We start from the raw sequence: 134,957 nt of genomic DNA on the forward strand, positions 1-134,957 counted from the left end.
TCTATTCTGGCTTTAATTTCCTGGAAACGTTATTAACCTGAGAAAGGCTTTTGGATTATTCCCCTTGCCCCCTTTTAAAACTTAAGGTAAAATTCACATAATATAAAATGAACCATTTTAAAGTTGTTTCATTCTATCATTCTATAGCATTTAGTACATTCACCATGTTTTACAACCACCACTTTGATCAAGTTCAAAAACATTTTCATAACCCCAAAGGGAAATCCTGCACCCTTTAAGTAGGCAGTCCTCACTCCTCTTCCCCCTTGCCTCTGCCAAACACCATTTGCTTTCTGTCTCAATGGATTTATCTGTTTTGGCTATTTCATATAAATGTAATCATACAATATGTGGCTTTGTGTCTGGCTTCTTTCACTTAGCATGTTTTTGAGGTTCATCATATTGTAGCATGCACCAGTACTTCATTCCTTTTTATGAATGAGTAATATTCCATTGTATGTATATACCATTTTGTTTATCCATTCATTCACTTATGGACTTAGATAGTTTCTACCGTTTGACTATTGTGAATAGTGCTACTATGAATGTTCCTGTACAAGTGTTTGTTTGCGTTCCCATTTTACCTCTTTTGGGTATATACTTAGGAATGGAATTGCTGGGTCTTATGGTAATTCTATTTAACTTACTGAGGAACTGCCAGACTGTTTTCAACAGCGGCTGCACCATTCATTTTATATTCCCACCAGCAACACACAGGTTTCCATTTCTCCACATTCCCTGAAACACTTAATTTTCTTTGTTCTCTTTCATTTTAAAATTATAGACATTTAGGGGATGTGAAGTGATTTTTTTATTGTGCTTGCGATTTGCATTTTCCTAATGGCTAATGACATGAACATCTTTCCATGTGCTTTTTGGACATTTGTCTAATTTTGAAGAAATGTATATTCAAGCTCTTTGTCCATTTTAAAAATTGGGTTTGTCGTTTTGTAGTTGAGTTGTGGTTGTTCTTTATGTATTCTGGATACTAGAACCTTTTCAGATATATGATTTGCACTATTTCCTTGCATACTGTAGGTTATCTTTCCACTTTCTTGATAATGTATTTTCGTGCAGAAGTTTGATTTTTGATTTTGATGAAGTCCAGGTTATCTCATTTTTTCTTTGGTTACTCAAGTTTTTTGGTATCTAAGAAACCATTGTCAAATCCAAGGTCATAAGAATTTACCTCTATGTTTAAAGAGTTTTATAGTTTGACTTTTATGTTTTTGTTATTGATTTTAAGTTAATTTTTGTATGTTGTACGAGGTGAGAGTCGAACTTCACAGCATGTTTGTGTTGGGACAACTGGATACTTGTTGCAGAGACTATTCATTCCCCATTTAATTGCCTTGGGATTCTTGTCAAAAATCAATTGGCAGTTGATGAAAGAAGTTGAAGAAAAAAATAAATGGAAAGATATTTTGTGCTTGTGGATTGGAAGAATTAATACTGTTAAATGTTCATAATACCTAAAGTGATACACATACAGATCAATGCAATCCTTATAAAAATTCCAATAGCATTTTCACATAAATAGAAAAAAAAAATTCTAAAATTTACATGGATCCACAAAAGACCTTGAATAACTGAAACAATGTTGGGAAAGAACAGAGTTGGAGGCATCACACTTCCTGATTTCAAATTATATTACAAAGCTACAGTAATCGAAGCAGTATGGTACTGGCATAAAAACACATAGACCCCAGGGGAACAGAATAGAGAGGCTAGAAATACACCCGAGCATATATGTTCAACTAATTTTTGACAAGGGTGTCAAGAATACATTATGGGGAAAAAGATAGTCTCTTTGATAAATAGTGTTGGGAAAACTGGACAGCAACATGAAAAATAATGAAATTGGATCCTTATCACACGCTATTCACAAAAATAACTAAAAATGGATTAAAGACTTACACATAAGACCTGGAACTGTAAAAATTCCTAAAAGAAAAATAGGGAAAAATCTCCTTGACATTGGCCTTGGCTGTGGCACCAAAAACTCAGGCTGCAAAAGTAAAAATAAACAAGTGGGACTGCATCACACTGAAAAGCTTCTGCACAGCAAAAGAAACCATGAACAAAATGAAAAGACAACTTACAGAATGGAAATATTTGCAAACCATATGTCTGATGAGTTTAATATCCAAAATATGTGAGGAACTCATATGAGGTGTGACAATTAAGTTCACGAACTCATCCTAGAAAAAAACGTTGCATACCTCATTGCTGAATATCACTATGGTCACCTTTGAAGTACTCCCCTTGGGAAGCTATGCACCAATGCCAGCGCCTAGTCCACCCTTCAAAGCAATTTTGGAACTCTTTTTCTGGAATGGCCATCAGAGCTGTCATATTACCCTTGCTGTCCTGAATGTCATCAAAATGTCTTTCTTTCAATGTTTCCTTCATCTTCAGATAAAAAGAAAGAAGTCATTGGGGACCAGATCAGATGAGTAGGGAGGGTGTTCCAATACAGTTATTTGTTGACTGGCTAAAAACTCCCTTATAGGCAGTGAGCTGGTGCATTGACATGATGCAAGAGCCATGAATTGCTGGCGAGAAGTTATGGTTGTCTAGCTTTTTCACTCAGCCTTTTCAGCACTTTCAAATAGTAAACTTGGTTAATTGTCCAGCTGATATAAAGTCCTAAGGAATAATCTCTCTGATACCAAAAAAAGCTTAGCAACATCATTGCAACAAGTTCTCAAACTTAATTTTCAGACCTGATACACCTCAATAGCAGAAAAACAATCCAACCAAAACACAAGCAGAGGAACTGAAGAGATTTTTCCAAAGAAGACATACAAATGGCTAACAGGTGATACGAAAAGGTGCTCAGCATCACTAATCATCAAAGAAATTCAAATCAAAACCACAATGAGATATTAACCTTATACCTGTTAGGATGGATATTATCAAAAAGACAAGAGATAAAAAGTGCTGGTGAGAATGTGGAGAAAAGGGAACCTATGTATTACTCTTGGGATTGTTAGTACAGCCGCTATGGAAAACAGTATGGCAGTTCCTCAAAAAATTAAAAATAGAATTACCATATGATTTAACAATTCCTCTTCTGGGTATCTACCCAGAGGAAATGAAATCAGTGCCTTGAAGAGATAGATATCTGCACTCCCATGTTAATTGCAGCATTATTAACAAGCAAGATATGGAAACCTCAGTGTCTATTCATCAGAGAATGGGTTAAAAATGTGTGTGCGTGTATGAATATGAATATTATTTAGCCTTGAAAAAGAAATTATGCCATCGCGACAACATAGTTGAGCCTGGAGGACGTAAGTGAGATAAGTCATACTCAGAAGGAAAAAAAGCATGATCTCAACTTATATGTGGAATTTAAGAAGTTAAATACATAGAAGTTAAAGAGTAGAACAGTGGGTGCTATGAGAGGGGAAGTGGAAAAAATGGGGAGATGTTAGTCAAAGAGCACAAAATTGTAGATCTGTAAGATGAAGAAGTCTAGACATCTAATGTACAACTTGATGACTATGGTTAGTGTACTGAATACTGGAAATTTGCTAAGGGAATAGATCAGGTACTCTGATCACACACACACTCACAAAATGGTATGTTTTTTATGTAAAAAATAAAGTTAAAAATATCGGGCACTTGCCATCCAGGTTTATTCCTGGGCTCAATTCAATTCCACTGGTCTCTATGTCTATCTTACGCCAGCACCACACTGTTTTGATTACTGTTGTAGTTAACTTTTTAAATTGGGAAGTGTGATCCTGCAACTTTCTTAGTTTTCAAGATTGTTTTGGCTCTTTGGGGCCCCTTGTGATTTCATGTGATTTGGAGGATAAAGTTGTTGGGATTTTGATAAGAGATTGCGTTGTATCAGTAAATTGCTTTGGATAAGTATTGCCATCTTTACAATATTAAATCTTCCAATCCATGAGCACAGAGATTTTTCCATTTAATTTCAATAGTGTTTTGTAGTTTTCAGTGCACACATCTTTCACCTCCTTGGTTAAATTTCTTCCTAGATATTATATTCTTTAGGATGTTCAAAATGAGATTGTTTTCTTAATATCCTTTTGGATTGTTCATGGCTAGTATGTAGAAGCACAACTTATTTTTGTGTGTTAATCTCGTACCCTGAGACTTTGTGAATTTTTTTAGCTCTAGATTTCTTGTTGATTTGTTGGGAATTTCTGTATCTAGAATCATGACATCTACAAATAGAGATAGTTTTGCTTCTTTTCCAGTTATGATGTTTTTTTTCTCACCTAATTGCTTTGGCTAGAACTTTCAGCACAATGTTGAACAGCATCGATGAAAGTGGGCTTCCTTGTCTTGTGCCTGATCTTAGAGGGAAAAGCTTTCAGTCTGTTACCATCAAGTACCTTAGCTGTGGGATTTAAAATAAATGCCATTTGCCAGGTTGAGGAAGTCACTTCTATTTCTAGTTTTCTGAGTGTTATCATGAAAGGATGCTGGGTATTGTCAGATACTTTTCTGTATCAAGGTCACATGTTTTTCCCTCCCTTTGTTTTTTTATTAATGTGTTATATTACATTGATTTTGTTATGATGAACCACCCTTGCACACCTGGGATAAATTCCATTTAGTCATGGTGTATAATCCTTTTAATGGTATTGGATTCAGTTTGCTAATATTTTGTTGAAGATTTTTGCATTTATATTTGTAAAGGATATATTATTTTGTTGTTTTCTTGTGGTATTTTTCTGGCTTTGGTATCAGGGTAGTGCTAGCCTCACAGAATGAGTTAGGAAGTGTTCCACCTCAGTTGATTTAAAAATTTTTTTTTTTTATCTTTTGGGTGCAGAGCATTTGCGGTTCCCAGAAATTTCCTGCCTGATCCCACAGCAAAAGGACAGGATGACTGAAACTCCTTTTTATACATGCTCATCTCTCAACGTTTTGAAGCAGCAGCAAGCAGAGAACACAGAATAGGAGAAAGAGCAGGCTTGGAGACATGGGAAAAATTCTGTATGAAAGAGATGGCGCTTTGATTCTTAAGAAAGGGTTAAAAATTATGATAAATGTTTTATTAATAAAGACAGGCAAGGCCTTTGAATAGTTTAAAGTGATAAATCCAGACACTTTGGGGCAGAAGTCCATCTCAGGTTAGTTAGGATGGATGGGTGTGCGTAGGGGAAGTAAGTGTGGTGGTGCTGGTGCAGGAAAAGGACAGGAAGTTGAGTACTTTCTATTCCCAGTAGAAATCTTCCAGGACTTAATCTCAGATCTCCAACTAACTTTCTTCTTAGTTGTCAGCTATTTATATCTAGAGATGTCTATTAAATTGTGTTCTCCATGTACTACAAATCTACCAATGAATTTGTAAGATTGCGTTAACAGCGGGCTAGGCATAAAATGTTAATATTTATCAAATGTTTCTTCTTACGTATATTTCTTAGTTTAACGTAGCCCTAATTTTGTTGCTTGTGTTTTCGTTGTCATAGCCAAAAATTCATTGCCAAGACCCATGTCAAAGAGCTTTCCCTACGTTTTCGTCTAGGAGTTTTATGGTTTCTGGTCTTACATTTAAGTCTTTAATCCATTTAATTTTTGTGAGTGGAGAAGGATGGGAGTCTAGTTTGGTTATTTTACATGTGAATATCCAATTATCCCAGAACCATTTACTGAAGACCGTCTTTTCTTCATGAAGTACTCTTGGCTCCCCTGTCAAATATTAGTTGACCATATATGCATGGGTTTATTTCTGGGCTCCTGATTTTGTTCTATTGGTCTGTGTGTGTTTTTATGCCAGTGCCATACTGTTCTGATTACTATATTTTATTTAAATTGATTTTTTCCCCTATCCCCTCATCACCTCCCCTTTGGCAACCACATATAGTTTTACAATATGGCTTGAAATCAGGAAGTGTAATGCTTTCCACTTTATTTTTTTTTCCTCAGTATTGCTTTGGTATTTGGGGTCTTTTGTGGTTCCATACAAATTTTTAGGATTCTTTTACTTGTGTAAAAAAAAATGTGCTTGGAATCTTGGGGATTGCATTGAGTCTGTAGGTGGCTTTTAGTAATATTGACATTTTAACAATATTAATTCTTCCAGTCCATGAACTTGAGATACCTTTCCATTTGTTTCTTCTTTGATTTCTTTCATCTGTCTCTTGTAGTTTTCAGAGTAGAGATCTTTCACCTCTTTGGTTAAATTTATTCCTGTGCATTTTACTGTTTTTAATAGTATTACAAATGGAATTATTTTAGTTTTCAGATAATTCATTGTTAGCGTATAGAAATGCTACTGCTTTTTTAAGTTTTGTTATTCTGCATTTTCACTGCATTTGTTTACATCTAACATTTTTTTTGGTGGACTCTGTAGGATTTTCTATATAAAGTCATGTTATCTGCAAATAGAGACAATTTTACTTCTTCCTTTCCAATTCTGATGACTTTTCTTTCTTTTTCTTGCCTAACTACTCTAGCTAGGACTTTTAGTGCTATGTTGAATAGGACTGGGGAGAGTGGGCACTCTTGTCTTATTACTGATCTTAGAGGAAAAACTTTCAACCTTTCATGAGTATGATGTTAGCTATGTTTGTAATTCGTGGCCTTTATTATGTTGAGGCACATTCCTTCTATACTTGTTTGTTGAGTTTTTATCATGAACAGATGTTGAATTTTGTCCAATGTTTGTGTGGCTATTGAGATGATCATGATTTTTTCATTCTATTAACGTGATGTATGATGTATCACATTGATTTGTGGGTGTTGAACAATCCTTGTGTCCAAGGGACTAAATCCCACTTCATCACGGAGAATGATCCTCTTACTAGTGTGTTGCTAACTTTGGTTTGCTGGTATTTTGTGCAGAACTTTTGCATATATATTCCTCAGGGATATTGGACTGTAGTTTTCTAGTAGTGCCCTTTTCTAGCTTTGGTGTTAGGGTAATGCTGGCCTTATAAAGTTAAGTTTGGGAATGTTCCCTCCTGTTGGTTTTCTTTTTGAAGAATTTTGGAAGGTTTAACCTTAATTCATCTTTAAATGTTTGGTAAAACCAGTGAAGCCATGTGGTCCAGGGCTTTTCTTTATTGGAAGATTTTTGATTACTGATTTAATATCTGTACTAGTAATTGATTTGTTCAGGTTTTCTTTCTTCCGGATTCAGTCTTGGTTGTATGTTTCTAGTAATTTTTCAATTTCTTCTAGTGCTACATTCGTCAGTGGGCTGGGCTGCCTCAAGCCCCCTGACCTAGCAGGGGTAGAATAGGCTCCAGGGCTGGTAAATCTCTTTGAGGACCGCAATCAGATAGGTCTGCATCCCAAAACGTTCCCTGGTTTGGGGACTGCACCACAAACTTGACTACAGATGAGCAAAGCCACTGCGTGGGGTTACTACTTGGGCATTTCAGGTAGGAACTCTGCCAAGTTCTAAGTGCAAATGGTGGCAAGCCCTTGCCCCCTTCTCCACTAGATTCCAGGGGTCAAGCTCCACAGATTTCCGGGGTGAGACGAGAATGGGAGCTCATGAGAAGTGAGCCCCAGTTCTGGGGGAGCGGATGTCTACCCTGGGCAACCTTTTCCCAACGAGGGAACTGCTGGTTCAGGGGTCTTGGCATGGTGCTGTGATGGCTTGGGGAAGGGGCAATGCAGTCAATATGTAGCCGCTCTGACCCTTCTAATGCAGTCTGTCTTGGTCTCTTATCCATGAAAATAGTTGTTAGTTTTTCTTGTGAGGGAGAGCGAAGTCAGGAATGACCTATGTTGCTATCTTGGTGATGTTACTCTCCGCACTGCTTTGTATGTATAGCATACTTTAATTTTTAAAAAATACTTAGCTGAAACTTTTTAAGGGGTATTTTTTTAAACAGATATACTATTTATTACATATACTCCCATACCACTGGGTCAAAAACAACACACACCCAAATCTGAAGGTGGTGGGGGCATAAACTGTTCCAGAATGAAGCGAAAGCCAGGATAAGGAGGAAAAATTGTATACAAATAATACTAGATCAGGGTACTTTTTATTGTATACAGGATTTCCTGAAGACTGCAACCTCTCGCCTTGATTACCTTATAATAAATATTTGTTATTCTCAGATAAAGTTAAATCATATCCAGTTTTAAAGAAAAAAGAAAACTGTTGAAAACAACCATACTATACATGAATGCATTTGCAGTTGCTTTATATAGGGAATGGGAGTTTTTTATTTCTACTGTGAATATATATATTTTAAAAGTTCTACCCAGCATAATTAAAGAAGTAGCTTGAAGTGAAAATCCTTTGAGCAGTGCTTCTCAAGCGTTGGTGTTCATCAGATCAGTCACCTGGTAGGGCTGTTAAAACAAAATATTGATTCAGTAGGTGTGGGGTGGGGCTCAGGGATGTGCGCTGACAAATTTCTGGGTGATGCTGAAACTCCAGGTAACGACAACAATGTCAATGTAGCCCCAACAACCTGCCTTTTTATTTTGGGTTTTTCCTATCCTGTGAATTCCTCTTGAGTATGATGAAATGAAGCAAAACCACACACACGAAACTCTTGGAGAACAAAGTTTTATTCTAAAAATATATCTCAGTAACAATGAAATATCAAAAGCTGGTCATTGTAATAAAAAGGAAAAAGAGCAGTTTGCTTTAAATGTTTTTCTGAGGAATACAAAATAGTCACTAATATACTGCCAACTCTCATTTATCTGTATTTGAATTATTCATTTTATGGATTAGCCAAGGAAATTTAAAAATCATTGATTAGACTCTGCCTGATATTTAGATATACATCTGGACTGCTTTTCAAGTAAATACATTCTCAAGGAATGCAAATAAAACTGAACATTCGCTTGAGTAAATACAATTAGGAAGATAAATTTATGTTTAGGAAATGGGCTCCAAAGCTAAATATTGGTTGCATCACTGTTTTTTTCAATTTTTGAACATAACCGAAAAAAAGCTGACCTGCATTGAAGTACTGGTATTTGAAAATAACAAATTATACAATTTTTATATACAGTGAAAAGACAACTAAATTATTTCAAACCCAAAGCACAGGAAACTTTAAAGGCATATAATGACATTTAATACTTAAAAAAAAAAGTGGTTGTTTTAACTTCAAAGTGCTAAAGAAACAAGTATTCAAGAAAATTTCAAGCCTATCTACAGTTCTGACTGACTTGAAGTACTGAAATATAAAGAATGCAAGGGACAAAACAAGTTATATTTAAAAGGTGCCCATTACTATAAAATGTATCTTAAGTATATTTTTCAAAGATACAAAAACAGTAGTTGAAAGACCAGTTAGGGCTGTTAGTAACATACAATTTACCTATCAGCTCCATCTTTTTTCAAACTAATATAAACGTGTTTCATAATAATTCTTCCACTCTGTATGTGTCAATATATCCTGTCATATTCATACTTTAGGTAATTTTTTATCATCCATATTCATCCCATCAATTGGCCATAATGCACAGTAAGCAGAAATGCTTCTTTTATATCAAGATTCTTGATACATGATATTCTCTGTAAACCAAAAGCTGATCACAGAAGTTACATTTCATTCCTATTAAATGTTGGTGGATATTCATTAGGACATCTTAGCTCATTTTTAGACTATTAATTGGTGTCATTTACTTGGACCATTCTAAGATAGAAATATTATCTTAGTATTTACATTTAGTTGACTAAATATATCTTCTGTCAAAACTGGACCCTGAGTTTTGAGTGCTGGCATATAAACTGTAAAACTGAAACCCTCCCAAACCTGGTGGCTAATATTGGTGTCCCTGCAGTGCTGTGCTTTTTCTCTCCATTAACGTAGTACATCTGAAAAGTGCCTCGTCTTCAGCAAAGGAGGAAGAGGAGTGGTCTGAAGAATTCCCAAATAAGGCAGCAGTAAGTTTCCTGTCTTAAAATTTTCTGTTTTAAAACTTCATGAATATTTATTCCAAAATACACTGGTGTTCTGGTGTGAAAATGTTGTTTCCCCCAAGTTTTGAGTGAAATAAGCAGTGCAGGAAAGGCAGCCTTTCATCCTGTAGGTTGAGTAGCCTGAGGCGAGCTCCACAACCCTGGCCTGATAAACAGCATTCATCTCTAGTTCTGACTATACAGAGTTCTAAATGGGCTTTTTTTTTTTTTAAGTTAAGTGTGTTTACACTACATTAAACATTTCTAGTTATTGAAAGCAGCTCTACATACATCTCAAAAATAGTCACTAAATATATAATAGCTGAATATAAAATAAAGCAGTTTCCAGTGGTGATGATATCCTCACAGTAGCAAATAATCTTACTTCTTATTTAATACTAAGAACTAACTCTTTAAAACATTATGTTAAACATTGAAATTTGCTGAAATTACAGAGGAAAAAAAAGATAGTTATGTCAACTGCCATTGAAAGCGCAAAAGAAATTATTAATAAAAACACAGGCTCTCCAACAGGGCTAACAAAGCCCAGGTATTGTTTCTGCTGTGTTTTTTTTTTTTTTTTCGGGGTGAGGTGGGGTGGTACATTTTGTTTCTAAACCAAGTACTAAGCTTTAAAACATTAAAATATTGATGCTTTCTGAAGAGGCACTTAAACTAAAATTATGCATAAGATCTGGTTTACTCATAAAACTTCCGTCATGTGGCACTAGTAATTAGGATATACCCAGCCCTGAACAGCATGGAAGTTCTCTGTGTGAACCACTGTGTGTGCTGAGACGGCTTTGTGCCCTTCAGTGGTGTTTTCCAGTTACTGGCCCTGTGAGACCAATGCCACAAAAAGATGGGACAGGACATGTTGGTCTTATATATTTTCCAGAAGTGAACGTAACCATTGCATTAACCGTATGCTCCAAATGTTCATTAAAAACCCAAAGCAAGCCCTTTTTACCTTTAGTGATCATGAGGCATCTTTACATATTTATATATTATACATTACATGCATGTCCTGTTTATACTGTGTTCAAAAAGAGAATATTGTCTTAAACTAATTGATAGGGTTCCATCAATCTTCTCTCCGTTGATCCTTGGATTTCCTTAAATGATGGCATCATGTTCATCGCTGTAAGATAGCAAAAGTTAAAGTTACTTTGTTTTGTATTTGTAAAAACTACTTATATATTTACAATTTTAAGTAAAGTAACAATTTCAAGTTTTAGGATCAAAATTAATCGTGATTGCTTGTGTAAAGTTTCTTAAAGTATCTGGTGTACTGTATTGGCTAAGGATTCAAACTGTGGTTCAGGTTGTCAAACAGACCTGCCCTCAGATCTCTGCTCTCTGCATTTTAGTAGGTGTGTGACTTTTCACCAGTTAGCTATTATAACCCTCTTTAAAAAGAAAACCACCATTATTTCTTGAGCATTTACTATGTGCCAGATTGATACTGTAGACTTACATCCTTAACTCATTTAATCATCACAGTAACCCTGTGTAGAGGACACTTTCATTTATTTGCTTTATTTATTTATTATCCCATTTTGCAGATCAGACAGATGATCAGAAGCTAATCAAGCACGGGAACTCTCGTCTTGCCCACTACCCACTATGCGCCTCATTTAGATAAGCATGGGAAGGCACCCAGCTAGTCAGCAGTCAACCAGACTCAAAACTAAGTCTGTCTGCCCCAGACCCTATCTCTTAACTATTTCACTCCACTGTCTCTCCATGCAACTGCAAGAAACATAGGAGCTAACATTTTAATCAGTTATTATCCAATACATGAAAACTAGAAATGCTCGTTATTACTAGACATAGAAGGTCTCAGTTTCTTTAATAAGACAAACATTAACTCCTTATTTATAGAATGTCATGATTTTTATAACTTCAAAGGAACTACTAGCTTTAAAATCCACTATTTTTTCAGTAGCACTAAGAAAAACACAACCAATTAAACTACAACACAGTGCTTTCTCATCGCATAAACTCTAAGATATATTCTAATTTCAGAGGTGTTAAAATGTGGAAAAAACCAAAATTGAGTACTTAGACTCAACTAAACATGATATTTTCACCATTTACTTTTCCTATATGCAAATAAAAGTCCTATTAGAGTCAAATTCTGCTTCTGCCAGCACAATTCCCTTAACAGTAATGGGGATTCTGGACTCTGACTTATTCCACAGGTATGCAGCATGTGGTCACATATATGTGGGGAAAAAAATTAGCCCATAAAGCTAAAATTCCATACTTTGTAGTTAAGGCAGTTTAAAAGGAAAATCGCACATCTTAATTTAACTGCTTCACTATTTTATAGCCTCAACTATATCAATAAATATGGATGTTATAGAAAAATGTGGCATTTAATTTACTATAATTTTACTATACAAAATATGCCTTCTGTTTATCTGCTTAAATTTACCAAGAAAACAGATGATAAATATTTCTAGAAACATGTAGTGTTTTTTAAAAAATACTGCAAATTTTAACGCTTAATCAGTATTTCTCAAATGTTTCTGACATGAAAAGTCTCTGTGAGATGTATATGTGTACAAAAACTTAAAGAAGAAATTCTGGAAAATTGTCATCTATTCTATGGTATTTACATGTATTAACAATCAAATGAATGAATTGGTGGTATTTGTACATGTAAGATTCAAAAGAAAAAACCAAAAGGATGTTGTTGGAGTAACAAAAGCCGGGAGATAATACCTCTAAAAAATCATTAAGATCTACAGAATTATAAGAAGGCTCAACATGGTTTGGTTATCAGGACTTGATAAAACTCACCTAAAAAAGATAGTTTAACTACAGACAAAATAACGTATATTATACTAATAACTTATTTGATATAGGGAAAATGTGGCTGTCAGAAGAATTCCTTTAGTTGCTTTCTTTGTCATAGAAAGCAAAAACCATGTTTTTGGTGCTACTGACAAACATAAGACATGCTAGTTCAACAGCCACATGATAAGGTATTTCTTAACCATTAGAGCTATAAGCAAGTGAAAAGGGTTGACTTAACCTGGTGTCTGGTGAAAAAAAAAAATTTATGACAACAATAAAATACAAACATTTTGATAGGTATATATGTCTATTTTTGTTTGTAAATAATTATCATCAGAAGCTGTACATAAACAATTTACTTTGATGGGAACATAACTCATAAATCTACAAATTATCCCTGAGATGAACACTGCCACTACTCTGATATTTTGTCATGATATTTAAAGAAATACAGAAATAAAAAAAAAAAAAGTCTTGGCCAATCAAAACTCACATGGTTCTATAGCGAATGCCTCTTCTTGAATAGTACGTTTTACATCCAATGTAAAGAACAGATAAAATTCCCAGTGTTAATGCAATACCACCGACAAAGCTGCCAATATCAAATTTTGATCCTTTATTGTCTTTAGAATTTACGGTTGCTGTGACTAGAAGAAAACAGAACAAAACAGGCTTTAGTGCTCTTTAAAAACATTGTAATAAGCTAAAACTTTCTGAATTCCTTTATCAATGAATGCTGAATTGGGGACGGGGGGAATGTAAGCACAGAAAGTTGCTCTCCAGTATGTCTAGTGACTTGCTTCACTCTAGTTTTCTTGTTTATCCAACACATTCCTTAAAGAAAAACCCCTAGTATCTGCAATCCCAAGATCTTAAGGTGTTTGATGGTGTCGCATTTGGACAGTCTACCAAAACCTCAAAGGCAGCAGGATTTCGGGAATATTTTTCCTTAGGAATCCTCTTAAGAGTTCATGTCTTAACAAAATAGATCTGGGTAACACAGCTGTAATCTTGTAACTGGATCCAATTTGAAGAAATGTTTCTGAGATTTCTCCTTTTGAATAAATTGGGAATTTAAACTTTGGTTTTATCGTGGCAAGAGTCCCTGAGACATGAAAAGTTGATTTCCATATGTAAATTGCACCAATAAAGAAAATAAACTAGATGGAGTAAAATAAATAAACACACACAAAAGAAACCACAGTCTGCTATGTGTTCTGATAAATTGAATCACTAGCTTTCAAACAGAACTTCAACTTTGGATAACTAAAAAGACAATCCTAGGGTTTCGGAACTCATCGTTTCACAAGTATTATATTTTTAAAAATGCAAAAAATAGAATGCTGAGGCTGGCTCTTGATACTATATATGTGATTATATCTCATACCATTTAAAAAATATCTTTATGGCATAAATGAATTAAAACCAAAGTTCACCATGATTTTGGTTTAGAAATCATGTAGATTGAACCTGCCTAATTCCTTCCTATAATGAGGGAGAGAGAGAAAGGTGTAACAAATTCTCAAACCATGTAAAATAAAATCCATTTAGGAAAATTACCTTTTCACAGATGACCCTTATAAAGTCATTATTTGGCATGATTAAGTTGGAATCCTTTTTTTTTTTAAGGGACAAGAACACTAAGTCAATTGACTCTTCCTGATCTCTACAACTAATTTATTTAATAGGAAATCATTGTCTAAATTTCTGTATTTATTTTGCAGAATGGAAAAGGTGCATTTAACAACTATCTTCAGCATGGGAAAAACAGGTCAATTTTAATACATACTTGTTACTGATGAAGAAACAGATGTCACCGAACTATTGTGGGTTGTGGTCATCGTGGATGTTGACATCTGGGTTGTGTTTTGTGAAAGACTTGTTACTTTGGTCGTAGACTTTAAGGTGGTAGAAGTCACATTTGTTGAGATTTGTGTTGTTGTCCTGGATGTTACAGGTTTCAGGGTGGTGACTGTCCCATTTTTTGAGGCTGAGGAAACTGGAGTTGTTGATGGTTTTGTTGTGGGTTTCAAGGTGGTGACTGTCCCATTTTTTGAGACTGAGGAAACTGGAATTGTAGATGGTTTCACAGTGCTTTTGGAAGATTCATCTATATGGCTGGCAGGCACATGTGTGGTATTCCCTGTAAGAATAGCAAGAAACATTAAAACTGGAGCTATAACTTAGGGAATTAAGATCCCACATCACTGTGACTTTCATGGTCACACGTAAAGAAAGAGGTCTAACAAATACAGCAGCATGAAAGATACCTGGTCCATTAATACTTTGCACTGTATAGCAAAAAAAATCTCTCAAAGTAGTAAAATGGTCAACAGGAACCAAGGCTAGATTTACATAAAGTTAGGAATTTTTGTGAAGATATGAAAAAAGTAATTGAGTTCCAGAGGACTGAGTTCCTTCGATACAGTAATAATCTCTTGACCATCTCTATCTGAACATCTTACCATACTTCCTGTCACAGATATTAGTTGAATAGATGAATAAATTAATGGGTGTAAGGGTTTTTAAAGTTTAAAGTTTCTCTACCACATCCTTCCAAGGAGCTTTGAGCATGTTTCAAATTCCTGCTACATTTTCTCAACTCTGAGTCTCTCTGTGGTGTGCTCTATTTGGGTCTCTAATACTCTTCCACTGAGTATTATCTAATATTTTTAAAAGGCCAAAGGAATGACTACTTTTGTACTATATAGACCAATAAGTTATAATTTTCAAGTTGATGATATAAATGCTATGAAGTTGAACTAATCTTTTATTATTCAATTCTGAATGCTCTGCGTAGATATAATACACTTTAGCATGGAAATAATCACCTTTTATTTTAAACTAGTGAATGAATTCTATGGCAGTGCAATTAAATACAGCAAAGCACCAGCGTTTATACCATATCTGTAGAACAGAATGAGCTTTGCAGAGTACAACGATGAACAGTGCTGCTTTGGGATTCAGTACACACACGGCCCACTCCCTTTTCCCTGCCCAAATCAGAATTTCTTCTGATCTATACGAAGTCACACGGGCAAAAGTAGGGAGTTATAAATAACACGTTAGTTCTCCACGAAGGAAGTCCAAATGTGTTAAAGAAACAAAGCCACTGAAAATATCTACAAATGGACAAAACAGGCAAGTTAAGTTTTGTATTAGGCTGTGTTTCATGATGTTTAAGTGTGCAAACTGCAATGCGAGGATGCTCTCCTCAAGGTCAGACAGAACTCACATCTGGTGACCCAACTCCCTGTCTGTAATGTAAGTAAAGGTTATTCATGCTGCTCCACAAATGATACCATCCCACCATGGAAATCCGGATGTCTCCTTTCTCCCTTAACTGTTCAGTTCTGCCTAGTACACTTGCAGGAGTTGGCCGAGTTAGCACCTGCAAAGGGTCGCTCGCGCCCGACCAGACTTTGCCAGTCAGCCATTCCGTCTCCTCCAGCCTCCAAGCAGAAGTTGTAAAGGCATGGGGGTGGGTGAAATGTGTGAAGGTGTCAAAAGGCACAGACTTCCAGTTATAAAATAAATACAAGTCAGTCATGGGAATGTAATACATAGATGGCGACTGTATTTGAAAGTTGCTAAGAAGGTAGATCTTAAAAGTTTTCATCACAAGGAAAAAAAATTTGTAATTACACATGGTGATGGATGTTAACTAAACTTATTTTGGTTGATCATTTCACAAATATGGAATCATCATGTTGTGTACCTGAATCTAATGTCACATGTCAATTATATCTCAATAAAATGAAAAAGTAATAAAAACAAAATAAAAAAAATAAAAAAAATTGTAAAGGCCGGGAGAGGGTAAGTTACTGGAGAGTGTTACTGATGTGTGTCCACTCCCACCTCACCTACGGAGGAAAAGAGGTAAACGCCAACCCTCATTTCAAACTAAGCTGGAAAGGCTCCAAGGGAACCACTTCAAGGGCAGGACCAGGACTGGATTCCAATGTCCTGGATTGGAAGGGCCAGAGACTAGGATTTGACTCTTGACTCAAGCCTGAAAAGTAACAGCTAAAGGTGAGATGGTGTGGCTGAGCTGTCTCTACCTGTCAGGAGAGTTTAAAACGCAGACTATTTCCACTAACAGCAAAGGTGCTTGTTTCACATGAACTAACTCAGGCCCCGTGGCGTTGCCTTAAAAGAAGCCTCCCGATAGTTCTTCAGAGGGTCAGCTGGGCATGGCGGCAGGGGAGGCCCCACGGCAGCATTAGGGGAACTAAAGCGGTGGAGGCCCCAGGTGCAGTCTGTCAGGAATCTACATAAAGAACCAAGTCAGCCATGAGGGCATCTATGCCAGCTGAAAACATCCCAGCCTTCACCCAACTGGCTTTCTTCCCTAAACCTCTTGTCTGATCCTGGAAGGGTCAAAACCAGCAGAAGTGAGGGAAAAAAGGCAGGCAGAGCAAGGAAGGAAGCCACTAATGTCAACTTTCCCACTGCAGGCTTCCAATCCTGAAGCAGGCCAGGTTGGTGGAAAGAACTTCCAACTTTGAATCACTGTAGAGTTTTATTACTTTGGTATTATTCTGGAAAGGAGAGGCTCCCTACTACCCTGTTTCCCCGAAAATAAGACCTAGCCGGACAATCAGCTCTAACGCGTCTTTTGGAGCAAAAATTAATGTAAGACTCAGTATTATGTTAATTATATTATATTATATTATATTATATTATTAAGGACCCGGTCTCATACTAAAATAAGACCGGGTCTTATACTAAAATAAGACCGGGTCTTATATTAATTTTTGCGCCAAAAGACACATTAGAGCTGACTGTCCGGCTAGGTCTTATTTTCGGGGAAACACGGTAAATACAACTCATTCAATAAACTGTACATACTATGGATAGATAATTCCTCAGTGTAGTGGAAGGGTGGAGTTGCCAGGGAAGAAAGAGGTGTATGTGACACACAGTTGTTGATGCTTTGAGTTATGGGTTGAACTGTGTACCCCCAAATTCATGTACCGTGTACCCCCAAATTCGGAGGTTACCTTATTCGGAGATATGACCTTTACAGAGTGATCAAGTTAAAATGATGTCATGAGGATGGGCCGTATAAGGGGAAACGGGGTTTAAGTAACACTTATCCTTATAAAATGGGGATATTTGGAGATAGACACACACACAAGAAGAACGCCACATGACGGTAAGGCAGAGATCAGGGTGATGCTTCCATAAACCAAGAATGAAAAAGATTGCCAGCAAACCACTAGAAACTAGGCAAGAGGCATGGAGCGGATTCTCTCTCATGGCCCTCAGGAGGAAGCAGCCCTGCTGACAATGGGATCTTGGATTCTAGCCTCCAGAACTGTGAGACAATAAATACCCGTTGTTTAAGCCACACAATTTGTGGTCCTTTGTTATGGCAGCCCTGGCAAAGTAACACACTCAGGTGCAGTTTTTTCATTTCTAACAAAATGGGTCTGTTGGCAGCTGTATGACACTAAGTAGTGACTGTGCTGCTGGTTCCTTTTACAGATCTTTGAAACTAATCATTGTGAGATGAACTAAGTCAGTCAATACTTGTCAAGTCACTCTCAAAACTTGTTTTGAAATCATCTATAGATTTCAGAGAATTTCTCCGTCTTAACTCCTAATTACTAACGTAATTACAGAGAAATGAAAGGGCTGTAATAACAGTATCTGTGCCCTTCCTTCCCCACAACTGCAGTGCTCAGGAGGAAAAGAACAAGATAAAGAATGTACGTATGAATATGGGTGATGTTTTGTCACTTTTGTAAAAATACAACAGTCCAATTAGCTCTCCATTTTTGTTTGGTGATAAGAGAACTATTCCTCGTGCATGATTTCTCTGTGATAGAATTAACTCTTTTCTTGATCAAGTGTTGGTGATGTTTTCCAGACACGGTGGGTATGAGCTCAAGCTCTGGATCAGCTCAGCCATTTACTTGGCTGGGTTACCTCAGACAAGCTACTTAACCTCTCTGAGATTCACTCTCTTTCCCCATCTATAAGAAGGGATATCACAAGCATTTGGAAGAAACTGAGATAATTTGCATCGAGCACTTAGTACAGTGCCTCCTACAGAGAACATGCACAATGAATGTTCTTGGTTTTAGCATTAGTTTTATTAAATCTATCTCCCCTACAGAGCTACACTGTGGAGTTCCCTACAGAAGTCTAAAGAGTAGGCCTGGCAAGATAGAGCCCCTATTTCCATGGTTATCATTGCTGCCATCTGAATAACATTATATTGAAGAGGAGATTTTCAGTTCATTGATGTAAATATCCAAAAAAGGAAAAAAGTGATGCCCCAGGCTTTTTGTTCTATTAATACCAATTGGCCACCTTCTTATTACAGCAAGGCCAAGGACAGTAGAAAGCAGCCTGTATTTTCTAGTACTAAGTAAAAGTACTCATCCTCTTCAAAGTCTGCATTTATTCCAACTATCTTTGTATAACTCTGTTGTGCTGAAATTACTTTCCTTTGTCCTATACCCTTGAGTCCAAAAAAAACCTAAGTGCCATATTTTTCCCTTTAAATATTTCAAACTTGAAAATACGTATCCAATTTTTTAAAATTTCAGTTATTTTAAAATGGCATAGTAGTCGCTTTTCCCCCCTATTACAGTTGCTCCAAATACTAAGCTATTTAAGACATGGACCATAAATTTCTGGTATCAGAGTTATTTTGAGGAGTCTGTGACTCTAAGCACAGTCTGCAGCTTGAGCAAATTAAAAAATAATTAGTCTTGTGTGTGGCTCTGGGAATATTTTTAAACTCTGATAACCCTGAGAACCTCTTTCCTAACTAAATATCAGGGTGGTCCTTGAAATATTCATTATTTAGAAAGCAAAGAAGCCAGCACACGATGTCAACAGACTCATTTGAAAACATTCTTCTGAATTCAAATTACCTGCGGACCAAAAATCCACAGAACTGAAAAATCTAGATGAAAGAATCTAATCAGAAAATTGGGCTTAAAAAAAAAAATAGTGTCATCATAAAGAACTGTTCATTTTTTCTGAAAATCAATATATTTTTACAAGTTCCTAAATTTACACTTTTAAATTCCAAAAACGAAAACAACTGTATATACATGAACACAGAACAATAACACCTGGAATGTTTTAAGTAAGTTACAGTATATCTGCAATAAATTTTATTTCCACATTTTAGTTACACTATCTTTCACTCTACCTAAATCTCTTACTAATATAAACAGGATGTTTGTTTACTCTGGCAAGAACTAAAAGAGGTATTTTTAGTCAACTTAATTATCTGCCTAATAATTAAGTGGGACAGTGGGCGCTAACAACTGTGAGATGCAGTTAGAGACTAGGCCGGAGTTGGCTGCGGCTATGTAGACAATGTCCAGGTTTTATTATGTTTTTGCCATGGGTATCAAGTGTTCTATTCTATTACCATAGTCTCAACCAGCAATTAGTAACCCTGCTAATTACAAACAAAAAACAAAAAAACATGAATCACAGTCACAAGGGCATCAGACAAAACTGATAGTATTTTTCCTCTTTTCCTGCTCAAAACCTTGCAAGCCTCTCGTCCTGGCAATCTTCCCTCACCACACAACAGAATTCACTCTGACTGTTCTTCTCTCCCAACACACACCAGGTAAGCTTAGCTTCTCACTACTCAAAAACCAGCCACGCTCATTCCTCCCACACTTATCTAGGACCTACTCCATACCAAGAACTATGCTAGAAGGCTCTGCAGACACAGAAAAGATGCAATGCTTACCCGAAGGAGGTCATGGATGAGTTAAGAAAGACAACAAAACAATAATGTTACAGTTCAGTGTATCAGAGGCCATTTCCATTTTGACCTCCGTCCCATGTGTCTCCCTTTTCATTGAACACCTATTTTTCATTTTTTGAATTCTTAATTGTATTATTATTACTACCATAAAAATTAATGTCTTGTTTTTTCAATAGAATTAGCTGGTTATTAATTGCAAGAACTATATCTTGTATTTTCATTTTGTTCTGCAAAAGTACCATGCAGTTTCGAGAGAATTTGATCATTTCTAGCATGTGTTCCAAACTGTGTAAGGAATAGAGGTAAGACCAAAAAGGTGCTGAATTCTTCACCATGACAGACAAGGCCCACGTTTCCTCCACTGCCTAATCTTCTGCCATTTCTTTTGCCCCAGCAGATCTAACTACTCAACTTTACCGTGGCATGGAGTTCATTTCTATGTTTCTGTTGCTTTGTCATATTTTAATACCTCTGTCTGGAATGTTTCCCACATATTTTCAGCATGGTGAAATTCTATTAATGTTCAAGGCCAACTCTAGAAATCACACTAAAGTTACATTAAATGGACTAAATAGGCCCCTTAAAAGATAATCAGATTGGATAAAAGAAAAACAAAACAGTTTACAAATGACATATCTTAAACATAAAATACAAAAAAGATGAAGTGTTGAGTAATTCTTGTTCAAGATGATGGCAGGAAGATTCTAAACTCACCTCTTCCCATAAATACACCAAATCTACAGCCACATCTGGTAAAATTTCCTCTGGGGAGGGGAACCCTCAAAAATTAGCTAAGTTAACATTCACATTATACAGTTCCCAGAAAGAGAAAAGGGGGCAGAAAACTTACTGGAGAAATAATGGCTAAAAACTTCCCTAGTCTGGGGGAGGACAGGCATCCAGATCCAGAAAGCCCAGAAAGTTCCAAATAAGATGAACCCACAGAGACTCATACACATTATAATTAATGTGTCAAAACTTAAAGACAAGGAAAGAATCTTAAAAGCAGCAAAACAGCTTGTTATGTACAAGCCCCTCCCCCACCCTTCAATAAGACTATCAGCAGATATTCATCAGCTGCAAGGTCGCTGTCCTTTCAATCTAGTTGTGGAGAGTGCAGCTCACTGGTCCATGTGGGAATCGAACCAGCAACCCTGTTTTTCAGAGCTCACGCTCTAACCAACTGAGCCATCCGGATGCCCCTATCAGCAGAATTCAGCAGAAACTTTGCAGGCCAGAAAGGAGTGGCGTGATATATTCAAAGTGCTGAAAGAAAAACTTCCAACCAAGAATATTCTAATTGGCAAAGTTGTTTTTCAGAATTGATGTACCGTTTTCCAGAAAAGCAAAAGTTAAAAGAATTCATCACCACTAAACCAGCCTTACAAGAAATTTCTTTACACTGACATGAAAGAGATTTCTTTACACTGACATGAAAGGGCGTGAACTAGTAACAGAAAAACACATGAAAGAATAAATTCACTGGTAAAGGTAAAATTCAGAATGACCTAACGTTCTAAAGGTGGTGGTCTGAAGCTAATATGAAGGCTAAAAAACAAAACTAGTAAAAGCACAACTACAGTAATTAGTTTAGGATTACAAAACATAAAAGATACATGTAACACCAAAAACAAAATCTGGGGGGAGAGTAAAAATGCAGAGTGTTAGAATGCATTCAAACTTAACTTGTTATCAACCTGAAATAACTATTATAAACATAGATTGTTATATGTAAACCTCATGGTAACCACAAAGCAAAAACCTACTGTAGATAGATAAAAGATAAAGGAATCTAAGCATACCATTAAACAAAATCATCAAACCACGAAAGAGAGCATGAAAAGAAAAAAGAACAGAACTACAAAAAAGCCATAAAAAAATTAACAAAATGGCAATAAGTCCATACCTATCAGTAATTACATTAAATGTAGTTGGACTCAATTTTCCAATCAAAGACAGAGTGGCTGAATGGAAAAAAAATCAAGACCCATCTACATCCTGCCTACGAGACATTCACTTCACATGTAAGGACACACACAGACTGAAAATAAAGGGATGGAAACAGATATTGCATGCAAATGAAAACCAAAAGACAGCTGGAGTAGCTATGCTTACATCAGACAAAATAAACTTTAAAACTGTAGTTTTAAAGGCTGTAATAAGAGACAATAAGGACAATAAGAGACAATAAGGACATTTACGTAATGACAAAGGGGTCAATCCAAGAGGATATAACATTTGTATATATTTACGCACCCAACATAGGAACACCTAAATATATAAAGCAAATAGTAACAGACTAAAAGAGAGAAATAGACAGCAATACAATTTCAGCAAGGAACTTGAATACTCCACTTGCATCCACGGATAGATTATTCACAGAGCAAATCAGTAAGGAAATATCAGCCTTAAGCCACGTGAGACCAGATGGACTTAAGATATATACAGAACATTTCATATAAAAGTAACAAAATACACATTCTTCTCAAGTATACATGGAACATTCTCTAAGACAGATCATATGTTAGGGTGCAAAATAAGTCTTAACAAATGTAAGAATAATGAAATTATACCAGGTATCTCTTCTGTACAGTGGTATGAAACTACAAATTAATTATAAGAAGAAAACTGGAAAATTCACTAATATGTGTAGATTAAACAACCTGCTACTGAATAACCAATGGGTCAATGAAGAAATCAAAAAATACCTTGAAACAAATAAAAACTGAAATACAACATACCAAAAATTATGGGATGCAGCAAAGCAGTTCTAAGAAGAAAGTTTGTAGGGATGAATGCTTACCTCAAGAAACAGGAAAATCCCAAGTAAGTAAAATTGTACCTCAAGAAACTAGCAAAAGAAGAAAAAACTAAGCCCAAAGTTAGCAGAGGAAGGAAATAACGATCAGAACAGAAATAAATGGAATAGAAACTAAAAAGAAAATCGAAAAGATCAGTGAAACCAAAAGCTGGTTCTTTGAAAAGATAAACAAAATTGACAAACCTTTAGCTAAATTCACACACAAACACACACACACACACACACACACACACACACGGACTCAAAATTTCTGTAGTACGTTGTGTAATATCTCCTCCTTCATCATGAAGGAGGAGATATTACACAACGTACTACAGAAATACAAAAGATAAGAGACTACTATGAACAATTATGTGCCAACAAATTGGTAACTCAGAAGGAAGGGTAAGTTCCTAGAAACATACAACCTTCCAAGATTGAATCATGAAAAACTATAAAATCTCACCGGACTAATTACTAATAAGGAGATTGAATGAGTAACCGTAGACCTACCAACAACCTAAAGTGAAGGACTAGATGGTTTCACTGGTGAATTCTACCAAATTAATACCAGTCCTTCTCAAACTCTTCCAAAAGTTGAAGAGGATGGAACACTTCCAAACTTATGAGTTATTACCCGGATACCAAAACCAGAGACCACAAAAGAAGAAAATTTATATGCCAATATCACTGATGAAGATAATCCTCAACAGAATACTAGCAAGCCAAATTCAGTAGCACATTTAAAGAATCCATTCACCATGATCAAGTGGGGCTTATTCTAGGGATATAAGGATGGTTCAACATCCATAAGTCAATCCATATTATACACCACATTAACAAAATGAAGGATAAAAATCATATGATCATCTTAATAAATGAAGAAAAAGCATTTGACAAAATTCAACATTTGTATATGATAAAAACTCTCAACAAAATGGGTGTAGATAAAACATACCTCAACATAATAAAGGCTATACAGACAAACCCACAGCAAATATATACTCAATGGTGAAAAGCTGAAAGCTTTTTCCTCTAAGATCAACAAGACAAGGGTGTCATTATTACCACTTCTATTCAACACAATATTGAAAGTTTTAGCCAGAGCAATCAGACAAGAAATAAAATATATCCGAATTGGAAAGGAAAAAGTAAAACTCTAAAGATTTGCAGATGACATAATACTATTACATATAGAAAACCTAAAGATGCCACCAAAAAACTATTAGAATAAATGAATTCAGTAAAGTTGCAGGATACAAAATCAATATACAGAAATCTGTTGCCTTTCTATACATCAATAATGGAGGAAAAATTAAGAAAACAAGCACAATTACAATTGCATCAAAAAAGGAATACATTTATAGCTAGGAATAAATTTAACTAAAGAGGTGAAAGACCTGTATTCTGAAAACTATAAGATACTGAAATCAAAGTAAATCAAAGTAAATGCAAATAAATGGAACAATATACCATGCTCATGGATTAGAAGGATTAATACTGTTAAAATGTTCTTACTACCTAATGCAGTATACAGATTCAATGCAATCCCTGTCAAAATACCAACTGCACTCTTCTCAGAACTACAACAACTAATCCTAAAATGTATGTGAAACTACTAAAGACCCCAAGTGGCCAAAGAAACCTTGAGAAAAAACAAAGTGGGCGGTATTATGCACCCTGGTTTCAGACTATACTACAAATCTACAATAATCAAAACAGTATGGTACTGGCATAAAAACAGATTATATATATATATATATATATATATATATATATATATATATATATATATATATATCTCAATGGAATAGAATAAAGAGCCCAGAAATAAATCCTTGCTTATATGGGCAACTAATCTGTGACAAAGGAGGCAAGGACATACAATGGGGTAAAGATAGTCTCTTCAATAAGCGGTGCTGAAAAAACTGGATAGATACATGCAATGCAATAAAATAGGATAAATTTATTACACCATATACAAAAATATACTCAAAATGTACTAAGGACTTAATATAAGACTTGAAACCATAAAACTCCTAGAAGAAAACACAGGCAGTACACTCTTTAACATCGATTGGTGTTAGCAATATGCTTTCCGATAGTTCTCCTTGGGCTAAGGCAACAAAATAACAAAATAATCAAATGAGGCGATATCGAACTTAAAAAGTTTTTACACAGAGAAGGAAACAATAAAATGAAAAGATGACCCACTGAATGGGAGAAGATATTTGCAAATAATACATCCAATAAGGGGTTAATATCCAAAATATATAAGGAACTTATACAACTTAATATAAAAAAATCCAATTAAGAAATGGACAGAGAATCTGAATAGATGTTTTTCCAAAGAAAACGTACAGATGGCCAACAGGTAAATGAAAAGATGCTCAGAATCACTAATCATCAGGGAAATGCAAATCAAAACCACAATCAGATATTATTACCTCATGCCTGTTTGAATGGCTATCATCAAGATGAGATGACAAGTACTGCCGAAGATGTAGAGAAACGGGAACTCTTCTGCAATTTGGTGGGAATGTAATTTGGTGCAGCCACAATGGAAATCAGTGTGGAAGTTCCTCAAAAAATTAAACATAGCTATCATATGATCCAACAATTCCATCTCTGGGTATTTATCCAAAGGAAGTGAAAACACTAATTGGAAAAAATACCCACACCTCCACGTTCACTGCACCATCATTTACAATAGCCCAGACACGGAAACAACCTAACTGTCCAACGAAGGATGAAGGATTAAAGAAAATGTAGTATAGACTCATAATAAAATACTATTCAGTCATAAAATGAAGGAAATATAGCCATTTGTGACAACACCGATGGACCTTGAGGGCTTTACACTAAGTGAAATATACAGAGAAAGAAAAATACTCTGTGATCTCACTTATACGTGGAATCTTAAAAAAAAAAAAAAAAAAAAAAGTTCATGGGTACAGAGAACAGACTGATGGTTGCCAGAAGTGTGTGGTAGGGAGTGAATGAAATGGGGTCAAAAGGTATAAACTTACAATTATAATAAATAAGTCCTAGGGATATGTACAACAGCATGGTGACTACTCAGTAATACTACATTGTATATTTGAAAGTTTCTAAGAGGGTAGATCTTATAAGTTATCACAAAAAAATTTTTTTAACTGAGTGGTGACAGATGTCACTAGCCCTATTGTGATCATTGTGTAATATATACAAAAATCGAATCATTATGCTGTCCACTTGAAATAATGTTATATATGTCAATTATCTCTCAATAAAAGAATTACCTTTGCATACTTTTAAATTAAGTTTTATATAGTATGTTTATGCAACAAAGTAAAACAGATTCCATACTCCCCCTACCAAATTTGCCACTTAAAAACATGCTCAAGATTGTAAGATAATTCTAAAGCTTTATTTATTTATTTATTTATTTAGAGGTTTCTAGCAAGTTCAAAGCAAGAAAAGCTACAAATGCAGGCAGAAAATATCTGTGATAAATTAAAGGAATAATTAATAAGTACCTGCCATGAATAAAAAAGGAAAAGAAACAGATGAGACAATGACAATATTAGCCAGATTATGACTGTCAACAAATTTTACCTGGAACACGGTAATGCATGCATTTACATATTGCTTATGGTTGCTGTCATGCAATGACAGAATTGAGGAGAGCTACAACGGAGATGCTATGGGCCCCAAAGTCAAAAATAGTCTTCCTGCCACTTCACAGAAGAAGTCTGCTGACTCCTGATAAAGATTGTCGGTCTGTTTAATAATTGTTAATCGTCTGTAAAGGTTCCCGTGAGGATCAAACATATAAAAATTACACACTACTAACAGACTCTTCCCTAACAAGAACTTGTGGTTTCACACCCTAAACCATTATTGCAATAATTTTAGACTAGAAAAGACGCATGTTGGCCATAAATTTTTTTCTTGGGGAAGTACCCACAGCACAAATAGCTTAGATAACATCTGGTATTCCATCCAAGATAAACTCGTTGCAAAAAGTACTTCTAGGTCTCTAGATGGGGAACCATACTATATGGCAGTGGTTCTCAGCTCCAGCTGCACATTAGAGTCACCTGGGCAGGTACCACCCAACACTCTTATTTAACAACTCCAGGGTGGAGCTAGTGTTGAGAACATTGTTGTACAGGATTATCAGTTACAGTAAACCAATTTATAAATTGGGAAGCATCTACCAGAAGTGATTACTTTGGTTTTGAAACCATTTATATTTGCAACTGTTCAGTCTGACAGATCCAGTTATATACTATGACAAAATGATGCCATCTTCCTAAAAGAGAGTGCTTATGTATTTATTCTAATGGGAAGCACGTATCTAATTCCTCCCCAAAAGTATTAAATTATAAAAACAATACAATTTAAACAGAAAGGGGCAAAGGTGAAGACAGGACAAGAGATACACATTTATTTTACTCAATTGCAAATTATTGTGTCAACCATCCAAAGATCTCATCTAGCTCTAGCTCTTGCATTAATACTAAGACACAGGGTTTTCTTTGTAAGCATCTCAGGCAATACAGCCCATAATGTCATTCCTAACCAGAGACAAAGGCTAAAAAATTCCAAACAATCTGTAAATGTTCTGCATTGTCCCTGAGTTTTTCTACAAGGTGGTACAGGCGACAACAGTGGTCAAGAGAGTAACAGTGGTGCTCAATGTCTACTCTTGGAGTAAAATATTCATTTGAAAGGTCTAGTCCTGTAAGAAATGGGCATATGTCTTAGACAGAATCTATACTGTACAGGAAAACTAAAGGATCTATAATTTAGGGAGGGTAAAAGGGTTGTGCTTTTAAAAAATGGAATACACAGTGATCCAAAACCACCCTGCCTGCAGAAATGATAAAGGTAAAGAAACTAAAAAGGAAGAGTGCCTCCACTGGAGTGGCTGTGGAATTGGGACATCTTCCTTGGGCGATCGAGGGAGAGTTTTTAGATCCAGAGTCTTGCCTACGACCAACTTGGGTTCCAGACCATCTTAGTTTCCTTTTGCTGTGTAACAAATTACCACAAACCTGGTGGCTTAAAACACCACCATTTATTAGCTCCCAGTTGTAGAGGTCAGAAGTACGAACACAGGGGCTCAGCTGGGTCTCTGCTCACGTCTTACAAAGGTTAAAATCAAGGTATGGCTGAGCTGGGCTCTTACCTGAAGTCTCTCGGAAACAATCTGCTTCCAAGATCATTCAGGCTGGTGGTAGTAGCCTGATGGTCCTTGAGCCTGTGGGGCTGGCTGGGGTCCCGATCTTCTTGCTGGATGTCAGCTGGGTCACTCTATGCACCCAACCCCACCTGCATTCAAGTTGCCCCCTCCATCTTCAAAGCCAGCCACAGCATATCCTTCTCAGCCTTCAAATCTCTCCGATTTCCCCTTCTGCCACCAGCCAGAGAAAACTGCTTTTCAAGGGCTCACATGATTATGTTAGGCTCATCCAATAATCTATCTTAAGGTAAGCTGACTAATAACCTTAATTATATTTGCAAAATCTCTTTTGCTAAATAAGACAACATAATCACAGGAATGATGTCTCATCATTGTCACGTAGGGTGTCATATGGGGTCTCAGCTCCTGCTCCCCACATAAGAATGCAGGACATGGTGAGGCCAAAAAGGAACATCCACGGAGCCATAAATTGGGGAGTCATACCACTATATTCGCGCTGGCAGCTGGGTTGGAGAGACAGGAAGCAGTAGCCACATTATCTGCAACCTGCCATCCACTTCTCTCTGCCAACCCACCTCATTTGCTAACTGCAATCCGCTCTTGCTAGCTCAGCCACCATCTTCTTGCTAGCCCCCATTTGCTGCCAGCATAGCCATGGCAGTTATATTAGTGGCCAATGGCTCACTGGTTACAGCTGACGGCCAACTAGCCACAGCTGATAGCAATCCAATCACAGCTGATGGCCATTTACTACCCGCACCTTTCCACGTGAGGGCGAGAGTCTGGAAACTGCACTCCTGGCTCTGTCCCCACCATCATGTTCTCACAAAGGAGGGAATTATGCAGAGAGTCACCAGAGGGTCATCTTAGAATTCAGCCTACCACACAGAGTTCTGGGTCAAGTTGATCTTTCTTTGTAAATGTGGTAAAATGAAATTCCTAGCTGTCAAATTTGAAAGAGCATCAGTAATCTCTCACTAAATTCAAAGGTTTGAAAATCAGGAAAACAGAACTAGCCATCAACCCTAGGCAGGCTAAAGTTCTCCTACGTGAATTTATTGAACATACTTTTTTTTTGTTTCGGAGGCTACAAAAACTTCCCAATAGACTTTCAATTTAATAAAAGCCATGTTTTCTCATGTTCTGAATTAGCTACCAAGAGCTACTTGTCCAACCAGGGTTAATAATGTCCCTTGTGTACCTGGACACAAAAAATCCAATGGTGTAAGGCAAGAGCTCATCATTCTCAAGGCTCCAGGGGAGGGATTTTAAATGGTCTTCCAGCAACAAATCACAAAGAGAATAGACAGCCCCTCATCCACCACCTCTTTGCCATCTCAACTCCCCGGGGCAGCTGTGTGCCTGGACTATTAGACAATGGTCTCTTTTTAAGCATTCTTTCACCTACTTTTCTTATTCAGTATACACTGTATTACATACCAGCATTACATTCCCTTGAAGAATATTCGAGTGGGCTCAGTGGGGCTCTACTAGAACAATGAGAAGACTGATTTAGGAAAACATTTATGAGTCTAAACAGAGAATTCAATTTAGTTATAAACAGAAATTATTGGTGCAGATTAGAAAAACTTGGTATAAAGATTGGGGAAAAAATTAAAAAAAAAAAAAAAGATTGGGGGAGGGCAATTCTGCCTTCATTTCTCCCCCCCTTCCCCCTCCCCAACTCTGGTTCAAGCCATTGTTTTTCAGTCTAGTTGTGTAGGACACAGCTCCCTGGCCCATGCTGGTATTATGAGTCTTGCACTCCCCCAGCCCCTGGTTGAAGCAGTAGGTCGCCGGTGAGAATAGCTCAGGGCAGCAGCTCTTGCCGGCTGCCGGCCACTCAGGTTGGCCACCAACCGTTCATGGCGGTACATGGTAGCCCACGGCAGCACGTAGCAGCTCGCATCTCCCTTCACTTCTAAGTGGGAGGTAGCATTATGAATCCTATCCATAAGCTTTTTTTAACACTTCCTACCATGCTTGGAATGGCTTGTCTGGATTAGGTAGAAAAGGAACTGTTTCGCCCTTGTTTTAAGCCTTGGAATGGTAATGCTGGAAATATGTTTTAAGTGACTGTGAGAATTTTTTTTTTCATAGTAGTTACATGCTGAGACCAAATTTCTTTCTGTAGACACCTAGAAAATATATTGGAAGGTAATGAAAAAGAATGGTTTTTATGTAGCAATATATACACATAGACATATTACATGTACACTATATATAAATACGCACTAAGACACTCTATCTTGGAAACTGATGGATACTTTATGTTTGTCCCTCCAGATCCCTTCCCTCCCTTGCCCTGCTTTTTAATTGGAGAGGGGACCCTTATGAATTGCACTGATAGGCTCCCTAGCCCTCTAGGCTTCTGGTTTGGTTTGGCCCAAGGAAAAGCGTTATTAGTTAATGCTTTAGATTCTTCCTTAGTCTTATTAGCTTGCATAACTAATCTGATTGAAAGTGAAGTGTCTTTTACTGTTTGGGGATAGATCCCCAGGAACAAGCTCACAGAGCTGAGCCAAGTCCTGTGTGCACTGTAGCTGTCTGTCCACACGTATTTATTTAATGAATACTTCAATAATATTCATTTGGAGCCAGACACTGCTCTAAATATCTTATAAATATTACAATTTTCGTCATTACCTTAGGAGGTAAATGTTATGGTCATCCCCATTTGACAGACGAAACTAAGGCATGGAGAGGTTGGTAACTTGAGCACAAGCTAGTAAGGGGAGGAGACAGGATTTGAACTTTAGATCAAGAGTCTCCGCTCTTAATCGCTATGTTAGGTTGCCAGTCCAAAAAGCAGTGTGTTGTGCAGGGTGGCCTGCGGGGTCTCAGCTCCCGCTCCCCACATAAGAATGCAGGATGTTGCTAGGCCAAAAAAAAACACCCACGGAGCCATAGATAGGGGAGTCACACCACTATAGTCTCACTGGCGGCTGGAGCCACATGACCTGCAACCTGCTGTCCGCTTTTCTGCCTGCCAAACGAACAACTCTCCAACCAGCGCAGCCCTGGCAGTTATATCAGGGGCTAATTGGCTAACTGGTTACAGCTGACTGCCAACTAGCCACAGCTGACGGCCATCTACTACCCGAGCCAGCACCTTTCCACGTGAGGCCAAGAGCCTGGACACTGCTCTCTCGGACTCTGTCCCCACATTCCACCCCTAGAGGGTCTTGCCTCACAATCTACGCAACTTCTGCAAGGGTCCCTGTGTGAGGAGCCTGTAAGTAAATGCAATATCCTGGACACAGCCAGGGTTTCTCAGGGCACCACCAGTCCTTCTGGGCACAGCCAGATTTCCTGGGCTTCTTAGCATGGTTCTTCTTAGAAGTCTGGCTAAGAAGTCTAGCCAGACTTCTACCACCAGTCTCCTCCTGCCCTCCTGGCAGGCAGTACTGTCGCACTGTAATCACGCATAGGGGCTGCGGCAACACTTGAGGAGGGTGGTGAGCTTGCCCGCGTGTCACCGCTTTCACCACCCGGATCCAGAGGCGGAACTCTCCTACCAATGTCTGTAAGCTGAGGCCATGTAGCATGTCCACCCCTAGAATATACTCCGGAACGGGGGAGACATAAATCTTGTAGGTGCGAGGGGGAAGCCTTCCTATACCCAGTGGTAAGGAAACAGCTTTTCCAGTCACAGTCTTTCCCCCCGTAGCCATCCATGCAGATTGCTGGTCTGGGAAACACAGTGCCACCAAGTCAAAAAGGTTTGGATGGGATGGGTGAGTGACTGTTTCACTGCCCCACTGTTGACCTTCAACATATTGCTGGATAAGGACAAGCCAGTAAATGGATTTTAGGCCGAAAAAATAACAAACATTCTCAGCATTACTCTAAGTATTTAACAAGCCTTAGATTATTTAATTCGGTACATAGCTGGGTATGTACCGAATAGTCTTGATGTTCATGTTCTACAAACTTACATGCAGGAAATACTGCCAGTCTGTCTGCATTGTAAAATACACATAAAACAGTAACAACAACTTCTCATCCCCTGAAATATCATTTCATTGGTATTTAGTAGGGGTAAAATGTGTGACAAAACAAGTCTGAAATATTTTGAAATAACATTATTAGAAATGTATTTGCAACCTCAAAAGGCTGTGCAGGTGGTGCTGTCACTCAGGTGCAGAAGATTTACAGCCAAAACATGAGAATAAGCATGTACAATGTGCAGCTGCCACATAAGAATTTGGTCATTAACAAGCTCAAAGCACCACAACAAAGAGATATTCAGTCAGCAGAAAAAACCTGTCTGCTCAAATGTCAGCAAAAAGAAATCCCTAGACATGACAACTCTACAGTTTAGTAGCCATTGCATAGTAAATAATTTAAATTCATCATGTAAAAGCATTAGAAAATTTAATATTTAATACTGAACATTTTTTCCTGTACAACCAAAGAAAAATGCAAACTTTGCAATTCCTAAAAATACACGCTTAAAATGTTAGAAATGTCCCAGCGTCAAGATGGCAATAATCTGTGGGAATAGGAAGAAAATACTGAACATCTGCTGTGTGCTAGTCACTGTACTAGGTGCTTTTCATATTTTAGTTTTTAAAAAATGTCATGTGATCTGTATAACAGCACTGAGAAATAGGTTTGCTCCCTACAACCTACAGAGAAGAAAACTGACTCAGAAGGTTAAGTAAACATTCTACTAAATTGCTCGCTGTAAGAAGGTGGTCAGCAGACCTGAACACAGGTTGTTGGATTCCTCCAGGTTAGGGATTTTTCCACGTATTTGCTGTTTACTGAAAATCCACCTGAATTCCAGAGCTTCTTGTATTTACTTTGGGTACAATTTTACCATTGACTAGCTTTATTGCACTAAAATCACCATTAAAAAACAAATGTATATACTTAATACCAAAAGTTGAAGCTAAAATAAGAGCTTCTAAGATTTTTTAAAATTTAAATTTAAAAATTAAGAGCCTCATGTAATTTTTATTAAGCAATATTGAAGACTTACAGAAAGGTACAAAGAATACGAACATCTGAGTTCTCATTATTGTGATTAAGAAATAAAACTTTGCCAATTAAGAAATCCCTGGGGGTGTCTGGTTAGCGCAGTTGGTTAGAGCGCAGTGCTGATAACACCAAGGTTTCCAGTTCAATCCCCGCATGGGCCACTGTGAGCTGCACCCTCTTTAAAAAATAAATAAATAAATGAATGAGAGGAAGAGAATTAAAAAAAAAAAAAAAAAGAGAAATCCCCCAAAGGTGTGCCCCTCCTCAATCGCAGTACTGTCAGAGTAACCACTATCCTGAATTTATCAGATTTTATTTTTACTTCACACTATTTCTAAGCAAAATACTGATTTTCACATGTTCAGATTTTTATACAACTAGCATCATGCAAGAAGTATTTTCCTTTTGCTTTTTGTATTCAACGTTATGTTAATGAGCATCATTCATGTTGACATCTATACTGCTGGTTCATTTCTCATAGTATTTAAGTTTTTTTTATTCTGAGAATTATGTTTTGAGATGTTTTCTGTTTCTATGAAACTGATTACATGCAATGACTAACTCCAAATACCTTTCTAAACAATCTATCCAGGATACAGCTGAATGGAAAAACATGTTTGTATAAGTTCAGGCTCTCTAGCTATAAGAGATCTATCCCCTTGGGCCCTCACTCAGACCCCAACAACTACTGACATAATAATTCCTCTTCTAGGAATCTAGCTAAAGTTCGTAAAGGTATATACGTGTCCACTGCAGCACTGTTTAGAAGAGTAACAATATCAATTAATTGGGGCACAGTCAAGAAAATTATGGTACATCCACATTACAGAATATAATACAAACATGGAAATGATTTAGAGGGAGCTATGCATACCATGGTGGTTTTAAAAAATATCCACAAATTCTTCGATATATCTCTCTTCAAAAGGTGAAGCCTAATTCCACTTCCCTTGTATGTGGACCTGAGAGACTTGCTTGGAATCCCTAGGATTGCTCACTCTTGGGGAAGCCTTCCACCACGATGTGAAGATATCAAGCAGCGCTTGGTATTTCCCCCAAAATTAGACCGGGTCTTATATTAATTTTTGCTCCAAAAGATGCATTAGGGCTTAGGTTCAGGGGATGTCATCCTGAAAAATCATGCTAGGGCTTATTTTCCAGTTAGGTCTTATTTTTGGGGAAACACGGTATCCTATGAGAGGAACGGAGGCTCGCCAATTGCCAGCCTGTGAGTTATTTCACTTCCAAAGTGAGTCCTTCAGCCTCACTCAAGCCTTCACGACTGCAACTTGACAGCAGACCCCAGCTAAGTACCCAGCGAAGCCAGTACTGAACTCCTCACCCACAGGAACCGTGAGATAATAAATACAATTTTAAACCACTAAGTTCTGGGGCTCTGTTATATAGCAATAATCTATAACGTACTAACACAAAAAGATCAATATTTCACAGTTCAGTCAAAAAAAAAAAACCAAGTTAAAGAACATTATGTATACGCCCATTTTGTATATTCTTACCAGCAAACAGTATTATATCTAGGGATTTATTGCGAAGGGACAGGGAAAGCAGACCAGGTTCTTTTTTCATTTTATATGCTCTTGCATTGCTCGAAAGATTAAGTATATTCATTATTAATGTCTACAATTTTTTTAAGCCTATAAACACTTAAAAACATAAAAACATTTTAAACCAATAGCGATAAAAAAATCCCTTAACCCTTGTTAAAGAATAAAATTACCTTAATTTTAGACACATTGCTGAGAAGTTCTATTATGTGGTTTCCTAGTTGATTGTTGATTAAAAGCAGCATATTGAATGAAGAGTGGGATATTAGAGGGAGACATAATGTTAATACAAAGGCATGACAGTTGAGTCTGTTAGTAAAAAGGGGACAAAAGCTAAAATAAGCCATCTGACGCCACTCAAGTGTAGGAACAAAGACCCTTATGTATCTAGAAGCCTCTGAGGGTATAACTGTCTCACAATAATATAATTCTAAAAACAATATTTATAAAGCAGTGAATAATTTATAAATTATTCCACACACAGAATTTTATTTTATCCCACAATAAATCTTGAGGCATACAGAAGTATTTTTACTGCCATTTCACAGGTTTGGAAAGAAACCCCTGGAGTGAGTGGAGCTAGGACACAAAACACCCTGAAATCCACTCTAAGATCAAACTTGAAAACAGATATGATATCATTTATCTGATACTGAAAAGGAAGAGGGTTAAGCTTATAGATGTGGGTCTCCAAGTCACTACAGCCACAGTTAGTATTCCTTCCAGAGCAACCAATTCTGTACTGACTGCGCGCTCAAGTAACCTTTTCAGAAACAGTCTAAACACATGTACTTCGTATCAGGGGTTTCTGGGAAATGCTGGCAGAGGCAGAAAATCTTTGTTGAAAATGTAGAAGTAGGAAGGAAGAAAATTCTAACTTGTATCAATTTCTTTTTTCCAGATGGTAGCATATATGTCTAATTATCTGCCAATCAATCACTTGATATTCTGAAGAGGGAGCCGGGTACAGAACAGGGGCAACCACTCCTGTGCTTAAAGGGTACACAGTCACTTTCTACCTGTACAACTTTTTCTCATTTTTAAAATAGGGAAAATAATACTTACTTCATATGGTTATTTTGTGGAATTTAATAACAAGGGCTAAATACCTGTATAATGCTTGGCAGCAGCAGCATGTTCAACCAGTGGTTACTATCGTTACTCCACCACCTCCACCACCACCACCGCCATTTTACAACAGGGTAGATGTGCAAATAAAGACGGCCTGGGCCTTCTTTCTAGCAAAGACAGACCATTTCTTTCTCCCACACCTTTCTTCATGCTGCGTCCTCCAATGATATGTATGGTTTTCCTCATTCCATCTCTGAATTTCACATCCAATCAAACCTAGTGCATGCTACTTCCTCCAAGATTTTTCTAACGGAAAGTAATCTCTCCCTCTTGAGTGCTCACTGATGTGTTCTGTACTTTTGTTACTACACTTAGCATATTGGTCTTTTATCATAGCTATTTTTGTACTTATTACCTTTTCAATTAAATTGTAAGCATCCTAAGAGCAGTATCTATGTCCAGTTACGTCTCTAGCTCGCACAGTACCTGGCACAATGCCCAACACATAGTAAGTTCAAAATGAACATTTGTTGAGTGGATATAACAAAGGAATATTAGAGGCTTATGTAGCAGAATTATCATTAAACTTCGATAGGAAGGTCAGCTGGATTTTTGTAGCTTTGAATCTAAGTAACAATAGTAACCTATTAGAACTCTGACTTCTCCACCCTTGACCACTGTATTTGGATCATTAACAATAATAATAGTTAATGCGTACATAGCACTTAATATGTTCTAAGGGCTTTACATATATTAACTCATTTCATCCTCACAACAAATAAAGTAAGTTTCCTATAAAGTAAGGAAACTAAGGCACAGAGATTTTTAAGATCGTATCATAATTCCTTTCTAACTGTATAAGAAAAAAGGCTAAAGAAAACTTGAATCAGTCAAAATAGGAGCCAACAATTCTTAAAAGCTATAATGGCGAAAAAGAATTTATTGAGCTTTCTCAGATTCTATACAGTTTACCTCAATCTTCACGAAAGTCTTGTGGGTTGGAAATCAGTTATATGTTTTATCTTCCATTTTTCCCCTATTCATATTTTAATGGATATTAATGCTTATGCTTTTTTCTCCAAGGTAAAAGAAGTTTCTACTATCGTCTATAATCAATTTCCACAGATCTACCAAAACATTTTCAGTTACCTGTAACTAAACAGCGTAAAAGTCGAGCAAAATGATCTCCCTATCAGTAGGCCCTGGACTACCACAGGAACTTACGTACTTTGCCTGAGGTCAACTGCTTTGCAACTAACCAGTAGATTGACCAAGTACGTATCATCAGATATTTTAAAAACAAAAAAAAAGTTTATCTAAATAAAACCCTTGAGTGGAAAATTACCTAGGACCAATCTTTGTTTTTTTACAATAATTTATCTCTACTTAATGAGGTTGCTATATAAGTTTTAGCCTTCTAAAGGAAAATATAAAAATTGTCTTTAACTTCTAATAATAGAAAAACCCAGAAAATTTACAGTCAAATAATGTATGCAAGGATTTTGGTATGCCTTTTATTGCTGTTAACAGTGAAAGCAAATATACTTATCAGAATAAAGACTGAATGAGCATGTGGCTTAAGGTTTAAAAAGGCTGTTTTATTTCCTACTTACTGATCAAAATCCATGACAGGCTAATACATTCACAATTAGAAAACTTCTATTTGGGGTGGTGATCCTGACTATTATAGAATAGCAAAATAACTAACTGATGTATATACCCAAACACAAAACTTTTTTATTAACTGCATAGCCAGTTGTGGATAAAGTTTTTTATCTGGGCATATATATCAGTGATTTGATATTCTATTGTAGTAGGGACATCACTTTAAATCAAAAGCTAGATACAATTAAGCTTAGTGAGAAAGGCACTAAGCCAAGAAAGGCCAAAAATTTGGCCTCTTGTAAACAAACAAAAGCAAAGTTGTGAATGCAATAGAAAATTTCTTGAAAAAAATTCAAAGTGCTGCTCCAGTGAACATGCAAATGATGAGACAGCAAAACTGCCTACTGCTGATACAGAGAAAGTTTGAGTGGTTTGAATGTTGCGGAAAAACGGCGGAGACCGAGAAACTCAAGCGGCACGCAGAGATCAGGGAGAACACAGCTTTATTTCGCTGGCAGGCTCAGAGGTATGGTTCCCAAAAAGACTGAGCCCGCCAGGGAAATAAAGCTGTGTTCTCCCTGATCTCTGCGTGCCGCTTGAGTTTCTCAGTCTCCACCATTTTTCCGCAACATGAACAGAAAACCAAACCAGTTACAACATTCCCTTAAGCCAAAGCTTAATCCAGAGCAAGGCCCTAACTCTCTTCAGATCTATGAAAACGGAGAGGGGTGAGGGAGCTGCAGAGGAAAAGTTTGAAGCTAGTAGAAGTTAGTTCATGAGGATTATGGAAAGAAACTGTCTGTTGCCACGCAGCAGCCTACCAGTCTGTCTCCTCGTACCTGCCCCTAAAGAAAGGAGAGTCTGTGAGACAGATCCTTTCAGGGACTTTGCTTCACCTTTGTGCTTGCACCTTATGTCTCCCTGTTTGGCCCCAAAATATGGCTGGTCAGCCAATGACGGGTAAGACTCCCCATGGAGAGAGCAACCCAAGCCAGGTGGAGCCGCATGGGGACCAACAGGAGAACCCATGGGGTCGATAGAGGTGGGCACAGCCCCCCACGTTCCCCCGGCTAAGGAGAGCCTCTGCCTCTGTGGCTGCATTCCTTCCCACAACCTACAGGGGAAGACATTCAACAATGTGCTCTCCATCTATTCATATGCATAAAGGTGTTGTCCCTTGGGGAAGTACATACATCCTGAGACTTACTGTTCAGCTGCCTGCAGGCAAGGGTGATTGGCTTGAATCAGTTTCCTATTATGACGTATAGGATTCACATATCTTGAGATTGACGAGCTCGATCTCCTTTCCTTCCTCACCTAACTAATAAAACTATGCATAGGTGATTCAGGCCTCAGTCCTTGAGGCTGGAGTCCCTTGGCCACGCTTGCACTCTATTCTTGGCTACTGTCTTTCTTAACCCTGTGCCGCCCTCCTCGCTCCCCACAACCCACATCGCGCAGGACGCCAGGACAACTGTGGCGTAGGTACTGCACAGCAGGTACTGACGTAGAAGCGGCAGCAAGTGATCAAGAAGATCTAACTAATTAGTGAAAGTGGCTACACTAAACAATATCCAGGTATTCAATGTAGACGAAACAGCCTATACTGGAAGAAAATGCCACCTGGGACTTTCATAGCTAGAGAGGAAGAGTCAAAGAGAGAAGCTTTAAATCTTCAAAGCACAGGCTGACTCTGTTTAGGGGCCAATGTAACTTTAAGTTGAAGCTAATGCTCATTTGGCCTTCCATAAATCCTAGGGCCCTTAAGAATTATGCCAAATCTACTCTGTCTGTGCTGTATAAATGGAACAAAGCCAGGATAACCACACATCTGTTTACAGCATGGCTTACTGAATATTTTAATCCCACTGTTGAGACCTACTGCTGAGGAAAAAAAGATTCCTTTCAAAATACTACTGCTCATTGACAAAGCACACGGTCACCCAAGGTCTGATGGAGATGTACAGTGAGATGAATTTGTTTCCATGTCTGCTATCACAACATCACAACACCCATTCTGTTGCCCATGGATCAAGGAGTAATTTTGACTTTCATGTTTTATTATTTAAAAATACACTTCATAAGGCTATAACTGCCACAGACAGTGATTTCTCTGATGGATCTACGCAACATAAATTGAAAACCTTCTTGAAAGGACTCACCATTCCAGATGCCATTAAGAACTGCGAATGGAAATTGTCACGACAGTGTCACCTACGTCAAGGGAACTAAAATAGAGCCAGGAGGTCATGAAGAAGTTGCCTTACACTTATCCCACCTGTGAGACCACATCCTTAACCTCACCATGGCAACGAGACCATCTGTACCCTTCATCCTGAAAGGAGTTCACCAGTCAGTTATCTTTCGTTTGCACAGGGGACCTAAATGAGGCTTGAACTCTTGGAATTTTCATGCTTGTCATAGAGGCACATTCTAGAACCTTCTTACCTCAGAACCTCACCACCTGGACCTAACCAATCCTTTTTAACTACTCATCACACCATGTTAGACAGCCAACAGGAAAAGTTTCCTGTGTTACAAACCTTGTGGTTTAATGCCTTTACAAACCCTACCTTTCTTTGTTCCCTCAGGAGTGGTTTGAGTTGCTACCTGAATCTGCATCTCTCAGATTCCATTCCTACAAGACCCCAAATAAACTTTTGGTCAACAGAACATCTGTTACTTATGGGTGAGGTCAAAATATCAACATTAACAGGAGTCTGAAAGAAGTTGATTCCAACACTCATGGGTGACTTGGAGGGGTTCAGACTTCAGTGGAGGGAGTAACTGCAGATGTGGTAGAAATAGCAAGAGAATCAGAATTAGAAGTGGAGCCCGAAGATGTGACTGAACTGCTCCAATCTCCCCAGGATAAAACTTGGATGAGGAGCTGCTTCCCATAATGGAGAAAATAGAATAAGCATTGCGGACAGAGTCACTTAAAATGGAGTTGGAAGAACACAGAGCAAATGGGGCCAATGCACTTCTCATTCCAGAGCTGTTACTAAGTTGCTAACCTGTTCCTAAACTCTGCTCAAGGCCAAGCCATAAACATCCTGGAACAACTGCTGCATGGACATATATGGACTTCACTGTCTCCTTATAGTATTTGCCTCCCTTTTATATTGGAACTCACCAATCCCTGTTAACCCAGCCAGCCAGCAGCCTTCATTTGCATAGAGAACCTAAACAGGAACTGCACTTGTGGTTTTTGCCTTTATAAACCCAGCCTTTCTTTGTCCTTTGGAGTTCACGTTGGGGTGCTACCTGAATCTACATCTCCTGGACTGCAATCCTTTTTGCTCAAATGCTTTTCGTTCTTTATTATGGCCTAAACCTATTCTTTGGTTAACACCTCTTATGGATGAGCAAAGAAAGTCGTTTCTTGAGATGGAATTTACTTCTGGTAAAGATGCTGTGAAGAACGTCAAAATGACAAGAATTTAGAATATTACATAAACTTAGTTGATAAAGCAATGGCAGGGTTTTAGAAGATTGACTCCAATCCTGAAAGATGTTCCAGTGTGAGTAAAATGCTACGAAATGGCATCGCAAGCCACAGAGAAATCATTCGTGAAACCAAGAGTCAACCAATGTGGCAAACCTCATTGTTATCTCATTTTAAGAAACTGCCACCCCAACTTTCAGCAACCAGCACCGTGATCAGTCAGCAGCCATCACCATTGTAGCAAGACCCTCTACCAGCAAAAAGATTATGACTTGTTAAACGTTCAGATGATGGTTAGCATTTTTAGCAATAAAGTATTTTTAAGTTAGGATATGTATTTTCTTTATAGACAATGCTACTGCACACTTAATAGACTACAGTATAAACATGATTTTTATACGTACTGGGAAACCAAAAAATTCGTGAATTGCTCTTTTGTGGTCGTCTGGAACTGAACTCTCAATACTCCTATCTCTGAAGTATGCCTGTACATGTTGATGAAAAATAATTCAAAGAGCAGTGGCTGCATATTTGCATATATTAAGAAATTACTGAGCGTAATGTCAACAAGGTGGTGATTTAGGACATTCCTGACTTTGATTCCCCACAAGATCAACTAACAAGTATTCACGGACAAGACACCACTGACAGAATCCTAGAACTCGGGGGTAAGGCTAAAGCACTCCCTGCATCATGGAGCCTAAGACAGACCACATTGTAGCTGAGGGAGATGAGGGCTGCCGAAGTCTCAGTAAGTCCTCCTAAAAGGCCCGCACACAGACTTACTCACTGACAGACTCACTGGCTCTGAGCTCCAGTGCTGGGGCAGCAGCTCAAAAGGCACCAGGGACATACAGTGAGGGACTTTATTGTCTGGCTTCAGAGCAAGGGCTGGAGGGGAAGCTTTCTCCCAGATGGAGTAGCTGCTGGAAGCCATTGTTTCTTTGTTGACTTCTCTCCCCTTCCAGCATGCAGATGCAGGCAGCTGCCATACCCGAGTCTCCATCAATCTAACACCATTCATTTGCCCCACCCTGATGACTCCCTGACACCCTGTCCCACCCACTCTCAGGTATACCCAAGCTGCTTCCAGTGGCTTTTCTATACAAACAGCCTGTCTTGGCTGATGCCATGGTCTTTCCTAAAATCTCTCAAAGGTTCACAAAACTCAAACAAGCAGACTTTGGCTTCAGCATATCCTGTACCTCTGGCTGAGAGGCCCTAAGCACAGCACTAGCGACAGACAGCCTCAGATCCTGACTTGGCCTCTTGAGGCACTTCCAAGCCCAGTGTGGGCAGCAGCCATCCACAAATTGTTCTGTGGCTCATACCAGGTGGCCCCAAGCAGGGCACAGACTATGGCTGAACTTGGCCTGTGACAGGGCCCCTTCTAGGAGGCCCTGCGGCTGACATGCCCTGTGGCCAGCTTCAGAATGAGCCGTAGCATCACCCAGCCACTTCCAAAGATGACACACCCAAAGCACAGACTGGGCAGGCACCAGAGCCCTGATAAAGTGAATCCTGCTCTGTAGGGTCACTCTTGCACAACAGCTCCTCCTCTGTAATCATGGAGAGTTCTCCCAGCCAATCAGCCTGAGAGTCAATACCCCCATTGATGTGCAAACAGCAACAAAGGCTCAATTACAACAGGAGGGCACACACAACCCACACAAGGGACACACCTGCAGCATCCAGCAAAGGTAACCAAGGAGACTGCACGACTAGGCCCCATAGGATACCTAATACTACTAAGATCATTCTACTAAGACTGGGAGGCACAGCAGCCCTACCTAATACACAGAAACAAACATAGGGAGGCAGCCAAAATGGGGAGACAAAGTAACATGTCCCAAATAAAAGAACAAAGCTCCAGGAAAAGAACTAAACAAATGGAGGCAATCTACCAGACACAGAGTTCCAAACACTGGTTATGAGGATGCTCAATCATCTCAGGGAGAACTTCTACAAAGAGATAGAAAACATAAAAATGGAGATAGAAAACTTAAAAAAGGAACCCATCAGAAATAAAGAATACAATAACTGAAATAAAGAATACATTAAAGGGAATCAATAGTAGATTAGATAAAGCAGAGGACTGAATCAGCGATTGAGAAGGTAGCAGGAAACACCAACACAGAACAGCCAAAAGGAAAAAAAATCTAAAAACATAAGGATAGTTTAAGGGGCCTCTGGGACAACATCAAGTGTACCAGCATTCACATCATAGGGGTACCAGAAGGAGAGAGAGAACAAGGAAAACCTATTTGAAAAAATGACAGAAAACTCCCCTAATCTGATGGAAGAAAATAGACGTACTCAGAAGTGCAAAGAGTTCCAAACAAAAGAGGCCCACACCAAGACACATAATATAAAATGCCAAAAGTTAAATACAAAGAATCTTAAAAGCAGCAAGATAAAAGCAGTTAGTTATGCACAAGGGAGCTCCCATAAGACTATAAGCAGATTTTTCAACAGAAACTTTGCAGGCCAGAAGGGAGTGGCATGAAATACTAAAAGTGATAAAAAGCAAAAACCTACAAACAAGATTACTCTACCCACCAAAGCTACCATTTAGAATGGAAGGACAGATAAAGAGCTTCCCGGACAAGAAAAAGCTAAAGGGGTTCATCACCACCAAACCAGTATTACAAGGAAAGCTAGAGAGACTTTTTTAAGGTGAAAAAAAGATAAAAAATATGAATAACAAAATGACAATAACTCCAGAGACTTTTTTAAGGTGAAAAAAAGATAAAAAATATGAATAACAAAATGACAATAACTCCATATCTATCAACAATTACTTTAAATGTAAATGGATTAAATGCTTCAAGCAAAAGATAGGGCGGCTGAATGGATGAAAAAAAAAATAACAAGACTCATACATATGCTGCCTACAAGAGACTCACTTCATATTCAAAGACAAACAAAGACTGCAAGTAAAGGGATGGAAAAAGATCTTTCATGGAAATGGAAATGACAAAAAAAAGCTGGGGTAACAATACTTATACCAGACAAAATGATTTTAAAACAAAGGCTATAAGGAGAGACAAAGAAGGACCCAGTAATCCTACTTCTGGGTATTTATCTGAAGAAACCCAAACGATATTTCGAGGGGATGTGTGTATCCATATGTTTACTGCAGAACTGTTTACAATGGCCAAGATATGAAGGCAACCTTCATATGACCATCGATAGATGAATGGATAAAGAGCAGGTGAACACATATATGAGTTCTCCCCTTCTGCAGCAGCTTAGATGAACCTGGAGGGTACTGTGTTGAGTGGAGTACGTCAGACAGAGAAAAACAGGTGCAATGTGATTTTGCTTATACGTGGAATCTAAAGAACTAAATAAACAAAACAGAAAACTCACAGAACATTTTGATGGTTGCCAGACGGGAGGGGGTTTGGAGGGGTAAGTGAAAAGGGGGAAGGGATTAAGAAGTACAAATTGGTTGTTACACAGTAGTCATGGGGATGTAGGGTACAGCATAGGGATTATAGTCAATAATACTGTAATAAGTATGTATCATGTCAGATGGGTATTAGATTTATCAGGGTGATTGACTAGAAGGGGGTTAAAGGCAAGGTAAAAAAAGTGAAGGGATTAAGAAGTACAAATTGGCAGTTACAAAGAAGCCATGGGGATGTAAAGTAAAGCATAGGGGATATACTCAGTAATGTGGTAATAACTATGTACAGTGCCAGGTGGGTACTGGACTGGTCAGAGCAATCGCTTCTTAAATTATATAGATGTCTAACCACTATGTTGTACACCTGAAATACTGAATGTCAACTGTAGTTGAAAAAGTAAAAAGGAGGGGAAAAAAGGGAAGGGGAATAAAAAGTCGAAAATTCCAGATATAAAACAAGTAAGTCATGAGGATGTAACATACAGCATAGGGAATATAGTCAGTAATATTGTGTTAGCATGGTGTGGTGTCAGATGGTTGCTGGACTTATCATGGTGATCATTTCTTTGGGTATATAAATGTTGAGTAACTATGATGTATACCTAAAACTAATATAATATTATATGTTAGCTATATTTTAATAAAAATATTTAAAAAAATAGCATGAGAGTAATTGGAAAAAAAAGGGTCACTGTGCACTGGAGTGCAAAGAAAAACACATTTAATTTTTACTTGTGCGAGGGTCTTTTTTAAAGTCAGGTGCTTTACATGTTCTTTCATTTATCCTATGAGATGTTTATATTACTTCATCAGCTCAATTTTACAGAGGGAACTGAGGTACAGAGAGGGTAAGTAGCTTGCCCAAATTTACTTAATAGCAATGCAAATTTTCCCTTTTTATCGTTCCCAAAATACAACAAAGCAATGCATACTAAAACTAGTGAATCAAATTCATTGTGGAGGGAAAAAAAAGCAAAAAAAAAAAAAAAAAAAAAGCAGTCAAACCAGTTCTTACTGGTTAGGTAATAAACTAAAATTGTCACTTTTCAACTAGCTGTTTTCATGTCATAAGATGTAACCATAATGAAATGTTTTGTAACAGGTTAGTTCTCATTTTAAGAAACTGCACTTATGTAGTTAACTCTGAGCTTAAAAAAAACTAAAAATACTTCCTGTAAGTAATCTGAATAATGATTAAAAAAGACTTTGCTATAGTTTTCAAAACTGCCATAAAAACTATACACTATTTTTATAATCAGAAAATAAATGAATAAAAAGACACAGACAAGCTAACAAAATGGTAAGCTAATAAATGAGAAACCTAATTAAAAAATGGGCAAAGGGGCCGGCCCGGTGGCTCAGGTGGTTGGAGCTCCGTGCTCCTAACTCCGAAGGCTGCCAGTTCGATTCCCACATGGGCCAGTGGGCTGTCAACCACAAGGTTGCTGGTTCAATTCCCGCAAGGGATGGTGGGCTGCGCCCCCTGCAACTAACAATGACCTGGAGCTAAGCTGCGCCCTCCACAACTAAGACTGAAAGGACAACTTGACTTGGGAAAAAAAGTCCTGGAAGTACACACTGTTCCCCAATAAAGTCCTGTTCCCCTTCCCCAATAAAATCTTAAAAAAAAAAAAATGGGCAAAGGACTTGAATAGACATTTCTCAAAAGAAAACATACAAATGACTAATAAGCATATGAAAGAACTCATCAAAAAAGCACACCTTTACTCATCAAACACATGTAAATCAAAACCACAATGAGATACACCCACTAGGGTAGCTAGAATAAAAACATTATAACAAAAGTAGATGAGGATGTGGAGAAATTAGAATCCTCATACTCTTCTGTAGGAATGTAAAACAGTGCAGCCAACAGTCTGGCAGTTCATTAAGCACAGAGTTACCACATGAGCCAGCAATTCCACTCCTAGGTATATACCCAAGAAAAATGAAAACACGTTCACATAAATGTTTATTAGCAGCATTATTTTAATAGCCAAGAGGTGGAAACAACCCAAATGCCCTTCAGTGATGAATGGATAACCAAAATGGCGCATAGACACACAATTCAGCCATAAAAGGAAATGAAATACTGATACATGCTACAACTTGGACAAACCTTGAAAACATATTAAGTGAAAGAAGCCAGTCACAAAAGACAACATACTACACGACTCCATTTATAGGAAAGTCCAGAATAAGGAAATCTAGAGACAGAAAGTAGATTAGTGGTTGCTAAGCGGTGGAGGTGGGGTAGCGGATAAGGCAATGATAGCTAAAGGGCACTGGGTTTCTTTTTGAGGTGATCACAATGTCCTAAAATTGACTGGTTGTACATATCTGTGAATATATCCTTTCTTAAAATGTGTTTACCTGGTTTTGAAAACAAAAATGTATTTAAAAAATGTTTCAGTCTTTAATTCTTATTTCTGTTGCTGTTTTGTATTTCTCAAGAGTTTCTGGGACTGAACTGTACAGCTGAAAGAAATTAATTGTATGATATCCTAATTATATCTCAATGAAACTTTAAAAAAAGAACAAAAAATCTCCAAAGTCAACATGAAAACATTCTCCACTCATAATTAAAGAAATGTAACGCCAAACAGTGAGACTTTATTACTCACATCTCGGATTGCCAACTATTAAAATGTTTGTTATTTCCCAGTGCTGTCGCGGTTGTAGGAAACAGGTACCTTTAATACTGACAGTGGCAATAAAATGATATAATTTTCTTGCAGAAAATTTAACAATATATCACCAATTAAAATGCATACACCGTTGACTCAGCAATTTCACCATTAGAAAAAGCACCACACGTGCCCTGGCAGAAGCATTCTGAAACTGACCAGGAAGGCTGCTCACTACAGCACTGCTTGAAATAGTAAAGATTACAAATAACCTAAATGTCCACGAATAGGGAACTGGGTGAATGAGTTAAGCTGCATCCGTACCATGGAATACCATGCAGCCATTACGAAGGATGAGGTGTGAGACCAAGTAGGCAGAGAACAGTGTGCTGAGCATTATCCACTTATGATAATAAAAAAGCACATATACTATATATGGATTATGCTGGGGAAGGCTGCATGTGAAACTGGTAACCATTTCTGGCCGGAGACACTATATGAATGGTGGTTACAGGTGAGGTGAGATAAGAAATACTACAGCAGATCTTCAGGTGGAAATAATGAGTCTAGCTTTTAACTATTAAAGTACATTTGGGAAAAGGACTGCATGGGGCTCAATAAAGAAAGGAAGACTGGTATTGTACATTTTACTATTTTCACATACATAATGTTTAGACTTTTTTATCATGTGGTTTTATTTTACAATAAATTTTAAACAAAACTGCATATTAAGAAAAAAAGAGTGACAAGCAAAATGATGAAGAGCTAAAGAGTTAATGTCTGATATTAATTACTATTTAACGATAATCAGTACCTCAGACAAAGTCTCTTCCTAAGAACTTTATACATGAGGGAGAGTGACTCTTGAGAAATCTTTATGCAGTTACTACTCATCGTGATGAGGTAAGTCTGAATCTTAGTTTCAAAGAAGTCATGAGAGTCCAGAGCTAGCCTGCCAGCTTTCTGTGAAAAAGGAGCAGTTAACGGAAAAGATAACAAAAAGACGTGTCAGCTATTCAATCCCAGTTGAGTGCACTCTCCTATTCACACTAGAATTCAGATTCAACCAGGACCCACTGTGTCCCCAGTGTGTGCTGGACCCTTCACAGGTTTTATAGAAAGACAAGAGGAAACAAGAGTCAGGTAGCTCGCTTTTCTGCCCTAGGCCTACTTTTCCGGGGGGAGGTGGGGGTGGCTACCTTTTATCTTCTATACATCTTTTGTTTTACCTGGTTTTGAAAACAAAAAACGTATTTAAAAAATGCTTCAGTCTTTAGTTTTTCTCTTATTTCTGTTGCTGTTTTGTATTTCTCAAGAGTTTCTGGGACTTTTGCATGTTTTCTCAGTTCACATACTTCCCCCACTGTTTATCTCTTCATTCATCACGACCTCCTCTTCCCACCCACCTCCACAAAACTAAGCCAACATTCACAATTTTCTGGGTTTTCCCAGAACTCATACAACAGGCTGGTGACTCAGCCTCCTATCTCTAACCCTTAAAATGACTTAAAATGTTAAATGTTCTTGTTTGTAGTTCACATCATAATAAAGTACAGCAGCAGTTCTTGGTCTGAATTGGAAGCATTTTGTTGGGCTCCTAATTACGACTTCAGAATAGAGGCGTACTTTAGGAAAGAAAACACCAGGGCAGTTCCATTATATTATTATACTGCTGTCTTGGAGATACAGAGAACATGCAGGTGCATAGTGGTTAACGAAGTTGCCAGAATCCACGTTTCTGGCCTCCTCTTCCAGAGCCTGATCTACTATGTTTTTGATGTCTCAAAATATAACTTTTAGATTTTAAATACTGTATTTGTTTCCTAATTTCCTTTATGTATATATAATAATGTAACTGAAGTCTGAACCCACCATTGCGTGCCAGCCACAGCGACCTGCCTGTGTTCCTTGGACACAAAAGGCTCACTTTCAGGTTACCTGCCTCAATTATGCCTCTGCCTGGAATGCTTTTCCCTCTGGTATCTGTAGGGCTGTATCCTGTCAGTCAGGTCTCAGCTCAGATGACCCCAGCTCAGAGAGGTCCTCCCTGCCCACCCAATCAGAAGCAGCCCTTCAAGGTTACTCTCTACCACATTCCCATATACCAGGCGTGCCAAAAAAATGTATACTCGTACACATTTTAAGAGATGTTACCTATGCTCAAAGCAGTTCTCCATAATCAGAAGTGTCTGGATGCCGATAGTAACCTCTTTGAGCACCTCTTGTAAATGCAAAACTCAGTATGAATGTGCTTCAAAACTCAGTATGAACTTCTAATATGCTTTCAGTTTTAAACTGTATTCACATCTTTGCTAGACTAAGAAAGGCTGTCCATCCAGTGGACTACCATTAATTGATGGCAGCCCTTGAGGAAGGCTTTAGGGATTCATGGATGAATAACTGATGGTTAAAACAGGTCAGTATACCAGCTTTCATGTATTTTCTTGGCTGATAGTACTTTATGTATCCTAGACAGATGAAAATCCATTTCTTCAACCTTTTTAAACTCACCTGTTGGTTCAATAGCGGGGCTTTCAAGTAGTACAGAAGGATTTCCGCTTGAGGATCCTATAAAAATAAAGAAATACCCTGTGATTAAAGCACATTCAATATTTAACTAAGAACACTGGCAACATATTGTGGTGGTGATATGGGGGAGCGTAGATTATTCCACAGGAAGTTCTACTTTTGCCACTGTTGCTATGAAACATAAAACTGCCCAAACACCACATGATCTCACTTATATGTGGAATCTAAAGAATAGAACAAATGAACAAACTAATCAGAAACAGTTTCAGAGATATAGAGGAAAAACTGAGGGTTGCTAAATGAGAGGGGGTTGGGGATGAGGGAGAAGGTGAGGGGATTAGAAAGCACAGTCGGTAATCACAAGATTGCCATGGGGATACGAAAGACAGTTTGTGGAATATAATCAATAATGTTGTCAAGATTTTATAGGGTATCTGTTGGACACTTGTCTTATTAGAGAGACCACCTCAGGGATGGTGTAGATGCCTGATCACTACACTGTACACCTGAAGCTGAATAATACTGAATGTCAACTATAATTTAATGTATATATATAGTCACAGGAAGTGTAGTACGGCATAAGGAATAGAGACAGTGGAAATGTAATGGCTGTGTGCGATGTCAGAGGGGTAGTAGATGAGTGGAGGAAGGTTATTACTTTGTAAGGAGTGTAAATGTCTAACTGTTACATTGTTTTGTACACCTGAAACTAATAATTAAAAAACCAACACACAAAACTGTCAGTAAATCTGGAACTGTATTACTGTTTTTTTCAAGACAAACACACAGTATTTACTATGTTCCAGCCACTGGCAATTTATACAATAGCTTGACCAAAGTTTTCATTCACGCCCAAGAGGAACAGTGATTGGTGACAGAAAAACTGATTTCTGCTACTATAACTCTGCTCTTCTGAGTGGAGTGGACCATCCCTGCAGGGCCCCTAGGTCTTGTACCACCAACACCCCTAACTTCCCACAATGGAAAGATGAACTTCATACAATGGGGAGAAGATGAATTTACTTTTCATTGCAAACCTTCTCAGTACGCCTCTTAATTTTAATTAGTACCTTACGATTTGGAAAAGGTTTAGATGAATTCTATGCCCCGGTTAAGCAATTTTTCAGTTGGTTTATTCACCTTGGGTCCTTGCATAATGGAAGATTAAAAACGTATACCACATGAGAAGAGAGCAAGTGTATTATCATGTACTTTTCACAAAGATAGCCCTCTCTCACCGTAAAAACAAAAACAAAACATACACACACCTCAGAGTACAAAAAGTAAGCAATAACAACTTTGAAGGATCTATCTTTACTGCATGTGCAAATTTCTTCCTCTTGATGGAACTATAATCCATTTCTCACAAAAGGATCCGATGTGAAGATTAAACTTGAAAAAGATCAAGGTCAGTAGACTATACTATTTAGCAGTAGGTATCAAATAAATGCCAATATTATGAAGAGCTTAGTACATGCTAGGCCTCCTGGGGAGCATGTAACTTGCATTAGCTCATCTAACCTTCCCAGCAATTCTGAGACAGGAATATTGTTTTGCAGTGACAGGAACTGAGCTCCCAGAGAAGGCCACCCAGCTAGTAAGTGGAAAAATCTAGATCTGCACCAGGCTGTTTGATTCCAAAGCCCATACATGTGAGTGCCAAAATGGAACTGTTGATTTTCTACTATAAACCTGCTTCTCCCGGAGTCTTCCCAGTTGTTGCATTACCAGTTTTTCAACCCCTAAACCGAGAGGTCATTCTTTGATTCCTCCTCTTCCTCACTCCACCATCCAATCCATTAGCAAGTGATTTCAATTCCCCCTCGCCCCCACAATAGATCTGGAATCCGTGTACTTATCTCCACACCACGCACCATTATCTTTTGCCTGGACTACCGCAAGAGTCTTCTGTTTTTATATCTCCTTTCTGTTCTCACTCTTATGAGGGATGATTTCCTGGCAACCAATCTTTTATTATTTTTCATTTTTTGCTTGAGAAGACAGAATCTTTCTAGCTTTACTAACTTTTCTTCTTTTTTCAATATTTATTAAGCGCCTGCTGTGGGCAGGCACTATTTCTGTATCCTAAGAGACAAAGAATGTCATGGACAACCCTAAGTACACGGAGTTCATTGTTTTACTTGACAGAAAGACCAAGTCTTCAATTCTATAATGCACTGAGTAGAAAAAAAAAAGAAAGGAAGTTAAATTCACGAAGTGGCATAGACTCACTTAGGAGTAATTTCATTTCCTAATTGGGTACCCATTATGGTGGCTTTGGAAGCCTGGGATTCACTTTAGAAAGTTCCTGTAATGTGGAGTGTCATATTCTCCCCACCCCCAACCAGTCTGAGAACAGTTTAATTATGGCTTGCCTGAGTTTTGACAGATGTAATCAGAAGAGCCAGAAATGACCATCTCTTGGCAACCAATATGAAGTCCTGAACACAGCATTTCTGAAGCCACCTTCATCCTAGCACTTTTTGGTTCAAGAGTCAATAAAGCCTCTTCTTTCCCCAAAGGTTGTTCAAGGTGGGTTTCTGTCACTTGTCACCAAGAGTCTTATATAAGAGCCTCCCTCTTCTTTCCTCTTATGTCTCCTATTGCAGTACCACAATCTATCCTGTTTGCTGGCTTGCTGACTTGTACATAGTCTCCTTCTCCTCCAACTGAGGATATTTACAAAACTATGCAACAGACTGTGAAGGATATTTTTAAAAGAATTTCAACGTTTTTTATCTTCTCCCACAACATTCTGGACAATGGTAGTATTGTGGACTTAAGCATTATCTACGAGAAGAGCTAGCTAGCATCATCTAATGTAGCTTAGTGGCAAAATGGTGAATTAAGAGTTTGGATTCTGGTCTCTGAAATCAAACGTGTATTAGCTGTTTTACTTTGAATACGTTGGGTAATTTCCAAGCCTCAGTTTCCTCATAAAATGGGGACAATACTGTGAGGATCCTATGGGATGTGGTACGGACCTCACTTAGCATATTGTGAGGTACACAGGAAAAGTGCCTAGTGAAAGTCAGCTATGAGTATGTAAGCTCTAGGATGATTGTTAAAAATCGTACTGTTAAAAATCACTGCACTTCATAAAGACACTTTACACAGATTACACACTGTACATGAAGACTAGGACATTTACTGGCTTTTTTGAGAAATCCTCTACAGAACCTTCTTTTTTTACACTAGTTTCAAGGTGACATTATAGTCTGTAGAAATGGATTCCAGCTTATGTTGGTTATACTAGTTCATGAAATAAAGGCTTTTGTATAGTAGAGCATTCATTCCAAGTTTTTAAACAGCACTAACCTCTGGTGAGACATTAAGTAATAAACAGAACAGTCAAACAATAAGTATCAAAATAGGGCCAAAAAAAAAAAAAGTGTTAGAAGGGCAAAAGAAAGAAAAGCAAGGACGCTCAGTTTCTCTAATCAGTAATTCATCAGAGAAACTAAAAGGTTTACTTTCACAAAGTAACAAATAAAAAAATGGAGACCTCTCCCCATAAATATTGGTATAAAATTAGCACTAAGATATACAGAGGGTGCAAAAAAATGTATACACATTTTAAGAAAGGAAAAAACTGTATTAAAATTGTAATACTCAATATGTACCAATAACAAAGGATGAATGTAAGTCATGTGTATACATTTTTTGGCACCCCCAGTATTGTGTCATTCCAGATTGTTCACTTTTACAGTAAAACATTGCATAATATTGAAAATACGATGGACATGATTTACTGATCCTCCTTTTCTTAAATGATCTCAAAATTCCATCTGCGAAGCCAGTTTGTCACATGCACAATTTAGCAAAACAAACATTCATTCAGCAAAACAAACAAAAATTGTTATTGTTTCACCCAGATTATTCTGGCAAAAGCAGGTGTGCCTGAACCATGTAGTTTTGCAAAGGGCTTTCTTTATCACTTGCTGGATAAAACAGAATCTAAGGCTAAATACACAGCAGTTGGATAGAATTTAAATCTATGAAAAACCTGGATCACTTAGAGAATCTTATCCTAGTTTACTACCCAGTGACCCTACTTCTGTAATAGCTCACAGAGAGAAAATGGAATTTAAACCATTTCCAGCTTCCTTCCCTGATTCAAAAAGAACTTTTCAAAAAGTCCCCAAAGGCTCAAGGGCCTAACGGGAAACTCCCTTCCCTCAAGAAGACAAACGTCAAAATCACTTTGTTATGACTTTGACGATGTCGTGGGCTCCTGACGATCGTCAGCTGTGATCTTCCGGCTGCACAGCTGATGCGCGCCTGGGCGGGTTTAAGGCACACACACCAGGGCCAGGAGGCGCCCTTCCACGCGGCTTAAACCTCACCTGCGCAGGGAGGGCAGGGCGCGCGTCCCCAAAGCTCCCAACCAGCTACATTGGCCCCGAAGTCTTCACTTGAAGCATCTGGGCACATTAAGAGTATAAATAACTTGTTTGATGCTACACAATTGGACGACAAAACGCCGGGGAAACTCCTGAAAGGTTCCCCAAAGAACTGGTAGACATATTTCCGCAGGAACCGGTGGACAAATTGTTCAATCCACCTAATCTCGTTTACAAAAGGAAGCTTTAGGTAAACTAACCTCCCAGAAAACATTAACTTCAAGGGAAGGCTGGAACACTAACTTGAGCCCTCCGCTGCAGGCCCGTCCTTCGGGTAACTCAACAGGTTATACGCACTCCTCCAGGCCTGCGAGCGCCGCTTGCGGAAAAACTGGGGGGAACGACCGGACAATTGCCTCTGCAGGCGGCTCCCGGGCAGGTGGGAGACCAGCAGGAGCCTCAGTTTCCCCTAACCCCATCTAGTCACCTTCAGGGTGGCCCCCTGCGTTCGGCCTAAGACACGCAGAACTTTCCTCCCAACCAGATCCCCACTTGGAAACTCCCGCTGGGTAGCGCGCTTTCTCCCGAAACAGGGGTTGGCGACTCTCGCAGCCACTTACCCCCGGAGTCTTCGCTGTCCACTGCGACCTTCAGCAGCGCCAGCACCAGCAGCGCCCCCACGATGAAAAAGGCCAGGCCACCTCGCGCGCCGAGTCCCATTGTTCTGAGCGCAGGATGCGGCGGCCTCGTGGGTCTCCAACCGCGGTGACGGCTGCGCCAGCGAAAGCAGCCCTTCTGCGCACCCAAACCCGCCGGGAGTCCCCTCCGCCGCTCACGCCTCCCCTCCAGCCACCTGCCCCCAATGACCAAATAGGGCGCGGGTGCAGGGCCAGGAGCAGGCGTCGCGCACGAGCCGTGGTGGCAGGACGGGGCGAGGCCGGCACGCGGGGGCGGGGCTTGCGATTCTTGGCGCCGGGGCTCTGCTTCCCTCCTCCCCCTCCGAGGCGCGCCTGCGAGCCCAGAACGCTCGAGCAGTTTCCTTTCTTTTCGGAAATGGCAGTTTTTTTCTCTCGGATAAAAGCGAGCACCAGTGCCTCTCCGGATACTGAGCACGCTGGGCTTTGCTGGGCCCGGAAGGATGTGTTTGAAGAGTAGCTTTAGGAGGGGGGATACGGGAGAGCGTGCAGCTCAGAGTGAGAGGGGAAAGTGGCCGGCGAGGGCAGCAAAACGGGGAGGTGAAGGAGAGAAACTCAGAGTGGTGGGATTCCTTCTAGGGGGTCTGGGGCCATCAGCGCTTTCCTTTGGAGTGACCCAGCCTAAATGGGGGCGGGGTGCTGATGATCGACAAATTCATTTTTTAAGTTCGTCAGTAAAACATCTATAATCTCTGTACCCCAAGTTGTTCCTCATCCTCTTCCACTGGTACCCTGCATCTATGGATAAAGATACATTTTATGCGGAAGGAGATTAGTGGAGCGGGTAGGGATGGAGGGATCAGAAGAGGTGGTAGCATTTCACAAGCAAATATAGTCACCAGGCTGAAGTTGCAGAAATCTAACATAGTCCCTTCTCTCCTTGGTGTCTGCTGTCCCAGTTCAGATGGAATAACCTGTTTTGAATAGTTTTTGGCTAAGTCCCTCTTAAGCCCTTGGAGCCAACTCTACTCACCTGTCTTGACTTGCAATGCTTCTCAAGCCTGCATCTTGTTTCTGCTAAGAATTCTGAAGTGATCTGCAGCAACCCGTGGCTGATACAGGAGAAATACAAAGATCAGGTTGGGGTGACAAACGCTCAGCTAAGGTGGAACAAAAGGATCCAGGGCACTTAAAACTACAGTGAATCTCCCACCTGCAAAGCTCTAAATGGTGCAGATCTTTCACATCTGATCCATATTTTATAACATAAAAGCGATATTGCAGTTAAATTCCCCAAAATATGTCTCTGATCTCAGGTAAGTGTCAATATGGAGATGACATCTCATAGAGATTAACTCGGGCAATCTGTCCCAAACATACAGACTTCCATTTGTTGATTCAACCAAACCTGCAAACACTTCTAGGCATCCACCGTGGGCAAAAATCAAGCACTGCACATTTAGCTTTTGGTTACTCTAATAAGGGAATTTGGTTTAGAAATAAATTGTTGGGTGGACGGGTGGCTCAGTTGGTTAGAGTGCAAGCTCTGGGCAGCAGCGCTGCCGGTTGGATTGCCACATGGGCCAGAGAGCTGCGCCCTCTGCAACTAGAATGAAGTCAATGAGCTGCCGCTCAGCTCCTGGGTGGCCAGATGGCTCAGTTGGTTGGAGTGCAGCCTCTCAACCATAAGGTTGCTGGTTCGACTTGCACAAGTGATGGTAAGCTGCGTCCCCTGCAACTAACAATGGCAACTGGACCTGGAGCTGAGCTGGGTCCTCCACAACGAAGATTGAAAGGACAACAACTTGACTTGGGAAAGTTCCGGAAGTGCACACTGTTCCCCAATAAAGTCATATTCCCCTTCCCCAATAAGATGGTGTCCTACGGGGTATCAGGCAGGGTCTCAGCTCCCGCTCCCCACATAAGAACGCAGGATATGGTGAGGCCAAAAAAGAACACCCAGGGAGCCATAGATGGGGGAGTCATACCACTATATTCTCACTGGCGGCATCTGCCTCTCTGCAATCCACTCTTGCTAGCTCAGCCACCATCTTCTTGCTAGCGCCCATTTTTCTGCTAGCATAGCCACAGCTGTCATATTAAAGGCCAATAGCTCACTGGTTACAGCTGATGGCCAACTAGCCACAGCTGATGGCCATGCAATCATAGTTGATGGCCATTTACTACCTGAGCCAGCACCTTTCCACATGAGGCCGAGAGCCTGGAAACTGCACTCCTTGCTCTGTCCACACAGATGGGCCCGCTGAAAAAAAGAAATAAATTGTCCTGATGACTGCTTACCCCATTGTCCAAGCATTTCACAACCCAGGCTCAACCGGTCTTTCCAGCCTTGGTTTGGCTGGCCAGGACAGCAGTGCTTTCTGGTTCCTAGCATTTGCATTCACTATTCCCTCTTTCTGAAATGCCCTCCTCCTCTTCCATTCTCTTCACCAACCCACAGCTTCCTTTAATGTTCGTGTACATCTACTCGGGAATCTGGAGTGGAATATAAGATGACTACAGAAGAGAAATGAGAAAGTATAGAAGACAAGATGTCTACTTAACAATTTCTCCTGGGACTGACCTTGATGGAGGCGCACTGAGGTCTTCTTTGCTGGTTTCCCTACCTTAGATGTGAGTGGGTATGCCCAGCTTTCCTTTTATAATAATAGCACAGAACTGTGGGTTGGCCATTTTTTCTCTAATCTGAGGATGGGGAAAAGGTCAAGGAACTGTGTCCTTTCTGCCCTCTTAGAAACTCCCATGAAAGGTCTGGACTCACTGGGGAAAGATCTAGTCCCAGTTTTGATTCAGGCTCTGCTCCCATCACTGCCCAACATTTTACTTCGGTGATATGAAAGGTTTAAAGAACAGCATGGAAGCCTTTGGCAGTCTAGTTATCCCCTACTTTTCTAGCCTTGTGTCTAGATCCTTCTCTGTAACCTCACAAGGCTACTGAAAGTTCTGCAAATATGCTAGGACCTTCCATGTCCCTATGTTTTTGCTCCTGCTCTTGCCTTTGTCCAAGATGCCTTCTGATCTCTTCTCCTGGGCAATTTTCACTTATCTCTCAAGATTCCTGTCTTATGTCACTTTCTCCCTAACCATCTGGGCAGATTTCAGTGCTTTGATCCCTCTGCTCATACTTTGATCAGGTTGGTCTGCCTGCTTCTACCCTTTCCCCCTCTAATCTGTTCTTTATACAGCTGCCAGTGTGACCCTTTTAAAAATATAAGTCAGATCGTGCCATTCCGCTGCCACCTTTCCTAGTCCAAAATCATGGCCTGCAAGGGCCTACATGACACGGCCTAGGCTGCTCGTTCAATATTATTTTCTACCCTCTTTCCGCCTTCACTTACTCAGTTCTAGCCTCCTTGTAGTTTTTTAGAAATGCCAAATTGGCTCCTATTCCAGAGACTTTGTGCTTGCTGCTCCCTCACATCATTTAAGTCTCTGCTCATCTTCTCAGAAACGGCTTTCCTGAATACCCTGCCTCACAGCTTTATTTGTCTTTGTAGCATCTAGTGCTGCCCATCATTATGCTTATTCATGTTTATTGTTTGTCTCTCCTACAAGGATATAAGTTCCATAGAAACAAAAGACTAGGTCTGAATGCATATCTCTGGTTTAGCTCCTGTCACATGTTGCTATAGGACAGTGGACATCTATCATGTTTATGGATACCCATCATCTTTTGAATAGCTTTCCTTTATTTAGAACTCAAAGCCCCAGACTCCTTTGCAGTTGGGCTCTAAAATGTGACTGAGGCTCTGCCAATCAGGTTCATTCATGTGAAACTTAAATTCAGGTATAGACAACCAGCGGAAAGAGGCTCCGTATGGAGCTTCCAGTTTTGCTGAGATGAGTAGCAGCAGAGGTGGCTGGCTTTGTTGGCAGCAGTAGCAGCAACAGCAGTTTCTCAGTGGTTGCAAGACTGAGTTGCTCATGCAAAAGTGGCATTTGTAGGGAGCTGCAATGAAGACAGTTTCTTCACTGGACAAGTTCTATAGTGTTTGTTTGTTTGTTTTGCATTATACCTGAGGCTTAGCTTTAGTCACGATTCTCTACACCTTCTAACAATTCTGAGAGCTACCCAGTATCTTTGATACAGGAGAGTTAGCGTGCCCCTGGGTAGACAGGGAGGTCCCTGGTGGAATAAACAAAGACAGTCATATCCTAAAACTTCAAGTTTTGAAATCACTCCTTTGCTCTAGGACATAATGTAACAAGGCCTTGAGGTTAATCATAAAATTCATTTTGGCCTGACAAATGGAGCAGATCTGATAGATAAAAGTGGGTTACTTTGCTAATTCCTCCAGGATGGGCAAGCAGAACAAACCTGGTAGACAAATTTCGCTAGAAGGCACCAGTTCCCTTCTTCAAACAAGTTCCCTTCTTCAAACAGCTCCCCTTCCCCAAGCAGGCGAGGGAAGATATAAAAGTAAGAGCTTTTGCCTCAGTCATGGGGCACCCCCATTCGGGACCCTCTCCTGCTCTGGAGCTGCAACCTCTTCTCCTGCCTCTAATAAACTATCCTCTTTTTAAAACTCTTTGCCTCTCCTGGGTCCGTGTTTCCATTCTTCGGCTTCACGAGACAGGATCCCAGCCCACACTCGGAAACTGCCGGCAGATCCAACATCACCTACATCATCTTCAACATACTCCTTTTCTGCTACAGCAGCAACGGTCAGCTTTTCTCACAACTAAGGCTCCTGACTTCATACAGCTGATTATGTCTTTTCCCCCAGGAGGTTGCAATCTCCATTCGATGATACACCAACTCTTTATTGAGTGCTTACTGTGTGATGGACAATGTCCTCAGAGTTTCCAATCTAGTGGCAAGACAGATACATAGACAGTTACAGTCGAGTATGATAGATGCTAAAATGTGGTAATGGGAAAGCACACATTGAACCAGGTCTATGTCTTCATCTTTGTACCAGAGGGACTAACACACTTTCCTATATGGGAAGAATTTCCTATAAAATTTGGATGGAGATAAACAACAGCAAAACTCTGGTGCTCTTCTTCATTAACGATGTTCTTTTTTCATCCATCCTGTATTTCTCATATTTCTGTGTCTGATTTAGGATAACCTGAGAGTGAACCAGAGGTTGGAACCATCATTAATTAATTAACTAACTAACTAATTCATTCATTCATTCATTCATTCATTCAATCAATAGCCAAAAATTTATTGAGCACATGGCATGCACCAGGCATTATGCTAGGTGCTAGGAAATAGCAGTGAATAACACAGCTCTACCTGCCTCATAAAATGGCAGACCTCCCCCCAGTGAGTGTTTTAAAAGTGAGTTGGTTTCTAGAGAGGAATGGCAGACGCTGCTTCTGTTATGACTGAAACTTACTTATATCCCACAGTAAATTTTTATTCATTTAAAAAGAAAGAGGTGATAGAGGAAGACTCATCTGATTTGATATTCACAGATGATTACCTTCTAGCTGAATAGAAATCAGTCTGTTGGTAAATCAATATTTATTTGCATGAGGAATGAATCCTAATCTGCCTGACTTTGAGATAGGAGGTAGCTGTAAATAAGGCCGTGGGAAGAGTTAAGAGTGTAAATTGGCCTGTGGTCATTCTCCTGTTTCTGCCAATTTCCTGTCAACTTCCATTTTAGCAGATTGACAACATACTAGAAACTGTGATTAAGTCTTCACAATGGAAACTGATTTATTGGGTTTCTTCCTAAACCCTCTTCCATTCTTCTGCTTCCTTTCCCCTACATTTTAGATTCTCTGTTTTTCTTGCACCTCCTTCCCTCTCCTTTTAGTTTTTACTTCTTGTTTCTTCCCCCATAGTATGAGTCTATTCAATTAATCAAAAAAAAATGTACTGGGTATTTATTCTGTAGCAAAAGTAAAAATAAAACAAGCAAAACAAAACAAAACAAAAACAAGTAATAGTAAAGGATAAACAAATAAAGATAAACAGAAAATGAACTCCTACACAATTAGATTTTCCTCTTGAAACAAGGAAGTTAGTGAAGAAAGAGTTCTGGGAGACCAAAGTTTGTAAGGAAAAAGGGTGTGGGAGCTGTGTCTGAATCTGAAGGATTTGGTTGGGAGAGAGGTGATGATGGTGAGTTTTCAGTATGATTTTTAGGCAAGATTATGTTGCATGCCCTATGAGGACAGTAGGAAGGTGAGATGTGAGTTCAGAGGCTTTGGGGGTGAACACAGGGAAGCCCTGTGGGCCTTTCTATTGTTAATTCCCAGATTATTTATCAGCTCCTACTTTGACTCTTTTTGTTTCTTCTCTATAGAAGCTACAAAATTCAGCTAGCTTCCTTTCCTGTTTAAAGTTACTGCCACCTATCCCATCATTTGGTGTTGCTTCTTCAAGCCTTCTAATGAAGTTGGTTGCAAGGCCCCAGGCCATTCTTCCTAGCTGCCTCAGAGCATAAGTACTTTCTATAGAAAGAGTTTAATTGCCAATCATGACAGAGAAATTGACAAAACATAAAGTAGCTATTGTGAGGAAGTTCAAAAAAAAATCTGAAACAGAGTTCTTAGAGTCTTGTTCCTTACTCAGTATTTCCTATCTTTCATCTAGAAAATGGAGTACGGCTTACCATTCATTCATTCAACAAAATTTTGAGCAATTGAAAACACATACACATAAGAAACAACTAGTAGTAAATGTTTTGCTGAGAAACCACAGCAACGTGGTGGAGAACAACTGTGTGGGTACTTTAGCATAACTAGTCAGGGAAGCCCTCCTTAAGAAGGTAACAGTTTAGCTGAGTCCTTAAAAGGAGCCATGCAAAAACGGGGGGGGGGGGGGGGGGGGGGAAGTACAGATATGTACTTCCAAGCTTGGTGTGTTGGGAGAACAGAAAGAAAGCTGGAACTTAGTGAATAAAGGCAGAGAAGTACAAAATGAGGTTTGGGGCTTTGTAGGTGAGGAGTTTGAATTCTAATCTAAGTATGGTTGAAAGCCATTCAAGAGTTGGCAAGTGACATGTTATGATTTATATATTTTAAAAAGATTACAACAGTGGCTATAGAGAGGAACAAGAATAAAAACAGAGAGTCCAGTTTGGAGGCTATTGTATAGTGACTTGAACTAAGGTAGAATTAGCGAAAATAGAAGACGTAAAGGATTTGGGATGTAGATTGAGTGTGGAGTCAATTGGATGTGGTAGTTGAGGGAAAGTGAAATTAAGGTTGACTTCTAGGCTTGCAGCTTTACATCCCATACCCTGGAATACTCACACACACTTTCTAAACTCTGTCCCACTGTCCTGTCATTTTCGAGACTCTTATAGCAGCCTTTATTAAGAATGCATACAGAGATAGCCAAGGTAGAACAAAAAGTTTCAATGATCATCTGTTGGTATCTACATGGACCAAGTGGGTAACTAAGCAATATTGGGTGTTACCTAAGTCTACTGTTGACCAGGAGTAGTGCATTTGGGGTATTACCTGGACTGAGGGAAGAGAGGAAATAAGAAATATGAAGGATGAAACACTTTTTTTGGAAGATCATCATAGTGTTGGGGAAATAGATAGATTCCAAAAAAAGATCCCTCTGTACTAACATAGAAGAGACAGAGAACGTAATTTTAATGTTGGGTAAGCATTATCAGTGATAACATGCATGCAAGATAAGAGAAAAGTGACCATGAAGTCTGGAGATTTTCACACACATTTATACAGAAAAGGAGAAGGGAGATAAATCAAAACTTACCTCCATAAGAGATGAGAGGATGTACATTGTGATTGTCTATTGTACCCATGAGAGACCTCCAGAGTAAGTGTTTATAGTTCCAAGGTCAGAGGGTCCATGACTTTGCTTTGTAAGATCAAAAGATCATTTGTATCAGGGCTATTACGTCCTCAAAGTGACACCCTAAAGAAGAGAAGGTGGATAGGCAGTGACCCTTTTCCTTAAAGAATATTTCATCATTTTAACTTTACAATTTGCCACATAGTTTTTTCCAAAGACTTTTCATGTAGCTCACCCCAAATAAGTAATATATGAGAATTTCATTGTTGAAATGAGAACAAAAGAAAGGACCATATATTATAAGCATTTGTGATTTCTTCCCCCCACCCCTTTTCTCCCCACAGTCCTAACTCCTGTGTCTCCTTCCAAGAGAGGGGTTGAGTGTGCCAACTCCATTCATCACTCATCAGTGAAAATGATGCAGAATCAGAAACTGAGGAGAGGTAAGTTGAGCTGAAGAAATAAGAATGAATGCCAAGATGTTGCAAAGAGCTGTAATTTATTGTCTGGAGGGAAGAAGGAATTGAAGCCAAAGAAAAAGCAAAACCAAGAACCATAAAAATCAAAGTTCAGGGAGAATTTTTGGTGATGATTTTGAGACCGGGGCTTTGAGTCAGTGGTGGATTTGAGACATGAGAGGAACGGGGCCAAGTTGGTTTTAAGAAGTGCTATTATGGATTACAAGTTGAATTCCCTTGAATATTCTTCAGGTAATGGAAGTCAAGATTCCAATGACTTTTAAATTACTGAGCCAATTTCTTAGAATGAGAAGCGCTGCCAAGGCAACCCTGCCTTGGGTTGGTTAACCCTTGTGGAGACCCTGAGGGGTGTAAACCTTGAAGATAACATGAACTCGGTAAAAATCATCCAAAAGTTCTTTACTGAGTGCCTACTGTAGAACTTTATGAGGTGTGGAGGAAGGAATAGTATAACATGTGACCCAGCCATTAAAGCTCTTATATAAACAAAACATTTCCATATGACAGGTAAGTCATAACATACCTCCAAAAGGGATGTCATAAGACTATGTGGGCTGTGAATCTGCAGGAAGGAGCACTAACTGTTGGGCGCTTTCCTAGAACTTAATATCTATTTTCCCTTATTTTATTTTTTAAGTTTGCCTAAAGCTTTAAGATCCTAGCATTCCAATCATGTGTACCAAACAAAAACATCATTCTTAGGAAAAAATAAAGCCTGGGGAAAAAGTACTCAGGATTAATGGTTAGTTTTCTGGTTGATAGTTCTCTAGGTGATCTTATTTTCCTTTTGCTTTCCACTTTTCTGAGTGTCATGCAGGGTGGCAGGCAGAGTCTCTGGTCCCGGTCCCCACATAAGAACTCAGGACCTGGTGAGGCCAAAAAGGAACACCCACGGAGCCATAGGTAGGGGAGTCATACCTCTATGGTCTCACTGGAGGCTGGGTTGGAGGCACAGGAAGGAGGAGCGAGCCACACTGTTCGCAACCCTCACTGTACCGCTTGCAGGTTCAGCCACCATCTTCTTGCTAGCCCCCATTTTCTGCAAGCATAGCCACGGCAGTTATATTAGTGGCCAATGGCTCACTGGTTACAGCTGACGGCCAAGTAATGCAGCTGATGGCCATCCAATCATAGTTAATGGCCATTTACTACCTGAGCCAGCACCTTTCCACGTGAGGACAAGAGCCTGGAAACTGCTCTCTGGGGCTCTATCCCCACACTGAGTTTTCCAGTTTTTCTAAAGTGAATATTTGTTACATTTCAAGGAATTTTTAAAAAGCCCTAATTTTAGAATTGTAAGTCTAATAATGGTTAAAAAGTGTCAATGACTCTTCTACAATTAGTACTAAGCTAAAGACAAGTATGATTTAATATTATCACAGAGCTTAGACTTGAGATAAAAATGAAATAAAATTTTCTCCATGATAGAGAGCAAACTCCAGAACTTATTCAAATTCTTTCTTCCAAATAAATCAAGTGATCTATTTCCAATGGTCTCATCTTTGTGTATATATTGCTACCATTTGCCTGATCATCTGAATTAAATCTTAGTGGAGTTAACCTTGGAAAGAGGGCTGTGTCAGGAGTCAAGATACTTGTTTCTGATATCAGCTTTGCATTTGATTGTCTGGATATATGGTCAAGCTATCTAATCAGTTTTATCCTTGATTTATTTATCCTAAAAAGGGATTTACATGCATTGGTGGTAGGAAAATGGTGCAGCTGGTGTAGACAACAGGTTGGCAATTCCTTAAAAAATTAATTATACAATTAGCATATTACCTAGCAATTCTACTCCTAGATATATATTGAAAATAATAATAATAATAGTAATAATAATAATAATAACAATAGAAACAGACACAAACTGATATTTCTACACTAATGTTCATAGCAACATTATTCACAGTATCCAAAAGGTGGAAACAACCCAAATGTCCATAAATAGGAGAATGGATAAACAAAATGTGGTATACGCATATAAATGGCTCTGTACCCATTTCCACCATGGGGCAGGGGGTCCCCACACCAAGCAATGCTCTGAAACCAGCTGGGTGTCCTGCAATTTAATTCAATTCTGACACTACCTGGAGAATCAGATTCCATAGGTTAAGAGTTCAGTCCTACAAGACAGTTACCCATCCTCTTTCATATGCCAGTTGCAAGCTCTTTATTTTAAGTATTTTTTAGAACTCTATGCTCACAAAATTACTCACACTTATTTGTGTGAGTTACAGAAACCTGAAACCCTATGTGGTAGCATAGAACAGTCATTTCCATGTTGTAAATGAGGTGAAAAAGGAACTAAAAGAAAAATAAATTGAACACTTTTCTTTAATGAAATTGACAATCCAGGCATAGGGCTCTCAGAAACAATTCACCTGATCATGATTTATGCCAGGGGCCACAAATTCAAATGCCACCAGATGGGCAAGTAGCTGAGGTTAATAAGGTCATCTGGGAATAAGACAGTAAGAATCAGAGGGACTGTTTGGAGAGTGTGTACTGCCTGAGGGGGGCAGCTGTTTAATAACTCCAGCTGAGGTAGATGAAAGGCTGGCTGTGGAGGCAGAGCTGGCTGCAGGACAAGAAATTTCCACCCTTCTGATACTTATCACCAGATAAGGTCAGACCCCAAGGTGGGATGGACAGTTGGTGGTCTGGGAGCCGACTAAGATTGGCTGCAACAAGCTAAAACCAACATGGTGACAGATTTCACCTAGCAGAGATCCTAAGATTCATTATAAGAGGTCTGACGGTTAAGCTTGCAAACTTATTGCAATGATGTTGCTAACCTTTTTTGATATCAGAGGGATTATTCATTATGAATTTATACCAACTGGACAAACAATTAACCAAGTTTACTATTTGGAAGTGCTGAAAAGGCTGCACGGAAAAGTTAGATGAAAACAACCTGAACTTTTAGCCAATTCATGGCTCTTGCATCACTGTAATACACCAGCTCACATGGCACTGTCTGTGAAGGAGTTTTTAGCCAATAAACAAATAACTGTATTGGAACACCCTCCCTACTCACCTGATCTGGCCCCCAATGACTTCTTTCTTTACCAGAAGATAAAGAAATATTGAAAGGAAGACATTTTGATGACATTCAGGACATCAAAGGTAATACAACGACAGTTCTGATAGCCATTCCAGAAAAAGAGTTCCAAAATTGCTTTGAAGGGTGGACTAAGTGCTGGCATTGATGCATAACTTCCCAAAGGGAGTACTTCGAAGGTGACCATAGTGATATTCAGCAATAAGGTGTGTATTAAGAGCACTTTTTCTAGGATGAATTTGCAAACTTAATTGTCAGACCTCCTACAGTTCTTACAATTCATTAGCATGGTAAAAGACACAACACTCTCTGCCATTCTTGGAAACAGAATGACCATAGAAGGGCACAAAATGACCAATGGAGGCCTTCCAGGGAATTCCCTCCCTTTCCCAGAAAATCCTTCAATATTCCTCCTGCAAATTTGAATATAGAGCTCCTAATCAAAGGAACAGGCTTAAAACCCAGCATGAGCAGGGCTCTGTCTATGGAATAGCCTGCTTCCTCCTTCTCCTCTGCTTGCATGAACTAATTCTTGCTCGGGCTTTACTTGTATTTCACTTAATGCTTGAATTCTTTCCTGTGCACTCCCAAGAGCCCGCTGGCCAAGTCTCTGGCCCTCCCTGGAAGGAAGCGTCGACTAGCCTTCTGCCATATCCAGCCAATTATTGCAATGATGCAATAATTGCATCATTGGGTCTGGATTGCTACTAGAGAGGATGGATCTGGTTGCTACTATCCTCCTGAATGCCAGGCTGTAAGTCAGAGGTTCCCATGACCCCTTCCTTGGGTTCGATTAATTTGCTAGAGTGGCTCACAGAACTCAGGAAACCCATTTGCTTACTTGATTACTGGTTTATCATGAAAGGATATAACTCAAAAACAGCCAGACAGAAAAGATGCACAGGGCAAGGTATGGGGAAAGGGCACTGGGATTCCATGTCCTCTCAAGGCAAACCACTCTATCCCAATACTAAGTGTTCACCAACTTGGAAGCTCTCCAAACCCTATCCTTTTGGCGTTTTATGGAGGCCTCATTACACAGCCATAATTAATTAAATCGTCAGCCATTGGCCCCTCTGCCCTCCCTGGAGGTCAAGGGGAGGGGACTGAAATTTCCAATCCTCCAATCACACAGTTGGTTCCCCTGGCAACCAGCATCCATCCTGAGGTGACCTACAGGCTTTCCAAAAGTCGCTGTACTAACATAACAAAAGACACCTTTATCTCTCTCACCACTTAGGAAATTCCAGGTTTTAGAAGCTTTTGTGAAGGAAACAGCAATGGAGACCAAATATATATTTCTTATTATAAATCACAATATCACAACATACAATGGAATATTATTCAGCCATAACCAGGAATGAAGTTCTGATACACGCTATGACATGGATGAACCTTGAGAACATTATGCTAAGTAAAATAAGCCAGACACAAAGGGACAAATATTGTTATGATTCCACTTATATGAGATACCTACAATAGGCAAATTCATAAAGACAGAAAATAGATTGGAGGTTGGTAGGGACTGGCAGAGGAAAAAGTGGTTATTGTTTAATAGTTACAGAATTTCTGTTTGAGGTGATGAAAAAATTTTGGAACTAGCCAGTGGTAATAGTTACACAATATTATAAACATAATGCTATCGAAGTGTACACACAAAATTGGTTAAAATGGCAAATTTTTGTTACATATATTTTACTACAATGAAAAAAAAGAGATATTAATGAGATATTTAAAAAATATCTTGAACTCTAATGTCCTATAATACCATGGCCAAAGGGCTAATGAAAGAAACTCATCTGGGTCATGAAGGATATGTTAGATTTAGTCTACTATAACCACGAAAACTGTGACACCCAAAGATGACAAATGGAGGCTATAGGCCAAATTCAGCTGGTAGAAGTGTTTTGTTTGGCTTTTGCAGTGTTTACCAACATAGTATTTAAGATTTTAAAAAATCTATGCTAAAATATACAACCTGGGGAATTGCTATGAAAAATTTTGATTTCTTGAAATATTGAAAAATGTGGTAACACCAGATTCATCCTCTTCATCTGCCTGGAGTTATAAAACAGCTGCCCGCCTCAGGCAGTACACACTCTCCAAACAGTCCCTCTGGTTTTTACTGTCTTATTCCCAGCTGACCCGATTAACCTCAGCTACTTGCCCATCTGGTGGCATTTGAATTTGTGGCCCCTGGCATAAATCAATGATCAGGTGAATTATTTCTGAGAGCCCTATGCCTGGATTGTCAATTTCATTAAAGAAAAGTGTGCAATTTATTTTTCTTTTAGTTCCTTTTTCACTTTATTTATATAACATGGAAATGACTGTTCTATGCTACCACATAAGGTTTCAGGTTTCTGTAACCCACATAAATAAATGTGAGTAATTTTGTGAGCATAGAGTTCTAAAGAATATTTAAAAAAAGAAACTATTCATGCATGCAGTTGCTAAAGGTTGATCACTGCTTCCTGGAATATTCAAATATTTTGTAATTACTTTCATTGGATTTATTTATTTTTCTTATTTAAAAAACCATCAAAAGTATTACACTAATGTTAAAGAAATTTTAAACGACGTACAGAATTACATAAAAGTCCTTCCTGTTTTACCTTCCCAGGGGTAACCAGACGTAACAGTGGGGTGTTTCTCTTTGCAGACCTTTGTCTATGTTTGTGTGTTTGTTTTTGGTTTTGTACATACATTTACGTAAAAATTTGTATGTGTATGTCTATGAACATAGAAACACAGAAGATATGTCTTTTTTCCCCACAAAACTGAATTATACACATTTACTGCTTTGCAGGTGCTTTTTTTATTTGACAATATCTTGTGATCATTTTTCATATTTACACATATAGATATTCTTCATTCTTTGTGATGGTTACATAGCATCAACATATGGATGTCATTTATTTAAACATCTCACTTTTGAAAAATATCTCGGTTATCTCTTCTTTTTACTAATATAAATTTATGGCACTTGTGAACATCCTTCAGCCAATCTCAAAAGTCATTCTGAAGAGTAGATTTTTAGAAGTGAGATTATTTAGCCAAGGAATATGTGTTTTAAAATTTGTGATCAGTCTTTTAAGGTATCTTTAAAATTTACATTCCCATTGTTGCTGACACTGAACATTATCTATATCTTTGGCTTTTGCCAATGTGGTAGACAAATGGTGATGTCTCATTTTGGTCAATTTGCATTTCCCTTGTTAGTAACTGAGGTTACACATTTGTATTTCCTCTTCTGGGAATGATTTGTTTAAAATAATTACTTAACTCTGATTTGAGCTATGTGCATGAAAATATGTAATCAGAAAATATGTCTGTATATCTATAATACTAAGAAACGTTTTAAAACCTAGCTCCTGGCTTGGAGTGTGTGCATGCTCTTTTTCCTTGCTAGCGTGGCAGCTTCCACTTGTGCTGTGTAGATATCTGAGTCAAGAAACATTTGTGTTTTGCCCAGAACAACTACCTAGGTGCAGTGTGCAATTTAAAAAGAAATACAGTAGCATAAACGGCAAGGGTCTGTTACTGGCCTTTTGAAGATCATAATCTAATAGACATGAAATGTAGGAGGTGTGATCAAAAAATATGGTGAATGCTGCTGCCAATTGCCATCCAACAGAAAGGCAGGGGTCTTTAATACAGGATGCCATGCGTCGAACCTTAGTAACAGTGTGTGATAAGTTTCAACTTGTTTGGTGCAGTCAGTGAGTCAGGTGTGAGCTACAGTTGAGAAAAAATGTGTTTTAAAGTGTGCCATAAATCATTCTCCATCACGACAATGTTCCAGGTCACACATCACTTCTAGTATGACAATTTCTGTCAAATAAAAACATTACAGTGTGTCCTCATCCACCTTATTCACCAGATCTGGCACCATGTGACTTCTGGCTCTTCCCCAAAGTCAAAATTCAGCACATCAAGGCAGCCACGACAGTGCAACTAAAAATACTCATGAAAGAGGACTTCCAGAACCACTTCAGAAAGTGGCAAGAAAGATGGGATAAGTTTGTACGAAATTGAGGGGGAGTATTTTGAGGGAGATTAATGGCAATGTGTCTTTTACTATAATATATTTTTTAAAGTTAAACATTCATCATAATTTTTGATCATACTTCATATATAGGAGAAAGTACAATAAAAATAATGAAAATCGCTTGCCTTAGATCAGTGCTTTACAGTTTATATTCTTTTGATAAAAAACATAAATAATGAAAATATTAGCTAAAGAGGTAAGTAATAAGGGATTGGGGGAAATAGAAATAAGTGGAAGTGTGGGGACTGATATAGAATAAGGAGAGAATTCCAAGAAGGACAATGGAGAGATGAAGAATGAAATAGAAAGGGTTTTTATGGGTGAAAGAAAACCGTGTGAAGAAACAGGACAAAAGGGTGAGATTCCATCTTGGAAAGAAAGATCCCTTCCCTTTGGATTGAGCAGAGCATTTAGAATGCTTGGAAAGAGACCATAGAGTCAAGATCCCCTATTACCCTTGCTTTTCAGCGCCATACTCCAGTTAATTCAGTCTCAAGGTTATACCATAATATTTTATCAGCACTTTCTCGCTACGGGTTTACATTGAGTTAGAGATGCACTTTAATCTTCTGATATGCCACATCTGAACCATCTTGTCCCTGACCGTCTGTCACAGTGACATCCATTGACTCACTGATTCCTTCAATCATTACAACATTGCAATGACAGACGTTGCCCACTCACTGCATGAGGACCATGTTAGGTGCTGGGAGATGGAGAAGAACATGTCAAGTTCCCTTCCATGTGGAACATAAAGTTTGTCACAGGCTGGGACAAGTGAAACATTTAGATTCTTAGCTAGAACACATGTGTATCCCAGTCTCAGAAGTAGCATGTTCACATCTGATCTTCCCTCTTGTTCATGGGGGCTGGCTTTGCTGGGACAGGATGCCAAGTGGCCTGCTGGGGCCTGAGACCCAAAGGCCTGGTGAAATGAGCTGAGAATAGGAGGAGGTAATTCACATTCTCATGCAGGGTAGCCTTGATTTTAATTTACATTGTATTTCGCTATAGCTATTCACAGAAGATGAATCTACTTCAGCAGAAGGAGGAAGTTCACTGAGCCTTAAAACACTTTTTTTCTTCTTAACCAGGTGGCTCACAAGATCCTCTAGCATTGTAGAAAGGTGGTATGGCTCTAATGATGGTGGCATTACAATATAATCTAGTTAAACACCTGTTACTTCTTTGAAGTTACTTTTGTTCAAATTGCTTGGTTTTGTATTATCTTGTTTCACTACTAGCTATAAATTATAAATGTAACAACAGTAAACTTATCGAGGTGAAAACATTTTCAACTTGCTGGATTTCTATATATTAATAAAATTATTTGTAGCTCCCCCTATCAAATAATTGTTTCTTTATAAAACACCAATAAAAAGGGTCTGACTTCAGGATTCAGGAAGGTGTAGTGAATGAACACTGTTGTTAAGTGTTAGAAGGTAGGTCTCTGACCTCATTTCTCCCACTCTTAATTGTGGAACCCTAGTCACAAATGTATAGCCCCTACTTCCTCTTAGGTAAAATGGGGAGGATTAATTTGACAAAAGAGTCTTTAATGTCTCATCCAGCTGCCCAGAACAACAAGGACATGGAACCAGATGTGAACTCAGAGGACACGAGCACGTGCTGACCCCAGAGATGCATGACTGCCCGGCTTTCTGGTTAAACATACTCACTGTGCCATCTGACAGCCTGATTTTGAATTTGTCCCTTTCTCCATCTACAAGCGTAAGTCCCTTAGCTTCTCAGAACTTCAATTTCTTCAGCTGTAATATGTGGATAAGATAATACCTATGTCATAATAATGTTAGAAAGAAGAAATGAGATACTTAATAGAAAATCTTATTGTTGGTCCTGGCACAATACATGTTCAGTGTTAATTCTCGCCTTATAGACAATATTTAGGTCTGGTTTCCCTAAGGTTCATATGGGCATGACTTTCATATCATTTCTCCAGCCAATGAAGCACATGCCTCTAGGATTATGTGAAAGAGTTACTAGCTTATAAATGATGTCACTGACAGGTGACAGGTGTTAATAATAATTTTAATAATTTAATCATCATTATATTTTTAATGGTATAAACACAATATAGCACTTACTGTGTGGCAGGCCATGTTCTAAGAGCACTACATATATGAACTAATTCAGTCCCTAACAAGAAGGGTGCTATTATTATCAGCCCCATTTTATACAGGAGGAAGTGCAATGCACAGGGCATACAGTTCAGTGGTTTGAACCCAGGAAGTTTGGGTCCAGAACTCATGCTCTTCACTACTCTGCTTCACTGATTAGTTTATAAAAATTGCATATACTTCTGAGCACTTTTTGCTATTTTGCTATAGCTATTTAGAGAAGATGAATCTACTTCAGCAGAAGGAAGTAGTTTAGAACGTTTAGAAAGTTTTAAGAAGTCTGGGAAACCTGAGACAAATTAATCATGAACTATAAGAAGAAAGATCAAATAGACTAAAAGATTAACACGATCTACAATAATAAAGACAGAGAGAAAACACTAAATAAAGGAAACATTTTTGAAATGAAAACAGTGAAAAGCCAAAAGAATAATAAATAGAACTACCAGTCACAGACTTGTGTCTCAGGCAATATGGCAGCCTAGATATCTTGGTTGCCTCCCACAGTGAAAACAAAAATACTGGATAAAGGACAAAAGCACACTTAGAAAACTAGCTTCAGTAAATTGATGAGGAAGTTAGGAATTTTCAGAGGCTAAAAAGTAAGTGAAAGCAGAAAAAGGTAAAGGTCAGAGAGCTGGCTTTCACCATGGAGACATTTGCCAAACCAAGCTCTCATTTTCAAATGATGGGATTAAGCACACGCTACCTTAAAATAGGACATCTTGGCATACTGAATATTATAAGCTGAAGGAGTTTGAGAAAAAATCGCAGAAACAGAAAGGTCTCTCTGACTTTCCCTTGACCCTTGTCCCCTGAAGCAGGTTATGGGACCCTCTGACCCTACACATAGAAGAAAGGAGCATCCTTACTTCCAAGATGGAGGGAAAAGAATCCGAATAAGCAGGCCTTGTTAATTTTCTTCCAGTTTACTACGCTTATCACATATTCTTTGTCCTATCTTACTTCTCCATGACTGTCACTCTTCATCAAACCTAACATAAAAAACACTCAAGTTTAACCATTTCTTCCAGTCTCCATTTGCTTATGAAAGCTCTCATGTCACCTAACATTTATATTAAATACATTTGTATGCTTTACTCCTCATAATCTGTGTTTGTCAGTTTAGTTTCCAGATCCAGCCAGGGACCCTAAGAGGGTCAAGGAAAACTCTTTTCCTCACCTACAGAAGTCCTTGAGAGCCCCAGGTGACCAGGTCGCAGGGCCCACCTGAGATGAGGGGTCTTAGAGAAGACTCCTGTCAAATCTGGGAGATGAAAAGCCTCAAAATCCTAATGTCCTCTTGCATTTCTTCCTCTTCCTTTCCTTCTGGATGCCAGTTGTTCACCAAGTCCTATCCATTCTATGTCCCAGTCATTGCTCCTGGCCCTCAACCCTTCAGCTATTGGCTTTGTCATCAATAATCAATAGTCACTTGAGTCTTCTAACAGCCTTAGGTTTTCCTCTCTCCAGCTCACTGTGCTGCAGCCTCTTCTCCATCTCCCTGCCATCCGTGTTCCCTGAACTCTAGCCTTATTAATTAGGCTCTTCCGTGTTTCTTTGCTTTTGTTTCTGCTGTGTCTATCCCCTGCCTGAGACGATCTTACCACTTCTGTCCTTCAAATTCAGCTCAAATGTTACCTCTTCTTTGATACCTCCCCTGACTTAATTTGTTCATCTTTTATTTATTAAGCATCTTCATTCCAGGCATTGTACTAGTGGAGAGAAAAAGGTAAATAAGACAGTATTTCTAGTAGAGATAACTGACAAACAAATCCTGGATAGAGAAACATTTTTCTCTGTTTTCCCATGAAACAGAAAGGTGAGCACCTACCAGTATTCATTGTACTCAGAACATTAGAGTGATTTTTGATTAACCTTCCAATTCATTCTTTCCTAAGTTATTTTATTCAGTAAATATTTATTAAGTGCCTAATTTGTGACAACTGATTAAGTGCTGGGGACATAGCAAGAAAGATAAGCATACTTCCTGCCCTTCCAAAGCTTGTAGTCTAACTCTAAGAATGAGCTGTATCTATTCCCAGATAGCAAACAAGGCAAATGAAACTCAGAGAGGCTGAGTAATTAATGGTCGCACAATTACTAAGTGGAAAAGAAATCATATTTGTCTCAATCTTTAGCCCTTACTCTTTCTACCACACCAGACTATGTATTGAAGATTTGTGTTATTGAAGGCTTTTGGGTTGCAGGTAACAGAAGAGAAACTCAAACTATCTTATATCAAAAGGGGAATTTTATTGGTTTATGAAACCAAGCCCTAGACAGGGAAGAAATGGTGTCGGCTTCAGGGATGACTTAGCCCCAGGGAATCCCAGGGTTGAGAGACTCTCCCTTGCATTCCTGTTCTCATTCTTTCTTTCTCTATTGCTACATCTTGTAGTCCCACAACAGCCTAGCCAAATGTCCCTTCATGTCTTTCCTTAAGGAAAGAAGAGTTTGTGAGATTGTGCCTTTCTGGGACTCTGTTCCATCCTTGTGTTTACACCTTATGTCTCTCTGTCTGGTCCCCAAAAGATGGTTTGCAGCCAAAGACGGGTAAGATATCTCACGGGAGATACAACCTAAGCCAGGCGGAACCGAGTGGGGACCCCAAACGAGCCGCCTTGGACAGGTATGGGAAAGGGCCTTGCCTCCCCTTCCCCCTGCTTGGGAAAGTCTATTGCCGGCTCTGGCTTTCCCCTTGCACCTGTTTCCACTTCTCTCAAAGGAGTTGTTACAATGTGAAAGACTTGATCCTGAAAAGGTACATACTTTAGGTACAAAACATCCTGGGACTGTGCTTCAGCTGTTTACAGACAAAGGGTGATTGAAATAAACATTTTCTGTTATGAAGTCTGAGCCTCACAGACCATGTGAGAAACAATGTTGCTTTCTTGTAGTTGTAGACCTATCAATAAAAACCTCCAGCCAGCTTTATTCTGGGCTCCAGTCCTCTGAGACTGAGAGACCCCTGGCCTTTGGAGAGATTTAACTGCATTAAGTCTCTGTTTCTTGCTTTAAAAACTTAACCCAAACCGCCCCTTTTCGCACCCTCACTGCCCGTGGTGTGCGGGACACGACAACATGTCTCTACATTTTGGATTGATTTTTTTTTTTTCTGTGTCAGGTAGATTTTTATCCATGTACCAGGAATATCTCTGCTACCTATAGTTAGAACAATTCTGGGGAAAACTGATTTATTCTACCTGGGTCATGAACAAATCTCTGGGTCTGTTATTAAAGCCAGAGAGGTGAGATATTCTGACTGGCTAGACCTATGTCACCTACCTGCTTCTATAGACAAGGATGACAAAGTCTTTTATCAAAAGAAGGGCAGGTGGCGCAAGTGTGACCACTAAAGGGACAATGAATGGTATCAACACTTAGTAAGTACAGTAAGTTCACACTTAACATCTTTAAGTGAAGTGCAACTTTAAGTGAAACAATTTTAACAAAACCAATTTTACCATGGGCTCATTGACATTAATGCGTTAAGGTCCTATGGCATCTCCTCAACATACTAAGGACATGATGCTGACTGAAATGACCAGAGGATGTTATTTGATGACCTGCTATACCTGACGAATGTTAGCTGAAGAACAAATTCTAATAAATGTCTAGTACACCACCTTTGCATCAATATTTACTAATGAGGTTGCACTCTAGTTTGCAAACGCTGGTTTGATCAGGTTTGTTCTACTATGATGGCTTCTAAAAATTAATTAGGAAGCCTGTCCAGTTTTATTCTTGTCTAAATAACATCTGATATATATATGTATATATATATATATATGTATATATATACATATATATATTCATTGATAATTTGAAAAAATCACCTACAAAAGCATTGGAGACTTGTACTCTGTGAAGTAGGTTTTGGAGTAGGATACCAATAATTTAAAATTCTTTCTTGGATATTGTGTGTATTTAAATTTGCACAATTAATAACATGGTAGATGCTCAAAATATGTCAGTTTCCTCCCTCTTCGACTGGAAAACAGAGGAGATCGTAACGTTAAAGATACTTGAAAAAGTGCATAATATATTGGAAGCAGAATTTTACGAAGATTAACGTGAGAACAGCATTGAAAAAGAAAAGTATTAGAGGAGTCATTAGGGTAGTACTTCTCAAACAATTTGTGATGAACAGCCAGTTCCTTTTTCTGTCTTTAAAATCTATTGCAGAACATTTGTAAGATACAATTACGAATTAGTAAAAAAAATAAAATTTAAACAACTGGCATGCAAAATACAAGCCCAATATTCTATGTTTTGACGCAATAGACATAAAATCACTCTTTCAAATTGTTCTAAATGTTTCTAAATGATAACTCCCAATTTTTGTTCTTCCTTTGGGTGGGACTGGGAGCAAACTTTTAATGGAAGGGCACTGGTCTGCACTGACTGAGAAGTTGTACAATAATTCCTGTATCAATGCTGTCCAAAGACCACCAGGAACACATATGTTCCTGAGCAAGTGGGGTTATTAGTCACTGAAGCAAGGGAGACCGCACACCCTACATCATCTTAGTAAGAATTAATTAAAAAGGACTTATTTTAGGATTTGAGCTTATGTTAGGTAAATATTGTCTCGTGGAGCTTTATCTGGAACTGGATGTTGTCAGGAGGTAGGGGCAATTCTATGATTGGGTATTTTCATAATCTTATTGGAAAGGGGCAGGAATAAACAGACTGTAAAGCTTTAATTGGCAAAGGAGCAATGGCCACTCACTCATTAGCTAGCTTGGAAATTTTGGGGTTGTTTTGGTAGTTCCTGTTTTTGTCTGTATTCAGACATGATTACAGAGTGGTCTTGTTTTTGTCATGATCAAAAAATGGCCAGGTCTGATAAAGTTCTGTGAAATTATTTATGTTCTATCCCAAGCCTAGCTATGAGTGACAGGCCAACTCCCAGCTGTCAGGGGGTACTTTTCTTTTTCTCACCTCTATAAGGAGGCACAGGCCTGTATAAGGGGAAAAACATTTGAAAGGTAAAGGAACAGGATGTGGTAAGTTGCTACCACAATTCAGTGTCTATTCTCAAACTTTAACGGTCATCAGTATCACCTGACACAGAGTGCTGGGCCTCATCCCCAGAATTTCTGATTCAGTAGGTCTGGGGTGGAGCTCAAGAATTTGCATTTCTCAAAAACTGATAGACATAAACAATAGTTTAGTGGTTACCAGAGGGCAAGGAGGGAGGAGGGTGATAGATGAGGGTAAAGGTCGTCAAATATATGGTGATGGAAGGAGAACTGACTCCGGGTGGTGAACACACAATATGATATATAGATGATGTAATACAGAATTGTACACCTGAAACCCATGTAACTTTACTAACCATTGTCACTCTAATGACAGACTATGCTTTGAAATGTCTGACTAGATGGAAACATCAAAGGTGAGGATGATAATAGAACAAGAAAGATCTGCTGTACTTAGCTGCAATTCTCATGATAAAAATCCAGAGCATTGTCCTGGTGACAGTCTGATGCAATTCTGACACTGGACTATACTGTGCGTTTTCCTATTTTAAATTACCAGTCTTTGGGGTGGCTGGTTGGCTCAGTTGGTTAGAGTGAAGGTTGATGGTTTGATTCCCACATGGGTCAGTGAGCTGTGCCCTCTACAACTAGATTGAAAACAACGACTTGACTAGGAGCTGATGGGTCCTGGAAAAACACACTGTTTCCCAATATTCCCCAATAAAAATAATTTTAAAATCTTACCAGTCTTTGAGGGGGAAGTTCACATAGGGAGATTCTCTCCACAATAATTTGTGCAAACTGTTGACTACTAAAGTTTGTAATTAACATGGAAGTAAAATTTATGTATTTTTGTCCGTATTCCAGGAAGTTTCCAATTACAAATAGGCATATTGATTTTAAAAAATTGAGTTAGAAAACTAGCTCTTCAACTGGATTATTTGCAAATAGGCATATTTGCAAATAGACATTGTACCTATTAAACACGCAAAGTAGCCTTTATAATCCCTCTTTTAACCATTCTGTTCCATCAACATTAAGACAGAATTCCTTAAAAGGTGTGTAACTGCCTCTGCTTTTGAAATATTTAAATATCTTTACTAACTAAGCATTTGATATTTTCTACATGATTTTGTTTATTTTCTAAGACATTTGGTGAAAAGAGGAAGTGGTAAATAGGGATGGGGAATGGAGAATCCTTTCTTCTTCTGAAAAATTGATTTTAATGTAATTTCCTCCACACTTGCCTGAATATGGGATAAAAGAGAAGAAGTATGACATGGATCTCTTGTAGTTCAGCTGAATTGCCTCTGTCTTATAATTTATACTGGTATTCAGTTAACTATTGACCTAAAAATGTTTGTGTATCATACAAGAAATCTGTATCACAACTTATTAATATGGTTTCTCTGTAGCTTTTTTTAGCAACTTATAAAATATTTTATTACCTCTCTTTAAAAGGCAACCAAGAATCTGAAAATTCACGAGAAACAGCTGAAATGACTGTAAAGTATTGCAATAGAAGTAGGAAACTGGCTTTCTAAAATAATTTTTATCATCTCCCTAGAGAGAATAGTCTTTGGCAGGGAACTAGATCTTGCAAATCTAATAGAAGCTTTTCGGTTTTGAATTAAAATAAGAATTCAAATATAATAAAATTATTAACCTTGGGTTGAGGTGGGTCTACACCTGACTGGTTGCTGGACTAGAAGCAGATCTTGCTCCAATGAGTAACTTAATTTCAGTTTCTTCATTTGTGAAGTGAGGAGCTTAGACTAGATAACCTCTAGAGAGTCTCTGAACTCGTTAATGCTTATGTTGTTTTACTAGGCCTAGGGCTATAAGTTTTAATTATGTTATTTTCATCTCTTTCAGAGCTCTTCTTAAGTATTTTGTCAGCATCAGAAGAATGTTGACAATAAGAGCATCTATGGAGATGGTAAAGAGTCTATTTGGGAACAGATGAGGAAGAGTTGAAGGAACTGAAGATGTCCAGCTTGGAGAAAAGGAAGGTCAGGGTTGGAAAGATATAAGATCTCTCTGGAAAATGTGTAGGACCTGTCACATGAAGAAGGCAAACATGTATTCCAAGGCCAATGGATAGAAGTTATGGGGAGAGAAATTTGGGGTTAACTTCAGGGAAAACATTTCAGCTATTGATTTAAACATTACTAAATATTTGTTGATCACCAGCTATATGCCAGGCACTGCTCCAGGTTCTGGGGATTTGTCAGTGAACAAAACACAAAAATTCTTGCCCTAATGAGGTGTACATTCTAGTAAGGTAGCCTTATGTGGTAGTCATTGGAGGTTTTCAAACAGACAGGAGAGGATCATAGAGAATACTATGGCTGGGATTCTTGCTTTGGACTGGATAACTCCCCATAGTCTCTAAAGTTTCTAAATGTATGAACATTTAAGCAGTCAAACATTTATTAAACAACTTTTAAGTGCTAGGCATAGCCCTGGTCACTGGAAATGCAAAAATGCATAGACAGATCTTGCCTTAAAGGAGCTCTCAGTCTTGTTGGTGAGAAAGACGTAAGTGATGTGGAAGTTCAGTAATGGAAATATGTAATGGAACAAGAGCACACCAAGGTGGAACAGCAAACTCAACTTGTAGGTGTTCTCAGAGAGGGCACACCTGAGGTAAGTTCTAAGTGATGAGGAGGACTTTACCAGGGAGAGGAAACCTCATGAACAAGGTCACAGAGGCCATAAACAAAATGTGCATGTGGAAAACTTGAGAACTGTATGATTCTAGTTTTAATTCTAATTCCTTATGAATGAAGATAGGATGGAACTCTATGACCTGTCTTCAAAGTTGATAGTTCACATCCTGTTCTACTGTGATTAGTTCTTTACTTTTTAAAAAATCATTGTACATGTTTTTGTTTAATTATAAAAGTATACACGTACATTGTAAAAAAAATCAAATAGTACAAAATGATTATAAACTAAAAAAGTGAGAAAAGAAAAAAATGGTATGGAGCCCTTAGTCTCTTGAGATATACAAGTATCCATACCCTTTGAGGGTGGATCCCAGGATTTGGTAAGGTATCTGATCATGTATGATCGTTTATTCATGCATTCTTTCAGAAATCATTGAATACATATTGTCTACTAGAAATTCCATTACCCTGACTGGGTTACAGAAAAAAAAATTAGACCAAGTCTTTATCCTCAAGGAGTATTCATTCTAATTTAAAGTGTTGTATGTACTGTGGTAGATATTTGTGTAAGGGCATTGAGGCCACAAAAACTAAATGAGGAGAAAGGATGGGAGAGGAGAAAAGAGGGAGTAGGAAAGCTTCAAAGAGGAGCTGACCTTGGAGTTGAGTCTTGAAGTTGAGAAGATTCTACCAGGAGGATGGCAGCAAGCCCATGTGAGCTGATAAAACAGCAGACTGCACTAGGAATCAGCCTAGTCTTGAGTGTGTGGTGCAGGGGACCATATCGTGAAGAGCCTAACTTATCATGCTAGGGAATTCTAAATGTATTCTGAGCAGGCCTGTGCTAATACTTGTGGGGCCCAGGGCAGTTTCCTGGCTGGTCTCCTTCTCTTCCTATCTCCTCTCCTGCAACTCAAAAGTCCTTACACACAATGTGAACATCCCAGCCTGCATGTCCAGGCTGTGTCCCATCTTCCTGAAAACATCTTCTTTTGGCTCCTCTAAGGCTTAAGAGTGAGCCCTAGCAGCAGGCTCAGGCCCTTTGGGCTGGGAATTCCAGGAGTATTGTCTAGGAGGAGGACACAGGCTCTGGGTGGGGCATTCCTTTGGACAGATGGGGACTCCTGATGCTGAGAGAGGAAGGAAGTGGTTAGAGTAGGGCCAAAGTGGAGTCCTCTAAACTTAAGAGGGTGGCTGCGAACGTTTTCTGTAAAGGGCTAGTTAGCTAGTAAATATTTCAGCCTTTGCAGGCCACATATGGTAACTGTTGTATGTTCTTTTGTTGTTTTCTTTGGTTAAAACCCTCTAAAAATGTAAAATTCATTCTTAGCTGGAGGGCTCATGCAAAGATAGGCTGCAGGCTGTATTTGGCCCGGGGCCATAGTTTGTGTGACATTGCACAGCAGAGTAGTGAGGCATCACTGAAGGATATAAAAAGTGGAATGGCAGTCACTTTGTGTTTTAGAAAGATCAGTCTGGCTTTGTGGAGGGTGTACAGGAGATGGGCAGGTTAGGAGTCTGTTGTAATAACACAAGCAAGAGATGATGAAATCCTGAATGAAGTCAGAAGTAATAGGGCTGGAGAATGTAGAGAATTAAGAAAATTTTAAAAGAGTTGGCGATGTTGGGTTTCTGATTATGGCAACTGGGTGGTGGTTTAAACACTGAGATGGGGTCTGGGTGACAGGGTGAAGCTCAGGGTGGCATGAGCACATGGCATTGCCAGATGCTATTTTTAGTATTTGGAAATTGAGTTCTCTATAGAATATTCAAGGGGAGGTCCAGTAGGCTGTCACATATGCAAGTTGTTATTCTGTAGCAAGGACAGGGCTGGAATACAGATTTGAGAGTCACCAGGGGACAGATGGCCACCCACAGAACATCTGTGAAGTAAAATTGAAGAGGAGAAACTCCTTCCATCCTATGAGTGTCCCTTTTCTGAAACAAATCACATAAGACAAGGTGGGAGAGAAGATACTGAAGCCTTGCTCTGGACACCTGGCCCAGCTTCTGGGACTGATGATAGCCACTGAGTCTGGTGAGTAGTGTGGCGTTAGAGGCTGAGGCATGGTTGAAATGTGGCGAAAATAAGTCTGGAACTGTGACCAAGGAATGGTCAACAGAGACATCTTTCCTACAGGAGATGGTTCCTCAGCTACTTGATTGGCACCCCAAGTCAGGAATCTACTGTATTGTGACATGTTTGAACCTAAGAACAGAAGCTCAATTGTGCAAGAAACATTACATTTCTATGTGATCCATGAATTTACCTAATTTTGACTCCAAGCTGCCATTCTATTGGGCTGGTAAGAAGGTGAAATAAGTCTAGCAGCCTTGTGTCCCCACCTCAATGACACTCCCTCACTGCACCAGTTCCAGAGCTTCTGGAGGCTTTTCCTAGTCATGAGTCATCTCTCCACTCCAGTTACTAGCTGATCTGCCCATTGTCTGTGTCTGCAGAGCCCTGTCAGGTTTGGCAGCGTTGTGCAGTTACCCTGACACATTTAGGACACTAGAATATTTGACAAAGCTCTGAAACCCAGTTCCTAGGGCTTGGCCTCTCCAGATGAGCCACATACCTTCTGTCTGGAGTCTTGCTACTTCTCAGTGTGCTGACTCGGAGCAAAGCCTGGCCCCTCCTGCTTCTAGACCTACAGACCTGTTTTCCCCACCCTCCAAGTAACCACGTATCTGGGTGGAAGTTCCTTCCTCTTGTTCTTCCACCATACACTTTAAGTTCATTAAATCCGTAACTTGAAAAACATGTTCCTCTTTGCTCCAGGGAAGGGAGGGCTTACTTTGCCAAAGATGAGAAAAAATATTTTCATCTCACTTTCTAATGCCTCAAAGAAAAGGAAGAAGAACAAGGAAAAAAAACAAAACAAAGCAGGTAGGGCTATGCCTTGAAATAGTGAGAATATTTATATTCTGCCACATATTGGTGGAGAGGAGATTGGCAAGTCCAAGGAAGGACTGGATGAATGAGACAATTGGTGGGAAGGTGATGGGGACGAAAAGTGGCTAAAGGTGCTGGAATCAACTAATTTTTATTTAGGAGTTAAGAGATAATTGGCTTTATTTCATTTGGTCTTCAAACTACCCAGTGAGGTAAATGTATTGATTTATAAACTTAGTTTTATTATTTCTTTTTAAAATAAAGATAAGAAATATGACCAACTTTTATGAAGCCAATTTAACCCTAATATCAAAACTTGATAAGAGCGGTACAATGAAAGTACCATATTTCCCCAAAAATAAGACAGGGCCTTATATTAATTTTTGCTCCAAAAGATGCATTAGGGCTTATTTTCAAGGGATGTCTTATTTTTTCATGTACAACAATTTACATTTATTCATGTACGAAATCTACATTTATTCAAATACAGTCATGTCATCTTCTTCTGGAATATCGTCATAACTCTCCAAACCCTGAATTCTGGCTTGAATTTCTTGCAACTCCACTTCCTGTAGAACAATTGACCCCAATCTGTTTTGTCCAGCAATAGAGCTCTCCCTAAATGAGCATATCTTGTCCATCTAGCCTGACCATAGTACATTGGCAACACAGCTGTCAGTGATTTTATCCCATGAATTCTTCACTCAAGTCACTACATTTTTGCAGGCTAGGCTTCACAAAGTTTCCACGCTGATTTCTCTCCATTCTATTTTCCATGGAGTCATTGATTTCCATGTGCAAATGATCCTTGAATGGTTTGTTTATTGCAATATCAAGAGTCTGGAGATAGGCAGTCATTCTGGTGAGAATCATTATTTGATCTATTCTTCTCTCTGCAAAGAAGTTCTTCACGTCTTTAGTGTGGTGAGTGCTGGCCGAATCCCAGACTAGCAGACCTCTTTGGCCACCTCGCAAAACAAGTGTCAGCATTAAATCGACCACTTCCTTGTATAATTGCTTGTGTGCACCATGCTTTTTCAGTTCCAAGAACATAAATGCCTGAAACATGTTCAACCTTATCTCTTGCACTTAGTGATGATTAGAGGTGGGGCTTTCTTTCCATCCAGACAAATTGCCAAAATACAGATAACACATACACTTTCATAACCAGTGGAGGGAATGTAGATTGACGAGGCATCCCTCTGATCAATTGTCGTTTGAGATCCCTGGCCCATAAACACTGCAGTTTCATCCATAGCAATCATGTTAGAGAGTAGGTATTTAGAAAAGTCGATGCCATGAACAAAGGACTTGAATACAAGTGCTTGTTTAACAACTTCCGTATCTTCCAGCTTGAACAGTGTTGTCAATGTTAGAGACAGTTTATATTGCTGAAGGAAGCCATCCAGCTAGTGTCGTGATGCTTTGAATTCTTCTGGGGATATTTCTAATTGTGGTGCCATTGCAAGGGCAAATGGTTGACTATCAGCCCCGCGCACAACCAAAACCTTTGCTCTCCTGTCAGCAATCCATTCACAGATGATGTCTTCTAGCTCAGGAAATAATGGTTGCCAACCTGATTCACGCTTGTGCTTCTTAGCATTTCCCTCGTCCACCTGTTAACTCTGCTCGCCATTTTCGGACCATTCAGAGATCCAACTTCTTCTCTTTGCAGAAAGCCGTGAGATTCTTGCCCTGGGAGTCCTCCACAATTCCTTTCTTGTACTCGATGGAATAGCTCTTTCTTTTTGCACTCATCTTGTCTGGGGGTCAAAATAGTATTCCCTTTAAATCTACCATTAAACCAAGTGTTAATTGAAGACTTACAAGACAGGAGTGGCAACAAAAATGATGACAGTTAAGAATGGTGGTCCACACAAAAGCGACGAAAAATTGCAAGCACCAAAATTCAGAAACCGTTTCTTTATTTCACATCAATGCATTAAGTACGTCTGTCCCAACACATGACATATTGAATTATGAAGATTCATATTAGACCCAATCAAGTCCATTCGTTATCAAGGGCGCACGTTATTCTGCATTGTGTCTGTACTCCAATTGGTCATTTGGCAATAATTCTGGAGTTCATCTGTTTACATAGGCATTTACCTCTCGTGCAAAGGCGCCTCCTTGGGTATTTACAAATACTTAATTACAATTTATATTATCATTTATTTTAAATATTAATGTCAATAATATTATTTTTATATTTAATTATATATTAATATCATTATTTTATAATTCAATATGTCCATCAGGTATTGCAAGGGACGTACTAAATGCATTCGTCTGGCTGATGATCTAAACTGGGGCTTATTTTCGGGGTAGGACTTAAATTACGAGCATCATGAAAAATCATGCTAGGGCTTATTTTCCAGTGAGATCTTAGTTTTGGGAAAATACGGTAGGTTAAAGTTCAGTCTTACTTGTAAACAAGATGCAAGAATCATAACATGTATTAGCTAACTGAATTCAGTAATGATTAAATAATAGTATATATTGTGACTAATTATGATTAATTCTTAGAATTGCAAGTTAAAAATTCTACCTTAGAAAAATATATTAATGTAATTTTCCATACTAATAAACTAAAGAAGGAAATACTTATGAATATTTCAACACATGCAGACAAAGTTTTTATTAAAGTTCTATACTTACTTTCGATTTAAATTAGTAGGAAACTAAAAATAGAAAGGAACTTCCTTAATGTGATAAAAAGCTATTTGCCTTTTTACCTGGAAAAACTTTTAAAGCATGTGCTTTAAGATTAGGAACAATACAAGAAAGCTTTTATCATAATGTTCTACATAACATAGGAAGTTCAGGCCAATGTAATAATATAAGAATACTAAGAAATATAAGGATTGGATAGGAAGAGATAAAACTGTCGTCTGCAAATGTTATGATCATTTACACAGAAAACTAAGGAAAATCAACAGACTCTTAGAAGTAGTAAGAAAGTTCAATAAGTTTGCTGATCATAAGATCAACATACAAAAATCAGTAGCATTCCTCAATACTAGCAATAATAAAATCAAGAAGATAGTAGACAATCAGATACTATCCAAAACAACAAAACTATAAAATATCAAGGACTTAATAGACAAAAATCCATAAGACCATTACAGAAGAACATTTTAAAACTACCAGAGAATTAATAGAGATCAATCAATGTCACGAACAAGAAAACAGTGTTTAAAGACAACAATTTTCCCTAAGTTTAGTGCAATTTAAGCAAAGTCACAGCCACCTTTGCGGAGATCCTACCCCCCCCCCACCCATATTTTGAATGAATCTTCCATTGAGTGAGTCTTGGTAGAAGACACGGTCCTACCTCCTTCTGTGGATGTGGAAGAAGGGCCAGACACACCTTCTTGGTCTTTGGAGCTAGCACATGAGTATGTGATCTTAGCTAGGAAATAAAATTTTTTTTTCTAGGACTCTGAATCTTGAGTGAGTGGTACAGTGACTCAGGAGAGTTCAGAAGGCTTTTCACTGTCGCGGCGTCCATGGATAGCATCCTAATCAGGTGCAGCTTGCAGTGTAACCTTGTCTGTCATTCTGCTGCCAGGCCTCCCTTGGTTCTTGCCCAATTTTTGAATCTGTTTCTCTAGCGTCCTTCAAGAGAGCTCCTGCGAGCTCTGCTATCTTCTCCAATAAATTCATTTTTGCATTAAATTAGGACTAGTTTCTGTTGCTTGTAATAAAAAAACTTGGAACTGGAATCTTGCCAAAATATTCTCAAATTTATGTGGAAGAATTCGAGTCCATGAGTAACAAAGATCAGGACTCAGCAAACTTTTTCTGTAAAAGGCCAGATACTAAATATTTTAGGCTTTGGTGGCTGGGTGCAACTACTCAGCTCTGCTCTTGTGGGGCTCAAAAGTAGCCATTGACAGTATGTAAGCAAATGGGCCTGGTTGTGTTCCAATAAAATTTTATTTACAAAAATAGTCACTGGAGTCTTTTGCGTTCTCTCTCTCTCTCCCAGTGTGGTGGCTTCAGCCAAAAAGAAGACTAAGAAGGGGAAGACTATCTTCCTAACAGACTTTTTAGCTGAGGATGGTGGGACTGGTGGAGGATGAACCTATGTCCCCAAACCAGTCAGCTGGGCTGATAAAACAAACAACCTGGAAGGAGATGTTTCAGCTACTTGGCACAGTAATGATGACCATGTGTATAGGGCACCTCCAATTGACCATTCCATTCTGCCCACTGCTCCACGGGCTGCTGGGGAACCCAATATTGACAGGAGCCGTCTTCCCGAATCACCTCCCTGCTTTTCCAGGGAACCTGCCCTATCATGTGACAGAAGACTCCATTAAGGAATTCTTTAGAGGATTAAATATCAGTGCAGAACGTTTACCACGTGAACCCAGCAATCCAGAGAGATTGAAAGGTTTTGGTTATGCTGAGTTTGAGGATCTAGATTCAATGTCCTGAGCCTCAATGAAGAGTCTCCAGGTAACAGGAGAATTCGAGTGGATGTTGCTGATCAAGCACAAGGGCAAAGACAGGGATGACCATTCTTTTGGTGGAGATAGAAACCGGGATTCTGACAAAACAGATACAGACTGGTGGGCCTGTCCTGCCATAAACAGCTTTGATGACTACCCATCTAGAAGAGGTGATGAGAGCTTTGGAGACAAGTATCGAGATCGTTATGATTCAGACTGATACTATTATGGATATCGGGAAGGGTGTCGGGACAGTTTTCCTGATGGTCCACGCGGGGATATGGATCAATACGGGGGCCAGGATCGCTAGAGAGCGGCAGCAGAGACAATGATAAAGGCTATGATTCCAGGGTAGGCAGTGGCAGAAGAGCATTTGGTAGTGGGTACCGGAGGGATGATGACTACAGAGGGGAACGCTACAAAGACAGGCACGTATGCCAGATGTGATGAACGGTCATGAAGCTCCAGAGATGATTACTCTTGGGATGATTATAGGCGTGATGATAGAGGTCCCTCCACCCCACCTCCAAAAATCCAAACTGAATCTAAAGCCTCGGGGCACTCTCAAGGAAGATGATTCTTCTGCTAGCACATCCCAGTCCAGTCGAGCAACCTCAATCTTTGGAGGGACAAAGCCTGTTGACACAGCTTCTAGAGAAGTAGAGGAGCAGCTACAGAAGGAACAGGAGAAATTGCAGCGTCAGCTGGATGAGTCAAAACTAGAACAAAAGCCTCGGGAGAGACACCGAAGCTAGTGAAGTGAAGAATCTCAGGAACAGGATGGGTCAAGGACAGGAAGTGAGTCATCACAGACTGGAACATCAGCCACCTCTGGCAGAAATGCCATGAAGGAGAGAGAGTGAGAAGTCTCTAGAAAATAAAACACTCAAGAAGGAGGAAGACTGTAACTCTCCAACTTCTAAGCCTCTCAAATCTGATGGGTCTTTAGAGGTCATGCCAACCCCTCCATCAAAGGAGAATGCTTGAGTAAAAGGGAAGTTCTAACCCTCCTGCTCGATCTCAGAGCTCAGACACAGAGCAGCAATCCCCTACAAATGGTGGCGGGAAAGCAGTTTCAGCTCAACCATCAGAGGAAGGGCCAGCAAGGAAAGCAGATGAAAATAAAGTGCATGGGGTGAGTGTTTCCAAAGGCCAAAGTGGGAACTCCAGCCAGGGGCCAGGAGGTGGAGGGAACAAAGACCACTGGAGGGAGTCAGATACAAAAGATGGCAAAAAGGATCAAGACTCTCGATCTGCACTTGAACCAAAGAAACCTGAAGAAAATCCAGCTTCCAAGTTCAGTTCTGCAAGCATGCTGCTCTCTCCGTTGATGATGAAGATGAAAATGAGGAAGAAGTTTACACTGAATAGACTTCTACATTCTGTGCTTTCCCCAAGCCTCTCCCCAACCTGGAACGTTTGAGAGCAAATCAAACCTCAGTCTAGACAAGCCAAAATAAAACTCACCATCTCCTAGGGGGAAAAAAAAGTCACTGGGCAACCCATGGCTGTAGTTCCCTGATCTCTGATTAAGACAATCATGAAAAAGAAAAGCAAAAGGGAAGCCTACTCACTCCACTAAATATTCAGACATATTAACCAGGCATAAAAAGTAAAACAATGTGATACTGTTACAGGAACATATAAATGGACCATGGAACAGAATAGAACCCAGAAAAAGGCACATGAGTGTTTGAGTTGCTGAAACATTTTTTAGGAAAAATTGGTTCACTACATGGAAAAAAATATAGATATCTACTTCACGCAAAATATAAAAATAAGCACCAAAATATAAAAGTAAGTAAACAGCTAAATATAATTGCTAGACAAAAATGTGGCATATTTTGGGCCGGCCCAGTGGCTCAGGTGGTTGGAGCTCCATGCTCCTAACTCCAAAGGCTGCCGGTTCGATTCCCACATGGGCCAGTGGGGATCCCACATGGGATTCCCACAAGGTTGCCAGTTCGACCCCTCGAGTCCCAAAAGGGATGTTGGGCTGCACCCCCTGGAACTAAAGATTGAACACGGCACCTTGAGCTGAGCTGCCACTGAGCTCCCAGATGGCTCAGTTGGTTGGAGCACGTCCTCTCAACCACAAGGTTGCCGATTGGACTCTCGCAGGGGATGGTGGGCTGTGCCCCCTGCAACTAGCAATGGCAACTGGACCTGGAGCTGAGCTGTGCCCTCCACAACTAAGACTGAAAGGACAACAACTTGAAGCTGAACGGCACCCTCCACAACTAAGATTGAAAGGACAACAGCTTGACTTGGAAAAAAGTCCTGGAAGTACACACTGTTCCCCAATAAAGTCCTGTTCCCCTACCCCAATAAAATCTTTTTTAAAAACAGTGGAATATTTTTAAGATTGTCGTAGGAAAGAATTATGATTATTAGACCAATATTAAACTATTTTGTATTCTTGAGGGACATGTCAGCAGAGAAAGTGATTGTGTTGTAAGGGCATGTTAACCTGGAGCTGAAATCTATGTGGTTAATTCAGGTGAGCATAGCCTCGTTCAAAGAATGGAGGACGTGCTATGCACTGGTGGCTGAACGATTGTCAGAGCTGTGAAAAGAAAGGAAGGCCAGGATGAAAGAGAATGAGTGGTTTTTGTGTTGACAACAATGATGGGAAACCCTGAAGTGTCAGAATTTGGAGCCAAAAAGCAATATAAAGCTCTGATCGATGATTCTACAAACAACATGGTTTTCAGGGACAAGAATGAAGCAATTGACCAAGTCCAGACACAGATAGAGATCCAGTAATTTTGTTTGTTTTTATTTTGTATATATCCTTGATGTTGTCTTACTGAAATGATAGTAAAAAAGAATGGAAGCATGTAAACATGGCTTCAAATCCAAGTGCCACCACATACGATGTCTGACAATTAAGTTTGCGAACTTATTGCAACGATGTTGCTAACCTTTTTTGATGGCAAAGGGATTATTCATTATGAATTTATACCAACTGGACAAACAGTTAACCAAGTTTACTATTTGGAAGTGCTGAAAAGGCTGAGTGAAAAAGTTAGACGACCTGAACTTTTCGCCAACAATTCATGGCTCTTGCATCACGACAATGCACCAGCTCACACGGCACTGTCTGTGAGGGAGTTTTTAGCCAGTAAACAAATAACTGTATTGGAACATCCTCCCTATTCACCTGATCTGGTCCCCAATGACTTCTTTTTTTACCTAAAGATAAAAGAAATATTGAAAGGAAGACATTTTGATGACATTCAGGACATCAAGGGTAATACGACGACAGCTCTGATGGTCATTCCAAAGAAAGAGTTCCAAAATTGCTTTGAAGGATGGACTAGGTGGTGGCATCAGTGCACAGCTTCCCAAGGGGAGTAGTTCAGTGACTGTAGTGATATTCAGCAATGAGGTATATAGCACTTTTTCTAGGATGAGTTCGTGAACCTAATTGTCAGACATATAAACTGTGAGAATTTTCTCTTTAATGAAATGGATTAAATAATACCCACCTTTCAGGGTTGCTATAATGATTAGAATGCAAGTATGTAGGGTGAATTGAAGATGATTACAAATTCTTTGTCATTTCTCCCATTGAGATATGGAGTATATTTTCCCTCACTTTGAATCTGGGCTGACTGGCACTCAGTCTGCTTTAATTAATAGAACTAAGAAGAGGTGATGCTTTTGCTCCATCCTTCTTGGAAACAGTAGTTCTGAGGATTCAGCCACTGTGTTAAGAAGAGACCATTTAAAGAGAGAAAGGTCTCAGCTCTCCAGCCATCTGTGCCAAGGCACCAGACACATGATTGAAGCCATCTTGGACATTCCAGCCCAGCTACCAGCTGATCAAAGACTTATGAGGGACCCTAAACAACATCAGAAGAAGAACCACCTACTCAATCCACAGGATTACAAGTGATAAGAAATGATTGCAGTGGTTTCAAGACACTAAGTTTGGGGTTTATTTGCTATATAGCCATAGATAACCAAATGAGTGTATTAAACAACCATCAGAGGGCTTGGAATACAAAGTATTCCAAGCAATTATTCCAAGCATTTGTATTTAGCAATTATTATCCCAGTGAGCCCAGCATATGGAGAAATCATTCAGGAAAATGTCAATTTCCAGTTGATACTTTTCCAGGCCACTAATTTATACATCAATTAATTAATTCCTTCATTCAACAAATATTAAATGGATGCCTACTCTATGTCACATGCTCTTCTAGGTACTAAACAAAACAGCTAAATTCCCTGCCTGAAAGTAATTAAGATGACACTCTTTAGTCTTTGCTGGTGATGTGATTATTAAGATAACAAGAATATTAAGATTTAACTAAAAAGCCTTAACTGTTTGATCTAACTATGTAAGAAATTAAGTTCGAAGGGAATCTGTCCTAAGTAAGTTATAATGAAATCTTTCTAAGTATTAATCCTTAACAAGCTGCACAGAAACCATTTAGCTATTTCTAACTTAAATTAGCCTATCATTTTTGATTTATAACATCATCTTCTAGAAAATGTCTAAATTAAAATTTTTGATTGATCAAGTTAACCCAAATATTCATTCATTCATTCATTCATTCATTCAATTCAACAAATATTTATTAGGCAATTTCAATGTGCCAGTGATTTTGTTAATCATTGTTTCTAATGCTGAACAATTCAGACATAGATTTTGTATTTTCTGCTAAATTTCTGCATTTTCTACTTTTTATATCAATATCACGGGGCAGGAGAAGCTTAAAAAGAAGTAGTAGATCAATCGCATCTTTTGTACCAGAATGATTCTGATTCCTTAGATTAGGAGGTTGGAATCTACTTGCTGTGACATACATTCTTCCTTGAATATGATCTAGTTATAGATAATGAGAAAGTATAATTAAGTGTTAAGTTTGCATAGAATTCCAATCCATCATTTAATGTTCCCAAACTTTTCTATATAGTTGCTTGTTTTTATTCAGGGCTACATGAATTTGCTAATTTGAGATGTAAGAAAAAGAAAGCTCTCAAATGCATTCGTATGATTCTGAGGTAGTTCTCAAGGTCTCTTTCAAGTAAATGTTTAACACACACACACACACACACTCACACACTCACACACACACATAACTTGATAATCACTATTGTCACACTCTAGGAAAGCAAGCTCACCCTTACTTTGTAATTTAGGAGAGTCTCTGGTTCTTGGTCTTAAAGTCTATAATATGCCTCAGCAAAAAATAACAGGAATACAAGACTGTGTTTGTTGTTCCTTAAAGTTTAACCCACTGTCCTTTGGTAATCATCAGGCCATGTTTCTTCCTCCCCAATTAAAGTTGCAACAGTTGATCACAACTGTCTCTTAGCTGATGGTCAGACCAAAGCACAACTCACCATCCTCTTTATGCTTGCTTGCTGGTAATGAGATTACTCTTTCTCACGTTTAAATGATCAGTGAATAAGTGGGAAAGGCTCATGTTGCACGGCAGCCTTCTACACTTGCTGAAAATATAAAATCTACTCCCAAAGAAACAGTTGTGGTCACCAGGGTCATGGCCTATCACTTCATTTGTCACCTGAACAGTACAGCACTAACTCTGACTTCCCTTTTGGTAGGGGCATTGACATCTGGGCTGTGATGGCCAAGAGGGCACAAACTAGAACTTATTTTTGCTGATTTATACAGCATTTTTATTGCAGCAACCAAACTTTCAGTTGGAATGAATAAATCTCCTCTGGTTTGATAGATGGTTTCATAAGGGAAAGCGTGACCCCCAGTGGCAGTTTTAAAACATGACTGCAAATTCTTGGGCACTTGTATCAAGATGAATGTATACCTACTCGTCTTTACTCTGGGTGGGCTTGTGATTATTCTGACAGTAAAGTACAGCAGAAATGATGCTATGTGACTTCTGAGGCTGTACAACTTCTCCCTGCTTGTGGGAACATTTGTTCTTGGAGCCCTAGGCCTCCACGTATGAAGTCCGATCACCTGAAGATCTCCATGCTGGAGAGGCCACATGCAGGTGATATGGATAATGATAGTTCCAGTTGAGCCTAGATTTCCAGCCGTCTCTACCAAGGTGGCAGACATGTGAGTGAAGCCGTCTTGGACCCTCCAAACCAGCCCATCTGCCCCATGAGACAAAAGAATTATCCTGTGGAGGCTTGCCTGAATTTCTGACCTCCCCAATCATGAGATTTAATAAAATGATTGTAGCTTTAAGCCATTGTTTAGGGTAGCTTTTAAATGCAATGATAGATAACTACAACACATCTTGTGTTAATTCAGGTCCTCTAAAAAGCAGATACCAAGATGAGATTAGATGTGCAAGAGATTTAGTCCTAGGTATCCTTTGCTATACGTCAGAAAGATAAAGAGGAAGGAGTAGAGTGAATGGGGAGAGCCTTCAGACCAGGGTGCCAATCCGGAGACTCTGAAGTCTTAGGATGCATTACTGTTCTGTGAAACTTATGACCAGTCTGTTGAGGGTCCTAAGCCTGTTAGAGAAGCCTTACTTATCCAGAATACTTTACTATCAAACTGGAATTTTGGACTTGGGTGTTTTTTTGTGGTATTCTAGAATTTGTAGAATGTAACTCAGAAGCTCATCAAAATATCTTAGAATCCCAATATTAGGGCTTTCTCCCTTTCACATTGTATAATCCTTTATTAATAAAACTTAAAATGTATTATAATAATTTCTTGAGTATCTGCTTAATTCATCAGACGTTGAGAATCCTGAAGGTGGGTTCTATGTATTGTTCACCTTTGCATGCTTCTTCACTCTCCAAGTTCCTGACTTAATGAATGCTTGTTGAATGGCTAACTGAGAAAAATGGTCAAATCATGTTTTCTGTGTAGTTCTCAGAATAAATTATAATTATCTGGTTTATTTACAAGGATTTGTTGTTGATGAAATATCTGATGTTAATTTCCTTTTTAAAATATGTTGCAAATACGCTTGTAAACAATCATGGTAAAGAAAACTACATGTGACCTAGGATTTTTTTTAAATGGCAATTTGCTATTCCTACATTAGGAAATTGGTAAATATTTTTTATAGTCTTATTAACTAGTACTACTGGCCTTCTGCCCTTTTCTGAAGGATTCTGGATGGGAGAGTTCAAAATTTATAAAGTTGACACTTTAGTTGACTTCCTAGAAAACAAATCTCATCTTGTGAGTTCCCTTACCTAAATCCTTCTGTGTCATTGTAGCCTACCACAGTCGTTTCCAGATTTTTGGATTTAATGGATTAGTATCATTTAAAAAATTGGGGCACTGACATTTATTTGGCAGTGTCTGAAGACATCTTTGGTTGCCACCATTGAGGATGTTCTACTGGCATCTAGTGGCAATGCCAGTAGACACGGGGGATACCACTTGTCATTCAACAATGCACAGGACAGCCTTTAGTAAAAGAATCATCCTGCTGAACATGCCAATAGTTCTGAGGTTAAGAATCTTTACTCTGGCACAGCAATGTGAATATACTTAATACTGCACTATATGTTCAAAATAGTTAAAAGAGTAAATTTTATGTCATGTGTATTTTACCACAATTTTTAAAAAAGAACATGGGTCCCGATAGTTTAAGGAAAATTTTTATTTACAAGTCAGCTTTCTGCTATTTTGAGAGGAATAAAAAAATTTAACTTCTTTGCTTCAATTAGAGCTTAATTTCATTGTTAAATTGGCATATGTGTTGAAATACATAACACAAGCCCTAGGTCAGATATCATAGGATAACCAATCAAGCTAATGTGTCAGGAATTTGCAAACAATAAACTGACTCTGGTTAACTTAAGCATGAGACAAAATATATTGGGAGGCAATGCATTCAGTAGCAAAATCTGGAAAAGAAACCCAGGCCCTAAGCTCTTTGTAGGATTAGCCTCCAGTGTTTTCAGTTGAGTGCCTGACAGGCCAAACTTGGGTCCTATACTCCCTTAATAGGCCCAGCTGTGTGTGGCATCCTAAGTAATAACTAGTACTAAGGCTAGTACTAAGACTGTATAAGACTTATAATGTCTCTGTCTCACGAAGACTGTATAATGTCCCACTAAGACTGTATAATGTCTCTGTCCCCAAATATAGGATGAAAGGATGCTGGGCAAATAAAAACGATTGATATCATTTTCAACTGAAAGACTGAAAATACAAACAAGCAAACAAACAAAAATAGGTTTTCGTCACTTCTACATTTGCTGGTATGAGCCTTATGGAAATCATTTTACCCCTTTGTTTTGTCACCTATAAAATGAGGAACTTGAATTCAATGACTTCTACCTTGCTTTTCATTCTGTTGTTATAGACTTATTATGTTATGTTTTAAAAGGGCCTGTGAATTCCTATTCACATATACTTCATCTTTTGCCAAGATTATAGATCCTCTCCCTCGTGTGATCTGGCCCTAGAATGACTTCCTAATTGCTTTGGTGGCATTTCTCAGTTTCATGATATTGATTTGTTTTGAATGAAAAAGATTCTTACCTGAAATGGTAAAAAATAAATGCATCTTCTTAGGGTGTGCATGTGCTTGTGCATGTGTGTGTGCATGTGTGTGTATGTGTGATAATTTATATCAGTAAGAAAGTAAATTCCAATTCTTCAGTCCTCTATTTATAGAGAAAACCATGCATAGGTGTGGGAAGTGAAGAGGAGGAAGAAAGGCTGAAATGGCAAAGCCTGTCCTGGCTCACTGTCTTTTCTTTTTTAAATTGTATTGGGGAATATTGGGGAACAGTGTCTCCAGGGCCCATCAGCTCCAAACAGTTGTCCTTCAATATAGTTGTGGAGGGCGCAACTCAGCTCCAAGTCCAGTTGCCATTTTCAATCTTTAATTGCAGGGGGCACAGCCCATCATCCCACAGCAGGAATTGAACCGGCAACATAGTTGTTGAGAGCTTGCGCTCTAACCAACTGAGCCATCTGGCTGCCCCACCAAGCTCTGTGTCTTGGTAAAGGATTTAACTCTGTGTAAAGAGTGATTCTCCCAGAGAAACACATTAGTGAGTCTCTGTGTATGGAAAGGGAGAGCTGGAGCTGTGTGGACTTCAGAAAAATTAGTTTGCGGGGGATGTTAGAAGGAATGGGGTCGAGACTTGAAGATTAAAAAGAGATGTGGTAGGTGTTGAAGCTACACAGGTAGGTGGACAGTGAGAAATTCCTGATACTGAGATAGGTAAGGGATTTGAAGGATGGGGATAATATGTGATTTTAATTTTACTCAATTTCGTTGTCCTTGTGCAGTATAAAATATCACTGTCAATGCAAATCTTCAGCAATGTCAATAATCTCACAAAAGCCTTGTAAAGGACTGGTTTAAGGAAAGTTAAAGAGAAGAGGGTGAGACCAATATCTTGGTTGGCATGGGGCAGAGAAAAAGGAGCAGAGCAGCTGTGGCAGGAGAGACACAGTAAAATCAGGTCAGGGGTGGGAACTTAGAGGCAGAAGTGACTACTAGAATGTAAATCCTTGGGAATTCACGTGCGTTTTGTGGGACAAATTGGACTTTCCAAAATAGAATGAGACCTTGGGCCAAAGGGTAAGGGGAACTTAGTGTAACTTTGAGCTCCACTAATGAAAAATAAAGGGTTGGAGCTCTCACTTTACCTACTCAGTGATAGGGTGGGGTGCAGCTGAAGACCCAAAATAATGTGGTGGGTTGTTAATTTTTTTTGCCTTAGTCTTTGATTTCATTGTATAGCGTATCTGCTCTTCACGAAAAAAAAAAAAAAGCACACCTAAATATAAATCATTTTACCATGAAATAAAAATTTTATTTATTTGTGTATTTAACATTCATTGACATCTTCTAAGTGTAAGTTGCTTGAGGAGAGACATGGATGAGTAAGACACATTGTGCCATAAAAGAACTTATCCCCACAGGGAGGAGAGACATGCAAAAACCAACTGCAATTCAAGGAAAGATGAAATAAGTGCTAAAGGGAAGGCAGGAACAGTGTTCATTAATTCTAACTGGGGAACAATCATATAGAATCCAATGAAAGAATGTGTGTTCTCCCTGAAGTTTCTAATTCTTTCTTCAATCACTTCTCTCTCCTATTAACAGAAACAAACAAACAAACAAACAAACAAACAAAAAAACCCAAACATTTTGACATGGTATAAAATACATTAAAAAACCCTAAGACTATAAAAACACAAGAATTGTCACAGTACATACAATTTCTCTTTCACCCAGCCCGGGTTTCTGTGCCTGGGTCAGTTTTCTTTGTGAGACTATTGAAGGTTCTGAAAAACAACCTCCAAAGGCTTAGAAGGCAGATTGTAGGAGCATAGGCCTGGAGGTCAGGTATCTTTGCATCTTGTCTGCCATTTTACCAGCTGTACGATCTTGGGCAAATTACTACTTAGGCTCTGTGAGTGTGAGATTACCAATCTGTAAAATGAGGATAGTAACAAGTCATTGGATTGTTGGATTAAATGAGCTAATGCATGTGAAGTGCTTGGTACACTCTAAATACTTGATATATTTTAGCTATTAGGATTCTGAAAAGAATACTGGGAACTTTACATTCATGAGTTTAATCACATTCTTTTGAATTTATATTTTCTGTTCATCGCTTGTTGGATTAATGAACTTCCTGAATTTAAAACCCGTATAATGAAATCTTACTTTCATTTGTCCAGAATTTACCTCTTTCCAGCCTTGACTATGAGCACCTCATCATATAATACTTAAAGATTTAATGCACCAGTCTGTCTTTTTCTAATCCGTCTGCCCCAGAACCATTTATAGTCCCATTCTAGTTTTCTTAAGATTCTAAGATAGTTACACATGCTGTGCAGTATTCCATAAGTTCTGTAGTTTTACATAAAGGGAGGTACTATTTTCTGTTTTGTTGGTGATAACTTTACCAACAATTTTCAGTGTTTTGCGAGCGTTTTTGACAGCTCTTTAGAGTACAGTGACATGGTATTTTCCAAAATGTATTCTCTGAAATGTTATTCTGTGAGTGCTCAATGGATGTTCCATAGAAAGGACAAAAATGTAGGAGGCCTTGAGTGAAACAAGAGGTTGTTAGGTACTTTGTAATAGCCTATGCACCCAAAATACACTACGTGGTTTTTTTTGAACTTGTTTCTCCATAGCATCCTTTTTTTGGGACTTGTCTTATAGGGCTAGTGGTCTGGGAACACAACTTGGGCAATGCTGATTGATATAGTAAATTCTCCTTCAATCCATTATCCTATATGAATAATTTCTCTCTAAGAACATTATGATGTGGAAGCACTTTCATTGCTCTTCTGATCATTCAAAGACTCTTAGTGATCTTTTTGCAGTGTATTATTACATCCTGATGTTTTGCTGAAAGGCTCAATTATATCTGTGGACTTAAAGATATCATTCTGAATTCTCCTTTCCAAATTGCTTTTCAAAGCTTACTGAGTAGTGATAGGCAGAGATATGTAGTAGAAAGAGTAGAGAATCCTGCAGCCCTTATGTGGGAGCATTGTTCAAGCCCGTGGTAGCCACATGACCTTAAACAATTCATTTAGCCTCTTTCAATCGTACTGTTTTTATTTTTATCTAGAGACACGATGGCTTTTATCCTTGTCCTTTCATTTCTTTCTCAGTCTACTATTTCTGACTGACTTGATCAAGTAAATACAACTCAGCTTATGCTTTAAAATTGAATTTGGGTCTTGACTAAAACAAAAAGGTGTAGGTTGGGACATTGGATAGTCATAAGCATCTTGATGAGCATTTTTAAGCAGTCACTGTCAATGATCAACCCCTTTCCTTACACATGTCTGCAGTCAGGAAAAATTAGGGTACTTTTAGTCACCTAGGAGTCCCTGAGGGTGAGCGGCTAAAGAGGAAGGTGTTATGTTCCTCAGTCCATCTCCACAGGGGAGACTCTCCTACCGTATGTTAACTGAGCAAGGAAGGACAGTGAGTGGCAGCTTGACAAAAAGAAATCCAAACTTGATAGTGTCATTTTCATGATTTAACCAAATGATACTGTATTACTGAAAATTTAAAATCAACAGCCTAGTTAAATTTTGAATATCTAAGGCTTCAAATTTCTCCCCTCAATAGGCTTTTACATGAAAGTTCCAGGGTGTTTTTCCAAGTGAGTACCCGTTTCCCCGGTCTTTCCCGTTCAAGCCTACTCTGAGACAAAGTGAAGCCCCCTTATTTGAAATTATAAATATTACCATATAACTTCTGAATTCCTTCAATATCATCCTGTGAAAGTTTGAAATCCTCAGAGTCTTTATCTTCATAGGTTGGATACATCACAGCATTGGGGTCAGACGAATGACCCAGACCCAAAGAATGGCCAAGTTCATGGGTTGCAGCATATAGCAAGTTAATTCCTACAACCAAAGAGTGACATGCAGTACTATATAAATAACTGTATACATAGTAAAATATAATATAGCATAATATATAATAGAAAATGAAATAACTATAAAAATACCTAACTCTTGAAACCCCCTGCAGTTTACTTATTTGTTTCTAGGCCTTCATAAGGGGGAATGGTTTAGAACAGGGGTGTCCAAACTGTGGCCTGCGGGCCAACTGTGGCCCATGATCCATTGTTAATTGGCCCGCAGCAAATTCCAAAAATATATTTAGTTTACTTAAATAAACCAGGTGAGGCAATACGTACTTCACCTCGAGTGAGTGGCCCGGCTGTTTGTGTATTTTACCGCATATGGCCCTTGGTGAAAAACGTTGAAAAAAGTTTGGACACCCCTGGTTTAGAAGGAAAATCAGAATGCTAGTGTTTTAATCTCATTACCCCATTTTTTAAAAGTAATGTTTTTCTGCCTATTTGCTTCTTATATAATTACTCAGAGAGCAGTATTCTGTAGCAAGCAAAGGCTTTAGAAGCATTAAAATCTAGGTTTCAGACTCAGCACTGCTACTTACTAGTTGGATGTCTCTAAACACATTAACTGATAGTACTGAGTCTTATTTCCTCATCTGTTAAATAGAGATAATAATTCCTACCTTGTAGATTTGTCATAATATATGAAAAATAATGGCTGTTAAATAAATGATAGTGACTTGGATAGCAGGAGAGAAAAAGTTGACTTTGAGAAAATAAGACAGAAAGGCAGGATCGCCAGGCTATGCTGGGTTTTGACTCTGATTTATTAAATTGTATTACATATATGCTTTTCTCTCCCTCAGATTCATAGAGAGGCTTTGCAAATAAGGGGGAAGGTGTAAGCCTGTGGGTTTGAATGGAAAGAGTTCCAACTGTGGTGCATTAGATTGACTTTAGCCTACCTTGACTGGAAAGAAAGGAGAATGAAAAGGATATGCAGGATGTAAAATGGAGGCAGTGTCATAATTTCACACAGGTTAGATTTTCACAGCAAGGAATCACTCTGGTGGTGAATTCCCACTGCCAGTACTAATTTTCCTTTCAAGGCCAGTATTTGTTTTTGTTTTTTTTTTTAGAATTGCCTCCAATTAGAATATGATGGGCTGGGTTATGGGGTGAGTCCTTTCTAAACAACAGTGAATAATCTCCGAATTGTATATAATTCTTAAATATTGTAGTTGCTGCTCTTCTTTCTCTTCAATTAAAAAACGTAAATTTGAGGGAAACATAAAGAAAGAGCTATAATTTATTAAATTATTAATACATTCCACTGTGCTAGGCACTGTATAAGCATTATCTCATTTAATTTAAAGAACAATCCTATGAGGTGGGAATTATTTATAGTCCCATTTCATAGATGAGAAAACTGAGGCTCAGAGAAGTTGAATAACTTGCCCAAAGACACATAGCGAGTAACTGGGAGAGGCCCAGCAAAGTAAACTCAAAGTTGCTTGACTTCATAGCCTGAGCTTCCATCTTCTGTCTGTGTAGCGTTATGAAGATATTAAATGAAATTATGCATTTAAAGCACATAGCACAGTGGTTAGCAGTTAGCAAGGGCTCAGTAATTACTACTAATCAAAGCAATTATCAAATTGTTCGAGATTTTTAAAAAGGATGTATAATAGAAGAGAGATGGGGTACTGTACCTATACTGCTGCCATCATTCCAGCGTTCGTCCTCATCAAAGTGGGCATCTCCTCCTAGGCCTGGCCCGGGTGCAAAGGCATGAGCTAGTATATTTCCTGGTCCATCAAATGGGTACGAGTCCCCGTGAGCTGAAAGAAAATAGGGTGATTGCCCTTAGTGACTGAATTTATCAGGTTGGTGCAAAAGTAATTGTGGTTTTTGCTATTTTTAACCTTTTTAACCGTAATTATTTTTGCACCAATCTAGTAACTCCCCTCAGGTTGAGTTTATGACTATGGAGCCTGGAAAGATGAGCCCAGTCCAAAAAGTTAGCGTTGTGTTATCAGCAGCCAATTGTATATGCAGCGTGGTTTGGTGTTTATTTGTTACAGCACTTTTCCTTTCACAGAACACTGCCCATCACTAATAACCACCATATATCGAAAGCTTATTGGATATGGGACTTGCAATACATTTACATCGAACTTATGGTTGCAGCTAAGTGTTAAATATGATCACTTTGCTTGGCTGATGGTGGCAGGGTGGACAATGAGTGTGAGTACTGCCTTCAGCAAGAAACTTGTGTACCATTTAGTATAATCCTTCTTAAAGATTTAGCTTATTCTGTGTGGTTATTGTAGACAGTCTTTTGGAGAACATGCTCAAAGGGTCTTAAATGGATTTGAATAGCACTTTTGATTGTGATAGAGAGCAATTTATTTTCAAATTGGTATCAGGCCATATCCAGTTTATCTAGTTCTTGAAAAATATGGAATGCCATGATCAGTGCTTTCCATGACATTTTCTTCAGTGTTGTCAATATTATGGCTGAAGTTTAATTTCAGCTAAATTCTCAACACCCAGTCGTTTCAGTATTGGAACAGACCAAAAGAACAGTATTTTCCTCTAAATTTGCACCATGAAACACTAGTAATTAATAGCAGTTCAATACTCGTTATATCACCCTAAGCCCTTTAATATGAAAGTTTTCTGTTTTCTACTTTTTTGCTACAGGAGGGGTGTTGGTAATAGTCCACAGGGACTGTCCTTTTTCTTCATGACCACTTAAAGCTTTTGGAAGGTGTAACCCCTTTTCTCAGTTTACTGTTGATGTTAGTTAGATATATTTTAAACTGCCCTATAAATATAAGTGTGTGTGTATGTGTGTGTGTGTGTGTGTGTGTGTGTGTGTGTGTGTATACACATGCTACAAAACAGGGGTTGGCAACGTTTTTCTGCAAAAGGCCAGATAATAAGTAATTTAGGATTTGTGGGCTTGATGATCTCTATCACAATTACTAAAAACCCTGCCATTGTGGCCCCAAAGCAGTCATAGACAGTAGGCAAATAAAGGCTCATGGCCATGTTCTAGTAAATATTTATTTGCAAAAACAGATAATGGGCTGGATTTGGCTTATGGGCCATAGTTTGTCATCCTCTTGTTATAAAAAGTGGCCCTAAATTAATGGATTAGAAAAAGAGCTGACAAGACCAAAATCATTAAAAATCCTAAATTCTGAAGAGAGGAAGGCACTGACAAGCAAAAGAGCACACTGGATTAGCCTGCAGGAATCTTCCTCACCTCCTCTTGCAAAGCCAATCATGATGTCAGCAACTCCCCTATGAATTCTCTTGAAGTGCAGGGGGATCTCTTTTCTCCACATTTCGAAGGCCTTGGCCACTAGTTGATTCACTTTGAGAGGTGATAAGTCTCGAGTATATGATAGGATCCTGGTAGCAAACAAGAAAACAATGCTTGTTTTGACTTCTTAGGAAAAGGGCTTTATTGTTTTTGCCAAAATAAACCAAAGCAAAACTGACCTGTAGGTGACTACTTTGGAAGTCCATTTTGGGCTATTTGGGAATAATGAGTATTCTGCAACATCTGGCATTCCACATCTGGGCTTCTGCATTATTTCTATGATGCGGGAGTTTAACATTCCAGTTATAGGCAGGTGAAAGAATTTTTGCATCTCCTTGAGTTTGGCTTCTATACTATTGACATCCCTTGTTTTTGAGTCATATGGATAAAATCTCTTGAGATAGTCCTGTTGGAAAAAGAGTAATTGATCTCTAAATCTGCACCTTTTAGCCTCTGATTTCTGTGGACTCACATATGGTGGTTTAAAGACACATAGTTACATAGTCATCAAGTAAAATAAATGTGCATTATAAAAGCAGTCCTGGGGGATGTAAAGTACAGCATAAAGAATATAGTCAATCTTATTGTAATAAATATGTATGGTGTCAGATGGGTACTCACTTATTAGGGTGATCACTTTGTAAAGTATATAAATGTCTAATCACTAAGTTATACACCTGAAACATACAAAATTGCATTATAACTGTAATGGAAAGATAAAAAATTAAAAAATAAGTGTGCATGAATGAGAAGAAAATTTAATATTGACAATGAAGCATTGTTATTCCATTTCATGAGCAAAAGAAGAGTCCCTCCATTTCTTTTTTATCCCATTAAATGTTTTGAAGAGAAACCTACTGTACACTTTATGTAACATAGAATTGTCTGTAACAGCTAATCAGGAAGAATGATTAGTGTGTCCTCAAGAGGCACAACTGAGACCTTCCCTCACATCAGAGACCCTGTGGGGACATCCGAAGTCGCCCAGCCCCTTCTAAGATTCTCTGGAAATCTGGTCACATCTGAAGTTAAAGAGTGTTAAAATTTTAGTCCTGGGAAGGGATATTATGAAATTATAGTTTAATGTACATATTCTCAAACCTCTTAGCAACTAAATGATTTGCTGAAGGTCACATATTAAATTAGTAGCGGAACTGGACCTGAGTTTCCTGATTGCTGGTCCTGTGTTCTTTCTACTGTTAAATCACTTGTAAATCCCGTTTGTGAGGCTGCAGGATAAAGCAGGTCTCCCAGGGGTATTCCATGCACCACTGGGTCCCTGGAAATTTCTTAAAGGACCCAAGTATCTGGTTATGAGATTAGCTGCTGAACTAAATACGAAAAATAAAAATAAAAAAAGAATGAAATAACAGTGGCAGCAGACTCACAAGAACTTTTATCAAGCACTTACTAGATAGTGGCTGGGACTATATACTAGGAGCTTTACATACTTATCTCACTTACGCCTCATAATTACCCTGTAAAGGGGAGGTACCTCATTGTTATTCCTATTTTACATACGAAGAAAAATGGCTCAGAGAAACAAAATAACTTGTGCAAGGCCAACCCATGATTAACGAAAGGAGCCAATATTTAAATTTGTGCTCTGATTCCAAAGCCCACTTCATTACAAAAATGTATAGGGTGATATAATGCATAATAGTATTATTAAAATGATTTAAACATTTGCTTACTCATTGACTGTCTAATTTGAAGTAGGTGCAACGGCTACTTGTCTCAGAACCTCTGTATGTTGCATGGTATGTAAGTAACCTTAGTAATGTGCTCTCTCTTCTTGTTAACAATAATTATGTTTCATTCATTGCAACAACCACTCGTTGTTCATCCGTGACAGTTAGGAATTAATCCCTTATTTAAAAATAAACAATGCATTTTGTTCATTCCAGAGCTACAGGCTTTACAAAGACACCCTTTGGAGGAAATTTCTCTGCATTCTTGAGATGAATTTTCCTGCCTTCCGTAAATCTAGCTAACCTCTCTCTGGCTTACTGGCAACTTGCTTGTTAAGTAAATGGATTCAATACTCTCATAAGTGTCCTCCTTCTGGAGAATCTATTAGGTGGAAAATACGAAATCGCTGCTTTGGAGGTAAAAAACGGTCAAGTATCAGTAATTTCATATGGTTCAATCAAACATATTACTGGGACTTTTAAAAGTCAAAGTTAATGTGAAATAAAACCCGACTATTCCTATGCTTAAAGCTTCAATTTATAAACAATACTTAGGGTTAAACATCCCATTATTTTGCCAAATAATAATTATTCACACTTATTAGGCTGCTTATGAAGTACTGTATTAGAAAGAACATGATTTTTGAACCAAAAAACTTGTCCTTGACTTCTATCAAAACACTTCCTTGATTCTCCACCATTAACAAGTATGTGAATCAACTTAACTTTGGTTTCTTCTTTTTCTCAGGATAGAGCTAAGAATTAAATGACATGATGTATATGAAATACTTTATAGTTGTTACATACATGATATTTGGTAGTGTTATTACTTCATTTATTCACTAAAATATTCCTGTGAGTTATAAACCACATAGTATTATTATTTCTATCGGACACATGAGAAAACAAAGTCAAAACTTCATGTCTTGCCCATCATCACACTTGTAAGTGAAAGAGGCATAACGTCTACCCTTATTTTCTGATTTCAAGTTTCTCCATTACAAGTAGTCCTCCTTATAAGAGGCAACACTCTGCTCTTATGAAAAGAATCTCAAGTTACAATAAATAATAATAACAACTTCAATTAATTGCACATGAACAATGTTCCAGGTATGGTGTTAAGTGTTTTACAACACCTTTACTTGGTTGATACCATTATAATATCCAACTTCCAAATTAGAGAAATGAAACTTACAGAGATTTAATACCATTCCTACACTCATCTACATAGCGAGTGGAAGAGCTGGAACTTGAACCTACTTTGGGAAGGCTCTAAAGGCTGCTCTTAATAGCTAGTCAATTAAAACATATGTTGCCTTTATAGTAGAAAAATTACCCAAATTGAAAAACACATTTGCTAATGCTGGTGCAGAGACCCTGGAGACCCAGGTGAGTGGGCCACTGACATACCTGAGCCTGTTTCCACTGTGGCTCACTCATGCCTCCTGCCTCCAGGGGAAGTGGCAGAGCCAGGCCGCTGGGCAGCAGACACACGGTGCACAGCAGGGCCAGCTGCATAGCTGCTGTCCACAGGCTGTTCTCAGACTTATGGTTGGTTTGGTGTTTTCTGCCAGAGGCTTCAGAGATTTATATAGCTTCTCAGCCCTGAATGTAAAAATAGGTGACTCATTAGAATGGTTTGTTCTTTGTAGTTTCTACAGAACTTTGAAAGTGTGTGTTATTTTTTATTAATGACAACGAGGAAGTATTATGTTCTTATTGGCAGGAAGCACACAATGTGTTTGTCTTGGATTTTTTTCCTTGTCTCCTGTGTAAAATTTAGTCCACGAGAAAACACATTTTATTTGCTGGAATTAAACTGCTACTCCGATCTTATCGTCGTAATTTAAAATTTAAGGCAGCCTCATTGAGGACACTATTGTACCACATATCTTAAAAGAGCTTTTTTAAAAAGAAAAAAAACATTGAAATGCATAGAAAAGTACATAAAACATATAAATGATCAAATAATCATTAAACATTCTGTAACAGTCATCAAAGTCAAGAACTAGAATATTGTCAGCACCTTGTGGTTCTGTAGAGGGGGAATGATGGCAGGAGTGGCAGGAGGAAGAAATGCTGAGCTGTGACTGGGTCAGTGGCCACCCAGAGCCTGTACTCCATTCTCTCATCTTCCAGATACCTTGGCGGAGCACTGAGAATTCCCTTCTCTAAGTCTCCTTTTAATCAGATTATTTCTTTTTTTAGTGGTCAACATTACTCCGAATTTCTCTTCAATTACATGAAAAAATAACAACCAAATAAAAGTCTTCAAGTATGGGCTTGACTGTGTAACTACCATACTCATCATGCTTCACATTCTATAGAAACAGGTTTCTCCAAAGCTAGACTTTCAATTTGGAAATCACTGTATCAAATCTTTCTCTTCTAATCACCCTGACTCCAGTTGCTAACCAGACACTGGGAGAGCTGCTTGGGTCCTTGATATACATCATGGTTATTCTACATATAGCAATTAAGTATCCATGATCTAGAGATTCCAGTTCAACTACTTTATTTTCACTAAAGATAAAATTGAAGCTAAGGTGATAGATTAATTTATTTCCCTAAGGTCACACAGATAGTTAATATTAGTCCCGACTCCCAATTCAGTGCTTTTTCTATCACATCACATTGCTTATTCATTTTGTCATTATATTATACATTTCTTGGGAGAGCACCATTGCTTTTGACTATAAAGCATCATAGAAAACACTCCAAGTATACTGGTGCTGAAAATCTAATTATTCAGGTATCTTCTAAACCATTACATAGATGCTTTAATTCTATGTAGTCACAGTTCAACTACACTTGAGGACCTGGTATCTTTAGTCAGTGTCTGGTATGTAACAGGTGCACAATAAATGTTTGTAGAATAAGTGAATATTTATGAACTTGGATCAGCGAATATGGAAATTATATGAGGTTTTCTGTGATCTTTGAATTGAATTAAAGTTCAAAGGCATTTCCTAGATTTTACATTTTTATTTTTAGTAATTCAAAGCACATTAGACACTACAAATGTTTTAGATAAATTTTAGTAACCCCCTTGAAGAGTCACTTTTGGATAGGGAGAAAGAAGTGTTTTCTTGTTCATCTAAACTGTAATTAGTGAAAAAGCAAAAGACAGGGATTAAGTCCCAATTCCAACCTTTAGAAACTTATGCTCTGGTGCTGGGACATAGGGAGATAAATAGTTTTAAAGCAATGTGACATTTAAAGCATTGCATATTATAAGCATATGCAAAGCTACCAAGGAGAAAGGAATAGCTAATTTTTCCTATGGAAATTGAGGAATGATTAATATAGGAGGTAGCATGTTAGCTGAATTTGGGAGGATAACTAGGAATTCCTTGGGATAAGCCATTATAGGAAGAGTACCTGGAAAGAGAAGAAGAGCAGGGACAGAGAAAAGTAAGCACTTGGTGTTGCTGCTGGATGAATGGCTGGAAAAGCAGGTTGGGGTCAAGTTGGGAAGAGCCAGTCTTGTACATGAGGGAGTTTGGACTTTGTCCTTAATGTTGTCGAGGAATGTTTTAAAGGAAGAAAGTAGCCTTATTAGATTTATAATGTTGTAAGAAAATGTTTGTGGCTGTTCTGAAGATGGATTGTGAAGGACAGATGACTCTCTGTAGAGAGATATTAGAGGCAGACAGATCAAGAAAAAGTTATTACAATAATTCAGGTGAGAGAGGGAGGATGAGCCCCTAAACTAAGAATGACTGGATGTAAAAGAGGAAGGAAATTCAAGATCTCTGAGGTGTGACCACAAAATACGGTGAATGTTTAAATAAAAAATAATTTATTACAGTAAAAGACACATTGCCATTAATTCCCCTCAAAATACAACTGTTCACTTTGAACACACTTATCCCATCATTCTTGCCACTTTCTGAAGCAGTTCTGGAAGTCCTCTTTAGTGACACTGTCATAACTGCTTCTATGTCCTGAATTGATTCAAAATGTTTATCTTTTATGGTCATTTTGACTTTGGGGAAGAGCCTGAAGTTGCGTGGTGCCAGATCTGGTGAATAAGGTGGATGAGAACACATCATAATGTTTTAATTTGACAGAAATTGCCGTACCAGAAGTGATATGTGACGTGGTGCATTGTTCTGATGGAGGATAAAATAAAGATACTCACGAAAGAGGACTTCCAGAACTGCTTCAGAAAGTGGCAAGAATGATGGGATAAGTGTGTTCGAAGCGAGGGGAAGTATTTTGAGGAGGGATTAATGGCAATGTGTCTTTTACTGTAATAAATTTTTAAAAATTTAAACATTCACCATATTTTTTGATCACGCCTCATATATATTATAGAAGGTAGGACTGATAAGAACAAAACAAAACAAAAACTTAGGAGCTGATTGGTTGCAGGAGTGAGGAAGAGAGAATTAAAGATGGCCTAAGAGTAATGCGCTTAGTGGATGGTACTACTGCTAATACAGAGACAAGGCTTATGGGAGGGACACAGAGACTTGGATGTGGAAGCAATGACACCAATTTTGGATAATGGGTTTGAATATTTCAGCTGGAAAATCAGATCTGGAGCTCATGAGAATGATGTGCTCTATAGATACTTGCTGTGAGGGACTTATTTCTAAAGAAGGAAAACCATAATTTTTTTTTTTATTGTGGTAAAATATGAGCAACATGAAATTTATCATTTTAACCATTCGAAGTGTACAATTCAGTTACTTTAAGTACATTCACAATGTTGTGCAACCATCACCAATATCTGTTTCCAGAACTTTTTCATCATATCAAACAGAAGCTCTGTACCCCTTAACCAGTAACTCTTTCCTTACTCCTCCCTTTAGCCCCTAGTAGTTTCTATTCTACATCTCATCTCTATGAATTTGACTATTCTAGGTATTTCATATAATATAATAGTTGTCCTTTTGTGTGTGGATTATTTCTCTTAGCATAATGTTTTCAAGATTCATCTATGTTGTAGCTTGTATCAGAGCTTCATTCTTTTTTTATGGTATATCCGTTATAAAGGATATACCATAGTTTGTTTATCCATTTATCAGTTAATGGACACTTAGGTTGTTTCCACTTTTTGGCTATTGTGAATAATTGTCTAATGATCATTAATGTTACAAATATCTGTTTGAGTCTCTGTTTTTAATTATTTTGGGTGTATACTTAGGAGTGAGATTGTGGGGTCATATGGTAATTCTAGGTTTAATATCTTGAGGAACCACCAAATTGTTTTCTACAGAGGCTGTACCATTTTACATTCCCACCAGCAATGCATAAGGATTGAAATTTCTCCACATCTTTGCCAATCTTTTAAAATTTTCTGTGTTTAAATTTTTTTTATTATAACTATCTTCGTAAGTGTGAAGTTGTATCTCATATGATTTTGATTTGTGTTTCTAATGACGAATGATGTTGAGCGTCTTTTAATGTGCTGTGGTCCATTTGAAAATCTTCTTTGGAGAAATATCTATTCAAGTCTTTCGCCAATATTTTTAATTGGGTTGTTTTGTCTTTTTGTTGTTGAGTTGTAGAAGTTTCTTAAATATTCTGGATGTTACACTTTTATTGGAGATGTGATTCATAAATATTTTTCCCTTTCTGTAGGTTGTTTTTTCATTTTCTTCATAATGTTCTTTGATGCACAAAAGTTTATAATTTTGATGAAGTCCAATTTATCTATTTTGTCTTTGGTTGCTCACGCCTTTGGTATCGTATCTAAGAATCCACTGCCAATTCCAAAGTCATGAACATTTTCATCTGTGTCTTCTAACGGTTCTATGATTTAAGCTCTTCTGTTTAGGTCATTGATTCGTATGCTTTATTTTTGATAGCTTTCCTTTTTGTACTTTTGATTTGTCCCCTGCTGTAGTGTGATTTTCTGCTTTGGTGTTCTGACCAGGCTGACTTAACTCATCGCGTTAAAGGGGAGTCATTCAGCCTTGTCAGTTTCCTTCTGTGTCATAACGACAAAATACTTAACCTCTCTGTGCTTCAGATTCCTCATCTGAAAAATTGGAATATTAGTACCTTTCTTTTAGGGTTGTAGTAAGGATTAAATGAGAGCATTAAGTGTACAAAAGACTTAGCAGTGTTTTGGAGCATGGTAAGGGTTCTCTAACTGCTAGCTAGTATGGTTGTCAGGTCATTACATGCTTGGAGTTTTTATGTATTGTAATGGCCTTTTTCTTTCACCACTAAGAACCTAGCATGGTGATCAGATAACTAACTATAAGAGAAAATAGGAAATTTAAATAGTTTTATTCCAATCATTTTATTGGTGCCAATAATGCCAATGATTCCTGAGAAACAAGAAAATAATTATTTTAAATATTACAATGTAATGTGTTATAATAACCAACAAAAGAAATCTCTTTATCCTAAATCCTACTGACTTTTTAAACTAGAAAAGCATTTGTAGTGTTTATCAAGAAAATCTTAGGGTGGATAGTATGAACAACAGAACATATCCACAGAAGAAAAAGTCACAAAAATTGAAACAGAGTAAGTCAGATGCTGGGGGAAGTGACACAACTTTAATTTTGAATGCATGGAAGCATTTCACATTCAGGAGAAGATGGGTTTATACAGAGGAAAGCAAGGTAGTGGAATACTTCAGTGAACGTAACTGATGATGTGAATGGCCTTACCACAATATCTGGGTGAGAGGTGACTGGAGAAGATGATATGTAAGCCTGTTCTAAGTAGAATGTGAGCTGTTGCAGCAATGTGGCCTCTTATTACAGCTTTCACTGCCCTGAGGCCCATCAGCTAATGGAAGAAAAGTTCTGTAATTGGGAAAGTAGATGAGGAAGGAGGACACAGAGGGAAGGGAAATGAGAAGAAAGTGAGAGAGAGGATGATCAGAATTACTATTCTTTAAGCTTCCTTCCTTCACCACCAAAGGGAGAAAGCCAAAACAAAACCATTTACTCTTCCTCTTTGTCCCTTTTTCCCCCCTCAGATCCTAAGCTGTAAAGATCTGGGCCTTCCTTAACCAAGCCCATCTCCCCTGCTTGCAAGAAGAAGGGTAGGGAAACTTTGAAACAGAGCTAGATATTTTTTCCATTAGTGCCAATTTTTAGAAGTTACACCTCAGAAAGAAAGGGCAGTGATTATCTCAGTCCAACGCTGAAGTAGGATATAACTTTGATGTTTGACTGCCTCCGGATGGACTCACAAGCATTAGCTTTGTATAATAGATTTAAAACAGGAGAGTAAGGGGTAATGGACGGATATTTAGAGTCCAGCACAGTACTGCAGACAATTTAAAATTTAGTGCTAAGTTCCCAGTTCTTAAATAACTCTCTCACCAACTAGATCTTCTGCTTCCTGCCCTGCTGCTGGGCTTTTCCTATTCCTACTAGCTTCTAACCCTAAATTTTAGCTTTATTATTATTTTTTAATTAGGGCGTTCTCAGTAATCTCCAGTTTGTCTCCTCACAATCCAAATTTCAGGACCTTTCTTTCCATTACTAAGCAGCTCATCAAGGTATTTTTCTAAACAAAGGCAGTTATTTCTCTAGAGGAATTTTGTGCCTACAGGTAAAACAAGAACTTAGCTCCTCAGCTACATCAGATAACATGAACTACCCTTAGAGTGTCTGTAGTGGTAATTCATATTTATGGCTATATTGTTTTTTATGATTAAAAATAGAGAGAAGCAAATAATTTATCTCAGATTGTGTCTATAATTACAATAGCAAAACTTCCTCTGAATGTAGATTTTGGTGGGATTATTTTTGGCTTTCAGTCAATTACTCTGGGAATATTTACCCTACTCTCTCCCCTCTTCTGCCATGTTTATTGACAATGAAAACTAGTTAGATTGATGCTTAGAGCCAGAACAGTTATTGGGTCATGCTATTAGACAACAAGCTATTAATTGTATTGTGTTACAAACATAGCTTCAAGTGGTTTGCAAAACTAAAACCAGCAATAATTTTTGCAGAAAGCCAAGCTTAGGGCTTTGGATGACCCCTGTGAGGGGAGGGATGGAAAACCCACCTCTCTGAATCAGCTTCTTCTGGTTACTTTGTCCATAGTGCAGCACCTGGGTTCTAGCTGGACCACACCCTCTGATCCTTTTGAAGCCAAATCTGTGGCTCACCAAGGGTGGCGCTTTCACGCAGTTTTCTCATGTGGTTAGGGCTAAGGGAATTTGCTGGTTTAAGTCTAGTTTCAAGTTGGAGCCCGTTTCATGGTCAACTGGGGGTTTATCTCTTCTTCTAGTCCCTTCCTTCCAGTTTATTGTCACTAGTCCTACCCTCCTCAATCTCTGAGCTCCCTAATGCTTGTCCTTCCTCTATCGACTTTTAGGATTTTGTATAGATCATTAGTGTGATCTTTAACCTCCATCAGTGGTCCCAAGGTTACTTGCATTTGAATCCTATGTCTATAACTGAGAATAATCATTTTCCTTTTCAAGAGATTCCAGACATCAGTGAATAAGTACAGGTCATTTTGAAGGAAAGGAACCCTTCCTGTCTGCTCCTGCCTCCGTCACATATTCCCTACTTTGTCAATGTCTGTTTCTGGGCCTTTATCTCCTGGAATGAATTTTATCATTAGTTCCTTATTGCCCATAACTTCTCAAATTTTTCTATTCAGATACCCTCAGGGGTTCTAAGGTGTGGTCCAAAGTAGCTCGCCATAGATGGGGAAATTTCTTTGGTATCTTATGTTTTATTAGGTCGGTGGAAAAGTAATTGTGGTTTAAAAGGTTAAAAATAATTGCAAAAACCACAATTACTTTTGTACCAACCTATGTTATACCTCATTATTTGATTATATATTTGCCAAGCTTCCTTAGACTTACAAACTTAACTATCAATATTTCCCCCAAACATAGAGGCAAGACATTAATGGGTGTTACATGGAAGCATATTATGGCAAAATAATTTTGGGAAATAATGTGTTAAAACAATATAACAGTTTTGCCTATTACAGGAAGTCTTAGAACCTTCAATATGCAAATGTATGTTCTGAATCTGTGATATCAGATTTTTCTTTTTTTTTGATTTCCCAAACTTATTTGACCAAGGATCCTCTTATTATTTATGCATTTCTAAGACACTAGGTTCTATTGAAGACAGTTTCGGAAAGGGTAAAGGTTTTCTGCTGACCAGGGCTATTTCTCTTTTTCACAAGGTGAATCCCCATTGGGGTTAAAGTTTCACTAATCCCACTTCATTTGGTCAGCAGGTTTCCTTCATTTTTTATTTTTCTTCCTGCCATCTGAAGTTACCAATTCTTCTCAAAAATTTCCTCAGTGTTTTGCCATTTTGGATTTTGCTAGTTTTTGCACTAATGTCTTTTTGTGTTCCAGGGTCCAATCTTGTATACCAAATCGCATTTAGTGTCCTTAAAAAAAAAATCAGCAAATAAGGAAAAGAGGAAAGCTAACTATAGGACCCAATTTCATAATGATATCAAGTTTCTCAGGGACTGTTTTCATAAGGCCTAATGGCCTAAACCTAAAAATTCAGCATTTATAACTACCAGGTGCTCCTCCTTAGTTTTCAGTGATACCAGTGTAATTTTCTGTTCTTTAAATGAGAGCAGTATTACACAGAAAATCTAACATTTAAGAAGTGGTTTTCTAAAAAAATTTGAATGAAAATAAATTTCTAATTGAATATGTAATTCTTATAATTACTTTGAACTCGATTCCCTTTAAAAGGTTTGTTATTCATAATAGCTACTATTTGTTGAGTGCCTATTTAGTAAGTGCTTATGTATGATTTTGTTGTTAATCATCATATCAATGTCGAATGAGAATTATCGTGCAAGTATGTTACTTTTTGTTTGGCAATTTTTTCTTTCGTGAACTTCAGTAATTCTTCATGTTCTTTGAGCGTCCCCCACACCCCTGACCAGGGATTAATACAGCGATTAGTTGAAGAGTGGGCAGGTGACCCCAGAAGTACCAGTGAGAAGCCTTTTTTGGGTTTGATATAGACAATTGCTGAAGAGGGTCTTGTTCTTTTTGTGGAACATGAGCTATGAGAACCATGGGAGCTTGGAACATCTAAAGGCTGTCTTGCTACCACATAGCGAAAAGTTGTCTGAGAATAAAACTAAGCAGACTTCTTTAGATTTCCAAACATATCATTTGATGTCTTGGATTTCTTGGATTCCAACTAGTTGGACTTCTCAATTAAGCAAACCAATAGAATTCCCCATATATTTGTTTGTTTGTTTTTGATTGTGATTTTTTTGGGTTGGTTTTCTGACTCTTTTAACCAAATAATTCAGGAAGGTATTATTATCTCTATTTTAGCTTTAAGATTACATAGGTAGCAAGTGTTAGAGCTTGGGTTCGAATCCAGGGCTGCCTGTCTCTTAAGCTCATAATCCTTTTAATAGTCTATGTTACTTTTCGTTCATTAGTTCAGACATTTAGTCATTCATTCTACAGATACATATGGAGTGTTTGTCTCATGCCAGGCACTGTACTAGGTGCCAGGGCTATAGAGACACATGGCAGATTTCTAATTCTATGATTTTGTGTTATTGTGATAATCGTGGTTATTAATAATGAATAGATAATACAATGGTTTTACCAACTGAATTTCTGTCTGGTCTGATTTTCCCTCTGCCCTGATCCCAGTGTGGTTATGAAAAGCTACCTAATCATGGTGTGGTGAGTATGACAGGGGCATGCACTGGGAGACAAAGGAAACAGATTCTCCAAATCTACTGCCACTGTCCTAGTTATGGCTCTTAGTATCCTTCCTTCGTGTGTTTACATGAGTTTTTACTCTTTCATTTACTGACCAAATATTTGTAAAGCATATGGTATGTGGTCTGGCCCTGTGGTAGGGCTAGGGAACTCATGAAGAATAACATTTAGAATCTGCTTTCAAGAAATTGCCAGCTTGGTTGACACAGACACCCCAAATTAGAATGCAATATGGCCTGTGCAATGATAAAGGTGTTTCCTGAGGTACTGAGGAATGTAGAGGAGGACCATTGAGTACAGACCGGTGGTGCTGGCTGATGCGACGAGGGCAACGAAGGCAGACTCATATCTGCAACATCTGTTTTAATCAGCTTCTCATAAGTGAGTAGTTGGTCCCCTTGAGGAACGATACCATGTTGAGGGCCCAGATTCCATCCTTAATACTGACAAGTCAGACCTACAGTCGCAGCAGCTAAGTCCACTGTAGTTGGGCTCCATGTAGGACAGCTTCCAGGTCCATTACCGGCCAAGTTGTTCAGGGACCCATTACACTCATGAGGGAGTGAGAACAGAGGCTGGCTGACCTCCATTGGAGGCATTATCCCATCTGCACAGGTGTTCAGTGCTGCCTCCTCAGTAGATTCCCAAAAGAGAATTGATGTGAGATACAAAGGTCCATACATTTTGTGCTTTCTTGCAGAAGCTCACTCAGGTGGCATTTCCCCCAATCTCTTTGTCTCTATCTTATAATCTTTCTGTCTTGCTCTTTGCAGACCCTGATGAACCAGTCAAGTAACTTGTGATCACGCAGGGATTTGTCTATTCTTACTTACCGTCACCTCCCCCTCTAGACTGAGCTGATGATGGCTTATCATCTTCACCATCAACATGAAATGTACTACCCAATGCTCTGCCTGCTAGAAGCATTACCCCTGACTACTGCTTTTACTGGAAGCATTACCTCAAGTGTGGCTAAAGTACACCAGCAGGCTATTTTTAGTGAGCTAGGCATGAATTTTTTTTCTCATCAGCTAGTGAAAAGGAGCAGAATATGCCTCCCCAAAATATGCCATTTTAGTATAAAGATTATTTTGAACAGAAGGCAACTGAGAAGAAACAGAGACAAGAAATGCTCTCTGCCCTCCTCCTATTTGCCTAAACGCAGGCAATAAATTAGTAAAGTTGTCACCCCTCCCCTCTCTATGTTAATCCCCAGAGAAAATTCTAGGCTCTTCTCAGCCTAGAGAGGCACCAGAGGAATCTACATAACAAACTTTACTAACTGGGCTTTAGCTCCCATTAGTTCCCCAATATATTTATTTACCTTCCTTAGAAACTTAAAGTCCTTTTCCTTTGTTTTGTCACTTCTCTAAAAATGTATTGTTCTTCTGTTAAAATGATACAAGCCCAAGTTCTAACCACCTCTTTGAGGTACTCATCACTGAGTGCTTCCAGGTGTATGCACAATGGAAGTGTTAATAAACTTCTGTTTGCTTTGTCTTGTTAATCTGTGTTTTGTCAGTCTAATTTATAGGCCCCAGCTGGAGAACCTAAGAGGATAGAGGAAAAAAAGTTTTCCCTTTTCCTCTATGTTAGTCCTAGAGAACACCACAAGGCTGTATGTTTTGGGGGAGAGGCATCAGTGCAAAAGACGTAGGTAACATGGGGGTTTGGGCCACTTACTCATGTAACCTATGCTCTCTGGACCAGCTTGGGTCTGATCCTGAATGTACCATTTCCATCATGTGTGTTTTTCATGCATTGAATACATCTCTGCTACAGAATTCTGGAATCCTGGGGATCTGCACTGTGACTCTCCTTTTTGTGGCTTGCTTATGGTTTGAATCTGCAATAAAATGATCTCTCTGGATCATGACCCTATTTAAATCTGGCAGCTTTGTAATTCATCCAATAAATAGGTCAGAATGATACCTGCTCTCTCAAAAATCTGAAGATTGTTGTGCTTATTTCTTAGTGGTAGGAGGAAGGATGCAGTAGTATGTCCTTCACCCGAGAGGGGATATTTTGTATGCCCCAGACCATTGGACCCAATATTCAGTGAACAGGACCATATGGAAGAAAAGATAACTGGTAGCACTAATATCATTAATTAACTAACTCATCTTACCCATTGAATCAAACCATCATCTTTACCGCAAATTAAATAATCTTTATGCTTTGTCATATAAATGTCTCCAAAAATCAAAGACATGGGTTAAGTTAAAAGCAAGTAGCTGAACATATGTTTAGCATCATTCCATTTACGTAAATAAATATATATTTAAATATAAAATATATGTGTAATAGTGATTTCTTTTGGGGAGGGAAGGGTAGTACAATGCAGATAAAAGGAGATTTTCACATTCTACTTTATAATAATTAATAAAAGCTAACATTATTGCATGTGCTAGGCCCTTTTTTAAAGCGTAACCTATTTTATTTCACTTACTTGTCACAACCACATGAGGGAGATACCAGTGGTTAAGAATGTAGGTTCTTCCAGCTTATATATATTCCAGAGTTCAAACTATATAGCTCAGCTTACAAACAGACTAGCTGTGTGACTGTCACCTTAAAACAAGTTACTGAAATCTTCTGTGCCTCAGTTTCTCATCTGTAAAATGGAAATAAAAGCGGTACCTAAGTAATGGGGTTGTGAGGATTGATTGAGATATACATGTAAACTTATTAGAACAGCCCTTGACACATAGTTAATCATTCATGAAAGAGCCATTAACATCATCATCATCATCATCTCCATTTAACAGATGAGGAAGGGGAGGCACAAATGTTCTAAGTAACTTGTTAGTAAGTGCGAGAGCCAGCTTTTAAACCCAGTTTGACACCAAAACCTATACTCTCATTTAGTCAAACTGCCTTCTCACTTCTCTTGCATTATTGAATTTTTTCAATAAGCATGCTATGAATACATGTGTTACTTATGTGTCTTGGAGAAATTAAAAACTGTGATTAAAAAATGTGAATGGAAAATAATTTTCTACAAGATGAAGAGAGAATTTTAAACTATCACCTATGCAATTTAAAGAAAGCCTTATAGACATTAGGAGTGTTTAATAAAACAGTTTTAAGGAGATATAATTTGCATTCCATAAAATTCACTTGTTAATGATGGTTGTTTTTTGTTTGTTTGTTTGTTTTTAAAGAAAAGTCTGGGAGAGTTTTGTTTTAGCTCATGGTAGAATTTTCAAATTCACTCTGGTATTTAGTTGAGTGTCCACTAATTTAGTTTAATTGACCCCACTTACAATTATTAAGCACCTGCAGAAGAGTAGGCCTTGGGGGCTACAGCAATGCATCTGAAAAATCTCCTATGTTCCCTTAAGTTTAATAGCGGGCGGTTTTTTATAATTTGCATTCAATTATTTTTGGTCTGTGTTTCTCTTGATGCTTATAAATTATGATTAAATTAGACATCATGGCACTACTATTTTTGGGTGTGGCATTTGGTAATAAATTCAATACTTTTGCTATCAGGATCTTTTTTGCCTTACTTCCTTCTTTTGAAGAAGCTGCATTCATTTGTGGTAAAGGAAAGACTTCTCTAATTTGCTACATCCTTTGGAAGTAATTTTAATATCATGTCTTATCCTGGACATTCTAGTCCGAGAATTTCCCAAAGCACATTTACAGTCAGAAATTTTCCCCTTCGGTAATATGAAACCTTATCAGTTCTCTTTTCACGAGGTCCCTTTCATTACTGAATTTTCCCCAGCCCATGTCTAACTCTCATCACATGCTGGCCTGAATTGACATTATGCCTTCATATGTTACAAGCAGAGTTGTTTTGTGTTGGGGATAGTCTTTTTCCTTAAGGACCTGAGTTTGGTGTATACCATGAGCCTGACAAAGAAAATCAATTGGGGAAACAAAGTGGAGGTTACTGGAAGGTTATAAATAATGGGGATGGGTAACATCATACCTTCAGGGTTAGCATAGCACTCATGACAGACTTGACAACATTTATGAATGAATCCCTTGAGGCAGTGACCAAGTCTGACCCTGTGTTTGTATTGACAGAGCTGGTTTGTTGTGCAGGAGGCAATATAGGCAATAGAATCAGATATCTATTGATTCAAATCCCAGTTTTATCACCTGGGACAGGTTACTTAACTTCTCTGGACCCATTTTCTCCCCTCTAAAATGGGTTAATATAGACATCTAAAACTTTCTTGTTTCCGGTCCCCTGGGTCTCAGCAATTTTTTTCAGTGTCTCTAGGCAAAAAAAAAAAAAAAAAAAAAAAAAAAAAAAAAGTCAAGCAGTCCTGTTTATTAAGTAGTTAGGCCCAAATCAACTTAATAATTATTTACGTCCCAACAACTTAGAAGCTGTTTGAAAAAAGAATACACATAAATTGAAATTGAAAGAAAATAATATTTTTATTTCATTCTTAAATAGCCAGGATTTCTTACCAAGGGAATGTATGCACCTGTTGGACGCTATACAACTTCTCAATTTTTGGAATAAGATCAATTCACATCGTTTTTCATACAGTATTGGCTTTTATTACAGCAACTGTAGCAAACCCAGTTTTGCAAAGTTCGATGACACCTAAAGGAACGTAGCATGACCTAGTATTGAAACTCTGAACTTGCTGGAGCTATTAGTTTGTGCAATGTCCACAAATGTCTAGTGCTGCTGCATTTCCCTTGAAAATTTAAACTATCCCATGAATTCACCTGTGTACCTTGAGGTACATCTGCATGAAGTTTGGGAACCATGGGGTGGAGAGAATTTAAGGGCAGGGATGTTGGAGGGATGAATGTAATAGTGTGTGGGCAGCGACTGGTTCATCACAGGTGTTCAAAAAGTGCAGCTATAGACATGTGCTTGTTGAGGGAAGGAGGGAAGGAATATGGCCCAGAACTTGATCCAGTAATTATTCCTCTTAAAAATAAATTCCTCTTAATACTGAAATGGAGTCCTCTCTAAACCTCTCCTGCCCCCTAGCATTGACACCTGCATGCTGCATTCTCTCCCTTACACACACACACACACATACACACATGCAGCAGGTAGTACATTGCAGAAAGCCTGGGAATTCTATTCGGGAAATCTGGCATGCTTGGTCTAGTAACCGGGGGAAATTACTTAGCCTCTCTGATCCTCAAGGGGTAGCATATCTTAAAATATCAATATCATATTGTGTGAAGACACTTTCAGCTTGTAGTTCATCGGCAACTAAAACTCAGCCTCAGGGGTAGGGGGATGATAAGGGAGAACTAGTGACTATAGTGCCCTGGACAGCCACAACCAGGCTAACCAGGGCAACTGCTGCTCTGCTGCAGCTGATTGCTACCTGATTTTCTAAGTTTTCCAGACGTGCCAGAAAATTTTAATACTACATGAAAATCCTGATTTTTAAAGTCTTAACTAATGTAAATACATACATACATACATACCTACATACATACGCGGTATGATCAAAACATACGGTGAATGTTGCTGCCGAGTGCCATCCAACAGAAAGGCAGGGATCTTCAATAGGGGAAGCAGTATTGAACTTTGGTAACAGTGTGTGACAAGTTTCAACTTGCTCAGTGCAGTCAGTCGGGTGTGAGCTACGGTTGAGAGAAGATGTGTTTTAAGGAGTGCCGTAAATCATGGATCACAGACAATGTATTAACGTGAAATAACCAAACGGTTTCATCCTCCATCATGACAACACTCCATGTCACACATGACTTATGGTATGGCAATTTCTGTCAAACAAAAACATTACAGTGTGTCCTCGTCCACTTTATTCACCGGATCTGGTACTGTGCAACTTCTGGCTCTTCCCCAAAGTCAAAACAACCATACAAGGTAAATGTTTTGAACCGACTCAGGACATCGAGGCAGCCACAATAGCACAACTAAAGACACTCACAAAAGAGGACTTCCAGAACTGCTTCAGAAAGTGGCAAGAATGACGGGATAAGTGTGTTTGAAGTGAACAGGAGTATTTTGAGGGGGATTAATGGGAATGTGTCTTTTACTGTAATAATATATATATTTTTAATTTAAACATTCGCCATATTGTTTGATCACACCTCGTACATACATACATACATAAGGAGCAATACGATGTGGCCCAACACCATGCAGTTTAAACAAAGTACCCCTTTAGGTTAGATTTCCCCCAGGGAGGACCCCTTTCCAACTCTGAAACCAGCCCCATCACTTTACCTCTGCTTGACAGAGCCAGGAGCAAACCTAGTATATGTGTGTATGGCCCTTGGAGTGAGTCATTTTCAATACCCTCTTTCTCTAGATGACAAAATTATTTTTAGTCATAATCAGGAAATGAAATGAATAAGAATACTGACAGGAAAAGAAATGCAGAAAGTGAAATTTTCAGTTCCTGAATATTTTATATATAATCAATGCCAGGAAAACAAAAAAATAAAATGAAACAAATATTTAAATATAAAAGGGAAAATTGCATTAATGTTGAAAAGAGAAAAAGCAAACAAACAAAAATATATCCCCTATAATAATCTGTCACAGTAACAAATAATGTTAGTTTTTGTTTTTGAGACTGAACACCATCATAATTGACCTTTGCATATTCAGGTTAAAATTTGTCAATTGATCTTTACTCATAGTTAATTGAAGAACACATTTTGCTAATTTTAATTGTGAAAAGTTTCTTTCACATGTCGTAATCAATATATAAATAGTTAGGAAAAGCCTTAAATTTAAGAATAAGTTTGTCAGAGTCATAAAAAAATCTCACAGCAATTTCAGAAATCATAATGTTATCCATGATTGTTTCTTTGGGATTGAGTTTAACATCTTTCATGTTTCTGCTGGTGAAAAATTCAAAATACAATTTAAAACTCCATGTGGTCACAGGGAATGACAGAATTGATGGAATTCAAATTCTGTTTCCTCATTTTTGGAAACCCATGTTCCCACTGTTTATTTTTAATCTACTGTTTCAATGCAGAAATGTGACACTACAGAGATTGGAGAAACAAATTGTGCCAGAGTAAGCATGAACCATTACTAACTTACTTTCAAAAAGTATGTGTGTAGCTGAGTCCTCATTTGTCCAAGGCTAACTATTTAGCTAGTTTTCCAGATTAACTTCTATTTGGGAACATAATATCTATTAAACATAAATAATAAAAATGTACTCATTTGAAATACACATATATATTATTAAAATTCAACCATAAGTTTAATACTTGTTTAGAAAATAGACTAATACAAGATTTTTGGAGGAGGAGTATTTCGTTAATGATATTGTTTAGAATTGGTGGCATATGGTGATAAATAAAAAGCAGACTGAGATTTACTCAGACTGGAAAGATGAAGCGAGTCATTGAAGAACACAGAGCTTATTAGCAGAAGACCAGGACTGGAACTCGACTTCTTGTGACCTAGCACTAGATACCCAGTTTGGTAGCATTGCAACATGAGATATGCCCTTAGGACTTTAAAAAGCAACTAAAAATAATAATTAATTCTTTTACTATTATACAAATCATTAATTTATTTTTTATTATGAGCTAGGCATTGTGTTCAGTGCTTTGTTTAGATTATCTCATTGAATTCTCACAACAATAGGTCTGTAATTATTATTCCCATTATACAGATGGAAAAATTGAGGCTTAAGAGATGTGTCACCAGAAAAATAGACGTGGGAGAAAGCACACTGATAACAGGACCGCCTAAAGCTGTGAGCTCCTGTTGCAGCCACTGCCACCTTCTCTCCCACCTCCATCCACCTAGCAACTCACCTTTTCACTTTAGAATTCTAGGAATGCAGCCTGGGTCTCAGTTCTGGTTTCTACTTTGACAGCCTATGGGTTTGTAGGCATATTTAAACTTCATTGCTTGGTGAATAATGTGAGAGGGTGGGATAGAATGCCACCAAGAGTCCTCCCAGCAGTGAAGCATGAACCCCTTATAATGATAGCACATTGACGACAATAGCTCCAACGAGGCCAGAGAGCATGTGGGGAGCTCTGTAAAGCTGCAAAATTCTGTTAGTGTCTGGATCTTTCACAGATTGTTGGGGAGACTTTGAAGTTGTTCTGTCTAAGGTCACAATGTGACCTGTAATGTAGATCAGCAATCTACATGCATGCTGTGTGCTGACACTTCTCATTTTCCACTTGGCATTCTCCTCACTCATGGCCATGGCAACTGAGCTGGAAATCCTGCCCTTCCTTCATAGGTTTCTTGAAGCTAATAATTTTCAGCATTTTGTGATTATCTTTTTCAATTTGTTCTCCGTACCCTGGAGGGGCAGAGCAGTACAAATAAATTTCTGCAAAGAATAATTAATAATTCAAATACTTCAATGAATTAACAGGCTACAAATATACTTAGTAAACATACACGGGCATATTTAATGCTGTATTTGTTTTCCAGATCCTTCTCTCCCACCTTGGAAACCTGCCTCCATATTTCATTGTGCCATTGCTCTTATGTCCCCTCATCTGATGTAGTTTTTGGAGGACTTGGGGTATGAGGCAAATGCTAAGAGGTTATTACCACTTGGATGTTTGACTTACTATTTTCTGTATTTGGGGAAAATACCATTTGCTAGTAACTTGGAATTTGAAGGACAAAGTCTTAATAGTTCTTCTGGCACTATTTGTGTTAAATTAGGCAAAAATCTTAACCTCTCTGGGCCTCAATTTTAATGCTTATTAGGTGAGAATAATGAACCCACCTCCCAGGACCCTTCTGAGAGTTAAACTCTTGGCATAAAGGAGGGGAACAGAAAAGTTCTTGCACAGGCACCACGGGGAATAAAACCTAAATGTCTCATGTGTAAATACCATGCATCTTGAAGTTAGAATCCTGTTTTCTATCTCTGGAATATTCTTTTGTATGTGACAAAAGAATATTGTTACTGTTTGACTCTCCATCTCTTTTTGCTGCATCTCCTTATTGGCCTTATTTTCCCAGAGGGAATAGTGGAGAAGAGAAGAATTTTTGTATGCTTTGATATGGCCAATCCTTAAACTAAGCTGTTGCTTGGTGCCAGAGACATGATTCCTCTCTAGGAGACCACGTGCTTGAGAAGTGTTTTTACCCAATGTCCATGACAGAGGAAGGGAAAAAAAGCCCCAGATCTGATGTTTGAGAAGGTAAGGGGGAGACTGGATGGTTAACTACTCTCCTTCAACCTACAGACTCCTGGAAGAGAAAAGTACAAGTGATAAAACCTGAACTGGAAACTTTGAAGCTATTAAAGAAAAATAAAAAATCAGAGAGCTGGGCTACTGTTGAAGATGGGAGCCTTGAGTTCACAATTTGAGAATATCATTTACAGCATTGTGATTATTAAAGTCAAGCCTCAGGAAATGGGAAATGGAGGCAAAGGAAGCTAAATTGATCTGTGTGATAAAGTAATAGGAATTTCCTATTTTTCCCAGTGGTCCCAAGGATGTTTTCAAGGGCCTCTGAATTTGAGGAAGTAGAAAAAGGGAGAATATAGGCAAGAGAAAAGAGACTGCAGCAGCTGTGGGAGATTAGAACCTGAGAAGAGAAACAGCCAGCAAAGGATACTGGGATGAGAATGGGCAAGGAATGCTACCTGAGAGCTTTGCTTTCAATTGTAAATGATTTCGGCTTCTGTGCTCTAATCGTCCCTTAAACCTGCAGTGAGTCTGCTACTCACATCAACATTGTGAGTGTGATGATGTGGGGCCTGGGGAAGAGGCTGTGTCTGTGCTCAGTTGGACAGCAGGCCCAGGAAGGGTGACAAGGCCCAGACATCTATGACAATGCTCAGAAAAATAGCTTGGAGAAGAGATGATGGGGACAAAGAAGAGATGATAGAAGATGTAAGCATCTCTGCAGCATGGAAATTCTCAGAAGATTTGCATGGTGGTGGTATTTGGTGAGGGCTGGGGAGTAAGGGTGGTAACTTGAGACTCAGCACAGAATCGGGGCTCTCATTATTGTACTTGGATGTTAGAGAAAAGTGTCACCTCCAAAATGGACATTGGAGACACTTGAGCTAAAATACAGCACTCTAAGCTGTCCACCCAGCGAGTAAGGCCAGGCTGCCCTGGATATCAAAGAGGCAGACTGAGTCTCCCAGGGTTTCCCTCCCTTAAGGGAGTCCAAGAGTTTGAAGAGGGAAAAACCGATGATGTGTGCAGACACTTGTGGGCTGTGGGAAGGTGGCCAGACAGCCAGAGGCTGAAAGCACCCTTCCCGGGGTTTACATAAAGTCTGCGAGGCTTAGCTCATCAAAGAGACTGCCGGCATTTTCAGAGGAATTCCCATCAGAGTAGTGCGTGCGAATAGACTGGCACCAGGGGAATGAGGAAGAGAGGAAGAAAATCCCACTCAGAAACAACAAACAGAACCAAAGAACAAAGGGTAGAGTTCCAGGAAGAGATAACAGCAATTTTCTCCCTGGGAAAGGTGAAATGTGCGTGAAAATCAGTCTTTCATTCAGAACCCTGGAGTCTATTATTCAAAGCTCCAGAAAAGTCAGACAACTTACTGTTGGATGCCACCTGTGTACGAGGCAGAGTGAGCCAAACAGCATTCTTGACCTCACTCGTGTGTTGTCCGCCTCCCAGCCTTGCCTACTCCATCCTTCCCCTCTTTCCAAGTCTCTGAATCTTCTTCCCATTCTTACTCCATTTGCAAGTCTCCAGTCTGTCCCCATCAGCCCTCAGGTATATCGCTATGCAGAACCAACAGTTGATTTATGCACAGGACTAAATGCAGCTCTTCCTTTAGTGTATTATAAGGGGTGCTTTTCATATGTGTTTGCTCTGTATGCTCTAAAGTCTTTCTCAGGGAAGATTTAATAGCAAACAGCATCAGACATGGGTTCCAATCCTGACTCTGCCTCTTTTTAGCTATGTCTGGGACAAGTTTACTTATCCTGAAAATGGAACAATCAGTGATAGCCACCTCAGTGATAGATTAAATAAAACAACACGTGTAAAACACTTACACAGTGCCTGATACATAATAAATGCTAATAAAAATGACCATTCACTGGTACTCACACACTACTGGCTGGAGTATACATCAGCACAACCACTTTTGAAGATGATTTAGTGGTATATATTAAAGCTGAATATATGCATAGTTTATGAACCAACAATTCTCCTGGGAGGTATATAGCCCCCTTGTCTTTTGTTAGCTTATAAGATTATCATCATAAGAAATATGTTCTGAGTTCTAAAGAATTAACTAGCAAAGTTTTGAAATACAACCCAATTATAACTTGGGGATTGTCTGCACTGTATTTTATGAATAGCAATGTGGTCTGGTGCTCTTTGATACTTAAATTCCTGAGCTCTACTGACCTGAAGTTCTTGGCATGGGCAGGTTAGTCACATTGTCATGTTTGGGAATTTTGGGTTCTGTTACGAGAAGAATAATTAAATCTTGGGTAGGAATTGGCTGACTTCCTCAAATAGACAAGGGTAAGTCCCATGATGTGAGGCCGCTAGGCAGGGTTTCTTGGTATGACAGGTATTACACCGAAATGCTTGGCAGATTTCACTGTTGAGAATGTTCTTGCTTAGGGTAAGAATTAAATTCATTAAATTCTCATTTGGTAAAATTTAACTCAATTGTGTCTTATTCTTCAGCAGAATTTTTATACTTGGTTACAATGTTTTATGAATAAGGCCTTATTGAAATAATTTTTGGTGCAATTATAAAATTGTCAGTTCCACTTCTTCTTCCCTTCCTTCCTTCTCGTCTTTCTTTATATATCCTCTGTAATTTGTTTTTGGATATTTCATAAATATAAATATATATAATGTAGAAACACTTATAGATGACTCTTAGTTATGGCATCCTCAGTTTGAAACCTTGTTGAAATGGTAAAAAGTTTGACTATGAGGCACACCATCTTGAATGTCTATGTCATTTGGACCAGGGCTACCTAAAATGTGGTCCACAGAGCAATGCCTGTCTGCAAACCGCTTGCTTTCAGTTTGTTAGGACATATCTAATAGAACTTGAGAGTAAGCATTTATAAACTTATAAGCAATTTATTAGATTAATGTTATCTCTGTTGAATATGTGTGTGATACTATCTTCTGAAGAGAAGCAAATAGTTTGTCACATGCTGTTGCTTCTCCTCCTCCTCCTTTCTTCTTCTTCTTGTCATCTTCCTTTACATGTGTTGTTTAAAAGTCCAGTTTAGTCACATAAGGTAGGTAAACAATTGTTCCTCCCAGTTAACGTAATGGCAACATAGTAGTTTAATAACTGTTGGAGGAGGTCATCTAGAGGATGTGACCATTGGTTGACCTGGGAGCTGGATCCGGGCAATCAGAGACTCCTCATCTCCACCCCTGTTCTTGGAATGTACATTCTTCCCACCCTTATTGAGCTAAGAGCCATTTTAAGGATGTAGCATTGAGTAAGGTAATTTTGAGAGCATCTGGACTAATATGTGACTGAACCTAGTTAAGGCCTCTGTATAAACTTTAAGATTCTAGTGGGCACTTGTGAAAGTCTGTTTCTCTTGTGGCTGCCCTGGACAAGCCTAAATAAGTTCTCTTGCTTATTAAACCTGCTACTGTTCAATATGGAGAGACCTGCCTCTTTCTTCAGTCTCTCCTTGCCCTCTGTGTATGGGGTCCAGTTTCAAATTTCACCAGGGAACTCCCGAGGTCGTGAACCAACAATCGTTATTTAAAATACCTCCTTTACTCAGCTCTGTTTTTTTTTTTTTTAAATTCCATTTTGTAACCTGCATTTTTTTGTTGTATAAAGTCCAGTTCTTCAGCTTGATTTTCCAGGATCTTTCACAATATAAGTCCAATATAACAGTCCAAACTCCTTATGATTCTCTTTAAAAGTTATAGTATTTTCTCCTTATTACCCATTTAAACCATTTTCTTCTCAGAATGTTTTCTCTGCTTATTCGTTTATTAATTTATTCACCCACCAATGGTAACAACTTCAGATTCCAAGGGTTTTTTTATGCTTTTGATAAAACTTTGGTTGTATCCACAAATACTTGATGCAAAAAATTTCATGTAGCCAATTATTTGGCATTGTACTGCCTAAATAATAGACATATCTCCAATTACTTATCAGGTGTGAGTTTGAGGGCTGTTTTCTGGGTAAATGCAGACAAGGGAATAGCTGCTAGTCCTTGCCTGGAGGCTCTGGACCTGTCTGTACTTTCCCAGATATGAAGGAACAACAAACTACCACATATCAAGCACTATGCTTAAGTGTTCAGATGAACTTCCAGAGGCCACATCAATTGTCCTCAAAAGCCCTGCTCCAGGAAGTTTCCCTTCTCTCAAATGTCCCATCTCCCAGTAGCTCTACCTAATAATGAACTTTCTGAAGAATAGTGTCTGGCAAAATGGGAGGAGAAAGTAATATTTTGACTTAGAGGACTGTCTTTTATTTAATTTTAACTTTAAATATGTTGATTTTATTTGTAAAAATTACTGCAAAAGAAAATTTTAAAAATTAAACCAAAAGTCCCACCATCGTATTAGAAACTAATATGTATGAGAACAAACTTTCAAATAATGGATAACTCTGACTGAATGCTTGTAATTACCAGTGGGAATGCTAGTTTTTCTTAGCCCAAATGGAGATATGCAGGCAGACTGCTGGCCCACGATCCAGCTGAACAAAGAAATAATTATATGGGACTGAATAAATTGATGTGGGAATTTTTATTTTTTAAATTCATTTTAAATTTCAGGAAAGATGATCAGACTTGGAAATGGGTAAAAAAAGAGAGAGCACTGAGTGTTCTTTCAGTGGAGTAGTCCTGAGTGGAGCTGATCCTCCAGGGATTATTTGATTCTATTTGATTATTTGAGTATCTCTGACTGACTAAGCTATTTTTTAGCTCTGTAAGGACAGAAAGTAAGTTGTAGAAAATTGATAACAATGCAATTATTTCCTGTCCACAGTAACACAAACAATCTTGTCCATAGAAATGCAGTCATATTATCCCATAGAGATAGAATTTTTAAATGTAAAATTTATATTTTGTGGACCTATAGGATATTAACTAGTTCTGCATGTATTAGAAAATCATTTCAGCATTCCTAATTACATATATACATTGTCCAAAATCTATTACAAGTACCCCCCATTAATTAATTGAATAAACAAAATTTTTTCCCCCTTCTTCCGCCTCCCCCCCCCCCACTCTGGTTCAAGCCATTGTTTTCTCAGTCTAGTTGTGTAGGACACAGCTCCCTAGCCCATGATGGTATTATGAGCCTTTAGCCTTCCCACCCTCCAGGCAGTTGGCTGCCGGTAGGCATTGTACTGCCTCAGTAATAGACATATCTCAAATATGACGAATCAGATGGCAACGAATCAAACCGGCTATAGGACCATGGTGCACCAACCACTTGAGCTACTGGGCCGGAGCAACATTTTTTTATACATGTTCATTTTATGTTTGTTTTACAGTCATGATTTTGCCTTTTAGAATATTATAGTTTAGCAGTTTTGGAGGTTCCACCCAGAAACCTTAGTGGACTTGCCTGACAAAGTATCAAGTAAATTGTGTTTCAGGAGAAGTTCGTTAATGGTTGCTTAATCTGGGTTCTAACAGTTGCTTAACCTGCTAATCCTTTCTTGGTTTTCAGAGAAAATTCCAAGTAACAAAAGAGAGTTGCTCTGTTTCTCTAGATTTTCCTCTTTCTCTCTCTCTATGGATTTTCTGTTTAGTTTTTCATTCTGGTTTGCCCAGAGTCAATAACTTATTCTCAATTGGTTGCATCAATGATTGGGAAAATGGTTTTACAGAGTAACCATTTTGTGATCTTTCTAAATGATGGAGATGAATTCTCTGTTGAGTGAGAAACAACAGAGAATCTGGCTGGTTAGTCTTTTTTGTTTGTCTGTCTGTTCATCTATTTGTGAGCTCAAATCAATTCAGAATTTTGTCCCCAATGGGAAGGAAACTAGCTCTTTGAGGTCTAAATAGACCAGTCAGTTTTTGTATTTTTGTATTTATTATTGAATCATGGCTGAAGTGTGAGACTGAAGCTTTTTTTACATGCTTATGTGTCTTTGTGTGTTAATGTCTGTAACTGAAAAACGCCCTATCCTTTAATTGTAAGAGTGAGAAATACTCTCCAACTTCTAGAAGGTATTAACACTGAAGGGTATTAATAAATTAGATTACAATGTCTCCTAAATTAAAGAAGCTCTGTTTTGATTATTTATAGAGGTAAATAAAGACTTACATAATTCTAGTATTTCCCAATTCACAGAAAATAAGAAAACTAAAGTTTTAACATGGTAGATGTAATAATTTTGTTCAAATTCTTTTTGTACAGAGATTGTTGACTCAGAAACATCTTAAGAATTTAAGTTCACATAATAATAGTAAGTCTTTGGTTAATCAGAATTGTTTAATAATTTTGGTTTATGAAAAAAAGCTGTCTTTTCTCTGATTTATCAGTGTTAAGTATATACAAGTGTACATTTTATTTTATTTTAAAATAAGAGGTGGGTTTGTTTTCTAATGAATATGCTAGTTAATGTATTACCTAAATTGAGGCCTTTCCTGACTTACCATATTTAAAGTCACAAGCTACACCCCAACCCCTAATTCCCAATTGTCTGCCACTGCTCTACAATTTTTTCCCCTATAGAATTTATCTTCTAACATACTATATAATTTAATCATTTTATGTCTATTACTTATTTCCTGTCGTCCTCCGGGACATTGGAGCTCCATGAGGGCAAGGGCTCCTGTTATGTTTGCTGATATAATCCAAGGGTCAAGTAGATGCTCAATGAATATTTTTGAATAAATTAGTGTGCAATTGATGCTGGATGCTAGCAAAGATGGGCAGTAGCAAAGAGCAAAGAACTATCATGAGGATGAGAAATGAGAGTGGTTGAGTCCAGACTTCATTACCAAGCACCTTGCCCTGAGGTGCTTCAATTCCTCCCCAGTCCCTAAATTAGGCAAGAAGGCACAAATTAAGATGTGGACCTTCATCCTTCCCCTAGCCAGGAAAACTGATCATGTGAGCTCATAGGAGAAATTAGTGAGATTGGGGAAAGCAGGTGTCCAAAAGAAAGTTCACATACTGAAAACCTATATCTGAATACACAGAGAGCATTTACCAAAATTTGATCATGTATTAAGTCAAAATGTTGTGGAAAAAGTGGCAAGGACGGAGAGACTCAAGCGGCACTCAGAGATCAAGGAGAACACAGCTTTATTACCCCGAGGGGCTCAGTGGGACTGTTCCCAAAGACTGAGCACTTACTGGGGTTGGGCACTTTGTTTTATAGGGTTAGGCCTCCGGGTTGAGGGGAGGGGGGAAATCTGGCCAGGGGGACGGGGACGTCCATCCCTAACAGCTGTGATCGCTCAACATTGTTTTGACCGGAAAGCCTCTAACTGCTGTGTTTGCAGAAAACTGCTCCGATAAGGTATCGGAGGAGAAGGGGGATGGAAGCTCCTAGAGGCGGTGCCCGCAGGAAAAAACGTCCCAACAAAAAGACAAGTTAAAGCAAGTCTCAGCAAATTTTTTAAAATCTGTATCATTCAGACTGCATTCTCAGACTACAATAAAATTAAGTTAGAAGTTAATTAAAAAAAAAACACATTAATTGAAAATATTGCCAGACATGTGGACACTTCACTCACAGGTCAAAGAAAAAAATATATTGTGAATTTTTTTTTTTTTTTTTTTTTTTTTTTTTTTTGAGAGCCCACTGGCCCATGTGGGAATCGAACCGGCAGCCTTCGGAGTTAGGAGCACGGAGCTCCAACCACCTGCGCCACCCAGCCGGCCCTATTGTGAATTTTAAAGTACTTGGATCCCGACAATAATGAAAATACTAATTTTAAAATTTAGGGGTTTATATAAAAACAGGAAAATTTATAGCCTTAAGTGCTTGTATTAGGAAACCGGGATGCCTCAAAATTAATATGTCCAATTTAAGAAGTAAACAAACAAACAAATAAACCCAAATAACAAAAAAAGAAGACACAAATAACATGTGCTTCTAAGGAAAAAAAAATGTCTGGAGAGACTGATCAAGAGAAGAAAAAAAGAAGGGATCAGATAAGCAATATGAGGATGTGGAAAGGGGCATGACTTATATACAACCTTCAGATAGAAAAGTAAATTAGGGTGGCCGGATGGCTCAGTTGGTTAGAGTGCGAGCTCTTAAAAACAGGATTGTTGGTTCAAATCCCACATGGGATGGTGGGCTGCGCCCCTGCTTAAGATTGGAAATGGCGACTGGACTTGGAGCTGAGCTGTGCCATCCACAACTAGATTGAAGGACAATGACTTGGAGTCCTGGAATGACAATGATGAGTCCTGGAAAAAACACACTGTTACCCAATATTTCCCAATAAAAATTAAAAAAAAAAAAAGAAGAAAAGAAAATTAAACCCAAAGTAAGTAGAGGTCTGAAAATAATCAATACAAGATTGAAAAATCAATAAAATAGAAAATGAACATGCAGTTTTGAAAAATCAATGAAAATAGAAGTTCTTTGAAAAGATAAATAAAATAACAAATAATTAGCTAGACTGATTAAGAAAAAAGGAGTCAAAATACAACTCACCAACTTCTGAAATGAAGGAAGGGAACTTATGTATTTATTTACACACATTAAATGGACCACAAGGGAATATTATTTAAAAACTTTGTGTCAAGGAGAACTGACCCTGGGTGATGAGCACAGAATATGACATATAGATGATGTATTATAGAATTGTACACCTGAAACCTATGTGATTTCACTAAACATTGTCACCCAAAAAATTTTAATTTAAAAAAGGAAAAAATATGTATCAGAAAAAAACACACACTTTATGCCAATAGATTCAATGACTTGCTGAATTATGAGATTATATGTGGAATGGGGTACACTGCAGTGGCTTTGCCATCAGTGTTGACAGCAATAGGAGCTATTCCCAGAAATTGTCAAATTAAATAATTTGAGAGCAGTAATTCATGAGCACACATGGGAGATCTGTTAGGAACTCCCAGAAGTAGTTATAAGGCATGTGAGTTCAGCTGAATTTCCCTGAGGTAAGAGAGGGTAGTTCATCCCCATGGTGGTGGGAGCTAGGAAACACAGTGTTATATAAACGAACGCCATAAACCCAGACCAGCTTCCCTAGAATGCAAAAATATTTTAGAGCCTGTGTCTTTGGTTTCTGGAAAGGCTTTAATTATGGGTGTTCTTTTTCTTATAAATGAATAAATAAGTATCCTAAATGAGTGAGTAAAGAATTAATAAATCATTCCTCATTCTCCTTTTCCATATTGATAAAGACAGAGCCTTGGGCTGATGTGTTGAGGACATACAGAAATATCAAAAGATCCAGAAACAGATTGTTGGAGTTTTTCATATAATATACTTTTCAGAAGAACCTTTACTTTTTGCAGTAGTTTGAAGTCTGCTTCCAATGTAGTAACCCTTCCATTCATATACATGTAACCTATTTAGGTTTCAGGCTTTCAAACTAAATTTGAGCTGACTGAACCTCATGCAAATGTTTTCTGTGACTAATAGAGGGAGGGAGAGAGGGAGGGAAGGAGGGAAGGAGGGAGGGAGAGAGGGAGGGAGGGAGGGAGGGAGGGAGGGGTGAGACAGAGGGATAGACAGATACTGAGAGAGAGAAAGATTATCTGGTTGTGTTTATGGAAAGGTTGAAGTCCTGGGAGTTAAACCCAAGCACTTAGCATATTAATGTTATAAAAATAACAGAAATTAACTTGAAGTTCATTTATAAGAAGGAAAATCCAAGACTCCTTTCCTCTTGCCACATTTTCTTATATCTGAGTTCTTGTAGCATGTGTGGTCCATCCCACTCACTTGGCAATTAGCATTGATTTTCTTCTCTGTACATGAAAATTTCTACTCTTATCTGTGTGACTGTGGAAGCAATAATGCCTGTCAGGGTTATTGTGAGTCTCAAAGCAAGTTAGGCAAGCAATGATGCTTGAAAATTTATAATGCTGAACACAATTCTGGGACACCAGCAAAGTGATCTGGAATTAAAAGCAGGGTTAGGAATCTGTCTACTGGGAAAGGAAAGTGAAGCAGAGGCCTGGTTGCGCACAATAGGTCAGGCAGGAAAGGGTGTATGTACCTTGGACTCATCCTAGCCCTTCATATACTGGCCCACTGGAGAGCAAGACTGGCTCTTTTGATACAGGATCCACTGGATGGATAGACTGAGGTTCCAGGCATAACTGTTGTCTTGAAGATTGATTTGGGTATTGGGGAAGGCCCTGACCTGAAGTAAAGACACAGAGACTCTGGTTTTCAGGCAAAGACAGAAGAATGTGGAAGAGACATTGCTAGTCATTTCCTCTGTAAGGTTTGATGAGATTACACAGGTGTTTTCACTGTATGAACAAAAGGGATTTTTAAAAAATCGTGAACAGTTTCTTTTTACCCTATTAAATAAGTTCCTAGGCTACCAACAACTTTTTTCTAGAAGAGCAATCGTTAAGATTTTATATTTTTCTTTGTGATTTGTTTTTGAATTTTTGTACCAGGAAATGTAAAAAGCAAGAAAAAATATCCCCTCAAAACCTCCAAAACTCTGTTGAAAATTAAACCATGTTCTGGAACAGGAGAAGAATGGATTAGTAAACTGAGCACTGAATGGGATTAAACAAGTTGAGATCATGTTTATCTGCCTTCTTTTTCATTTTTGAGAGAAGTAAGCCTTTATTTTCCTTGTTTCACAAATAAAGTTGGTTGTGCTGTGCCTTCTTATTCTTTTAAAATCCATATTTGCCCTATCTCCATCGTAGTCTGTGGGGGCGGGAGCTCAAAGAGTTGTAGATGACAGTATAAGGTCTATGACTTCAGAATTTCTATCTCCAGCTCCAAATTCTTTCTTGAACTCCAGCTTTTATGTC

General features: G+C 38.5%; 2 protein-coding genes and 1 pseudogene across 4 annotated transcripts; 1 reads left to right on the forward strand and 2 right to left on the reverse strand.

The window, feature by feature from the left end:
• Positions 1-8,506: 8,506 nt before the first annotated feature.
• Positions 8,507-55,091, reverse strand: TMEM123 (transmembrane protein 123). Its single transcript, XM_081062643.1, has 5 exons — positions 54,621-55,091; positions 49,640-49,696; positions 14,463-14,816; positions 13,167-13,320; positions 8,507-11,009 (listed from the first exon to the last, which is right to left on the reverse strand). The coding sequence occupies exons 1-5, from the start codon at positions 54,718-54,720 to the stop codon at positions 10,985-10,987; spliced, it is 690 nt and encodes a 229-aa protein (XP_080918769.1). The 5' UTR covers positions 54,721-55,091; the 3' UTR covers positions 8,507-10,984.
• Positions 54,736-88,501, forward strand: LOC308503455 (eukaryotic translation initiation factor 4B-like; annotated as a pseudogene). The gene is made up of 2 exons: positions 54,736-55,151; positions 86,665-88,501. The product of its transcript is annotated as a eukaryotic translation initiation factor 4B-like (transcript).
• An 8,361-nt stretch (positions 88,502-96,862) lies between these two features.
• On the reverse strand, positions 96,863-105,989 carry MMP7 (matrix metallopeptidase 7). 2 transcript variants are annotated; one of them, XM_081063059.1, is made up of 6 exons: positions 105,842-105,989; positions 102,920-103,146; positions 102,681-102,829; positions 101,119-101,247; positions 99,288-99,449; positions 96,863-97,163 (listed from the first exon to the last, which is right to left on the reverse strand). In XM_081063059.1, exons 1-6 carry the CDS (start codon positions 105,947-105,949, stop codon positions 97,147-97,149), a joined length of 792 nt encoding a protein of 263 aa, XP_080919185.1. In that variant the 5' UTR covers positions 105,950-105,989; the 3' UTR covers positions 96,863-97,146. The 2 variants fall into 2 exon arrangements, with proteins under 2 accessions (XP_080919185.1, XP_080919186.1); XM_081063060.1 differs by having other exon boundaries at positions 96,863-97,503.
• Between the last annotated feature and the right edge of the window lie 28,968 nt (positions 105,990-134,957).

The sequence above is a fragment of the Rhinolophus hipposideros genome (genome assembly GCF_964194185.1).
Source record: "Rhinolophus hipposideros genome assembly, chromosome: 10".
NCBI classification, from domain to species: Eukaryota; Metazoa; Chordata; class Mammalia; order Chiroptera; family Rhinolophidae; genus Rhinolophus; species Rhinolophus hipposideros.

Bases quoted from the DNA above. Each gene is read 5' to 3' on its own strand.
- TMEM123 (XM_081062643.1), bottom strand. From the start codon at position 54,720: ATGGGACTCGGCGCGCGAGGTGGCCTGGCCTTTTTCATCGTGGGGGCG. The intron at 14,817-49,639 runs GTGAGTTTAAAA...CTATTCTTACAG, and splicing joins CCCCGCTATTGAACCAACAG to GGAATACCACACATGTGCCT. The intron at 13,321-14,462 runs GTATGTATTAAA...GTTTTCTTCTAG, and splicing joins TGTTTCTTCATCAGTAACAA to TCACAGCAACCGTAAATTCT.
- MMP7 (XM_081063059.1), bottom strand. From the start codon at position 105,949: ATGCAGCTGGCCCTGCTGTGCACCGTGTGTCTGCTGCCCAGCGGCCTG. The intron at 103,147-105,841 runs GTATGTCAGTGG...TTTTTCCAACAG, and splicing joins CACAGTGGAAACAGGCTCAG to GACTATCTCAAGAGATTTTA. The intron at 101,248-102,680 runs GTGAGGAAGATT...ATTTTCTTTCAG, and splicing joins GATTGGCTTTGCAAGAGGAG to CTCACGGGGACTCGTACCCA.